Source organism: Adiantum capillus-veneris, chromosome 20 (assembly GCF_014529385.1).
Source record: "Adiantum capillus-veneris isolate H3 chromosome 20, ASM1452938v2, whole genome shotgun sequence".
NCBI classification, from domain to species: domain Eukaryota; kingdom Viridiplantae; phylum Streptophyta; class Polypodiopsida; order Polypodiales; family Pteridaceae; genus Adiantum; species Adiantum capillus-veneris.
The window spans coordinates 104,774,700-104,918,878 of NC_140950.1; the positions used below are offsets into that span (position 1 = coordinate 104,774,700).

The window sequence follows — 144,179 nt, forward strand, 5'->3', positions numbered from 1 at the left end:
CTATCACTAATCTTAACAAAGTGAATAACGACAACATCCAAAAGAACAGACCTGTGAGGCAGTGGGCTGCTCCACCATCTCCAAGTTGCAAGAGTTAAACCCACAGAGAAGCTACCGCCACTCTCTCTTACGTTCAATAGTTTTTAATGGAAACCATCAATAAAACACGACTAAGTGACGGTCTAGAAAACCCTCATCTTGGTTAAATAAGAAACCCATCTGTCAGTGGAGTCTAATCAGCGTCTTCGAGACACAACCAAGCAATAACCATAGCCAGCTATAGAATCCGATGTGATGAGGAGGATGAATAAGTTTGAAGGGGTGCAGTGGTAGGGGACCGAATACGTTACCCGGGTACAACAGGCAAAGGTGGGAAGGAATGGCCCACAAGACAGTAACATTATCACCTTCCTTATGTTCAACAAAAGCTAGATTCACCCACAAGGGGAAGTATCACGTCAAGACTCGACAAAGTAACCCTCCAGTAGCACAAACCTTCCCACGGTTATGTTACAAACAATATACTCATCAGCTCCATCATCCCCAATAGAGAAAATTTTTCCATTGAAACCAAAGCAGGAAAACACTCCAAGTAATTACCACAAGACAGTAAAATCATTAGCTCTATTAAAGATATTAAAAGGCAATTACAATAGCTGCAAGATAGCAGGCAAAAACAGCTTCTCAATAATAAGTGTAATAATGGGCTACGAAAACTTAGCAAATTGTAGCCAGTGTGGTCCTCAAAACCAAGTAAACTAATCAAATGGCTTGCCAAGGAGAAAAAAGGCATCAAGCAGACTTAAAGTGACAATATGCTCATTAGTACCAACAAGCCTAGCATAAGCTAGACTCTCCTAAAGGAGAGTACAAAGTAACTATACATGGTGTTTATCCATAAAACACAGAGAAAGCACAGATAAGCACACTTAAAGTGACAATATAATCATTAGTACCGACAAGCCTAGCATAAGCCAGACTCTCCTATAGAGAAGAGGACAAAGTAACTATACATGATGTTTATCCATAAAACACAAGGAAAGCATTCTTGTCAAACCATATGGGAAGTTGTGTCTAAGCAAGTCATTAGGTCAGGCTAAGTATAGTGACCGTGTGTGTGTGTGTGTGCACGCGCGCGCGCACGCACGCACACAGACATATATATATATATAACATTTTTATTTATTTATTTATGTATATTTATATTTACATTTACAATTATGTGTACGAGGATATATATGCATGTTTGTATATATGCATGCATGCATGCGTGTCCACATAAATGTCTGTCTATATCTAGGTCTATTCATGGATGTACATGCTTGTCTATATGCATCTACGTAATACACATCTTGATTAGGGTTTTCTTTAATTAACCATGAAAGTTGCATCAAGAATCATGGAAAATTTAAGTAAATGAAAAATCATGATATTTGCAAGGTTCTAGAAGGCAACAACATCTTCTAGTACCAATTGGTTTGTAACGTCAAGCACAAATTACACAAGGAGCTCACCAAAACAAATACATCCCGGTTGCATAAGGAGATTTTCAAAAATGCAAAAAACCACTTGTATGGGTTGTTTTAGACATGATGTTTTTTCTAAGACACCTTAGGGGATAGAATCCAGGTATGATATACAAGAAAAGAGCCTTATACTGCATTCGGATGTGTCCCAAGTAATGAAGAAAATGCAATGCCCAACCCTAGGATCTAGAAAAATCGATTGAAAATAGCCAGATTTGCTTATATCCTCATCAACCTAAGACACTTTGCAAGCTAGTCATTCAAGGCATTGTACTAGTGTCGAATTATTATTGCTTTGGTTTCAAATACAGAGTTCTCAATTTGTCCAGCAAGTAAGCTGCAAATGGTGGAATAAGTAAAATGAGTAACTAGCCAAATTTGGAAGAATTTCCCTCTTCTTTGCTTTGAATACCGAGCTCATCTTCCAACCTTCTGTGATGTTGTCCTTGCTTATTCTAGCTTTGTTCTTTTATTCGTTAAGTATTTCACATCTTGCTGATTTTAAATGTGTACGAGGATGGTGGAAGTGGTAGGAGCATGGTTAATGCAGTTGCCTCAATGGTGTGGTGCGACCTTGTCTGGAACCAGTTTACAATCACCAAGTACACATTCGAGACATCTCCAACCTTATACATGCTCTACATGTGAAACAAATGTCCCATGCAGACAGAGGTCTGCTTCCAAATTACATTCCTAAACGTTCAGTCGTCCACAAAAGAGTTCTTCTTACTAAGGCAACTCTTTTTACCGCATTACAGCCCCCTATTGAAATGAGGTACCAAAACTCCCTCGCTGAGGCCAAGACACAAATGCTTTTCATCACTAATCTTATGATCACCATCCTTCTCTACCTCCGATGTGGTACTTAGGAAGTATACATATCCCTTGCTAGCATAAGCACTAGTAGCCAAGGCTCAAATTATGTACACCTGGTTAGCATAAACACTAATAGCCAAGGCCGAGCATGAACTGATGTACACCTCCACAAAACTACATAAAACCGATTCATCAATGTGATTGGACTCTCTCGCACCGCCTTGGCACCCAAAAATGGCCAAGATTAAAATCTTCCTAAGAGGGGTGCGGGCTCACATAAGAGACAGAACCAAAGAATACTAAAGACCAACGAAACCAGAGGGCTTGCCACTCCTAGTTAATATTTCAACATATAAAAAATGAGTCGAAACAAGGCAGAATCAAAAGCATTCAAACTTCAACAGAGCCTCTCCAAAAATGACAGGTGGTGGTGTGGCAACACAGAGATGCATCTCTGTTGCAAATATAAGAACTAGCAACATATTTTGAAGCATGTATCAAACTCTCACCAATTTTACATTCTCCCCCCTTTTTTTGCTTGCTCAACTTAGACAAGGAAACTAGACAATTCCTACTCAAACAAAAACTCTCTTCACTCAATAAGATACCATCTGGCTCTACTCTCAAGAGTCTTAACATCATGATGTCCACAATCGTTCAATGACCCGCATGCAATTTTCCCACCACACCTAACTAAAGCAAACGTACGCAAGTCAAGCTTTCAGAAAACCTCATGAGCTACAGATGACCAAAAACCCTTGCTCAACATTTTCAGCCAAAGAGAAAACGACCATTGCTAAAAGCCCTTAAAGACTGAAAAAAGCTGAAGGTACAAGTACCAATTAAAATCACGCTTGTAAAACTGAACTTTGTCCAAATCAGCACCATGCAATGTAAAAGAACATCTTTACTTGCATCTGTGATTGCCAGAGACCCTTCAAAGCTCAAAGGACACACGTCAATTTTTATAGAAGACTTCTCTACAGTAAGTACCTTGAAAAGTGCACCGTATGCATACTGAGCAGCCAGTGCTCACAAAATGTATGTATGTTCTACAGAAAGCTTGACAGCCCCTCAAAAACAGGACTTTTGCAGGCACTGACCAAGTTGTTCCTTGTAGCCTTCAAGGACCTCCAAAAAAGCACAATGAACACTACCATGATCCCTCTACACCTTGTGTTGGGTTATGGAAAGCTTTGTATTCCCAGTGTGTTTGCAAAGCATACGGTTTTGAAATAGTTGTGCCTTCTTCAGTAACATTAGCAATCTGTCAAAACATTGTTTGGTTAGAAACATCCACCACACACGTACAAATCAACGATCCAACCTACAAAAAAAGTAGCCAACCTGTATCTTATTGACTGCTGAACGGTCACGATACAACAGCACCCGGAAACATTTCTCAAGCAAAAGAATGCCTTCTTCCAATGTTAACTCCTCTTTCCATTCATCTCTGAATATTGGTCGAGCCAAATGATTACCAAAACCAGATGCCACGTGGTTTTCTCGAAAATGAACACCTATCATAGAGACCTAACCACCAAATAAACAGAAACCTATAAAGCTCCAAGCATGAAAAGCACTCGGTAACAGTCACAACTACAAATCTTACCATGCCCAGATACTTAACACCTTTCTTAACACCCCCAAGAATAAGTGTGTTCCAAAGCGGATCAAACTTATTGCGACGATTGTACATGACACGGCATAGATAGTTGTGAACTTCCTTGGGACCGATACTGTTTCCATCATCCCACATTCTATCATTCAGCCTGCGAAACATGTACAATATACAACTTTTTATCAAATTGCCACTTTGCCAAGCAAACCAAAAACTGTGCGCTTGCTACCCCAATTGTGTGATTATTTCACACAATCATCTGGCTGCATGACACAGAAGGTCAAAAACCTTACGTTAGCTCGTCAAGGTAGCGCATGATTTGCTGGAAATCACTGATTTCTCCACTTCCTCCTATGACAGAGAACTTCCCAACAGACTTCAATCTCTCAACACTCTTGTAGCGTAAGGTGGAGCCATAAGAACCTGCACATGTTATGACGCTGATGTTTTGATCTCTCTCTCTCTCTCTCTCTCCCCCTAAAAAAAAAACCAGGCTTGAAGAGTTAGTCACTCGCAAAGCAAGAGATCTTCAAGGTATCAAGCCAAAAATGATTAAATGGACAAGAGAGGCATCACATCATTGGATGTGCGATATGTTCAACCTTGCACTTTGTAATGGTACACCTTGTGATTGGAGCACTAATTGGGTCAAGCCTTTGCATAAAGGAAAGAATGTAAATAACTACCGGACTATAATGATTGGGTCTCTTATGGCAAAGTTATTTGAGTGCATAATGGAGATAAAATTAAAAGAGCGAGCTCAAAAGAATGGCAAGTATGCGAAAGGACAAGTGGGTTTCCATCAACATCATAGCTCCATTTATCGTCTTGTCACTCTTCGTGCTCTCGTGGGGGAAAGCCAAGCGATTGTATTGTTGTTCTATGCACTTCAAGACAGTCTTTGACATGATTCCACATAACGATTTGTGGAAAAGGATGGAATCTATATGTATTCTATAACGACAGAGGGAGTGCGCTTTACACGTGTCGAAAACTGCGAAATGAAGGCTAAAGTCCAAAAAAGAGAAACTCCTTTGCGCATGATAAAGATAAAGAGGGGGAGAGAGAAAGAGAGAGAGGCCGGCCGCCCAAGTGAGTTTATGTAATGTGCAACGGAAGTGATTTAGGGTGAATGCTCAGGATGAGTGCTCAATGCGTACCAAAGGTTCCTTTTACTTCATGTGAGAGATGTGCAATACACTAGAGAGAGAAGAGAGAATGATACTGTGAGTAAAGGTTCTGTTGAGAGACTCATCTAGTGATCATGGTGCACATTAGTTTGCTCGTTTATGACAATAACACAAGATGTGGATTCTTTCTTAGAACAATCTCTTTTCATGTAACTTTTAGTGTGACACTTAAAACATCTGCCTTCTTTTCCATACTCAGTTTGTTCTTCAAGAGATTGTTCTTTCTTAAAACAATCTCTTTTCATGTAACTTTTAGTGTGACACTTAAAACATCTACCTTCTTTTCCATACTCAGTTCGTTCTTCAAGACTTAAACAACCTCTCACTATTCCTTGAGCAGATTTTTCGTCAAGTGTCAACTTAGGCGTTTCTTGCGTTTTAACCTTTCCTTTATTATCACTATTAGGTGAAGTGTTTTGTGCTCTAGGTGTAGTGAAAGATTGAGAAGAAGAGCTATTGTGGTTTCTACCATTGTGCTTACCATTCTGCTAATTCTATTGGTTCAGCGAGGTACTGGACTTGTTCTCCTAGGCTTACCTTTGTTGTGCTTCATTTCTTACTCGAGAGCGATTCTGGTGACGTTGCGGAAAATAACCAAGAACGAAGGAAGAATCGTCACCGAATTCTTGTTTATGAAAACTCCAGTGTCATTTCCAAGAAGCAGTTTCGAAGACTTTCAAAGCTGGAGATAAGGATGTCAAAAGCTGGAGATAAGGATGTCAAATTCGAATACTACAACGGAAAGAGTATTGTCAATAAAGCATTTGCTTCCATTCGTCCGTTCGAAGTAGCTTTTGTAGAAGGCAACTTCTAAGAACGATTGAAATTGTGCCATGTTAGCATGTATCTTAAGGATACAGCTAGCAATTGGTGGCTTATGACAGATCTGGAAGGGCGCTGTCGAGCAGCTCCGCTTCCATGAAGAGAAAAAGAGCAGAGAAATGCAAGCTAGGCTTCTTTGAAGCCTACTTGAGTAATGGTCAGTGATGAGGGCTTGTTAACAGGCCAAGTTTAATTATTAATGTATGCCAGATGTAGTTTAAAAGGGCCAACAGATGCCTTAATGATGCCAAAAATGATTATGCTTGATGTGAGCACAGATGGAAGATTATGATGTAAAACTGCATTGCTTGAAGTGCTCTACCAGCCTGTCTTTACGGCTCGTCGATTGGAGCTACGGTGAAGAAGTTATGGCAGTTTGAAGTTTGAGTTAATGCAGTTCCGTACCAGATTGGGCAACTGCAACTGAGGTGACAAAAATAAAATGAATGCATGGGTCTGAAGTGCTCACTTTGTGGAGCGCGTCGGTCTTTTCAGATCAGTGATCGGAGTCCCGATCGCCAAGATATTAGCCGTTAAAGATTCACCGGGGGTCGGCTTCGTACCTCATGGAAAGCATTGATTGCGGGATTGACCCCGAGGGGAGAGAATCCCTGATGAGACTGTTGACAAGGACTGCTCGAAAGAGATGTCGTGCTTGGCAGTGCTTTGGCCGACATGTATGCTAAATGTGATGCCCTCACAATGGCTATGGCCGCCTATACTCACAATTCAAATGGCCGCCCAAGGGCCACAACCTTGGCCGCCCACTTAATAAACTAAGGGCTTTAGTGTGTAAGGAAAAAAATAAAAAGCAAAGCATGGCGGGCAAGCAGACAGCGAACGACGCAGAGAAAAGGGGAAGGAGAAGCTTGCGCTGGCAAGGGTGATGCTCGGACGAGCTCACAAGTGAAACGAAAAATGCCTGGTATATTGAAACCGGCCTGTTAACTTCATAGACTTTACTTCAAACCTTGATTTAGCTTTCACCCATTATTAGTCGTCTATTCTACCTGTGCTATAATGACACAAGAGAGGGGAATGGGATACAGATGCTAGAATGCATCACAATTGGCCCCTAAATAGGCGCCCCTTTCGGTATTTCTTTATTCTTTAAAAGAGGGAATAAAAGTTGTGGTTCCCTACAAGCTGCCCCACACAATCTGGGCTGAATTTCTTCTGTTCTGGCCCGATTTCGGCAACATAATTGTACTAGGACCCTTCACAGTCAGTATCCCCACGCATTAGATGACTTTCCCGACGCATACGGACACTTCGCAAAACCTGGCGAGAATCTGCAGCACGGTCAATTCTCTGTTTTCTGCCCTGAAAATGCGCCAGATCACCTGTACAGCGGTCCCCTCGCGTCCCCGAACCTCCTGGAGGTATTAGGGTCCGTTTAGGGCCGAAACCCTAAACCTGCAAAAATACACAGCAGGCTGTAATTCACTGTTTCGGGCTCCGTTTCGCGTGCCGGTCGCATCCGTAGCAAGTCCTCGAGCTCCCGCACCTGTAGGGCTACTTGCCCTTTGAATCGGACAGGATTTCGCACGTGAAACCTCTCCGAATTCACCTATACCTGCGGGGGATTAGCCGCTAGCTAATCCAGTACCTGTGCAAGAGGCTCTTGCCTCAGCAATCGCGCATGAATCCACACAACTGTACATTGGTCAATCTGATGAGCCCACTAGAGGGGCATAACCATAAAGAATAGGGGAGAGAGAGGGCAGTGAGAGGTGTGCAGGTCATGACATCCTGCACCTCACTGTACATAGAGGGTAAGCCAGCACTCCATTGAAGCTCTCCCACCTTTGACAGCACTCAAAAACTGAAAATCACGTTTTTGCCTTCTCTTTAAGTAGTAAACTGGCCTCAGAGTCCCAAGTGTCACTCATTTGTGCATTTTCCTGCTTTAGACCCTCGGGTCTAAAAATATCTCACCTGCAGCCTCTGTTGACTTGGCCACAGAGTAACAAAATAATCCCCATGTCAAACTGCACGTAATGACGCGAAGACATTTTGCCGTCCAAAAATAGCAATCCCTAAAATTTAGGAGTTTCTGCCATTACATTCTTCTAGGTCATCTGACCCTCTTTGTACACTGCAGCCACACCCAGAACTGAAATGTAGCTTATGTAGCAAAGGATTCCGCTTTGGCTGGCCAATGATCCCACTTTGGCTAACCATAGTCCTTGTCCAACCTTAGTGCTCTTTAGCACTCATGCCTGGACTCTCTCTGAACAGTTCCACACTGGCTATGCAATGCAGGGCAGTTAGATTTCCAAAGGGGTGTTTCCAAAAGATAAAACAAACGAAATTCCCCAAAGAAAGAGAAAATAAACAAAAATGGAATTGCCACTGGCTGGTGACATATACCGGCGCGCTCCCTTTCGGTGCCACTCGCGGCACTTTTGGAGGATGGCGAAATCTCGGGTGCCACGTCAGCAGGGGCGGTATTTTATGCTCCCTAGCAACGACGGCGCCGTCGTTGCTAAGGGAGGAGGTAAGCTATTAATAGCCTCGGTCTTTTGCATGAGAACTATTGCATGCGAGAGAAACTCGAAGGCAAGGAGAGGTGAGGGAAGTTCGAAGGAGAGCAAAGAAGTGAGGGAAGCTAGAAGGAGAGCAAAGGAGCGGGGGGAGCTCGAAAGGGAGGCAAAGCTCTCCTCCTTCTCTTGTCCTCTGCTTGTCCTCGGCTATCAAAGGAAGTGAAGGTTTTTTCTCTCTCGCACTCTCTCCTCGAACTCCGGACTTAGTTCAACAGAAGGAAGGGAGGAAGCAAGGCATCGAGGTTCTCGGCAAGCAAGCAAGGGGAGAAGAAGAAGGCCGGTATCCAAAGGGAAGAAAATAGGCAAGGAAGCAAAGAGGAAGGAAAGAGCTCTCTCTCTATCTCCGGCTCAGGCAAGGAGGTAAGGGCCAAGAAGAGCGAGCCCTCTCTCTTAATTCCTAATCTAAGCAAGGCGAGGAGAAACGAGGAGGATAAGCAAGGGAGATCTCTCTCTCTCTCTCTCTCTCTCTCTCTCTCTCTCTCTCTCTCTCTCTCTCTCTCTCTCTCTATGTCGACCTCAAGGAGGATAATTGAAAGCACTCGAAGGGTTTACGGGACGAGCAAGAAAGTAACAAGGGTATCAAACAGGGGATTTTGCCGGATACTTACGTACTAATCAGCTTATAAAGACTCTAATGTTGAGCATAAGTGGAAATTTTACAGTCTTGATCTAATTTGAGAGCATTAAACTCTCCTAACTCCATCAGTGCCGTTAACGCCAACCATTTGTAATCGAAATCCACTTCGGCTAATCATTAGCAGTTTAAACCATTTCGATTGTGAAGTTTAAGTATTAAAGTGTTGACAGAATCTTTTGCCTTGTGTCGTGCGTCTTGTCTCTCTTATTTCCCACAGCAAGTAGCCCAGTGCTGACCCGGCTCACCTCGCGAACCCATATCCCGCGACATCTTTGGTGAACCCGACGCGAAACGAGCCGGGGTGGGAGGTAAAGATGGAGATGCCAAAACAGTTAAAGCAGTTTATTGAAGACTTCAGTGCCAATGGATTTGATAAAAATCTAGCAGTTGCAAATTTGCCCAAAATGATGGAATTGGTTCAAGGGTGTCTGCAGGAAGCGAAAGCCGTAAAAAAGCAGATTGATGATGCTGTAGAGCTAGCACTTGATGTTGTTCGGGAGCAGTATTATAATTTTCAGGGATATGATCCAGAAGGTTTTATTGCATGTTACGAAGGTGAGATGAAGAGCCGAAATGTTCCAGAAGATCGGATGATTGCAGCTTTTGAGGAGGTTGTAAACTCGGATTTTAAAAATCAAGTTCAAGAACTGGCAGAAGAATATCCCACACGGTGGGAGTATTTTGCAGAGGAATTTATTTACGAAAGCTCAAGGATTCTAGATCGGGAAATAAAGGAGATTACTGAACGAAATAAAGTTGTCTTCAGTAAAGGTGAAGGGGATCAGATGCCGATCCTCAACTATGATGAATTCTTGGAGCATATTTCTGCAAGAAGTAAAGCCAAAGAGAATGCTAAGCTGGAAGTAGCAGATTGAGTATCAGAGGAGCTTAATTTGAGCAAAGAAGAAAAGGTAAACAATGAATTTAAAGCTGGAACAGATTTATATGATTTTTTTTCAAAGATTGCTTGCATGGACGCTACCTCTAATAATGGTTCAAGCGAAGACATAGACTGTACAGCAAGTGGTTCACAAGCTGCTGACCTTGACATGGTTTCTTCTGAAGGAGTTTATCAAGCAGATGAGCCTCTACAAGACATTTCTAAAACTATTAGCACTATAGGCGAGCAAGACAACATGTTTGTTGCAGATGAGTGCATAAATAAAGCTATTATATACACAGTAGTTGATGAAGTGACTAAAATTGTGGACCCAGCACAGGATGAGCCTGAGGATGTCAATGAACCTATGATTGCTACTAACAATATGCTTGCAGATGTTGCTATCACAGAAGAGGATGCTATAATTGGTGAATTTTTGTCTAGATCTGAAGGAGATGTTTATGGCAGTATAGAAGATCTTTCTTATGCATATACCTCTTCAAAGGGGGTGCCAGATGAGCCTTTACAGGTCTATAATGTATTGCTAAGTAACATGGATGCAGATGAGGAATCAGAGGATGACATGGATGACTATGAAGACTGCCTAGATCATGCTGATTGTGAACAGGTTATCGACGACAGGGGTTTTACATCTATGCTTATAGATGGACTGTATGAGGAGATAACTCCTACAGTTTTTATTAATGTTGAGACTTCTAAGGGTAATTTTCCCGAGGATGCTACGGATGAAGATCTACAAGATAAAGTTGTTTTTCATGATCAAGCTGAAATCCCAACAGGTGAAAATTTGTCTCATGATACAGGTCGAGAAACTCCTAAGGTTTTTCGTGATGTCTATGAAACTCGATAAAATGCACAGGGTTTTTCATTCGCTTGGACAATGTGCCATAAGTGGCTGGATTTGGCTGCTATGCCTATTGATGCTTATGTCAATGATGTCTTGGCTGCCAGTGAAAGGGAGTCAGATATCTTTAATGCTTTCTGGTAACGAGCTTAAGTTGCCAACAGTTTACGGGATGTGGGTGTTGCACTATGCTTCACGTAAGCTCTAGTATATTGCGGAGCCCATCAATGCTATGTAATCTCGATGGTGTTTGATCCAGGAGATTCTAAGGATATTCATAAGCAGATTCAATACGGATGGATACTGATCAGTATGCATAGTAATTGCGTGCTATTTGCACCAAGGGTAGCATATTGGAACCAGAAATGCTTGATGTTGATTGATACAGGAAATGTATGCTCATGTGGATATTATGATGTCCCAATGTGTGGGCAATTCCTTATCATACCATTTGATCCTGGGGGTTACTAAAGTGCAAGTTGCAGATACGGAGAATACGATGCCTGATGTAGCAGGCTGCATGATTTAAGGTTTTGTTTTCTAGATCTATGCTAAGTTAGAAGAGTGTTTGGTTATACATTCAATAAGATAACATGGCTGGCTTCCAGCTAACTTCTTTGGACAATTAATGAAGTATCTTCACATCTTTTGAGTTGGTTCTGCTAACAGAACTTGAAGTAAAGGACTTGACGGCCATTCCGTGTGCAGACAGAGTAAGGCATACTTGAGCTTGACAGGGTTCCTTAAAGAGAGCTTAATGGTCAAGCCGTGTGCATCATTAACTGGAGCACTTGAGTCTGGCGGGATTCACTAAACAGGATATCCATAACGGAATGCTTTGAAGATACGACAGATACAGTTCAGAGATTTTTGATGGGCAGCTACCTAATGATTAAGCTAGAACATTGATGATAGGGTATAAGCCTCATTTCATTTTTCATACAGTTGCACGAGTCTGATGATGGTAAGGAGCTTAAGGTACCTGTAGCAGATGCAGATTGAAGTGCTGTTGGCATAGACCGGAGGCTGTGCAGGTTCAGAGGGGGTGGATGTCATGCAGCTCCGCTCCCATGCTAAGAAAGATGCCAGAAAAATATATATTGAGATTATTTATAGCTTACCTGATTAATGGTCAGTGACCAAGGCTTGTTAACAGGCCACGTTTAATTATTAATGTATGCTAGATGCGGCTTAAAAGGGCCAACAGATGCCTCAATGATGCCAAAAATGAGTATGCTTGAAGTGAGCACAGATGGGATATTATCATCCAGAACTGCAGTGCTTGAAGTGCTCTACCGGCCTGTCTTTACGGCTCGTCGATTGGAGCTACGGTGAAGAAGTTATGGCAGTTTGAAGTTTAAGTCGATTGCAGATCCGCACCGGATTGGGCAACTACAGCTGAGGTGACATAAATGAAATGAATGCACGGGCTTGAAGTGCTCACTTTGTGGAGCGCGTCGGTCTTTTCAGATCAGTGATCGGAGTTCCGGTTGCCAAGATATTAGCCTTTAAAGATTCGTCGGGGGCCGGCTACGTACCAGTTTGACCCGCTCGATAGGAGTGCCATCCGGGAATTTTTTACTTCGGCCAAGTTTTGGAACGTCATGCATTAATTCTTGGTTGAAATGTTGCGCTTGACAAAAATCTCATATACTGAAGAGTTACTGATAGCAGGAAATGCCCAACACGGCTATGGCTTAAGCAAATACAAAGTCGGGTCTCTCTCAAAATGAAATCACCTATACTAGCATCTTGAAGGTTGTGTCGCGGGGAAATGTCAACATGACTGTGACTTGCAAGAGCAAAATGATTTGCTTGGCATTGCCTCAGCCGATGTGGTGCCCTTCATAACCTAACGGCCGCCCAATGGATTCAGCCGCCCACCTAGAGGGCATGGTAAGTCAAATAGGCCGCCCGCCCAATGGGAAAAAAGAAGGGCTTAAGTGGTGTGAAGCAAAAGAAAAGAAAAAGAAGGCCATGGCGTTGCAGCGAGCAAAGAACGCAAGGGAAGGAAAAAGGCTTGCGCCCGCTAACGGAGGCCGAGGACGAGGACGTCTGTGAAGTGAAAAACGAAGGCAACGGCAAGGCGCTCCAGTTTGGGGCCATCTGCAACAAATTTCGAGCAGGTCACCCAAGCCAATTGCCACATCATCAGCGCGGTTCCCACAACGATGACGCCGTCGTTGCATAAATTTAAAGAGGGGCATAAGAAACGAGTTGAAGACAAGGAAATAGGGCATTCGAAGCATAACGAAGGGGAGATAACGAGGGCAAGGAGGAAAAGAAGAAGGGAGCAAGGGCAAAGCGCCCTCTCTCTCTCTCTCTCTCTCTCTCTCTCTCTCTCTCTCTCTCTCTCTCTCTCTCTCTTTCTCGGTGAGCAAGAAGCTTGTCGAGGCTTGAGCAAGCCAAGGCGAGAAGGGGATTCACAAGAAAGCTTGGTCGCGAACCAAGGCGAAGCTTGAGAGGGTAAAGCAAGCAAGCAAGCAAGCAGAGCTTGATAAGGGTAAGCTTGTCGAGGCAAGCAATCAAAAAGAAGCTTGTCGAGACAAGCAAGCAAGGAGAAGAAGCGAGTTTGGTCGAAGCAAGCAAGGGAGTAAACTTGTCGAGGCAAGCAATCAAAGAGAAGCTTGTCGAGACAAGCAAGCAAGGAGAAGAAGCGAGCTTGGTCGAAGCAAGCAAGGGAGTAAACTTGTCGAGGCAAGCAAGCAAGAAGGGGAAGAAAGCAGGAGACGACATGCACAGTAAACAAAGCAAGGTAAGAAGCAAGAGGACATCACGAGGCAGGCAAAGCAAGGGTTAAAGCATCATATAGCAATTGAAGAGAATGGCAGTTAAGCCAGTCCAAAGCATAAAGAGCGGGCAATTGCAGTACAATTTGTAATAATTGAAGATTGATGATCGAGATAGTGAACTGAATTGAAGCTTGCAGAATCCACGGAGCAATTGAAGCAGTTGAAGTAGCAGAAGAGAATTTTCATCATCGACATCACTCCGAAGATTGATTAAGCATTTTGTTAAGCCCGGTGTCGTTAACGGCCCGCTTAATCTTGTAAACGGGAGCTTAAGCTCCTAATTAGGAGATGATCCAAGTGACGGTGCTGTTAACAACCCGCCTTGGCTAAGGACTAAGTTGTACTCAAGTTAATAATCAATTAATTGATGATTGCGGTGATTGGCAAAGCTATCAGCTGTTCTTGTTCTCGCTCTTTCACACCTCCCACAGCCAGAGGCCCGGCGCATGCCCGGCTCACGTAGCGAACACATATCCCCCGACAGCGCAAACCCAAAGATTGGAAAGAATTGAAGAAGCATTTCTATTTTCCTTCCTCTTGACTTGTAAAGAAAGAATGGGATTGGCTCTCCCAAAAAGAGCATGAAGCAGTTTTTGACTACGTCAACAAGTTCTGTCTAGGAGATCCTTCTCAATGTCACTCCATTTATGAAAGCCTCCAATGAAAAGGAGATGCGTAAGTTTGAAGCTAGACTCCAGCCAACACTTCAGAAAAGCATGAAGTTGTACCGTCGAAACACCCTTCGGATTATGATGCAATCTGTCCTAGTTCATTGCATTTGAAAGGAACTCCTCGCAAGCAAGAGTTTAGTATCTTTCATGCAAAGCAAAAGGCTCTCTCTACTGAAAGAGAAGCTCCCTCTCAAAAGCGGCCTTCAGATCGGCCCAAAGGTCGGGCCGAAGTATAAGGTGCAGCGGAATGAATGTTGTATTTTCTCAAGATTAGTGATCTATATTTGCTCAAGGTTCCTTTTAGTTCTTAGGGAAGGAGAGAGCCTTCCGTCTTTAGTGCTATGATCACAAACAAAGTGAGTGGATATTGTGCGTGCAAGTGTATGAGACTGAGAGAAAGAGAGAAGAGAGATACGACACCCGAGAGGTTGTAAAACCCTCCTCCGAAGGCCCCACTCTCGTCGGGGAGAGTGGTATACGTTTGATTGCACAAAGGTGTACAATGATGATGCATGGACTGATGCAAACGGGGACTATGCCGATGACGACGATGAGGACTTTAGGGCTGAATTCAATGCTCTTCTATTTGCAAAGGGGTAAGGGCTGAGAATCTAAACCACTTTGGGAGGTTGAAAATGATTGGTTTGCTGCTGTTTTTATGGCTGAAAATCCCTGATTTGCCGAGGCTCATATGGGTGATAAAAACGCTGAGGTCTTTGCACGATCGGGGTGCGTTTTTGGGGCTGATGTCGAAGTCTGAAAACGCTGATCTGTAGCAGGTGTTGGGCTACATTTATGGCTGAAAACGCTGCCCTCTTGCAGGTGTCGCTGGCGTTAGCAAAACGCTGGAGTAGGCCCCTACGGCTGCCTGTGGTAGGGAAAAACGTCAAGGTGAAGACCTTGCTAGCGATGGCTTGTTGGGGAGAAAAACGCCAAGGATGGAGGCTTTGCTGGCGATCCCAAAACGCTAGGGCTGATGAGGGTGGTCTCACCAAGGATGGCTTGGAGAGGTTCTTCTTGAGAGAGGGAGTACCTATTGCTTGGAAAGCCTGTTGTGCTCCTTGCTCATCTGCCCAATTGTGCTAACTTGGGTTTGCTTATATATTATATACCTTCATAAGTTCAGAATAGTCTGAACTCACGAATTATAAGAGGGAATAAAGCACCCATAAAACTATAAAAGCAAAGGACACACGAAAAGAAAAGAAAAACAAAAACAAACAAACAAACAAACTAAATCACTTTGTTTGCTACGAAACAAAACTAGATAAAACAAAACATTATTAACTTAAAAATGTTTTTAGAAAAGGCATGTGTAAAAATAAGTTGACGCAACTTACTTGGCTTAAAACAAGTACTCAACTTTAAGCAAAAAAAAAAAAAGGATAAGACATCTTAAAAACTTAATCCTAGAAATCAAACTTCACACAACTTATAATGGAACACATTCTTAAGTCCTCAGGTAAGCTAAATATGAAATCGAAAAATGAATACTACTACAAACCTACGAAGAGCACAGAACCAAACTTGACAATATGTGATCTCAACTTCACTGCTTGTCCAAACAGGAAGAATAAGATTATCACCTTTATCATGCATAGCTTGGACAACAGCTATGACATCCCTACTCACGTCGTCAGTGCCCAAGAGTAAGTGCAGGTTTATATAGAGGCCATTCATGCTTTGAACGTACTCTACAAAACCAACGAGCTGAGTTTCTATCACCCTCCGGAGATGATGGGCATACTCAGCCATGATAAAGGCTAGCAATTGTCAAGCTATAGTGAAAATACTAGAAGCGCTAAAGATTAAAACAACACCATAAGGTGTTATTAAGTCAAACAATAAGTGGGCTTTTTAGCTCCCCACTTCTATTGAATTTACTACTAATTATCTTAAACATTCCAAAGGAAGAAACACTAAAAATAAACTTACTACGATGCAAAAATGAACGAACTTTTTTCATGATTCTTTTGAATGAGTATCCTTTTTCAACTAGTAAAGAAATAAGATGGCAAGATTGAACAACAAAAGTAGATTTACTAGAACAAAGACGAGAAAATCTAAATAGTTGAGAGCAAATGACACCATACTTAGCTAAAAGAGAAATGTTCGAAGAAATGTGAGGCATGCGGATGATTTTTAGATTGGCATATTCTGGTTCAAGGCGCTTATCATAGATATCTACTTCTAATCCCAAGGGAGTCTGAAAAATCTTAAGGTCTAAAAAGGCACAACAATCACTATTTGTGGTACAGTTAAGTTCACAAAACTCTTTGGGATAAATTCCTCCACCTACAAAACTCGAATTCAAGTACATAAAATCTTGAAAAGAAGGAACGTCAGGGACAAAAAGATCATCTACAAAGCGTCTTACATTACATAACTTGTGCAAAAATATTGGGCAAGTGTTAGCAAGGACAAGACGCTCCATAAAATCAAACTCATAAGTAAAAAGATAGAAATTAGCAAGAAAAACAGCACAATTGGTGCCCATAGGGATACCAATTGTTTGCTTGAAAAGAGAGTCGCCGATGGTTATATATAAATTGTCCAAAAGAAAATCTAACCAAGATATGATGTCAATGTCATCTACAATCCTGGTGAATCTCTTTCTTCCTTTGTCTACATCTACATTCTTATTTTTCAGCCATAAGAAGTCAAAGTTCAAGGCTGACTTTTCTACTAGCAATGCCTTGTACCTATCCTTCTCAAGCTTGTACGCAAAAACTTTTGAAATAAGAGACTTGACTCTAAATTTAAGGTCCTCCAAATTTAGCTTCGTGTATAGCGTTGTAAAGTCAAAAGTTTGGAGACATAAAGGAGAAGATTTCTCCTTAAGGATTCTTGAAGAGTTCAAAAACTTTAAAACAGGAATCACGTCTACTGAATCATTTAAAATCCAACTTAAATCGGTAGGTACGTCTGCTTCCTTTAGCATATTATTCCACAATTCATTTACGCTAGGTAAAATGGCTTTGAAACAATAACTAAGCCATTTGGAAACCTCGGTCAAAGAGGTGTTACAAGAAGCAGCTATAAATCTAGGCTTTATAGGGTTCTTGTGGAACTTCCAAACAGTATATAAAAAAGGTAATTTAGGCTGGCACTTGAAACCAAAAGACTTACAAAAGTCTTGATGTTTCAAGATAACCTCTTGCATTGAAAGATCACAATCACTGTAAGTCTGAGAGTTTACTTCACCTAACAAGCATTCTAAATAGAACTTTTTGCACGTAACAACAAAGTTATTAGAGCACTTATCTACATAAGAGATTACAAAATCACGATGAAATTTCCTAAGAGTATAACGATCAGAAGAAGATAAGCTATTCCTTCTTGAAGAAACGTTCCGAGAGCAAGATGCTAATTTCAAAGAAGCTTTCTTGAGGATTACAGACTTCCAAAGGGTAAAAATACCTTGAACTCCTAAAGACTCCTCAAACTTTACTACGAAACTAGAAATTCCTTTTTCTATGACTTTGAGAAGACAAGAGTCGTTTGAAGAAGGGAGCCTATATTTAGTACCTCTTGAGAAAAGGTCTTTCAAGGAATCCGAAGGAAGGATAGAACAATCGGCAGTAACTACATGACCCAAAGCTCCATTTATGTAAGAAGAAAAGGCAGATTTACTACAAGGGCAATCAATACTTGAGATTGCAAGCCTCTCTTGCTTTTTAAGATTACGTCCTATGTCACTATAGTTGAAAGCTTTTTGTCCTAAAGTTTTCACATATTTGAAAGCTACGACAGGATGGTTTCATACCTTTCTCACACAAGGAGGGAGAGCATCCAAAGCTTCTTGAGATCTCAAAATAGAGCTTAATCCAATCTTGTCTAAGTCAGGGGAGGTAAAGATAGTTATCAACAAATCTTTCTTTCCAACCAAGGGATTTTTCAGACTAGGACATTTGGACTTCAAAAATTTGCCTAACAGTACTCGAAGTTGAGTACTATGAGACTCTCTTAGCTCCAAATCTTCATAAGAGTAGTTCTCAAGGGTATATAAGAGTTTAAATAGGATCCTTATATTATACCTTTCAAATATTTTATAAGAAAAAGAACCCAATTCCATGGCTCTAGATAGGTAAATCAATCTCCGTTTGAAATCTCTAAAGGCAAAAATTCTATGGTTAGAAGGGTCATCACTCTCAATTCTAGAGATTGAAGCCCTAGGGAGACCTTGTACTCTACTAGAAATAGTGTTGTGCAAAACAACTGGATTGATTTCAAGGATAGAAGGCGGATCTGAACGAGAACCTTTAGGAATCCAAGTTCTTTTAAACCGACTTGAAGGGAGAACTAACTCGGGTTTGGGATGCCTTCGCCAAAGCATAGGTTTCTTATATTAACTTACCCAATTTGCCCTACTTGTTCCCAACAAAAGTCACTTAATAAATAAGTGAAAAATGTCAAAAATAGGAAAAAATAAGATAAAGTCACTTGAAAAATCCCCAAACTGACTCTGATGGAATCTGATGGAAATGCTTATGCTTATGCAGTGTGCAACCAGAGGATATGCATCTACACTAAGTGACTGGGCATGCACGGTCTACGAATAGACTCACAAAAGTGCCAGATCACTTCTAATCTAAACCGATTGGACTTGATGGAAACCCTGTTATGGTGTAACTTGTCCACGTACACATAGGGTTGAATGTGTCACGTGACATCCCATCCTTTTTAAAGTGAGGTACTGGTACCGAGCTGCATGGCTTCCTTGTAGTCTACCAACAACTCTGGATAATCCTTGAAGAACTCTTCGTCTACCCACACCGCTTCATGGGTTCCTCGATCTTTGAACTTCCAAAAATATTGTCATACTTGTTTCTTCGACCCATGGCGAAACCGATGCCACAAGACTTCCTCCGGCTCCATGACTTCAACTTCATCGATGATCTCTGGTTCTTCTTTTTCCGAAACGTCCTTTGGAGGTGTTCCCTGAAACACTTTCAACCAAGAAACATGGAAAATGTTGTGCATTGAGTTAGGCAACTGCAATTTCATTGAAACCTCATTAATCTTTTTGATGACTGGAAATGGACCATACATACGAAAAGACAACTTAGGACATTTCTTTCCAACTTGCTTATGACGCTGTTTCATGATTCTTAAGATATACCCAATCTCCTTCCTTGATCGAGACCTCCTGAGGATGCTTGTTAGCCTGCCGAGAATAAGATTCATGAGCCTTGCTTAGCCGAAGCTTCACACTCTCAGAAATCTCATCCAATGACTGACTCTCAGCATTGGCATCAAGCATTTGACTGACCGATCTAGTCAAAAGTGACTGGAACGGACGGCCAAAAGCTGCCTCATACGGAGTTCGACCAATAGCAGAAGAAAAGGAGTCATTTAGAATAGCTTGAACCAATGGAAGATAGAGCTCCTCTTGAGACTGTTGATCATGAACATAAGATTTTAACACATCAAAAGCCAACTGATTATAAATTTCTGTTTGACCATCTGACTGTGAATGAAAAGCGGATGAAAAATTCAACTTTGTGCCAAAATTTTCAAAGAGTGCACGCCAAAAGTTGAACGTGAACTTAACATCCCTATCTGAAACAATGGACTTTGACAAACCACAGAGGGGGTAACAATGCTTAATGAACAATCGTGCAACATCTTGTGCAGTAACTGTGGCTTTACAAGGAATCAACATGCAAAATTTGCTGAAACAATCAACAATTGTTAAACATTGAGTGTTCCTTGAATGCAGACTTGGTGGTAAGTTAGTCACAAAATCCATAGAGATATCCTGAAAAAGTCCCTCGGGAATAGGTAGCGGAAGCAAGAGGCCTTGTTGCTTACCCCGAGGAGCTTTTACTTTTTGACATATAGTGCATTGTGTGACATAATGAAACACATCTTTTCGCATTTTAGGCCAATAAAAAATCGTTCAATTTTTTCCAATGCGGTGTTCATTCCCCTGTGCCCACCCGTGAGAGAATCATGTACATCATGCAAAATGGTTGGCCTGAGAGAGGGCAACACACATAAACGCTGACGAAAAAATAACAATACATCATGAATGAGATAGTTGTTGGGCCCTTGGGAAGCAAGAGCCTGCAACCAATACTTAGCAAACTCCGAATCTGCATATTGATTCTTCATGCTGTCAAAAGACTCACCCTGTATAGAAAATGTGGTTCTTGACTCGAGAGCCAAAATCTGTCCTTTGCGACTCAACGCATTTGCAACAGGGTTAGCTTTTCTAGGCACATACTCAATCAAACCTCCAAATTGCTCAAAAAATTGTGACCATCGCGCTTGGCGATCGCTCCAATGTGCACTAGGCATAGACTGGAGCCACTTGAGGGCTTGATGATCTGTGCGCACTCTAAACTCTCTACCATACAGAAAATGCTTCCAATGCTTAAGAGAGTAAATGACAAACAAAAAAGTTCTTTATCATAAACTGAATAATTCTTTTCCGCACTATTGAGCTTCCGGCAAAGGAAAGCTACAAGACGACCATGCTGCTGGAGCACAACGCCAATGGCAACATTGCTCACATCCGTCCATACCTCAAAGGGATCATCCCAAGAGGCAAGGATAAGACACGGTGCTTCTGTCACCGCAACCTTGAGAGCTGCAAAAGCCTCAATGGCTGCCTCGAGCAAGTCTACGCTCTGACAACGAGTCTTTACCCCTTTCAACACATTAGTCATAGATGCAGCAATGCGTGCAAAATTTTCTATGTGCGAACTATATGCTTGACATAGACCAAGAAAAGAACGCACATTATATGCAGTTTTGGGCAAATCCCAATTACAAACCTGTTCCACCTTCGCGGGGTCTAGCTTGACACCTTCTGCAGAAATGATATAACCCAGATAAATGACTTCAGTAAGAAAAAATTCAGACTTCTTAGCTGCAATGTACAACTGACACTCATCTAAACGAGTTAGTACCCTTTCAACATCTCTTTCATATTGCTCCCACGATGCAGAAAAAATGAGAATATCATCTAAAAAGATAAACACACATACACCGACCATATCGCCGAAACGACCTACCATGAGACGATTGAACGTACCCACGGCACCTGTCAATCCAAAAGGCATAACAATATACTCCCATTGCCCTCGCTCAGTGCGAAAAGCGGTCTTGAAAATGTCGCCTTTGAATACCCATACCTGATGGTATCCACTTTTGAGGTCAACCTTGCTGAAAACCTTTGCCCCATCGAGCCTATCGAGGATATACTCAATGCGAGACATCGGAAACTTGTTCTTGACCGTCATCTTGTTTAATGCCCTGTAATCAACACACAAACGAGACGAACCATTCTTCTTGCGAACAAACAAAATAGGGGGAGCGAAAGGTTACACAAGGACGTATGAATCCTCTAGCCACCAACTCCGTGAGTTGTCGCTCTAACTCTTCCTCCTCTGACTTGTTCAAACGGTAGGGAGCCTTACTGACAAGCTGTGCTCCCTCCATAAGCTCGATGCGATGGTCCTCCGGCCGCTCGGATGGAAGACGAGGTCAAAGATCATCCTGCAAAAAGAGATGTTTAAACTTCGTAAACAACTCCGAATACTTACCTGGAGCTTGAATGCTCTGGGAAACTGGAGCAACTAGATGAATGCCGCTTGTGCTCCTCGTCGTAATTCACGCTTTACCTGTACATGAGAGATGAGAGGCAAAGAATGCAAGCCCTCCTCAGCACGAATGATGAGCGAGGAATCAGATTTGACATGTAAAATGAGAGTGTTAGCCTCAAAATCAATGAGAGCGTTGAGTTCACGAAACCATTTAATGCCCAAAATCATATCACATCCAGAGAGAGGAGACACAAGAAAATTCCTACGAAAAGAAGCTTGTTGAACGGTAAACATCACATCAAGGCACTCCTTCGTGATGAGAGAGTGTATACCAGGAGCGAAGCCAGAAACCTCGAGAGGAGATTTCTAACTAACCTCTAGGCGGACTCTCTCAACAAGAGGGGGACTGATCACATAATGCATACTGCCTGGATCAAACAATATGATAAAACGCTGCCCCTTTATATGACCATAACACTTCAAGAGAGATTCATCAATGTGTGTGTCAGAGTCAGGAGAAGATGCAGGTTGTGTTGTGACAGTACTTGTGATAGCTGTGGGTGCCTTTGGTTCCTTAGGTGGGACTGTCTTAGGACAGGCCTTCTTAATGTGACCCTTGACGTGACATTGAAAACATCTACCTTCTTTAGCATAAATCACTTGTTCTTCAGACGTGATGTATCCTCCTATAATTCCTTGTGAAGCTTTTTCATCAGGGGTTACCTTAGGTTTTGCAGGTGCTTTAGCTTTACCCTTAGATTCATTGTTAAGAGTTCTTTTCCGAGGAATTAAAAGAAGAAGGGCTAGGAGAATTACCATTCTTACCGTTCTTACCATTCTGTGTCTTCTGAGAATTCGGCGGGGTTCCTTGAGAGGTCTTGTTTTCCTTGGGCTTTCCTTTGTTGTGCTTCATCTCGTGTGCAAGAGCAATCGCTCCCGCTTTGTTGAGATCAATTGCATCAAGTACCTCGACATCATACTTGATATACTCGTCCAATCCGTAAAGAAATGCCTCCTTGCGCTCCGAATCCGATTTGCGTAATTGAGTACCTAGCTGCCAAACACGATTAGAAAAAGACATAACCGGCATACCATTTTGCTTGAGAGCGCGCCAATCGTCCTTCAATCGTGCAAGGTACTGAGGTGGCATAAACCGCGCCTTGAGCTTGTCTTGGAAATCAGCCCAATTGAAGAAAAGGGACGTGAAGTCGTCGGCTTTCTCTAGGTGCGCGGCTAGTTGTGCCTCTTGCCATGCGGGGTACCAATTAATGGCATCACTGGCAAGGTACATAGCTGCTGTCAAAACTTTGCTATTGCCTGTCTTCTTAGTTGTCGCAAAAGTCAACTTCTCTGTGACTGGCTTGTTGGAATCCGTATCGTGGCTTGCGCCACTTGATGAACTCCCACGATCTTTGGGTGGTTCGGTTTTCGAGGCTAGTGCTTGTTGAAGCAATTCTTGAGTGCGTAGCTCTCGTTGAGCTTCACGCTCGGTCTCCAAAGCCAATCTTTGTGCCGCCTCCTCCACCTTTCTTTGTTGTTTTCGTTTTTTGCGTGCGTCGCGCTCGCATTCTAAAGCAAGGCGATTGTCTTCTTATTGTGCAGCAAGTCTTGCGTTTCTTTTCTCACGCTCACGGTCCTGAGCAAGGCGATTTGCTTCTTGTTGTGCAACAAGTCTTGCGTTTCTTTCCTCGCGCTCACGGTCCTGAGCAAGGCGATTTGCTTCTTGTCTATCCATAATGGCCATCATCTGCTTGACCATTGCCTCCATAGGGTTTGGTACACTTGGTGGCGTAGATGGCGAAGGGGGAGGGTTGAAGAAATCATCTCCTGGTGGGGAAAAGTCTTCGTCACCTCTCTCATGCTCATCACCTGTATGCGAAGTATCCTCGGGTAACGACCATGCACTATGATCTTGGGTTCTTAAGTTCACGAGGAACTTGGGTTCTTGAGGGTCTTGGGTTCTTGGGTTCTTGAGGATCTTGGTGTCACCAGGAGGTGTATTTTTCCTGTTGCCTTCCGTAAATAAGTATTAGATATATTTATTTTAGTTTTACTTGTTTGTCCCAAAACCCTTGAAAAGGTGCAAGTGGACATTGCATAGCCAGAGTGAAACGGCTGCAGCCAAATGGGTTTCTCACATCGGGGATCTAGGTCGGTCAAACAGGGACTGCCCGGGCCAGTTAGCGCTGAATTCTGATGAGTATGAAAGCTCATGTGCGCCAAACTAGAATTTGGGCCACTCGTCAAGTCACTGCAACTTTATAAGTTGAAAGGGGCCAGTAAATTAACCCACATTGTAGATGTTGGTCAAATGGTAGTCTTCAATGATGGTCAGGAGACCAATAGGGACGCCATGGAAGCATCTCCTAAAATTTAGGGAATTGCTATTTTTGACCGGAAAATGTGTTCGCGTCATTAGCTCTGGAATGACAAGGGGAACATTTTATTGCTCTACTGCCAAGTCAACTGACGCACCAGTTGAGATATTTTTAGCAGGGAAAGCCCAAACTCGGAAACTGGGCGACGTGTCGGCCTGTGAGCGATTCTGCCACTCTAGGAGGCAAAAACGAGCTGCATATCAACAAAGGGGGCGCCATTTTCAGCCTCAGGTGGATTGTAGCAGGTACAGAAGCTATGGAATGCTTACCTTGCCCTCTATGCACAGTATGGTGACGGGAGTGATACCCCGCACGCTACATACGGCTCTCTTTTTCCCCTACATACAGTATGTTATGCCCCACTAGTGGGCTTCTCATTTGACCTATGTACAGTTGTGGGGGTTTATGCGCGTTTGCCAAGGCAAGAGCCTTCTGAACAGGAACCGGATTAGCTAATTGCTAATCCCCCACAGGTACGCACAGTTCCATCACGAAAGATTGCGAGTTTGGAGAGTTTTCTCGCGTGAAAACTCGTCCAATTCACAGGGGAACTGTCCCATTGCGTGCGGGAGCCCTTGCGACACGCGTAGGCGTGTTCGCTCCGCTAAAAACGATCCGAAACAGGGAATTACAGCCTGCTGTGTTTTTCTGCAGGTTTAGGGTTTCGCACCTAAACTGCAAGGGAACATCGGGGGAGCCTCGTGAGAGCCTTGGGATGCGTGTACAGGCTTTTGGGCTCCCGGCAGTGAAAAACAGAGAATTACAGCCCGCTGAATTTTTGTGACAGCTCACCAGAAAGCTTCCAGATATCGAGGGAAACCGTCCTAGACAGGTGTTTTTGACCTACAGGGGTTTTTGCGCTGTTATGCTGTCGAAATCCAGTCGAAAACCTGCGTTTTCAGCCCTCGCCAGGTTTGGACAGTTTCGTGAAAGCTTGTGCTAAGTGGTCAAATCGTCTACCTTAATTTGAATAAAGAAATACCGAAAGGGGCGCCAGTCTTTGGGGCCTACAGGGTGTCGGTCTCGTGTGCGCAGTGACATTCTAGTCGCTCGACGCAACTGTGTTCTCTTCCCTTCTCAGTGCTCTGTGTAAAGTTAACAGGTAATTGAAATAGTACCGTCCTCTACGTTGTACGGGCCAGTTATACTTGGGGTTCTTGAGATTCTTGAGGTTTTCTTTCGCTTGCAAATCGCATTGGACAAGGATCTTCTCTTCACCCGAGTTCTACTCCTTTCTGCGGACGCACCCCTTGGCGGCCTTGCGCTCACACCAAGGTTGCTTTTTTCCACCTCACGTCCATTGGCCGGCCGCTAAGTGCACGGTCCGCTCTCAATGAGTGAAAAGAGACACAAGGGGAGGCTCGACAAGCCCTTCTTTCTTGGGATTCCTGTCACTCTTCAACAAAACACGATTAGGAATCAACACGCCCAAGCGAACTTGGGTTCGTGCGACCGTAACAAGCAAAAAAATTCTTGTGGTTCTTGTGGTTCTTCCCTTTAGTACAGAACACTTCCAAAGCTCTGATACCAATGTAAGGTGCAACGGAATGAATGTTGTATTTTCTCAAGATTAGTGATCTATATTTGCTCAAGGTTCCTTTTAGTTCTTAGGGAAGGAGAGAGCCTTCCGTCTTTAGTGCTATGATCACGAACAAAGTGAGTGGATATTGTGCGTGCAACTGTATGAGACTGAGAGAAAGAGAGAAGAGAGATACAACACCCGAGAGGTTGTAAAACCCTCCTCCGCAGGCCCCACTCTCGTCGGCGAGAGTTGTTGGGTTAAAGGCCTAAATAACCCCTTTTTGTACATTTTTATACTTTGTCCAGGTTCATATTGAACCTGAACCTGGACAAAAGATTCATATTGAACCTAAACACATTTTTTAAAGGTCACTTATAATAAAAGTGGGAAAACCCAAAACTCACTTATTGAGTTTTCCCCAAAAACATGAGCTCTCTCTCTCTCCCTCTTCTTCTGCTAGCGCTTCCTCTCCTGCTGCTCTTCGCCTCCCCTCTCAGCACACACACTGCACTTCCTCGCGTGCTCTTTGACTTGCACACACCGCCGCGCGCTCATCAACTGGTATCAGAGCCCCGATTAAGGTTTACCCCAAACCTGCAAACGCTAAATTTCAGCCAAGAAGGTCAACTTTCACGCGAGATTTTGCAATTTCGTCGCCAAAGGACTCGTCCCCGGACACTAGAGAAATCCCAGCAACCAAAATTGACCTAAAACAGGCTAAAATTAGGTCAAAAACAGGAAATTACAGGTTATGACAGCAAATTACAGGTTTTGCAAATGATGTATTAAGGTGTGGGAATACTTTTGCTAAGTCCTTGCTACCCGAAAACCCTAAAATTGCAGAAAAACAAGTCCTAAAACAAGTGTTTTAAGCAAATTTCAGATTTGCGCAGGTTTTTGCAAGTGTTTTTATGGTGCGATTACATTGGGGAAAGTGCAAATTGATGCAATCTACGCACATTTGACAAATTTTGTCGATGTATGACCATTTGTGGCTCAATTTCATGCAATTTTGATGCTACAAATTGGTTAGCCATGTGGGTCATTGACTAGCCAAAGTGGAATCCTTTGCTACAAAGGCTACACTTCAGTTCTGGATGTGGCCGCAGTGTACAAAGAGGGTCGGATGACCTAGACAGATACAATGGCAGCATCTCCTAAACTTTAGGGAACTGCTATTTTGGGACCTAAAAATGTGTTGGCGTCATTACCTCCGGAATGACAAGGGGAACATTTTCTTACTCTGCCGTGAAGTCAACTGGGCAACCGGTTGGGATATTTTTAGACGGCAACCCCGAAACGGGAAAATGCTTATAAATGTGCCAAGTGGCACCTTCTGGTGCACTTGCCTCATGCAACAAGAGTTGGCGCTGAATTTAGGAGGGGGAGAGCCTCATTTTCAGTTTTGTCACAGGTTAAGAGCTATGGAGTGCTTGCTTTCCCTCTTATGCACAGTGCGGTGCCAGGAGTGATGCCCTGCACGCTACGCACTGCCCTCTCTCTCCCCTTTGGCAGTATGTTATGCCCCTCTAGTGGGCTCTTCATTTGACCAATGTACAGTTGTGTAGGTTCATGCGCGATTGCCGAGGCAAGAGCCTCTTGCACAGGTACTGGATTAGCTAGCGGCTAATCCCCCACAGGTACAGGTGAATTCGGAGAGGTTTCATGCCAGAAATCTCGTTCGATTCAAAGGGCAAGTAGCCCTACAGGTGCGGGAGCTCGAGGACTTGCTACGGATGCGACCGGCACGCGAAACGGAGCCCGAAACAGTGAATTACAGCCTGCTGTGTATTTTTGCAGGTTTAGGGTTTTGGCCCTAAACGGACCCTAATACCTCCAGGAGGTTCGGGGACGCAAGGGGACCGCTGTACAGGCGATCTGGCACATTTTCAGGGCTGAATACAGAGAATTCAGCGTGCTGCAGATTCTCGCCAGGTTTTGCAAAGTGCCCGTATGCATCGGGAAAGTCAGTCAATGCGTGGGAATACTGACTGTGAAGGGTCCTAGTACAGTTATGCTGCCGAAATCAGGCCGGAACAGTTGAAATTCAGCCAAGTTTGTGCGGGGCAGCTTGTAGGGATCCACAGCATTTATTCCCTCTTTTTGAACAATAAAGAAATACCGAAAGGGGCGCCTAAGTTAGGGGCCAATCTGGTGTCGGTCTTCTCATACAGGTGCATTCTAGCATCTGTATCCCATTCCCCTCTCTTGTGTCACTATAGTGCAGGTATAATACACGACTAATAATGGGTGAAAGCTAAATCAAGGTTTGAAGTAAAGTCTACCGCCCTTTTTGGATTGAACAGGCCGGTTTCATGGTTCCATCGACGGGATTAAATCACTTTTTCCCATAGAAGTGAGCCTTGGTCAGTTTGGGCTTGAAGACACAAGGGATCATAGACCAGACACAGGGAATTGCAATTATGGCTGACAGACCAGATGATGTGACTGAAGAGGTTTCCTCTTCACAGGGTCAACACACACATGAAGTGGGTGAGTCCTCAAGACCACCACAGACAGATGACGATATATTCAGGACCCAGTTGGCTACTGCTATGGCTATGTTCACACAAGTAATGCAGAACCCGAAGTTTTTAGCCTTTCTGCAACCTCCTGTTCCGTCTCAGCAAGTTGGGTCACTGGATCATATTCAAAAGCCTGTTAAGGCTCGAGCACAGGTGATTCATACCGCACAGTCAATGGAAACACCTGTACACTTGACGGAGAACATGCAGTCTCCACAACCTATGCCTAAGGTGCAAGAACAGGTGGCTGAGATGCCAGTCTCTCAAGCTGTACCAGTTCAGCCCACCACCTTTCAGCAGCCTATAGCTGGTTCTAATGGGCAGGGAAGCAACCTACAGGCTATGCAACAGGTCTTCCCACCACCTTCAGTACACCTTCGCTATTTTGGAGGTGGATCGGTATTCCAGAGCATGGCTGGTCATGCACGTGAAAATCAGTTTTACACGCCAGGAACAGTGTTCGGGGGTGCTCAAACAATGATGCCTAACCCCATGTATGGTGTCATGGGCATGCTACCAGGGTTTCAAAGCACTCAGGGCCAATTTAGGATGCCACAAGCAAATTTTGGTATGGCTGGAATTACAAATCGGCAGCCAAATATGGCATTTCCAAGTCAAGTTAATAGCGGCCAAGGAACACAGATGAACCCTAATAGTGTTCCCATGTTTCAGTCACTTCCATATGACAATTTAACGCCGCTGGAGAGGCCAACTCCGTACAAAGAAGGTGGCAAAGGTGTGTCTTTCACGACCTTTACAGGGTTTGATGACAGGAAGAAGGCTCTCTCATTGCTCCAGCAGTTTGACAAGGCCTATGCAGTGGGGAACTTTACAGAGGCTTCAAAGGTCCGCAAGGCAGCCACTTTCTTGACAGGGAATGCGGGACAATGGTGGACAAATTTATTGCTTCAAGGGCAAGCTCCGTCCACATGGATTTACTTTAAGCAGATTTTTGCAGCAGCATGGTTATCTGATGACTTTGAAGCAGATGTCATGACAGAATGGCACCAGCTTAATGCTGCCACTTGTAGAAATCTGGATGATTACAATCAGAAGTTTTGGAAAGCTCTACTTCTAGTAACTTCCTATAGGTTTGTGCCATTGATAGAACAGATTGAAAAATACTGTTGTGGCCTCCCTAAAGGATTGAGAAAGTACTGTACGAAGACAAAAGTCACTACTTTGACGCAGCTCATCGAGGTAGCAAACACTGGCAATGGTTTGCTCAAGGGAGAAGATTGTGAATTTAACACTGGCGTCAAGGCACGATCAGGCAAGAAAAATTCAGCCAAGAAGCACGTTCCCAATGAGGCTCCTATAGAGACTCAGGAGTCAGCCAACGCAGGGAAAGATAAAGCTACGGCTGAATCAGAAAAGGGACCAACGAAGAAATGGAAAAGACATTTTCCTCGCAAGTCAGAAGAGCAAAAGAAGGTCCTAAGGACAGAGAACAAATGTTTTATTTGTGAGCAGCCTGGCAACATTGCTTACAACTGTCCTACAAAGAAAAGGCCAGCTGATTCTGAAGACAAGGAGGACAGGAAAGGAAAGAAGCCCATGGCTGGTCTAGTGCCAGATATGGTGGGCGACAAGCCAAATTCAGATGCAAGTGAGCTTTGCAGAGCATGGGGAAAGGACAAGGATCAAACAGTGCTTATCTTCTTTGATCCAGGTGCCAAAGCCAACTTTATTTCCCCAAAATTGGCTTCAAAGTTGGGAATCAGACCTGTAGAGATGGGGTATACAGCAGAGGCAGGTTTGGCATGTCCTGGCCATACAAAAGCTGTGACGCCCATCATTGAAAAGTTGCGTCTACATATCCAGTCCTATGTAAATGCTGAAGAATTTTACATCATGCCACTCGACGGATGTGATGTGTTGTTAGGTATTCCTTGGTTGTTTCGTGTACAGGGAATCATGGATGCCTACAACAAAAAGATCTCTGTACATAGCAGGGGAAAGACTCACATTCTGGATGTACAGCTTAACGAGGAGTCTATTCCTACTGTATCATCTTCTGCTATTACTTCTGTAATGAAAAATCATCTTTCCGCGTACTTGGTTTTTGCACGTGAAGTGTCAGATTGTGATGAATCAAATTTATCTGTGCCAGATAAAGAAAGGTCAATGTTTTTACAACAGTATAGTGACTGCTTTTCCGATTCATTACCGTCTCAATTACCGCCAGAGAGACCCGAGGACCATGCGATAGATTTGGTGCTAGGCAGTAGCCCACCAAATAAGCCTCCGTACAGGGTTAGTGCGGCTCAGCAGAAAGAGATAATGGGCCAAGTAAAGGAGTTGTTAGAAAAGGGGCTGATTCAGCCCAGTTCATCTCCATTCTGTTCTCCAGTGTTGTTGGTGCAGAAAAAGGATGGCTCATGGCGTATGTGCATTGACTACCGTGCACTGAACAAGAATACCATCAAGAATAGGTTCCCTATACCTAGAATTGATGATATTATGGACAAATTAGAAGGAGCAGCTATGTTTAGCAGGATAGATCTAAAAAGTGGGTACCATCAGATTCGCATTAGATCAGAGGATGTGCACAAGACTGCTTTTAGAACGACGTTTGGCCTTTACGAATTTTTAGTGATGCCCTTTGGTCTCACAAATGCTCTTGCTACGTTCAATAGGATGATGGACAGAATTTTCCGTCCACACCAGCAGTTTGTTGGTACATTCTTTGATGACATGATAGTCTACTCAAAGAATGAAGAGGAGCATAGGCATCACTTGGCCATTGTGTTCAAAGAGCTACGCAGTCATAGGTTGCTCATCAATGCAAAGAAAAGTGAGTTTTTTCTGGAACAGATTCACTTTCTGGGACACATTGTCTCAAAGGATGGTGTCAGAATGGATCCTGCAAAAGTTGAAGCGATCAAGTCATGGCCAAATTTGAAGACGGTGCATGATGTCCGAAGCTTTTTGGGACTATGCTCCTATTACAGAAGGTTTATCGGAAATTTCGCTGAGATTGCTTCACCTTTACATGCTCTTCAAAAGAAGGCAGTCACCTTTAGATGGACACAGAAAGAGATTTCAGCTTTTAATCTCTTAAAGGAAAAGATGACTTCAGATCTAGTCATTGCGTTGCCAGATCTTAAGAAGTCATTTGTGGTCCAATGCGACGCCTACGGTAGTAGCATTCATGCAGTGCTAATGCAAGATGGCAGGGTAGTAGCCTATGAGAGCAGAATTTTGCAAGGGCCAGAGATGACCATGCAAGTCTATGAGAAAGAGTTACTGGCTGTGATTCATGCGCTCTTAAGTTGGAAACACTACCTGCTAGGTGCAGACTTTGTTGTCCAAACGGACCATCAGACCTTGCGATACTTCTTGACACAGACAAAGTTATCTGAGAAGCATATGCGATGGGCAAATATCTTGTCCATGTTTCATTTTCAGATTGTCCATGTGGAAGGCAAGAAGAACGTTGTGGCTGATGCCTTGTCAAGGAAGCCACAAATTTCAGCTGTGTCGATTCCTTATCATCATGCACTTGATGATATGAGAGAACAGTATGAAAATGATGAAGATTTTGCAAGGGTCTTTCAGCAGCTAATGCAAGGACAACGTCATGAACACTATCTTCTTAAAGACGGGTTCATGATGATGCATGGCAGATTGTGTGTCACAAAGCCATTGCGACGCAAAGTTATGGAAGAAAGTCATGTCCCACCGTATGCACGGCATCGTGGTATCGATGCTACAGTTAAAGCGGTTGAGACATTCTTCTATTGGCCTACATTGAGAAGGGATGTGGATGCCTTTGTGCGAGAATGCCTAATATGCCAAAAGGTCAAGTTTGACAGGCAAAAGGCACCAGGGTTATTGCAACCACTACCTATTCTAGATAAACCATGGGAAAGTATTGCTATGGATTTTATCTTTGATCTTCCGAGAACGCAGACAGGAAACGATGGTATTTGGACTATTATTTGTAGATTCAGCAAACAGGCTCATTTTATTCCTGTCAGGAAGAAGATAAAACCAGATCAAATGGCACGCTTGTTTATGAGCAATATTTTCAAGTATCATGGCATGCCACAGTCGATTGTTAGCGATCGTGATCCACACATGACAAGTTTGTTCTGGAGAGGCTTGTTTGAGAATATGGGCACAACGCTCAAATTCTCTTCTTCATTTCATCCTCAAACAAATGGGCAGTCAGAAGAGGCAAATTCTACTGTCCTAGATCTGCTGAAGTGCTATGTGTCAGAGCATAAAGGAAAGTGGGAGCAGTATTTGCCATTGGTGGAGTATGCATACAATAATAAAGTGCATTCATCTATTGGCAAGGCACCCTTTGAGATAGTTGAAGGTGGCAAGAAATTTCCTCCCATACTGCATACAAAGGACAAGATATTTGAAGCAGATAAGTATGTTCAGGACATGGATGAAATGTACAAGAAGGTCAAAGTGGCCTTAGAAAGGACTCAAGCAAAGCAAAAGAAAGCAGCTAATCGTCACCGTCGTGAAGTGGTATATTCACTTGGTGATTGGGTGCTTTTACGCTTTGAAAAGGCAAGGTTAAAGAAGATGAAGGGCAAGGAAAGACTGTTTCCAAAGCTAAGCATGCGTTACTATGGACCTTTTCAAGTATGCGACATAATCAGTGATGTTGCATATAGGCTGAAATTGCCTGACAGTTGGAAGATTCACAATGCGTTTCATGTGAGTCTTCTCAGACCCTATGTGGGTGATGTGCCAGAAGATATGCCAGATAAAGATCAGCCGGAAGTCGAGGAACTTGACGAGATCTTGGTCCCGGAACAAATTTTGGCACACAAAGAAAGGAAAGTGAAAGGCAAGGTTGCTAGGCGATACTTGGTAAAGTTCAGAAACTATCCACCAATGGATGCTAAGTGGATGGAAGAAGGTGAACTTGTAAAGTCACCAACTGTGTTATCACTTTACCTTGAAGCCTTCGATTTGCAACCTACCTTGACCCCTTGAGTTTCAGAGCTACATGGATTGTCAGTGTGACAATGGCCTTTGAAACAAATGATGTACATGGTATTTAAAGTGAGCTCAAATGAAATACTTGTTACATGAATGTTAGAGCTGTACAGATTGTCAGTTTGGCAATTGCTCTTATGGAATGTCCAAAAATGTGCTTAGTGCTATAGAAGTGAGTATCTCTTGTCCGTTTGTCAAGAATAAATTGCTTCTATTAAAGAGTACATGTGTAACTGCATTCTTAAACTGTCGGTTTGAGTATGCTCAAAAGTGTTACGGGATCCAACGTGTACTATAAGACAGTGGCAAAATGTGCAGCTACCATTTTGTCATTGGAAAGTTAGTGACTCAAAGCAATGGCACAGTGCGCAGCTACCACTATGTCATTGGGACAGGGTTCACACGCAGGCAATACAGGAGTCAACAAGGTGTTGAATACACCAGGGTTGACAATGAGCATGTATGTGTCGTATATGTGTCGACAGGTGTTGAATACATCAGTGTTGACAGTAAGCATGTACGACATAGATGCAAACGAGGACGTTTGAGATTTCAAGAGAGGGGTATGTCACCAACGTGTGACTACTATCTATCCTTTTTGTTGATTTCTTTCTTATTATCTATTTACTTTCACTTTTTGGAAACACCCCTCGGGAAATCTAACTGCCCTGCATTGCATAGCTAGTGTGGAACTGTCCAAAGGGAGTCCAGGGCTGAGGGCAAGAGAGCACTAAGGTTGGACAAGGACTATGGTTAGCCATGTGGGTCATTGACTAGCCAAAGTGGAATCCTTTGCTACAAAGGCTACACTTCAGTTCTGGATGTGGCCGCAGTGTACAAAGAGGGTCGGATGACCTAGAAAGATACAATGGCAGCATCTCCTAAAATTTAGGGAACTGCTATTTTGGGACCTGAAAATGTGTTGGCGTCATTACCTCCGGAATGACAAGGGGAACATTTTCTTACTCTGCCGTGAAGTCAACTGGGCAACCGGTTGGGATATTTTTAGACGGCAACCCCGAAACGGGAAAATGCTTATAAATGTGCCAAGTGGCACCTTCTGGTGCACTTGCCTCATGCAACAAGAGTTGGCGCTGAATTTAGGAGGGGGAGAGCCTCATTTTCAGTTTTGTCACAGGTTAAGAGCTATGGAGTGCTTGCTTTCCCTCTTATGCACAGTGCGGTGCCAGGAGTGATGCCCTGCACGCTACGCACTGCCCTCTCTCTCCCCTTTGGCAGTATGTTATGCCCCTCTAGTGGGCTCTTCATTTGACCAATGTACAGTTGTGTGGGTTCATGCGCGATTGCCGAGGCAAGAGCCTCTTGCACAGGTACTGGATTAGCTAGCGGCTAATCCCCCACAGGTACAGGTGAATTCGGAGAGATTTCACGCCAGAAATCTCGTCCGATTCAAAGGGCAAGTAGCCCTACAGGTGCGGGAGCTCGAGGACTTGCTACGGATGCGACCGGCACGCGAAACGGAGCCCGAAACAGTGAATTACAGCCTGCTGTGTATTTTTGCAGGTTTAGGGTTTTGGCCCTAAACGGACCCTAATACCCCCAGGAGGTTTGGGGACGCAAGGGGACCGCTGTACAGGCGATCTCGCGCATTTTCAGGGCTGAAAACAGAGAATTCAGCGTGCTGCAGATTCTCGCCAGGTTTTGCAAAGTGCCCGTATGCGTCGGGAAAGTCAGTCAATGCGTGGGAATACTGACTGTGAAGGGTCCTAGTACAGTTATGCTGCCGAAATCAGGCGGAACAGTTGAAATTCAGGCAAGTTTGTGCGGGGCAGCTTGTAGGGATCCACAGCATTTATTCCCTCTTTTTGAACAATAAAGAAATACCGAAAGGGGCGCCTAAGTTAGGGGCCAATCTGGTGTCGGTCTTCTCATACAGGTGCATTCTAGCATCTGTATCCCATTCCCCTCTCTTGTGTCACTATAGCGCAGGTATAATAGACGACTAATAATGGGTGAAAACTAAATCAAGGTTTGAAGTAAAGTCTACCGCCCTTTATGGATTGAACAGGCCGGTTTCATGAAGCCACAGAATATGACAGATGAAGCATGGGTTAGCATGAACAGGAAAGCCGTTACATACATTAAAATGGCCATGACAGATGTGAAAGGTCTCACGACTGCTTTTGATGTGTGGGAGAAGTTGAAGGGAATGCATGAAAATACAACGCCTGTCAACCAAGTGCACTTGATGCGAAAACTTGTTGGCATGCAACCAGATGAGTCCAAGAGCGCGGCAGAGCACTTGTCATTATTCGTAGGTACTTTGTCGCAGTTACAGGATTCTGGCTTGCCCCCTTTTGATGATAAGCTGAAAGCTATCTTCTTGCTTATGACCTTACCTGAGTCATGGGAAACTTTGGTGGTTTCGTTGTCCAATAACCCCAATTTGACCTTTGATGGTGTTAGGGGTTCTATCTTGAATGAAGAAATCAAGAGGAAAGCAAGTGGAGAGGGAGGCAACTCTGCCAACATGGTTAGAGGCAGGACAGAAAAGAAGAATGCTTATGCACAAAGGAGTAAGAGTAAGAGTAAAGAAAGGGGAAATGCAAGCAAAGGCAAGGGTGATGTGACTTGCTATCAATGTGGCAAGAAAGGTCACAAGAAACCCGATTGTTTGCAGGTACTATAAAGCTGAGTTAGAAAGAAAAGAGAGTGGCGGAGACAAAAAGAAAGAGAAGAAGGAAGTCAAGGCAGATGCACAGGATAGCTCAAAGGACAAAGAGAAGGCCAATGTGGCTTCTAGTGTCGTGATTGAGGAGCTGTCAGATGTAGAGGACATCTTGTGTGCCACTTTGTCAGATGATGATGCTTATGACTATGATGCCTCTCTTAATGTTCATTCACAGGACATGCAAATCACCAAGAGTGATCTTATTGATGCTTTGTTGACTGTCAATGATGCATTGTCCCAGACTTGGATTGTTGATTCCGGTGCTTCATTTCATGTGACTCCTATCAAGGAGTGTTTCTCTACTTTTGATGCGGGCAAGCGTGGCCATGTATACCTTGGAAACAATCATGCATGTTCCATTGAGGGTATTGGCACTGTGCATCTCTCCATAGATGGCACAAATGAGCTTGTCTTGCATGATGTTCGATATGTGCCGAGAATCAAGAAAAGTTTACAGCATCTTGTTTGAGAGAGGGTCATGGAAAATGACTAAAGGCTCAAGGCTGATTGTAAAGGGTACAAAGAAAGGGACACTTTACTACATGCATGGAAAGGCCGTGTTGGGCAAGTTTATTGCATTGGTTGAAATTAACTCTCACATGGAGTTTTGGCATAAGAGGCTTGGCCATATGAGCCAAAAGGGCCTTTCTAAGCAAATCCTAAAGGCACAAAGCTTGACTTTTGTAATGAATGTCAATATGGCAAGCAAGTAAAGCGTTCTTATTACTCTGGTGTCTCTCGTAAATCTTGTGTGCTTGATCTTGTACATTCCGATGTATATAGCATACCTACTAGGTCTATGGGTGGTGCATGTTATTTTGTCTCCTTTGTTGATGATCATTCTAGGAAAATTTGGGTTTATTTGCTTAAGTCTAAGGATGAATCCTTTGCTGCGTTTAAGAGATTTCATGCATTTGTGACCACCCAAACTGGTAGAAAGCTAAAATGCTTGTGTATAGACAATGGGGAGGAGTACAGAAGTGTTGAATTTAACAAGTTTTGTGAAAATTTGGGCATTAAGAGGGAGCTTACTGTGCCATACAACCCCTCTTCTAATGGTGTGGCTGAAAAATTCAATAGGACACTTTGTGAGAGAGTGAGATGCATGCTGTCCACAGCTAATCTCTCTCATGGATTTTGTGGAGAAGCTTTGAAAACTGCAGTGCATATATGCAATTGATCCCCTCACATGTCTTTGAAAGGTGACATTCCTGAAGAGGTTTGGTCTGGCAAGCCTACTTCATATGATCACTTACGCATTTTTGGTTGAAAGCTTTTGTGCATGTTAGACCTGAGTTGAGGAGTAAACTAGATGCGAAGTCCATTAAAGGCCTCTTCATGGGATATGGTGAAGAAGGCGAAATGGGTTACAGGATTTGGTTACCTCAGCTCAAAAGGGTTGTACGCAGCCGGGATGTTGCTTTTAATGAGGCAAGGCTACTTCAAAACAATTGTGCCTCAAAGCATGACCATAAAAGGGTGAAATTTCAGCATGACCAGCCACCTGTTAGGCCTATTTTTGACCCTCACGATGCACCACAAATGGCTGAAAATATAGATGATCCAGTGGTGTTTGAGCCAGATGATGTTGGACAGCAAATTGAGGCTCCTGAAGGGCATTTGCAGCCAAGAAACAATGCTGAAAATGGTGCTGAAAATGATGTACAGCAGCCCATTGTTGATAATTTTGTAGTGCGACCTGATGTAAATCCATTGCCGGATAATGTGGATCATTGGGCGAGGCGGTCTACTCGTCAAAGACGGCCTGTGAGTCGATATAACCCCTCTTTGCATTACATTATGTTGACAGATGAGGGAGAGCCTCTTACGTACAAAGAGGCAAAGACATGTGAGCACAGCGACAAGTGGGAGCTTGCTATGCAGGAAGAGATTAAAGCTTTGCATGCTAATCATACTTGGGATTTGGTTGAATTGCCCAAAGGAAGGAAGGCTATTCCTAACAAATGGGTGTATAAAATCAAGACTTTTGATGCAAAACCCAAGTATAAGGCAAGGCTTGTTGCAAAGGGATATGTTCAAACCAAGGGCATAGACTTTCAGGAAGTGTTCTCTCCTGTTGTGAAGATGACCACTTTGCGTGTATTGTTTGCCATAGCGACTACCCTTGATTTGGAAATGGACCAAATGGATGTACATACCGCTTTCTTGCATGGTGATGTGGAAGAAGAGCTTTACATGAAGCAACCCGAAGGTTTTGTCATCCCTGGCAAGGAACATTTGGTATGTATGCTCAATAGAAGCTTGTATGGACTGAAACAATCATGTAGACAGTGGTACAAGAAGTTTGATCGCTTCATGCTTAAACATGGTTACAAAAGAAGCCATGCAGACCATTGTTTGTATACCAAACATGATGAGGATGGCAGTCTGATCATTCTTGTGCTCTATGTAGACGATATGTTGATAGCTGCAAAGAAAAGAAGCATTGTTGATGCTCTTAAAGGGCAGCTGAAATCTGCGTTTTCAATGAAAGACCTTGGGGCAACTGAACATTTACTTGGAGTGCGTGTTATACGGCAAAGAGACAAGTGCCTATTGTATTTGTCGCAAGAGAAGTACATTGAAAAGGTGCTGGACAGATTTAACATGGCTGAAGCAAAGCCTCTTGGTGTGCCATTACAGCCATATGTCAAGATCTCCAAGGATGATTGTCCCAAGTCAAAGGAAGAAGCCAATGACATGCAAAGTGTGCCTTATGCTTCAGCTTGTGGTTCACTTATGTATGCTATGGTTGCTACTAGGCCTGACATAGTCCATGCAGTGGGAGTTGTGAGCCGGTTTATGGCTAATCCAGGCAGGTTGCTTTGGGATGCAGTGAAGTCCATTATGAGGTACTTGAAAGGGACTAAAAACAAATGCCTCTGCTATGGTAAAGGACCAATGGAGTTGAAGGGATTTTGTGACTCTGACATGGCTCGGTTTATGGCTAATCCAGGCAGGTTGCGTTGGGATGCAGTGAAGTCCATTATGAGGTACTTGAAAGGGACTAAAAACAAATGCCTCTGCTATGGTAAAGGACCAATGGAGTTGAAGGGATTTTGTGACTCTGACATGGCTGGTGATGTGGATACATGGAAATCCACAAGTGGCTATGTATTTACTCTTGCGGGAGGTGTTGTTTCATGGTGTTCTAGATTGCAAAAGATTGTTGCATTGTCTACGACAAAGGCTGAATATATTTCAGCCACTGAGGCTTCCAAAGAAGCTATTTCGTTAGCACGCCTATGCAGTGAGTTTGGCTTGCCTGCCAAGGCACCTATGCTTGGTTGTGATAGCCAGAGTGCTATATGTCTGGCAAAGAATGCCATGTTTCATGCACGCACAAAGCATATTGATGTGCGGTATCACTTCATACGAGAAGTGCTTGAGGATGGCCTTATTACATTGGTTAAGGTCCATACATCACAAAATCCAGCTGATGCTCTCACTAAGTGCTTACCCAAAGCACATCATCATCTATGCATAGAGATGGTGGGAGTCACGTAGCTTAAAGGCGCCATTTATGCCTTTAAGTAGGAGGTTGTTGGGTTAAAGGCCTAAATAACCCCTTTTTGTACATTTTTATACTTTGTCCAGAACCTGGACACATTTTTTAAAGGTCACTTATAATAAAAGTGGGAAAACCCAAAACTCACTTATTGAGTTTTCCCCAAAAACGTGAGCTCTCTCTCTCTCCCTCTTCTTCTGCTAGCGCTTCCTCTCCTGCTGCTCTTCGCCTCCCCTCTCTGCACACACACTGCACTTCCTCGCGTGCTCTTTCACTTGCACACACCGCCGCGCGCTCATCAAGAGTGGTCTACGTTTGATTGCACAAAGGTGTACAATGATGATGCATGGACTGATGCAAACGGGGACTATGCCAATCACGACTATGAGGACTTTAGAGCTGAATTCGATGCTCTTCTATATGCTGTCCACAAAGGGGTAAGGGCTGAGAATCTGAACCACTTTGGGAGGCTGAAAATGATTGGTTTGCTGCTGTTTTTATGGCTGAAAATCCCTGATTTTCCGAGGCTCATATGGGTGATAAAAACGCTGAGTTCTTTGCACCATCGGGCTGCGTTTTTTAGGCTGATGTCGAAGGCTGAAAACGCTGATTTGTAGCAGGTGTTGGGCTGTGTTTATGGCTGAAAACGCTGCCCTCTTGCAGGTGTCGCTGGCGTTAGCAAAACGCTGGAGTAGGAGCTGCCTGTGGTAGGGAAAAACGCCAAGGTGAAGACCTTGCTAGCGATGGCTTGTTGGGGAGAAAAACGCCAAGGATGGAGGCTTTGCTGGCGATCCCAAAACACTAGGGCTGATGGGGGTGGTCTCGCCAAGGATGGCTTGGAGAGGTTCTTCTTGAGAGAGGGAGGGAGTACCTGTTGCTTGGAAAGCCTGCTGTGCTCCTTGCTCATCTGCCCAATTGAGCTAACTTGGGTTTGCTTATATATTAACTTACCCAATTTGCCCAACTTAGTTCCCAACAAAAGTCACTTAATAAACAAGTGAAAAATGTCAAAAATAGGGAAAAATAGGATAAAGTCACTTGAGAAATCCCCAAACTGACTCTGATGGAATCTGATGGAAATGCTTATGCTTATGCAGTGTGCAACCAGAGGATATGCATCTACACTAAGTGACTGGGCATGCACGGTCTACGAATAGACTCACAAAAGTGCCAGATCACTTCTAATCTAAACCGACTGGACTTGACGAAAACCCTGTTATGGTGTAGCTTGTCCACGGACACATAGGGTTGGATGTGTCACGTGACACAAAGGGACCCAAGGAAAGTAAATGCCTTACTCCCTCTCAGCTAAAGGCCTACATGGAAGAGGGAAAATGTTTCTTTTGTGGTGAGAAAGGCCACAAGAAACCAGACTGTCCACATCTCAAGAAAGACTCTCCGCCGCCCACGTCAAATTCAGTCCCCACCGTGCAAGCTAACAAAGGAAGGAGAAAGGTAAAAGGCAGCTCTTAAAGGGCTGGTGGGGCAGCTTGAATGGGCAGAGAGTCCTCATCTTCTTTTATCCAGGCTCGACAAACACCTTCATTTCACTAATCACCTCAGAATCTCTTGGTCTCGCTCCAGAGAGGTTGGGAACTCCAATCAGCTCTGGCTCAACCTTTGAGGGATTGACCACGAATTCTATTCCTGTTCAAGGACATCCAAATTTGAAGATAGAAAAGTACTCTGATCGAGAGTCTTTCCTAGTTGCTCCAAGACAAGGATGTGATGTTATTTTGGGAATGCCTTAACGATACAAAACTCATCCTATCCCAAACTATGTAAGCAAGAAATTGTCCTTCTGTTTTAAAGGGCAGTAGTATGATGTAGGTGCCAGTGCAAGTGATTCCCCATACCCATGGTAAGCCACATCACTGTTAAAGAAGTGTCTTTCTGCTCACTTGATTTTTGTAAAAGAGAGAGAGAGATGAGTGGTGAAATGTCTTGTTAAATTTAGATAAAGAACGCCTAACTTTTCTTTCTCAGTATTAGGATTGCTTTACTCACACTCTCCCACATGAATACCTCCTGAAAGACCGGAAGATCACGTATCAATCTCTAGGCGGTGCACCTGTCACAAATTGCTGACGTGTCAAGCCACTGAAGAACGGAGCCGACTTGCAGATCTCGGCCGAGGGGCCTAAACCCTAGAAGAAGCAGCAAAAGAAGCAAAAGCAACAGAAGAAGTTTTACCAACTTGTAAAGTCTTGCTGAGTAGCCTATTTTTAAAGAATAGTCCCACCTACTTATGGGACCCCGTCTGATGGGGCCCGCTCATCTTGAGCAAAGCGCAAACATTCATTTCGCTGCACCTTATAGCGCAGAACTCGGGTGAAGAGAAGATCCTTCTCGAACACAGATTGCAAGCAAAAGAAGAACCTCAAGAACTCAAGAACCCCAAGAACCCAAGTTCCTCGTGAACTTAAGAACCCAAGACCACAAGAACCCACGACTTCAATGGATGGTCATCACTCGAAGCGGAATGGATACTTCGCTTGGAGGTGATGAGCATGAGAGAGGCGAAGAAGAATTTTCCCCACCAGGAGATTTTTCCGACCCTCCCCCTTTCTCATCTACGCCAAGGATTGCCCTAACTCCTATGAAGGAGTTGCAGCAGTTGTTCATGGACAAGGAGTTAGATTAAAAAGCAGAAATAGAGCGTGAACACGAAGAAAAGATGGCAGCCATAGAGCGTCAATACACAGAAAGAGTGGCAGCCATACATCGCGAGAACAAAGAAAGACAAGCACAATTTGATCGCGAGAACAACGAAAGACAAGCAGAATATGACCGTGAGAACAAAGCAAGACAAGAGAAGAGCGACCAACACATGAAAGAGTTCTTGCGACTTTTTTCTATTGTAAAGGCGCAGTTCGCACAAGATTAGGAAAAGAAGGCACTCTCAGTCTCTACTTCTCCCAAGCATGACACACATGATTTGCATGATGATTTGAATGCCAATGATTTGCATAATGATGATTTGAATGACAATGATAAGCATGATGATTTGGATGACATTGAAAAGCATGATGATTTGCATGATCAAGATGTGATTTCTCACAAGCATGATGAGTTGCATGAAGATGATGTGATTGTTCACAAGGATGATGTGTTAGTTGATACTTTTTCTGGCAAAGCTAACCTCGTTGCAAATTCGATCAATCACGGATCGATCTTGGCTCTCGAGCCTAGGTCCAAAGAACCCTTACAGGAAGTACTATGTATTCGAATGATTCGTCAGCACGCATTGTACGAGTGTTTCGTTCGTGATTGTTTCCTGTATTTTAGTCAGCATCTTTATGTGATCCCTTTGCCTAGGCATGACATATTGTACGTTGAGCACGTTTCACTCATGAATGAGCACGAATGTATGCGGATTGTTCATGAAAAGCTCAAAAGTATGCATTCAAGGACGTCACACTCCATGTCTCTTCCTTGGCATGACACAGTTGTAGAAAGAGCACACGAAAGTATGAGCACCAAGCATGGGCATTTCCGATGTGAATTGCCACAATATTGCTTTAGATCAGAAGAGAACGATTGGAACTCATTATTTGCGTGTGTGTGGTGAACGGTTGGGCACTGTGTCTCTTTGTTCATCTACGTTGCATGCACAGTCTTTGAGGAAGACGAGATTTTTTCCAGTCACTTTACATGGAATAGGTATGTTCATGGTTTTGTGTTGGAAATGGTTTCAGGAATTTTCAGCCATGGAGATTCTTGAAGAAGAAAGAAGCATGACACTCGACAAAGTTGAAGCATTGAAGGAGCCACAGAAGACTTTGTGTCGCTTTCGGCGCGGCCCAAAGAAGCAAGCATTGCAGACCTTTATGAAGTTCAAGTATCGCACGACCCACACATCAGAGTGGGCCGACGAAGAGTCTCTTCCAGGATTCCGGATGCTATTGGCGATCTCCCTCGGGCCTCGACGCCATACAGTTCGATACCAGTACCTCACTTTGAAAAGGAGGGGATGTCACGTGACACATCCAACCCTATGTGTCCGTGGACAAGCTACAGCATGACCAGGGTTCAATCAGTCAAATCGGTCTAGATTAGAAGTGATCTCGCACTTTTGTGAGTCTATTCGTAGACCGTGCATGCCCAGTCACTTAGTGTAGATGCATATCCTCTAGTTGCACACAGTATGATAATAAGCATTCCCATCAAAATCCATCAAAATCCTTCAGGGAATTTTCTAGTGCATTTAGCCTATTTTACCTATTTTTGAAATTTTATTTTTAAGTGACTTTTGTTGAAAAGTAGGTAAGGCAATTTTGCTAAGTTTATATATAAGCAAACCAAAGTTAGCACTCTCTGGCAGAAGAGGCAGCAGGAGCACTCGCTCAACAGGCAACTTCTCAGCAAAACCCCAAGCCCTAGCGTTTTTGCTCCACAGCAACCACCTAACGTTTTTGAACCAGATCAGCCAATGTTTTTGCTTCTTGCAGATCCCTGGCGACAGAAGACTCAACAAGAGACCTAGCGTTTTGCAGTTGCAGGCCATCCGGCGACAGCAGAACCATTTTCAGCCCTAACGTTTTTTATTTGCAGATCAGCCCCAGCGTTTTGCAGATTTACCGCGACGGAACGCCAAGAAGCATCAGCGTTTTCAGTTTTCAGCCCTTAGACACCACAGATCAAGTCCAGAACCTCGCAGATCTCACCTTCCCGCAGCAGATCCTCACCGCACGGTCAGTTTCCGCAAGGTTTACAGTTTCAGCTCGGAAAACGCAGATTTCAGCATCTGCGTTTTCAGCGCGTCGTCGTCGCATCGTCGTCATCGATATCGTTACCGACATAGAGTCAGAATTCAAAAGATAAAAGATTTGCAGATTTCAGCCCGTCTCGTCGTCGACATCGTCGGCAAGTCCAAGCATTGTAGAGACTTGTGCAATCATAAGTAGACCGCTCTCGCCATAGAGAGTGGGGCCCTCGGAGGAGGGTTTTACAACGTCTGTGGTGTCGTATTCTCTATCTCTGAGTCTCATACACTTGCAAGCACAGTGTCCATTCACTTGTTTGTGATCATTGCACTCTCTCATTAAGAACACAAGGCTCTACCTTCCATAAGAACGAAAAAGAACCTTGAGCACAGTTCGGAGCACTCATCTTGAGCAAAGTTCAAACATTCATTCCGCTGCACCTTACACAATGACAAGCATGATGATTTGCATGATCAAGATGTGATTTCTCACAAGCATGAAGATGATGTGATTGTTCACAAGGATGATGTGTTAGTTGATACTTTCTCCGGTGAAGCTAACCTCATTGCAGATTCGATCAATCACGAAGAACCGATCTTGGCTCTCGAGTCGAGGTCCAAAGAACCCCTCAGGAAGTTTCGATCCCTCACGAAGAACCGATCTTGGCTCTTGAGTCAAGGTCCAAAGAACTCTCACAGGAAGAATTGTGTATGTGCATGATTAGGCAGTACGCATTGTACGAGTGTTTCATTCGTGATCGTTTCCTGTATTTTCGTCAACGTCTGTATGTGATCTCTTTTCCTAGGCATGACATATTGTACGTTGAGCACGTTCCACTCATGAATGAGCACGAATGTATGCGGACTGTTCATGAAAAGCTGAAAAGTATGCATTCAAGGAAGTCACATTCTATGTCTCTTCCTTGGCATGACACATTTGTGGAAAGAGCACATGGGGCATTTCCGTTGTGAATTGCCACAGTTGATTGCTTTAGATCAGAAAGACAAGATTCGATCTCATTGTTTGCGTGTGTGTGGTGGCACTCCGTCTCTTTGTTCATCTACATTGCATGTACAGTCTTTTTAGGAAGACAATATTTTTTCCAATCACTTTACATGGAATGGGTATGTTCATGTTTTTGTGGTGGAAGTGGTTTCAGGAATTTTCATCCATGGAGATTCTTGAAGGAGAAAGAAGCATGACTCGAGATGAAGTTGAGGCATCGAAGGAGCCTCAGAAGACTGTCACTTTCGACGCAGCCTAAAGAAGCAAGCGTTGCAGACCTTTATGAAGTTCAAGTACCGCACGACCAACACATCAGAGTGGGCCGGCGAAGAGTCCCTTCCAGGATTCCGGATGCTATTGGCGATCTCCCTCGACGCCATACAGTTCGGTACCAGTACCTCACTTTGAAAAGGAGGGGATGTCACGTGACACATCCAACCCTATGTGTCCGTGGACAAGCTACAGCACGACAAGGGTTTAGTCAATCCCGTCAGTTTAGATTAGCAAGTGTTTTGGCACTTTTGTGAGTCTGTTTGCAGACCGTGCATGCCCAGGCACTTAGTATAGATGCATATCCTCTAGTTGCACACAGCATGATCATAAGCATTCCCATCAGAATCCTTCAGGGGAATTTTCCAGTGTATTTTACCTATTTTTGACAATTTTCACTTATTATTTTAAGTGACTTTTGTTGGAAACTGAGTAGGGCAAATTGGGTAAGATAATATATAAGCAAAACAAGGCTAGCACTATTTGGCAGATGAGCAAGGAGAACACAGGCCATTGGAAGCAGCTTCCCCCTCTCTCTCAGTAAGACCAACTCTTGGGCGATTTCATCCCCTAGTGTTTTTATCAGCAAACACCTATCGCCATACAGCTTCAGCCCTTCGCGTTTTCAATAACCCCCGTTGCCATAGCCTCCCCATTGCTAGCATTTTTCATCCAGATTGCATCGCAAGACAACCTCAGCCCTGGCGTTTTGCATACGCCCCAAATCGCCCCCTTTTTGCATGGCCTTCTCAACAGATAAAGCATCAGCAGAATTTCAGCCTTTGACAGCCTAAGAACCAGTAGCTTTCAACCAGCAGAGACCAGCCCACATCAGTGTTTTTGGTTCCAGTGATTTTCAGCCATTAGCGTTTTTGGGACAACAGCAAATCGGCATCAAATTTCGGCCAATAGCGTTTTTGGACAGTAGTAAGTTTGCATCAGTTTTCAGCCCTTAGATCGGTCTCGTCATCCCCGTTGTCGACATCGACCTAGCCTAGACTTGCATCAGTCACATGCATCCACTTTGTACCAGTTTGTGCAATCAATCGTAGACCACTCTCGCCAACGAGAGTGGGGCCTTCGAAGGAGGGTTTTACAATGTCTCTGGTGTCGTATTCTCTTCTCTCTTTATCTCTCAGTTTCACACCTTGCACGCACAGTGTCCATTCTCTTTGTTTGTGATCATTGCACTCTCTCATTAAGAACGGAAGGCTCTCCCTTCCATAAGGACAAAAGGAACCTGGAGCACAGTTCGGAGCACTCATCTTGAGCAAAGTTCAAACATTCATTCTGCTGCACCTTACAATTATTCAAATCATCATGCTTATCATCATGCAAATCCTGTGTATCATGCTTTGGAGAAGACGAGACTAAAAGAGTCTCCTTCTCCTGAATCCTTTCAATCTTCACCTGCACATTAGAAATGAGAGATGGAGAATGAACAACTTGCTCTCCACGAATGACAATGGGAGAGACGAATGACAATGGGAGAGTCACTTTTGGCATTGTATTTTCCACCCAATCAATGAGAGGGTTATGCTCACAAAACCATCGAATGCCCAAAATCATCACATCCTGAGAGAGGAGAGACTAAAAATTTTCTATGGAAAGCAGTTTGTTGAACTGTAAACAACACATCAAGGTTGTAACAGACTTGGACACTCCAAGTCAAGAATCAACCGAGACAACACCAAATAATCACTTCAAAACAATTCACAGATCACAATAGATTTGCATTGGCCCGGCGGAGTTCCGTGCCTAGAGATATTGGCCCCAAAGACTGGCGCCCCTTTCGGTATTTCTTTTTATATTAATCAGATCAAAGTACAAGAGAGTGGCTAGGGTTTCACTCTCAGACTCTGCATCCAGATACTCTCAGAAGTGAAGCCCTCACCACTCATTTAAAGGTACAAGCCCAAAAGCAGAGCCCCAAAAGCTTCAAAATCAAAAGCCCTGAAGGCCAAAAGCACATTTTTTATTTCTCCCTCTTTCTCTTGCTATTTTCGTAGAAAAAGCAATAAAAAGCTGTCAGCGCAAATTCCGCCGCAATTTCCGGAATTCCGTACCAGCTCTGCCACGTGGCATTCGACGACAGTTTTAGGGTTTTGCTGACAAAAATTAGGGTTTCAACCAAAATTTAGGGTTTGCTTCAAATTAGGGTTTCCATCAGTTTTTAGGGTTTGCAAGGTTTTTAGGGTTTCGGCTTGAAATTAGGGTTCCTCCGTAGCCACGTCATCACTTTGTGACATACCCCCCTCTTGAAAGCATTGTAATCGACCGCGATTACGCCTGCAAAACCGACAAAAGCCATAAACCGTCTTAGCAGACACTGACTGTTAGTGCCTACGTACTAGAAACACACATCTAGCACATGTACCAAATCGACAGTCACATCACACGACATCACAGGACATCACCAGACATCACAGGACATCACATAACATTCAACATTTATTCGGATCTTAGACCATGATTTATCGGCAATGTAGCTAGCAATCACATCTAGGTCCAATCGGGACCTCACCCATGTCCGATTGACTAACCCCTATTGCAACCATGTCTATTCGAGATCAAGTAGACCAAAATGCTCGAGTCGTTTCATCTATCAGTTCCTGCACTCAAAAGAAGTGAAGAAACAAATCAATATCATTATCAGGAATTCCATTCATAAAGTCATACAGCAGAATACTGTCAGCTCTCAGTATCCTTGAAGCTCAAAGAGACATCAGTGACTCTAGTATCTAAATCAAGGCATCTCTTGACAAAGGAGTGGAGTGACTCCCCTCTTGTGCATCCCACTGCACCAGATCTCCGGTCAATCTGAATTCTGGGTTCTATTTGGAGTAGACTATGCTAAACCAAAAGCATCGAGGTAAAGTTTCACAATCTGAGGAGTATCTGCTAGGTCCTCCTCGTCCATCCACTTCGCATCAAGTGCAAGATAATTCTTGAACTTAACCAAGAACCGCCTTCGGACTTTACCTTTATTCTTCGTATCCTTATGTGCCAAAATCTGTTCAGGAACAAGGATCTCCTCTTTTTCTTCCACTTCGGGTTGCTCATCAGGCTCCCCATCATCAGGCACATCACCTTTAAAAGGTTTCAAGAGACTCACATGAAATGCATTGTGAATCCTCCAAGTATCTAGCAGTTTCAATCGGAAGGAGACATCATTTATCTTTTCAGTAATCTGGAAAGGGCCGTAGTATCGCATACTAAGCTTTGGAAAAAGCCTCTCCTTTCCCTTTTTCTTTCGTAGGCGTGCCTTCTCAAAACGTAAGAGCACCCAATCATCCTCCTTCAATTTCATGTCACAACGATGGCGATCCGCTGCCTTTTTCTGTCGTTCTTGAGACTTCTGCAAAGTCTCGCGAACCTTGGCAAAAGCCGTATCCAGATCTCGCGTATATTCATCCGCTTCAAAGATCTTATCTTTCGTGCTCAGGAAGGGTGGACCTTCGCAGCACCTTCAACAATCTCAAATGGCGCCTTCCCCGTCGAAGAGTGTATCGTGTTATTGTAGGCAAATTCCACCAAAGGTAAATATCTTTCCCATTGAGTCTTCTGATCTGAGATATAAGACTTCAATAAATCTAGAACCACTGAATTGGCAATCTCGGATTGCCCGTCAGTCTGCAGGTGGAACGATGACGAGAACTGCAACCGCGTGCCAATGTTCTCCCAAATTGCCTTCCAAAACAAACTCGTAAATCTGGGGTCTCTGTCGGAGACAATCGTCTCAGGCATGCTATGTAATCTGAAAATCTGGGCCACAAACAGTCTCGCTAAGTGATCCGGCTTGACTGTTTTCTTCACTAGAATGAAATGAGCCTATTTGCTAAATCTGTCAATAACCGTCCAGATACCATCGTGAGATCAAAAATGAAATCCATCGCCATACTTTCCCAGGGGCGGGTGGGTATGGGTAAAGGCTGTAACAATCCCGAGAACACTCTGTGTTCTCAAGAGATCAAAAATGAAATCCATCGCCATACTTTCCCAGGGGCGGGTGGGTATGGGTAAAGGCTGTAACAATCCCTGTGCCTTATGCCTGTCAAACTTGACCTTCTGGCATGCCAAGCAACTGCGCACAAACTCTTCCACATCCTTCATGAGTCTCGGCCAAAAGAAGTATCTCTCTACCCCTTTCATGGTGGTAGCAATGTCGCGGTGACCCGTAAAAGGTGGAAAGTGGCATTCAGTCATAACCTTTTCCCTCAACGGCTGTGTAACGCACAACATAGTCTTTTTCATCAAATAGCCTTCCCGAAGGGAGTATCCAACTAATGTCTCCCCATCCCGTATCCGTGTGAAAATATTTGCAAAATCTGTATCTGTGGCATACTGATCAACCATATCCTCGAAGCTCCTATGATGTATCGCGGAAATAGCCAGAACCAACGGTTTTCGAGACAAAGCATCTGCCACCACATTCTTCTTTCCCTGCACATGGACAATCTGGAGGCGGAACTGTGACAAGATGTTCGCCCACCGCATCTGCTTTTCCGAAAGCTGCTTCTGTGACAAGAAGTAGCGCAAACTCTGATGGTCTGTAAAGACAGTAAAATCCGCTCCGAGTAGGTAATGCCGCCACTGAGTAAGAGCGTGGATAACCGCCAAAAGCTCTTTCTCATAAATTTGTGCTGTCATCTCCGGCCTAGAGAACAAACGGCTCTCGTAAGCTATGACATGGCCTTCTTGCATTAAGACCACACCCAAACTACGACCACAAGCATCACAATATACTTCAAATGACTTCTGCAAGTCTAGCAAAGTCAAAATAGGTCTTGTAGTCAATTTCTCTTTCAATGTCTGAAAGGCAGTCACCTCTGTGGGTCCCCACGAGAAAGGCACTCCCTTCTATGTCAAGATATGCAAAGGGGAAGCAACCTCTGCAAACTTTCGTATGAACCGCCTATAGTACGAACACAGTCCCAAGAAGGTTCTAACTTCATGGACATTTCTCAAATCGGGCCAATCACGGATAGTCTCTATCTTGGCCGGGTCCATTTGCACTCCTGCTGTTGCTGACACAATGTGTCCCAAAGAGTGTATCTCTGGTAGAAAAAATTCACTTTTCTTTGCATTAATCACTAACTTGTGATCTCGTAATGCCTGAAAGACCTGAAGCAGATGATCTTTGTGTTCTGCCTCATTCTTGGAGAAAACAATGATGTCATCAAAGAAAGTGCCAACAAATAGCCTGTACTCTCAAAAAATCATGTCCATCATCCGGTTAAGTGTCGCAGGAGCATTGGTTAAGCCAAAAGGCATCACCAAAAACTCAAATAATCCAAAAGTCGTCCGAAAAGCTGTCTTGTAGACGTCTCCTGGCGCTATCGTGATCTGATGATATCCACTCTTCAAGTCAATCCTGCTAAAGCACGAGGATCCCTGTAACCTGTCGAGTATATCATCGATCCTAGGGATCGAAAATCTGTTCTTGATGGTGATTTTGTTGAGAGCTCTATAATCGATGCACATTCTCCAAGATCCGTCTTTCTTCAAAACCAACAACACTCGAGAGCAATACGGTGAAGTACTAGGCTGGACAAGACCCTTTTCCAAGAGATCTTTCACTTGGTTCATAATTGCTTCATTCTGTGCTCGGTTCACACGGTAGGATGGCCGGTTCGGTGGTGTACTTCCAGGTATCAGATCAATGGTATGACGAGCAGGTGGTGACTAACCTGGCAGGCCTTCTGAGAAGCAATCGACATGAGAGTGTAGAAAATCTTGCCGTTCTTTATCAAGTTTAGACATATTTGTCCTATCAGCATCACTCACTCTTTCATAAAGATCGAGTAAACAAATAGACTGGATTTCATTAATTTTGAAATGGCCGAAGCCGATACAATAGGGACAGACTCGCCCTTCAGGTTAATATAAAGTACAATTGTTCTGCCCTTTTCTATAGTCAAAGTCGCTTTTCTCGCTCGATAATCGACCACAACGTTGTCCTTGTGGTACCAGGGAATCCCTAAGAGAACATCACAACCCTCCAAAGGCATTATGAAGAAGTCCTCATGCCCCAAATACCCCTGACAATGCAACCGAAGTTTGCCAATGACAGGTGTAATGGCTACGTCCCTGCCGAGTGCCGCTAGAGCTGACTCTGCAAGTGGTCCCATCCGATCGGGAGTAATCTCGAGCCGCGCCGCCAATTCCGGTGAAATGAAGTTGGCCTTGGCTCCTCCATCAAAGAAAATCAGGGCCTCTTGATCTTCTTTCACTTTGCCCCAAGCTCGGCAAAGTTCTGTACTCTCATCCATGGTGTCGGGATCAGTACCCACACAATCAAGAACCGGTCCTGTTTTCATCTTGCATTTTCGTACACGGTCCTCCTCAGCTTCTCTCGAACTCTCAGGCCTTTCGTCGTCCTTGTCATTTCGTTCTTTCTGTGCCTTTTTAGGGCACTTCGCGGAGATATGTCCAAGTTCCTCGCATCCAAAGCACTTCCTCTCCCTGATGAAGCGAGCTCTCTCCTGAGAGGTAAGCTTGGGTCGTGCATCCTTTCTCTCTGGGTTGCTCTTTCTCTTTCTACTTTCATTCCCAGAAGTCTGTTCGGGTCGTTGTGTCATGGCCTCATCTGGGGTAGCTCAGACTGCCAGAGTGAATGGCAAAGCCCCGCTTCGCATGACTCATCAACTCCTGAATAGAAGCTGACTTCTGTTCCAAGCAATGATCTCGGACCTCGGTAGGTAGACCCAAGGTAAACCGCTCAATATGTTCTCTGAACGAGATCTTCTTGAATGAAGAGGCGGGTAGAAAAGAGCTCCAGAATCTTTCACAATAAGAATTCACTGTATCGCTCTTGGTCATCTGGAGATGGTTCCAAGCAGCTCGTATATCTCGTTCAAACTCTTGAGTCAACCAAGAAGAAATAAAAAGCCTCTTGAATTTCAGCCATGTAACTAGCACAGTCTTGCTTAATAGAAGTGTGGACCACCAAGTGCGAGCATTCCCCTTAAAATAAGAGGCAACTCTCCGAATCTTGGAGTGCTCTGAATAGCGTCCTCCCACGAAAGCGATGTCAAACTGCTGTATAAAAGACAAAGCCTTCGAAGCATCGGAGTATCCCGAAAAAGTATCAAACTTGAGTGCTTGGCCACCTTCCTTAAACTCTCGGACTTTCTTGCTTTTATCTTCAAGAAAGTCATACTGGTTGGCTTTGTAAAAATTCTTCTTGTTCGCATAAAAGTTTCTGTTGTCAGAGTCTGAACTGTCCGTAGACGAGTCCTCTATAGAAGTGTCACTCATTGGGCGAGACTTAGACTTCTTTGCCTTTTTCTTGCCCTTTCCGAAGCGTTGTTTCTTGCTTCTCTTTTTGCTTTTTCTGTCTTCTTCGCTCGAGTCTGAAGAGCTAGAAGAACTGTCAAAAGAAGAAGAAGAAGAACTGGGTAAGCCTTCGAACTTGACACGCTAATTCTGTTTCTTTGATGTCAACCGACAACCCAAATATCCCGGGAAGTCCGTGCCTTTCTTCTGCTTTTTGCCGTGCTTTTTGTCTTTCTTTTGCACGTCGAAAAGCTGAGCAATCCGTGCATCAACCACGATCTCCAGTTCCTTCTCCGTATATTTCTTGGAGGCAGAAGCTTTCTTGAGAGCGGGTTTCGGGAGTGGTGTTGTGGTTCTCTGCCACTCCGTCTGTACCTCTTCCAAAGAGGTCTGGTTCATATATTTTGCCATCTTCGGGTCCTGGCAAAATTGAGCATCATCTTTGTTGCATCATTAATCAATTTACGACGCTCCATCTCTCGCTGCTCCGCCGGAGTAGGCCTAGGCAAGCTATACTCCGTGCCGAATCTTCGTTGTGATCCCTGCCCGCATCTCCAGATGCAGAGGAAGTCGACTAATCGTTGTCTGAAGCCATAGGTGCCGCGGAAAAAAAAAAAAATCGGGGATCGGATTTCCTGTAGAAAAGAAATCGGCCGTGCTCTGATACCATTGTAATAGACTTGGACACTCCAAGTCAAGAATCAACCGCAACAGCACCAAATAACCACTTCAAAACAATTCACAGATCACAATAGATTTGCACTGGCCCAGCGGAGTTCCGTGTCTAGAGATATTGGCCCCAAAGACTGGCGCCCCTTTCGGTATTTCTTTTTATATTAATCAGATCAAAGTACAAGAGAGTGGCTAGGGTTTCACTCTCAGACTTTGCGTCCAGATGCTCTCAGAAGTGAAGCCCTCACCACTTATTTAGAGGTACGATGCCCAAAAGCAGAGCCCCAATAGCTTCAAAATCAAAAGCCCTGAAGGCCAGAAGCACTTTTTTTTATTCTCCCTCTTTCTCTTGCTATTTTGCATAGAAAAAGCAATAAAAAGCTGTCAGTGCAAATTCCGCCGCAATTTCCGGAATCTATACCGGCTTTGCCACGTGGCATCCGACGACAGTTTTAGGGTTTTGTTGACAAAAATTAGGGTTTCAGCCAGAATTTAGGGTTTGCTGCAAATTAGGGTTTCTGGCAGTTTTTAGGGTTTGCACGGATTTTAGGGTTTCAGCCTGAAATTAGGGTTTCTCCATAGCCACGTCATCACTTTGTGACAAAGGCACTCCTTCGTGATGAGAGAGTCCATACCGAGAGCGAAGCCAGAGACCTCGAGAGGAGATTTCTGACTAACCTCTAGGCAGGCTTTCTCAACAAGAAAGAGACTAATCACATCATGCATACTGCTTGGGTCAAACAATATGACAAAACGATGCCCCGTCATATGACCATAACATTTAATGAGAGACTCATCAATGGGAGGGTCATGAGAAACTTGGGGCACACTCGTGTTGTCATTTATTGCATTGACAGAGGAAGTGGGTTCTGTGGATTCTTTAGATTCATTCGATTCAAGCTTAGGACATGTTCTTTGTATGTGACCCTTAATGTGACAATGAAAACAACGACCTTCCTTAGAATAAGTGCTTTGCTCTTCCGACGTGATATATCCTCCTAGAATTCCTTGTGCTACCTTTTCATATGGAGCGAGCTTAGGTTTAGCAATTGTGTTAGCTTTACCCTTAGGTTCATTTTGAGAGTTCTTTTCTGAGAGACTATTGGAAGATTGGTTAGAAGAGTTACCGTTCTTACCAATATTGCCGTTTTGAGAAGTCTGAGAGGTACTTGTCGAAGTCTTGTTTTCCTTAGGCTTTCCCTTGTTGTGCTTCATCTCCTGTGCGAGAGCAATCGCTACCGCCTTGTTGAGATCGATTGGATCGAGCACCTCAACATCATACTTGATATACTCGTCCAATCCATAAAGGAATGCCTCCTTGCGCTCCGCATCCGATTTGCGTAATTGAGTGCCGAGCTGCAAAACAAGATTAGAGAAAGACATAACTGGCATATCATTGTGCTTTAGACCGCGCCAATCGTCCTTCAATCGTGCAAGGTACTGAGGTGGCATAAACCGCGCTTTGAGCTTCTCTAGGAAATCAGCCCAACTAAAGGAAAGGACGTGAATTCGTCGGCTTCCTCTAGGTGCGCAGCTAACTGTGCCTCTTGCCATGCGTGGTACCAATTGATGGCACCACCGGCAAGGTACATAGCTACCGTCAAAACCTTGCTATTTCTTGTCTTCTTAGTTGTCGCAACATAAGCATTAAATTGATGCAACCAAGAATGAATTACCGTAGCATCCATCTTACCATCATACTTACTGAACTGGATCTGTTCTGTGACTGGGTTGTTGAGAGTCCGAATCTCGACTTGCGCCACTTGATGAACTACCAACATCTTTGGCTGGCTCGGACTTCGAGGCGAGAACATATCGTACAAACTCTTGCATGTGTTGTTCACTCTATGCCGCACCCTCTGCCTGTCGTTCTTCGGCCGCTAAGCGCGCTTGATCACGCTCACGCTCACGCTCAAAGGTGTCTTGTCTGAGTTGGCGTTCACGCTCCAAGGCCTCTTGTCGTTCTGCTTTTCTTTCTAATTGTGCCATTGCAACGCGATTCATTTCTTGTTGTTGTGCCATCATCTCTATCATCGACTTGACCATCGCCTCCATAGGATTTGGTACAACTCGTGGTGTAGATGGGGACGGGGGAGGGTCGGGAAAATCTCCTGGTGGGGAAAACTCTTCTCGCCACTCCCATGCTCACCACCTCCATGCGAAGTATCCATTCCGCTTCGGGTGATGACCATGCACTGTGATCTTGGTTCTTAAGTTCACGAGGAACTTGGGTTCTTGTGGGTCTTGGATTCTTGGGGGTCTTGAGTTCTTAAAGTTCTTGAGGTTCTTGAGGTTCTTCTTTCGTTTGCAATCTGTGTTAGAGCAGGATCTTTTCTTCACCCCAGTTCTACTCTTTTCCGCGGGCGCACCCCTTGGTGGCCTTGCGCTCACATCAAGATTGCTTTTTCCCACCTCACGGCGATTGGCCGGCCACTAGGTGCACGGTTTGCTCTCAATGAGTGAAAAGAGGCACAAGGGGAGGCTGGACAAGCCTTTCTTTCTTGGGTTTTGTCACCAGCGTGTGACTACTATCTATCCTTTTTGTTAATTTCTTTCTTATTATCTATTTACTTTCACTTTCTGGAAAAACCCCTCGGGAAATCTAACTGCCCTGCATTGCATAGCTAGCGTGGAACTGTTCAGAGGGAGTCCAGGCCTGAGGGCAAGAGAGCACTAAGGTTGGACAAGGACTATGGTTAGCCAAGTGGGGTCATTGACTAGCCAAAGTGGAATTCTTTGCTACAGAGGCTACATTTCAGTTCTGGATGTGGCCGCAGTGTACAAAGAGGGTCGGATGACCTAGACAGATACAATGGCAGCATCTCCTAAAATTTAGGGAACTGCTATTTTGGGACCTGAAAATGTGTTGGCGTCATTACCTCCGGAATGACAAGGGGAACATTTTCTTACTCTGCCGTGAAGTCAACTGGGCAACCGGTTGGGATATTTTTAGACGGCAACCACGAAACGGGAAAATGCTTATAAATGTGCCAAGTGGCACCTTCTGGTGCACTTGCCTCATGCAACAAGAAGTGGCACTGAATTTAAGAGGGGGAGAGCCTCATTTTCAGTTTTTGTCACAGGTTAAGAGCTATGGAGTGCTTGCTTTCCCTCTTATGCACAGTGCGGTGCCACGAGTGATGCCCTGCACGCTACGCACTGCCCTCTCTCTCCCCTTTGGCAGTATGTTATGCCCCTCTAGTGGGCTCTTCATTTGACCAATGTACAGTTGTGTGGGTTCATGCGCGATTGCCGAGGCAAGAGCCTCTTGCACAGGTGCTGGATTAGCTAGCGGCTAATCCCCCACAGGTACACGTGAATTCGGAGAGGTTTCACGCCAGAAATCTCGTCCGATTCAAAGGCCAAGTAGCCCTACAGGTGCGGGAGCTCGAGGACTTGCTACGGATGCGACCGGCACGCGAAACGGAGCCCGAAACAGTAAATTACAGCCTGCTGTGTATTTTTGCAGGTTTAGGGTTTTGGCCCTAAACGGACCCTAATACCCCCAGGAGGTTCGGGGACGCAAGGGGACTGCTGAACAAGTGATCTGGCGCATTTTCAAGGCTGAAAACAGAGAATTCAGCGTGCTGCAGATTCTCGCCAGGTTTTGCAAAGTGCCCGTATGCGTCGGGAAAGTCAATCAATGCGTGGGAATACTGATTGTGAAGTGTCCTAGTACAGTTATGCTGCCGAAATCGGGCTGGAACAGTGGAAATTCAGCCGAGTTTGTGCGGGGCAGCTTGTAGGGATTCACAACGTTTATTCCCTCTTTTGAAGAATAAAGAAATACCGAAAGGGGCGCCTAAGTTAGGGGCCAATCTGGTGTCGGTCTACTCATACAGGTGCAATCTAGCAGCCTGTATCCCTTCCCCCCGTGTTGTGTCTTGAAAGTACAGGTAAAATAGACGACTAATAATGGGTGAAAGCTAAATCAAGGTTTGAAGTAAAGTCTACCGCCCTTTTTGGATTGAACAGGCCGGTTACATGGTTCCATCGACGGGACTAAATCACTTTTTCCCATAGAAGTGAGCCTTGGTCAGTTTTGGGCTTGAAGACACAGGGGATCATAGACCAGACACAGGGAATTACAATTATGGCTGACAGACCAGATGATGTGACTGAAGAGGTTTCCTCTTCACAGGGTCAACAGACACATGCAGTGGGTGAGTCCTCAAGACCACCACAGACAGATGACGATATATTCAGGACCCAGTTGGCTACTGCTATGGCTATGTTCACACAAGTAATGCAGAACCCGAAGTTTTTAGCCTTTCTGCAACCTCCTGTTCCGTCTCAGCAAGTTGGGTCACTGGATCATATTCAAAAGCCTGTTAAGGCTCGAGCACAGGTGATTCATACCGCACAGTCAATGGAAACACCTGTACACTTGACGGAGAACATGCAGTCTCAACAACCTATGCCTAAGGTGCAAGAACAGGTGGCTGAGATGCCAGTCTCTCAAGCTGTACCAGTTCAGCCCACCACCTTTCAGCAGCCTATAGCTGGTTCTAATGGGCAGGGAAGCAACCTATAGGCTATGCAACAGGTCTTCCCACCACCTTCAGTACACCCTCGCTATTTTGGAGGTGGATCGGTATTCCAGAGCATGGCTGGTCATGCACGTGAAAATCAGTTTTACACGCCAGGAACAGTGTTCGGGGGTGCTCAAACAATGATGCCTAACCCCATGTATGGTGTCATGGGCATGCTACCAGGGTTTCAAAGCACTCAGGGCCAATTTGGGATGCCACAAGCAAATTTTGGTATGGCTGGAATTACAAATCGGCAGCCAAATATGGCATTTCCAAGTCAAGTTAATAGCGGCCAAGGAACACAGATGAACCCTAATAGTGTTCCCATGTTTCAGTCACTTCCATATGACAATTTAACGCCGCTGGAGAGGCCAACTCCGTACAAGGAAGGTGGCAAAGGTGTGTCTTTCACGACCTTTACAGAGTTTGATGACAGGAAGAGGGCTCTCTCATTCCTCCAGCAGTTTGACAAGGCCTATGCAGGGGGAAACTTTACAGAGGCTTCAAAGGTCCGCAAAGCAGCCACTTTCTTGACAGGGAATGCGGGACAATGGTGGACAACTTTATTGCTTCAAGGGCAAGCTCCGTCCACATGGATTTACTTTAAGCAGATTTTTGCAGCAGCATGGTTATCTGATGACTTTGAAGCAGATGTCATGACAGAATGGCACCAGCTAAATGCTACCACTTGCAGAAATCTGGATGATTACAATCGGAAGTTTTGGAAAGCTCTACTTCTAGTAACTTCCTATAGGTTTGTGCCATTGACAGAACAGATTGAAAAATACTGTTGTGGCCTACCTAAAGGATTGAGAAAGTACTGTACGAAGACAAAAGTCACTACTTTGACGCAGCTCATCGAGGTAGTAAACACTGGCAATGGTTTGCTCAAGGGAGAAGATTGTGAATTTAACACTGGCGTCAAGGCAGGATCAGGCAAGAAAAATTCAGCCAAGAAGCACGTTCCCAATGAGGCTCCTAAAGGGACTCAGGAGTCGGCCAACGCAGGGAAAGATAAAGCTACGGCTGAATCAGAAAAAGGACCAGCAAAGAAATGGAAAAGACGTTTTCCTCGCAAGTCAGAAGAGCAAAAGAAGGTCCTGAGGACAGAGAACAAATGCTTTATATGTGAGCAGCCTGGCCACATTGCTTACAATTGTCCTACAAAGAAAAGGCCAGCTGATTCTGATGACAAGGAAGACAAGAAAGGAAAGAAGCCCATGGCTGGTCTAGTGCCAGATATGGTGGGCGACAAGCCAAATTCAGATGCAAGTGAGCTTTGCAGAGCATGGGGAATCAAACAGTGCTTATCTTCTTTGATCCAGGTGCCAGAGCCAACTTCATTTCCCCAGAATTGGCTTCAAAGTTGGGAATCAGACCTGAAGAGATGGGGTATACAGCAGAGGCAGGTTTGGCATGTCCTGCCATACAGAGGCTGTGACACCCATCATTGGAAAGTTGCGTCTACATATCCAGTCCTATGTAGATGCTGAAGAATTTTACATCATGCCACTGGACGGATGTGATGTGTTGTTAGGTATTCCTTGGTTGTTTCGTGTACAGGGAATCATGGATGCCTACAACAAAAAGATCACTGTACACAGCAGGGGAAAGACTCACATTCTGGATGTAAAGCTTAAAGGGGAGTCTATTCCCACTGTATCAGCTTCTGCTATTACTTCTGTAATGAAAAAGCATCTTTCTGCGTACTTGGTTTTTGCACGTGAAGTGTCAAATTGTGATGAATCAAATTTATCTGTGCTAGATAAAGAAAGGTCAATGTTTTTACAACAGTATAGTGACTGCTTTTCCGATTCATTACCGTCTCAATTACCGCCAGAGAGACCCGAGGACCATGCGATAGATTTGGTGCCAGGCAGTAGCCCACCAAATAAGCCTCCGTACAGGGTTAGTGCGGCTCAGCAGAAAGAGATAATGGGCCAAGTAAAGGAGTTGTTAGAAAAGGGGCTGATTCAGCCCAGTTCATCTCCATTCTGTTCTCCAGTGTTGTTGGTGCAGAAAAAGGATGGCTCATGGCGTATGTGCATTGACTACCGTGCACTGAACAAGAATACCATCAAGAATAGGTTCCCTATACCTAGAATTGATGATATTATGGACAAATTAGAAGGAGCAGCTATGTTTAGCAGGATAGATCTAAAAAGTGGGTACCATCAGATTCGCATTAGATCAGAGGATGTGCACAAGACTGCTTTTAGAACGACGTTTGGCCTTTACGAATTTTTAGTGATGCCCTTTGGTCTCACAAATGCTCTTGCTACGTTCAATAGGATGATGGACAGAATTTTCCGTCCACACCAGCAGTTTGTTGGTACATTCTTTGATGACATGATAGTCTACTCAAAGAATGAAGAGGAGCATAGGCATCACTTGGCCATTGTGTTCAAAGAGCTACGCAGTCATAGGTTGCTCATCAATGCAAAGAAAAGTGAGTTTTTTCTGGAACAGATTCACTTTCTGGGACACATTGTCTCGAGGGATGGTGTCAGAATGGATCCTGCAAAAGTTGAAGCGATCAAGTCATGGCCAAATTTGAAGACGGTGCATGATGTCCGAAGCTTTTTGGGACTATGCTCCTATTACAGAAGGTTTATCGGAAATTTCGCTGAGATTGCTTCACCTTTACATGCTCTTCAAAAGAAGACAGTCACCTTTAGATGGACACAAAAAGAGATTTCAGCTTTTAATCTCTTAAAGGAAAAGATGACTTCAAATCCAGTCATTGTGTTGCCAGATCTTAGGAAGTCATTTGTTGTCCAATGTGATGCCTGCGGTAGTAGCATTGGTGCAGTGCTAATGCAAGGTGGCAGGGTAGTAGCCTATGAGAGCAGAATTTTGCAAGGGCCAGAGATGACCATGCAGGTCTATGAGAAAGAGTTACTGGCTGTGATTCATGCGCTCTTAAGTTGGAAACACTACCTGCTAGGTGCAGACTTTGTTGTCCAAAACGGACCATCAGACCTTGCGATACTTCTTGACACAGACAAAGTTATTTGAGAAGCATATGCGATGGGCAAATATCTTGTCCATGTTCCATTTTCAGATTGTGCATGTGGAAGGCAAGAAGAACGTTGTGGTTGATGCCTTGTCAAGGAAGCCACAAATTTCAGCTGTATCGATTCCTTATCATCATGAACTTGATGATATGAGAGAACAGTATGCAAATGATGAAGATTTTGCAAGGGTCTTCGAGCAACTAATGGATGGACAACGTCATGAACACTATCTTCTTAAAGACGGGTTCATGATGATGCATGGCAGATTGTGTCTCACAAAGCCATTGCGACGCAAAGTTATGGAAGAGAGTCATGTCCCACCGTATGCAGGGCATCGTGGTATCGATGCTACAGTTAAAGCGGTTGAGACATTCTTCTATTGGCCTACATTGAGAAGGGATGTGGATGCCTTTGTGCGAGAATGCCTAATATGCCAAAAGGTCAAGTTTGACAGGCAAAAGGCACCAGGGTTATTGCAACCACTACCTATTCTAGATAAACCATGGGAAAGTATTGCTATGGATTTTATCTTTGATCTTCCGAGAACGCAAACAGGAAACGATGGTATTTGGACCATTATTTGCAGATTCAGCAAACAGGCTCATTTTATTCCTGTCAGGAAGAAGATAAAACCAGATCATATGGCACGCTTGTTTATAAGCAATATTTTCAAGTATCATGGCATGCCACAGTCGATTGTTAGCGACCGTGATCCACGCATGACAAGTTTGTTCTGGAGAGACTTGTTTGAGAATATGGGCACAACACTCAAATTCTCTTCGTCATTTCATCCTCAAACAGATGGGCAATCAGAAGAGCATAAAGGAAAGTGGGAGCAGTATTTGCCATTGGTGGAATATGCATACAATAATACAGTGCATTCATCAACTGGCAAGGCACCCTTTGAGATAGTTGAAGGTGGCAAGAAAGTTCCTCCCATACTGCATACAAAGGACAAGATATTTGAAGCAGATAAGTATGTTCAGGACATGGATGAAATGTACAAGAAGTTCAAAGTGGCCTTAGAAAGGACTCAGGCAAAGCAAAAGAAAGCAGCTGATCGTCACCGTCGTGAAGTGGTATATTCACTTGGTGATTGGGTGCTTTTACGCTTTGAAAAGGCAAGGTTAAAGAAGATGAAGGGCAAAGAAAGACTATTTCCAAAGCTCAGCATGCGTTACTATGGGCCTTTTCAAGTGTGCGACATAATCAGTGATGTTGCATATAGGCTGAAATTGCCTGACAGTTGGAAGATTCACAATGCGTTTCATGTGAGTCTTCTCAGACCCTATGTGGGTGATGTGCCAGAAGATATGCAAGCTGAAGATCAGCCGAAAGTCGAGGAACTTGACGAGATCTTGGTCCCTGAGCAGATTTTGGCACACAAAGAAAGGAAAGTGAAAGGCAAGGTTGCTAGGCGTTACTTGGTAAAGTTCAGAAACTATCCACCAATGGATGCTAAGTGGATGGAAGAAGGTGAACTTGTAAAGTCACCAACTGTGTTATCACTTTACCTTGAAGCCTTCGATTTGCAACCTACCTTGACCCCTTGAGTTTCAAAGCTACATGGATTGTCAGTGTGACAATGGCTTCTGAAACAAATGATGTACATGGTATTTAAAGTGAGCTCAAATGAAATACCTATTACATGAATGTTAGAGTTGTACAGATTGTCAGTTTGGCAATTGCTCTTATGGAATGTCCAAAAGTTTGGTTAGTGCTATAGAAGTGAGTATTTCTTGTCAGTTTGTCAAGGATACAATAATTGCTTCTATTAAAGAGTACATGTGTAGCTGCATTCTTAAACTGTCGGTTTGGGTATGCTCGAAAGTGTTACGGGATCCAACGTGTACTATAAGACAGTGGCAAAATGTGCAGCTACCATTTTGTCATTGGAAAAGTTAGTGACTCAAAGCAATGGCACAGTGCGAAGCTACCACTATGTCATTGGGACAGGGTTCACACGCAGGCAATACATGAGTCGATGAGGTGTTGAATACACCAGGGTTGACAATGAGCATGTATGTGTCGTATGTGTCGTATATGTGTGACTACTATCTATCCTTTTTGTTGATTTCTTTCTTATTATCTATTTACTTTCACTTTTTGGAAACACCCCTCGGGAAATCTAACTGCCCTGCATTGCATAGCTAGTGTGGAACTGTTCAGAGGGAGTCCAGGCCTGAGGGCAAGAGAGCACTAAGGTTGGACAAGGACTATGGTTAGCCAAGTGGGGTCATTGACTAGCCAAAGTGGAATTCTTTGCTACAGAGGCTACATTTCAGTTCTGGATGTGGCCGCAGTGTACAAAGAGGGTCGGATGACCTAGACAGATACAATGGCAGCATCTCCTAAAATTTAGGGAACTGCTATTTTGGGACCTGAAAATGTGTTGACGTCATTACCTCCAGAATGACAAGGGAAACATTTTCTTACTCTGCCGTGAAGTCAACTGGGCAACCGGTTGGGATATTTTTAGACGGCAACCACGAAACGGGAAAATGCTTATAAATGTGCCAAGTGGCACCTTCTGGTGCACTTGCCTCATGCAACAAGAAGTGGCGCTGAATTTAGGAGGGGGAGAGCCTCATTTTCAGTTTTTGTCACAGGTTAAGAGCTATGGAGTGCTTGCTTTCCCTCTTATGCACAGTGCGGTGCCAGGAGTGATGCCCTGCACGCTACGCACTGCCCTCTCTCTCCCCTTTGGCAGTATGTTATGCCCCTCTAGTGGGCTCTTCATTTGACCAATGTACAGTTGTGTAGGTTCATGCGCGATTGCCGAGGCAAGAGCCTCTTGCACAGGTACTGGATTAGCTAGCGGCTAATCCCCCGCAGGTACAGGTGAATTCGGAGAGGTTTCAAGCCAGAAATCTCGTCCGATTCAAAGGGCAAGTAGCCCTACAGGTGCGGGAGCTCGAGGACTTGCTACGGATGCGACCGGCACGCGAAATGGAGCCCGAAACAGTAAATTACAGCCTGCTGTGTATTTTGGCAGGTTTAGGGTTTTGGCCCTAAACGGACCCTAATACCCCCAGGAGGTTCGGGGACGCAAGGGGACCACTGTACAGCTGATCTGACGCATTTTCAGGGCTGAAAACAGAGAATTCAGCGTGCTGCAGATTCTCGCCAGGTTTTGCAAAGTGCCCGTATGCGTCGGGAAAGTCAGTCAATGCGTGGGAATACTGATTGTGAAGTGTCCTAGTACAGTTATGCTGCCGAAATCGGGCTGGAACAGTGGAAATTCAGCCGAGTTTGTGCAGGGCAGCTTGTAGGGATTCACAACGTTTATTCCCTCTTTTGAAGAATAAAGAAATACCGAAAGGGGCGCCTAAGTTAGGGGCCAATCTGGTGTCGGTCTACTCATACAGGTGCAATCTAGCAGCCAATATCCCTTTCCCCCGTGTTGTGTCTTGAAAGTACAGGTAAAATAGACGACTAATAATGGGTGAAAGCTAAATCAAGGTTTGAAGTAAAGTTTACCGCCCTTTTTGGATTGAACAGGCCGGTTACAGGTTTCCTGTCACTCTTCAAAAACACGATTAGGAATCGACACGCCCAAGAGGTCTTGGGTTACAAGCAACCTCAACAAGCAAAAAAAATTATATGGTTCTTGTGGTTCTTTCCTTGAGTGATACAGAACACTGCCAAAGCTCTGATACCAATGTAAGGTGCAGCGGAATGAATGTTGAACTTTGCTCGAGATGAGTACTCCAAATTGTGCTCTAAGGTTCCTTTTACTTATGGAAGGGAGAGCCTTCCGTTCTTAATGAGAGAGTGCAATGGACACAAACATAGTGAATGGACGTGCATGAGACTGAGAGATAGAGAAGAGAATACGACACCAGAGACGTCGTAAAACCCTCCTCCAAAGGCCCCACTCTCGAGGGCGAGAGTGGTTTACTATTGATTGCACAATCTGATACAATGATGCTTATGCAAATCGAATGGCTATGTCGATGTCGACGGGGTGGACGACGAGGATGAGGCTAATGCTGAAAACTGAACACTTGGAATCGGTACTGTTGCTCCAAGTCGGGACTGATCCGCTATCTTTGTTGGGTCTTCAACTGCTGCAAACCCTTGTTACAAACATTGCCAAGCTGACGTCAAAACACTGGTATGGCTGGCTGAAAACGCAGGGGATGCTGGCTGAAATATTGTTGTAGGAAAACGCCACTTGATGTCTGATGTAAACGCTGAAGAGGCTGTCAAAAACGCTAAATGTTGAGTCCTTTTGCTGGCTGAAATGGCTAATGCAAAAACGCTAGTGAGTGCTGCTGGTGGATCGGTAAGGAAAGGGGTTGAAGTTGCTGAGTTTCCCTTGTTGAAAATGGCAGGTCCTTGTGTTTGTCTTGCATGAGAATTGGCTTGTTGAGCAATGCTCCTGCTGCCTCTCCTGCCAAAAAGTGCTAACTCTGGTTTGCTTATATATTATCTTAGCAAAATTGCACTACCCAGTTCCCAACAAAAGTCACTTAAAATAATAAGTGAAAAATGTCAAAAATAAAAAAACTAGGTTCTGTGCACTGGAAAATGCTCCTGATAGATTCTGATGGTAATTCTGATGATCATGCTGTGTGCAACCAGAGGATATGCATCTACTCTAAGTGCCTGGGCATGCACGGTCTGCAAACAGACTCACAAAAGTGCCAGAACACTTCCTAAGCTAGACTAACTAGACTGACTGAACCCTTGTCATGTTGTAGCTTGTCCACGAACACATAGGGTTGGATGTGTCACGTGACACACATCAACACTCTTCCCGCGTTTCTCGATGCTGCCAATCGGGATATGTGTGTATCTGCTGCCCCACTTCAAAGTGTGTCCAAGGGGCTAGCCACATCACTAGTTTGCGACAAGTCGACGGGGCACACAAGGTCGGCATTAACAGCAGTTCAGACGGGTGAGCAGAGACAGTGACCTCTTTCACAAAGTAGGGAGTTAAACCTATACAAAAGGTTATCTCCCACAGGGTCCAAGATGGAAAAACCAACACATTGCACACCCAAGCTCACCACCCTAGCTTTGCGGCCGTCCTCGCAGCCCCAAGCAAGGTAGATCGCATTGAACACTTGCAGGCGGCCCTTGATCGGGTGATGAAGGAAAACCGAGAACTCAAAGAACGTCTCAATAAACTGGAAGCATGCTTTGACTCAATGGTCGACCTTGCAACCAACAAAGTAAAGGAAGTCGAAACGAAAGTCACCCAAGCTCACACGGTGGCGCTCGCCAACATACGGACGTGCATGACAAAGAAGCTCCGAGAACGATGACAAGAGAATGTCTTCAAGGTTCGCATCGAAGGCTTACCTCAAGTGTGGGACACATACAAGACTTCACCGGGCGCATCAACTTTCTCAACGAAACCCTCAATCCGTTCATGTCGACCATGACAAGATAGAAGTTGTCACTTGCAAGGACAACAACAAACACATGCCATTCTCCAATTTGGGGACAATGAGGGCCGGCTCCGGCTTCTCCAACAATCTCACCTTCTCAAAGATACTAAGTTTTGGATCACAGAGGAACTCACCCCGCTACAAGTCAAATGCAAAAGTGAGGAGCTCAAGAAAATGGACCCGGCACGGGCCAAAGATAAGTGGGCGGTATACCGCGGAGGGAAGGCAATTATACAGGAGTTCCGGTCTCCCAAACCCTCCACCACTCCACTACATACCACCCCCTAGCCCCTAGTTTCCTCTCCCCTTCTTTCTATTTTTGTACCGACCGTCAGGTCGTCGTTTCCCATGTAACAATTTCCCTCTCCCCTGAGAGAGGAGACACCTCTTTTGTACGCTTGTTTTGGTCCCATAGGTCATATTGACCTCCCGAGGACGATAAATCTCTCTCTCTCTCTCTCTCTCTCTCTCTCTCTCTCTCTCTCTCTCTCTCTCTCTCTCTCTCTCTCTCTCTGCACACATCCTACTGTTTGCAAGCAGAGAATCAGCATACCTCCACAGTCCGCTGCTATGAGAATACCATCCTTGTACTTTATTCCTAAAACTGATGATCCAGTAACGTATGGATACCTGCAAAGGAAAAATGTCAGAATCTAAGACCTTACATGGGAAAAAAAACTTAAGGGTGAGAGAATATAGCTCACTGTGTGTGGGAGAGTGGCGATTTGGCAAGCGTGGTGCCAAACGATGTCGCGGCAGAGGATGAATCCTGCCGCCCCATCAAAAACATATTAGTTTTTTGGGAACTTTCCTCCCCTTGCTGCTGCAGAAACATTGCCATCGCCATGGCTCTGTGCACGAATGATGTCGCGAATTCTTCTCGTCTCTCAAGTGTTGTCCTGACTTGCAAGCAATGAGAGGACTTTCTTTTCTGGTAGTAAAATAGGTTTGTGATTTAAATTGTCGTAGTGTTGTATGGATCCATGGCATGGAAAGTGGCCACTTTTCATTTTGGAATACACTCACAAATAGGGCACCCACATCTTCACCTAGTTTTGTTGGCACTATTTGAGTGACAGAGGAGTGGTGCTATCAACTGTTGTACACATTTTTAGAAGCTATTTTAAGATGTTGCTTGTCACAACTTTCCCTTTTTGAGATGCTTTATGCTAGTAAATAAAGCTTTGCGATAGCCTCTCTCTCTCTCTCTCTCTCTCTCTCTCTCTCTCTCTCTTTGTGTGTGTGTGTGTGTGTGTGTGTGTGTGAGAGAGAGAGAGAGAGAGCAGTTTGCACCCGATGAGACACAAGCTAGCCCACCCATAGAGATACATGAAACTACAATGAGTCATTATGGACACAATTTGGACGATTGGAGCATGTGATGGAGGATAGATATACACTTGTTGACATAACACATTTGACCCAAATAAAGATAGATATACACTTAGTGACAGAGACATGTTAGAGCCTAGATAGAGGGCTACCTTAGTGAAAGCCTACCAATGGGAGTCCATATACAGAAGGACCATGAGACATAGCACCTCATGAGGCTCTAGGGATAAAGCAAAGGCTTATCACTCTATCTTTTTGTTATTCATGCATGGCGTGCCATTATGGTGGGTTCATTCCACTAAATCATGGTTTACACTTTCGTTATAACATCAGCTACTCTGTCTACTCTGTTCATGAAGAATTGAGGCTGGTCAATTTTCTTGTGATCGTTGCATATGTAAACAATGACGGGCACTTTACATCATTATCTCTTTGCACAAGGTGCAGCCAATATAAATGATGCTTTCTGTGGTAGCAAGTAGGCATGGCCTAGCTATCAAGCAACTAATTCATGAGACGACATGAATAACCTAAGAGAGCTTCAAAGTAGGGGATCTCTTGTTTGAACACCTAAACAAATTTAGTATGACTATCTTCTTTGGGGTGTTAAGACATCTTTCTCTTCTATTCATGGAGAAATTCTTGAGAAAATATGTTGCTTAGTTTCAACACTGATTGTTTCTCTAGGAGTGATATTTTTAGGTGTATGACCCACCTAACACACAATCACTCCATAGGTGTTAAATGTCATGGGTTGATCTCATCACAGTTGTACTTTCAAGGTTGAAAAGGCTTTGATTGGCTTGGATAAGTAGGATGTATAAGCTTGAACGCTTTCATTCATTTTTCTCTTTAGAGACATGAAAAGGTCATGTAGGAGCAAAGAATTTTGGGGTCGTAGTGTCCAAGATACATTTTTGCATGATGCAGTTATGGACCTACATGGTAGGGTTTTTGTTTGGCACATGTTGTCACAAGAGGACCAACATGGTCTAGGAACCCATGGAGTTTGATTTAGCCATTGTGGAGAAAATTTTATGAGGGTCCTTCTCACTCATGTCGTTGGGTGTTTACAGTTACCTCCACACACAAGTACATCTTGTACTTGATGGATGTCATTTTTCGAACATCTTTATATGAGACATATTCCAAATGTGGAGAATATGAGTCTCTAGAACTGATATTGTCGCCCATTATTTCAATTATGTGTTGTGGCAGAGTCCCTAGGCGTTGGTCAATCCGTTTGTTAAACCATTTTGAGCACATTGTATCAGGAACAATTTCAGTGGCCAGAATATGTCGGATACCTAATAAGACTTGTGAACGTTACAAGTACAATTAAATAACTTTAACAGATGGTTGTTTATACATGTAGAAAAGTTATGTTTTGTTAATGAACAAGTTCATTTGGTACCTAGATGTGATGGATTTTCACTATTATGGTCCAAATATGTTAACATTGTTTTCACGTGGAAAGTATTTAGTTCTTTCCATGTGAGCCATGAGCATGACATTAGCCATAAGCATTAGCAAATACAATTATGGATGCAGGTTCAGGTTTGATTTTGATAAATTCATGCACACTATGTGTTATGGGCCCTAGTCTTTAGCAAAGGCTGGTTTGGAGCGGCATGCACCTTCATGACATTAGTAGCTTCTAAGCATTTCGCACTATATGTGCCATATCTCTATGAAATTAATTGTGGATCTACCAATCACCAATAGAGGTCATGGCTCAATTTTGGTGCTTGTAGATCAGTTCACTAAAGTTAACCAAGATGACTGTTCATAACATTGTTGATTACTCAGCAATGTTGCACGGAATTGTGATCCTTGTTTACCAGTCTTTTGGAGGACTGTCTATAAACAGTAGGAAAACACACCTTAGTTCTGTCAGTCATCTAGAGAGGATAGACAGATTACATTGCTAAAGGATATGCTAAGCGTATATGTTAGCACCAAGCAATCCAATTGCAAAGGTTATCTCTCTGGTTAGAGTTTGCTTATTATGAGGCAAAACATGTTGCGACTAAGTTTAGTCCCTTCATGTAGGCCAGGTTCTCAACCTCGATCACCAATTATGGTGGGGTTGTTTATTGATGAAGAATGATAATAAGTCAAGGACTTCATCTTTGCTAATGAGTTATGCCATCATGTTACTTTCATGGAAAGTAAGAAGAAGTATATTTTTAGACACCTCTTAGTTGTAATAACTCATTTACCATACTCTAGTGAGTTATAAATGGAGATTACTCATTATGTTGGATATAGGCCAGTTAGAAAAAATAATGTGGAAAATCAAGATGTTATTCTTGATTTCATTGAACCTCCTACTGAATCGTGTTCCAGTCAAATGGATAGTTGGATCCATAAAGGATGCCAATGTGTAAAACATTAATGTTCTTATGAAGATATCATAGCTTTTGTTTTTGAAGGTAAAAATGCTTCTCTAAGAGGGGAGTAATATGAAGCCTAGGGTAAGACCGGGCAGGCCAAGGACCAGGATAGACCTGCGATAAAGGGGATCCTATAATTAGCAAGGCCAAAGGACTATATAGGGCATGGTTGGGTGGTTATTCCCCTCTGTCCTCATAGTACAAAAAAGAATAGCTCATAGCTCTACATTAATTCTTTTTTTATTCTCTCTCTCTCTCTCTCTCTCTCTCCCTCTCTCTCTTCCTCTAACAAAGATTAAATTCACATCTTCTAGAAGTTGAACTCCATCTTTGAGACGTAAGATTCAAGAAGATTAAATTCACATCTTCTAGAAGTTGAACTCCGTCTATGAGACATATTAATGCAGAGCAGCTGTGAATGACATTGGTCACTTCATGGCATTACGTAGGTGGCAATGGCATGATCACTCTACAACAATGCTTGATGGGGCAAAGGGTGCAATAGGGATCATTAAATCTCTTAGGAAATTCCATTGATGTGGCATTCCCTCAAGCTATCTTTCCTCTAATGCTACTTGCATGATCACCCCACTAAAAGACACCATAGTATATCATTAGCTAATGTAGATTCTGAGAGTGCGTTAGGGGAACCCATAAGCTAAAAGAGTATCCTTATGAGACAATTCTATAAGCCCATAGGCCGAACAAAACCATTTTCTAACAAGATCAAGTACAATTTGCAAAGTTCCTCATAATACTCAGGCCAAATTTCAAAATTTACAAGCAAGCATTTGAAGAGAGCAGTGTAAGTGAGAGACTGAAAATGATTATCAGACCACTCCACCAAATCACCGATGTAGGGCAAGTCTAGAAAAGATGTTTGATTGTTTCTTATTTAAGCAAGAATTTGAAGAGAACAGTGTAAGCGAGAGACCGAAAATGATTATTAGATGACTCCCCAAGTCACCGATGTAGGGCAAGTCTAGAAAAGATGTTTGATTCTTTCTTGTTTAAGCAACTAGAAGGGTAAATCATTGATAAGAAGGTTGTTTTATGCAATATGGCTGCCATAAAGAAATCATGTGAGATAATGCATCATAAAAAGAGAGTGTTTCAAGGCAATCCAAGAGCAAACCAAAGAAGTTGAAAGCACCTCAACGACCAAAACACCCCAAGTGCGTAATGTTAAACCCAAAGTGGAGTAGTTTTATATTTTCAGTTGAGTGTTTGTAGTTTTTCAATAGATGGTCAATAATTGTAATCTAAAAAGGGTTAGACCCTTCATATTAGTAAATAGGTTAATCCCTAATGTTTGTAACGTTTTTGAACGGGTGAATGAAGGAGAAGGAGAGGATTGACACCCTGTGCACTGTCTAATTCCTGTTTGTTGCATAATCACTTTTCAGTTTTGTATTAAAAAATGAAGTCACCTGATAGATTTTTGATTTTTGTGTATGTATTGGAAGCTATTTGTTAAGGGATTATGTGAACGTAATGGAAGTAAAGGATGTATTTTCTTCATTCTTATCTTCAAGTTATGGTTCCCCATAAAACATGGTGATCCTACTTTGGTTTGGCCTTTCAATGGAGTCTCTATGCATGAATCAATGCCTTTATTAGCGTAGCGTGGATGGTGTGCCGTGCTCTCTACAGTGGGTGCTCCTCAGTGCAATGTGCGTGACATCTCACTCAAACAGAATGAAAACACGTGAAACAATAGATAAGAACAAATCAACACAAAGACACAATAGCATACCAGAACATATGGACTCGACTATGTTAAAGGAACCAGTACAGAGCGCAACACACTCACCTCCAGCCCAGAACTCACAGGTACAATGGGGGTGTCGAGGCTCAGATGTGCAGTGATGGTGCAGACACGTGTTGTGTGTATAGACTCTCTACTCTAAACGATGACGTTGGACCATATATGAAGAAGATGATAATGATGACCCAACAACTACTACTCATATGTCCCACCATAAAGAGCCACCAACGGCTCATAAATGTCAGCCATCTAAGTCTATCTCCAAACTAAGTAGTGGTGGTGACCTGGCCACGATGTCCACTAGACCACTGTCCATATCCTTGCCACGTGTCACTGCCCAGCCTAGAGAGTCCGTCTAGTGTGAACCAGACCAGACCAACTGTACTAACTGTGTGTCCTATGAAAGTGACACTGTAGCCTGCTTACAGGTTGCCCACCACAAGACCACTTCACCGTCTCGGTGAGAGGAATACTGAAAAACTGTAAAAGAAAACCACTCCTGATGCCTCCAGGGATTAGGATACAATTGTAGTTCGTGGCTTAATGTATCTACTATGATCTTTCTTGAAGCAAGTGCTAGGCCCAACCATGACCACACATGCCTCAAAAGTGGAGTTAAAAACACTGCACTGCTTGCAAACGCCTTAAGCCTTTGAATAGGCAAATCCAGTATGATTGCGTAGTCCAAGAATCCCAATTGGCAAAACAAAATGAGGCTCCACAACAAAGAGATATGCTCGGTTTGGATCTAGCGCATCTTTATCCTCCATAACCATAGTGAGAGGAAAATGACCTGGTCCATGCTTGCAGATGAACCTTGCAACACTTTCTGCACAACACTCTTCTTGAAAAGAGGGATGACCATAAGCCCGAGTAACACCACAAATAAGGTTAAGCTCCATCATGATGGAAGGACGAAAAGCATTAACAGCAACAGGATGGCAACCAGGTGAATGCTTGAAAGCCACAAGGAAACAACGAAAAGGCTCTTCAGATTGCTTGTCTGTAGTGATTGGAATACAAAAAACTTGCTCTCCCCCTTTGTGTCGCTGGCCATCTCCTGTGAACAAGGAAACAAAGCTAGAGGGCTGCTTGATGGTTAAATTACAGGAGGTCTCCATCTCTTTGCCCGAGAGAGAGAAAGAAGAGAGAGGATTTACCCCAAAAAAAGTGTGTGTGTGTGTGTGTGTGTGTGTGTGTGTGTGTGTGTGTGTGTGTGTGAGAGAGAGAGAGAGAGAGAGAGAGAGAGAGAGTGCGTGAGAGATAGAGACGGACTACACCCAACACACACAAACTCGAGTAGGAATCGATATTGTGCATGGACGAAAGGGACCTCAAAGGTAGGAGAAGCAGGCGAACACACAAAAAGGCAAGGGAGAGAGACGAGGAGTGGGTAAGGGGGGGGAGGGGTGGGTAGGGGGGGAGGGGCACGGCCAGGTGGGTAGGGGGCGAGGCCTGGGAAGGGGTGGGTAGGGGGGCGGGTTAGATAGAGGCGAGAGGGGGAGGGTGGGTGGGTAGGGGCAAGGGGAGGGTAGGTGGGTAGGGGCGAGGGGGAACTAGGGGGGGGGGGGGGGGGGGGGGGGGGGGGGGGGGGGGGGGGGGCGCTAGATAGAGGCGAGAGGGGGAGAGTGGGTGGGTAGGGGCGAGGGAAAAGGGGTGTATAGAGTGGGGGTTTAGGGAGGTGGATAGGGGATGGGTAGGAAACAACAGACAAAAGCGATAGATACAGATATAATGCGAACATAGCATATACCACTTGAGTTATAATGGCAGCGGTCCTCCTACTGTGCTCCTTTGCGAGCTTACCCAGTGTGAATGCTTTTAGTAAAGGGTCAACTGAGCAATCAACTTATGTGACTTCTACGCTAGTTGTTGGCTTAAGTGGGTCATTGGGCTCAGTTACAATAGGAACATAGCAAAAGTGCGTGACCTCAGGCAAAGGTTGAATAGATAGTCCATAACAAGGCATAGACTTGGTAGCTTCCAACCACTCTAGTAGATCTTCATCTGACCCTTCAGGTGTAGTAGGATGTTCTTGTTCAGGGTTGGTTTTCATTGACAAAGAAACTTGCTGCACAACGGGATCCATGCCTCCTTCTAAGCGAATGGGTTGCATCGGGGAGCCAGGAGTATGTATCCACATCGCGTATCATGCAATGCTTTAGTATGTCGTAGCCATGGTCTGCCGATGAGCAAGGGAAATCCTCCCTCAATGTGGGAAAGACGAACCACAACAAAATCCAAGTTAAATGTGAAGTCTTGTACCTGCAGAGGCACTGTGTCCACTATGCCCACTGGGTAGACTATCCGCTCGCCGGCCAATGTAATTGTGAAGGGAGAAGGGTGAGTAGGCTATAGACCTAGAGCTAACATAGTGAACTCGGCATCAAGTTGATGCCAGATCCACCATCCACTATCACTCCTGAGAATTGCCACCCCAAGACGGACACGGTGAGATGAGGGATTCTATAATCATTGAGGGGAGCAGCGGGATGGGATATCATATAGGACTTTAAGGGCTGCACTGGTAGGTGCCCGCCACTAGACCCTGCACCATGATACAGAGATTGAATGATGGAAAGGGTGTCACTTCAAAAATTTGCATCAAGTCGAACCATGTCACAATGACACTTGCTGAAAGATGTTTTTCAAGATAGTCTCTATTGTACGCTTCTCTCTTTTGATCAGTGCTTGCTCTCGTATCTTGAGCTTATGCAATTCCTCTACTGCTTCCATGAAGGCACCATCAATATTTGAGAGAAGAGAGGTAGGTTGGCTCTTGGCTCTTGGCTCTTGGCACTACCTACTGGTTTGCCAGCTACTAGGGAAGGTTGACTCATTTGTGTGATTGGAGATGAAAAAGTTGGATCATCAGGGAGGCTGAGACCAAGAGCAGCTCTTTGTGCTCGTGTGAGCACACCAGCAGGCTCTTTTGCCTGTTTCAACCCATTTTGAGAGGCAACTACAAGAGTGGAAGACGGAGCCTGTGGAATTGTGCTTACTGTGATTAGGTTGATCTTTGGGAATGTCAACTCCTGTTGGTTCTGGCTTGTGCTTGCAGATGTGGATGCGCGTTGTTCTGGGTAGTCCTTACTATAGTGATCCTTAGCTTCAGGGAAATGTTGGCAAGGAGGGGAACCTTCTAGCAATGGACATTTGCTCTAATAATGTCCATACTCCCTGCACCTATAACACAAAATTGGCCTATTGGAGGGGTGAGGTGGCCTCGGCCCTTGCTGCATGGGGACGGATGCCGATGTGTAGAAGCTTTGGGGAACTGAAGGAGCATTAGCATGATAAAAGCTGGGAGATGCAAAGTTGTTGTGCATACCTTGCATAGGAGGTGTTGTCAGCAGAGGTGGCATAGGGTTTTGATGGCCATAGGGTGAAACCATGTTGGATGCAGGTGTCAACCCTTGTTGAAGGTTGGGGGTGAGGCTCTGTTGTAGTTACAGTATTCTCTTCAGATAATAGCACTCTTTGTCATCATGGCCAGGTTTCTCGCAGAAATGGCAGTAAGCTCGAAGTGGGCAATCCTGGAGGAGGATGCCCTGGAGAGCGACAAGAGGTACACCACACCATCGGTGGCTTAGTGTCTTTCTATGCCTGGAGCTCTTTCAGCTCCCGCTTGATTTGTTCTAAAGCCTCTTGCTGTGGAGATTTTTCCGGTCTAAGAGAGAAGGACCTCTCCTCTTGAAGTGCTCTTTGTAACTTCAGTGCTTCTAAGTCCTTGCGTAAAGAAAGCAAGGGGTCAGAGGGATTTTTCATGAGTGATGAGGCAGTATCCACTTGAAGAGGGTCCTTGAATAGCCTCCTTGCTCCTTCTATCTTGGTAGTGGCCACTATAAACTCCTCCAAAGATGCTTTAGGTCGAAGACTTTCACATAGTTTCTATTGAGACATCTTTGGAAGAGCTTTCTCTACCCACTTCTTGACCATAAATTCCCATGGTTCCTGAGGAAGCTTGGCAACCAAATACTTGGTTTTAGTCATGAGTTCTGCAAAAGTCTCCTCTGGCTAGAGCACCATGTTGGCCAACTCATCCAAAACCTTTTCATGGAAGTCACCTGGCCTGAATGCTGCACAGAACTGTTGTCTTAAAGCTGCCCAAGTTGCAAAGTGATTCTCTGTAAAGTGACTGTATCACTAGTCTGCTAAACCATCCAAGGTTGATGAAAACATCACCAAATAAGCATCTTCTCTATTAAGACCATGATCTCTACAGAGAGATACAAACCTCCTTGAATGGTCGTCTACATCTTCTAAGGAGAGTCCCTTGAAAGTAGGAAACTTGATGTTTGCCTTGGCCAAAACACTGGTCAACTCCTCCATGGACTGTTGCTCAATAGCTTGCTGTAACAAAATGGGAGAGAGCTTTACTAGGGAAGGTGACCTGGAAGATGTAGAACCGGATGGAGGAATGGATGATGTTGTATGTGGAGGTATCGGTGATGGGGTTGGTGGACTTTCACTAGGTACCAAGGGTTGACGCCTTCTGTGGTAGTACTTGAGAGGACTCAGTAGTGCACTTTGACGCTCTAATAACCACCTTGTATGTGTCATGCAGTAACCACAAACCCAACCAAGCTTTGGGCAAGAAGACCTTTAACTGGCTGAACACCAGTCTAGACTCTACTAGACTAAGCGAGTGACTAGACCACCTGGCTGGACCAGGGACGGTGGACCAGGGACAAGGAAGGACTAGACCAGGACGAGAGCTAGTTGGACCAGGGCGAGAGAGGACCAGACCAGCAGGGCAAGAGGCTAGGTCAACTAGACTAAGTTGTCTAGGGTGATACTGAACCAGACCAACAGGCTGTATTGTGCAAGGCGAAGTAGGCGAGGCTAGGTAAAAACCAACTAGCTCCTCGATTTGTACCTCAACAGAGAGTGAGACTTCAGTTGAGGTCCCACCGAGCGTGCCAAAAATGAGAACACCTGTAGCGTGGATAGTGTGTCGTGCTCTCTACAGTGGGTGCTCCTCAATGAAATGTGCATGACATATCACTCAAACAGAATAAAAACACAGGAAACAATAGATAACAACAAATCAACACAGAGACACAGTAGCAGACCATAACATATGGACTCGACTATCTCAAAGGAACCAATACAGACTCTGGCGTGGCAGCACACTCAGCTCCAGCCCAGAACTCACGGGTACAATGGGGGTGTCGAGGCTCAGATGTGTTGTGTGTAAAGACTCTCTACTCTAAACGACGACGTCAGACCATATAAGGAGAAGATGATAATGATGACCCAACAGCTACTACTCATGTGTCCCACCATAAAGAGCCACCAACAACTCATAAATGTCAGCCATCTGAGTCTATCTCCAAACTGAGTGGTGGTGGTGACCTGGCCACAATGTCCACTAGACCATTGTCCGTATCCCTACCACGTGTCACTACCCAGCCCAGAGAGTCCGCCCATCAGTGTAAACCAGACCATACCAACTGTACTAATCGTGTGTCCTGTGAAAGTGACATTGTAGCCTGCTACAATTAGGATGGATTTTGATGAAGTAGAATGTTACAGACAAGGAGAGAGGAGATTTCATAGGCATTAGAGAGTATTGATGTGTAGAAGTCATATGCAATACAAAGTGAAGGTTTGTTGGTCGTGATAATAAGCAAGAAAAGGCAAATAGTGGATCAACAAGAGTTGGCAACGTGGAGAAGAAACAAGTTGAAAACAGAATTCAAGACCCTGAAAATTTAATCCAGGAGTGTACTTGAACTTTTGAATTTGAAATCAAATCAAGCATGAGAATTGGAGAGATTCTCCTAAATTATTAAATCTAGAATTAAATGACCCTATGAACTTCATTTCAAATCAGTAAATTACCAAAAAACTAGATCAAAATACTAGATTCTTGAAGTGAGTAAAGCGGTGGATCCTGACCTTTGAAGGTGAAGCTAAAATTCAAAGTTGATGAAATTGAATTGTTTTTGTGAAGATTCAAGGAGTCAAAATTGATCTAAGTAAGCCATATTTTAGTTTTTGCAAGTAGTTACCTTAATAGTTGATTTTAGAAATCTCAGAGTATGTATAAGCAATTATGCGTTAGGGTTGGAGTGGATCTAGATATTGTATCCTATGCTCTCCACTTCAGGTTTGCATATAGTCTTTGTTCAATGTGGTGCACTAAATGTGAGGGCTAACATTGCTATTTGATTTCTAATCTTTAAATGGGTAAGAAGAAGAAGAAGAAGAAGAAAAAGTGATCTATTTGTTAAAAAAATGGGCACTATACAAGTGATGCCCTTACGTGTTTATGCCTTGTCAAAAAGAGGAGGCTTGTGTCAGGTATTTCATGCCAAAGTTGTGCAAGAGATTATGTCGCATAATTCAATGCTTTCAAGATGCATCATGTCATCAAGACATGTGTGATGCTCAAGAGGATTTGGATTGATCTTTTGATGGTCTTCATGATGCACATAAGTGGCATAATTATCATATGGGCAAGAAGAGGAACTCATGCTCTACAGCACGACGAATATCAAGATTGCAAGAAGCGTGTGAATGTATTTAGAGCAGTATGAAGATGAATTTGATGATTACCTTAGTAATGATGATTCTCAATGGCGTTCTTAACAATCTATTACTTTTTCCAACCTAAAACAACCTCAAGTTGTCACCAATAGCTTTTTAGGAACCTGCGGTTTCAAAACCTCAAATTTCAAATCTTGAATTTGATTTTTCAGCACCTAAATGTTTTAAACTTGATTTTTTTTGTTCTTGAATATGTGATCAAAGTTCTATATACACATTATTGAAGAGAAGAAGTTGATTCAAGAAGGAGATATTATTCAAAGCAAGGGAGATGGAGTGAAAAAGATGATGGAAGAGGAAGAAGGAGGAAGCCAGGAGCAACTCATGAGCCAAAGGAGCCAAGAGGACTTCCAACTATGGCACCTCACATCAACACTCACCTCTTGAAGGTAGAGAAGGCAAGTTACCCAAAAAAAGAATTGGTTATTGAGAAGAAGGGAATCCAAATGGGGGTGAGCCAGAGAAGCCACCAATCTCCCATACAAACCCATACACCAGCATTGGACATCAATCTTGAAGAGGTTGAAATTCACGGATACATTAGATTATAGTGTATTGAAGTGGAAGTGATGAAGATAAATGAAGACATAATGTGTGTTGATGATGAAATTGATGTGATGAATCAATTTTTGATGTATCTTAATGAGGAGTATTCCACAAGTGATAATCTGGCAGGTGTTTGTGTTGATGGAGAATTGTTTTTTGAAGTCTTGAAGACTAAAAGCCAATTACCAAGAGTGGATATGAGTTATTCAAGTTGTGAAGACAAGGATCTTGAATTGTAGGTCCCTAAATTGCAAGTTTTGATATTGAAGGTCCTTAATTTACAGAGTTCCATAATGTAGGTGTTGGAATTAGGGTTGCAGAGAAACGCACACAGCTTGGAGAAGACGAAGGAAGCTTAAGGCACACAATAGAGAGTGTGTTACTTAGTGTGCAATGGAAAGATAGATAGCCCTAGAGTGATGGGCGTATATACAATGCTCGGGGGAAAAAACTTCCTAAAGAGGGAAAAAATGCCCCGGCGGTCCTAGTGTGTTCACACATATCACTACCACATGTATATGGTAACAAATTCCCCCTGGAGTGATGCGGTGAACGAGAGCTAGCACATGAGTAAAGGGAAGTGCCATGCCCTGAGGACATGATCAGTCCACAAAGGGGAGTAAGCCTAAAGCTTTGCGGAAAGCTTCAAGCTTCTCATGAGACGATGCCTTTGTAAAAGATCTGCAAGGTTGTCCTATGTTGGCACATAAGCCAAGCTGATCTCTTCTGCTGAGAGCCTCTCCCCGACATAGTGGTAATGCACCTCAATGTGCTTTGTGCAAGCATGAAAAACTGGGTTCCTCGCAACTGCCAATGCACTCTGACTGTAAGTGTAGATAGTGTTGGCAGTGTCCTGTCCAACAACCAAATCAGCCATAAGGCGTCTGAGCCATACACACTCAATCGTAGCTGTAAAGACTGCCCTGTACTCAGCCTCACAACTCGAAGTGGCCACAGTAGGTTGCTTCTTGCTCAACCATGATATACATGAACTGCCAAGCATGAAACAAAAACCACTTGTGGACACTCGCGTGTCAAAACAACCAGCCCAATCTGAGTATGAAAAAGCATGTAAGTCTGGTGCCAAGATCCTCCCTTGGGATAAAACAAGCCAAGATGTAAAGTGCCACTAAGGTAGCAAAAGATCCTCTTGACAGCCTGCCAATGCTTAGACCCTGGGCTATGCATAAATCTGTTGACCTGTGAGACTGAAAACTGAATATCTGGCCTCATATTGCATACATAAATGAGGCAGCCAACAACAGTTTGGTAAAGAGTGACATCAGCAGGATCGCAAGCATCATGTAGACTCAACTTCAAACCTGTTTCCATGGGAGTGGCAATAGGTTTGCAATCCTCAAGTCCAAACTTACATAGCAATGTCTCTATGTAAATTTTCTGACATAAGGCAATACCACCATCACACTGCTTAAACTGTATACCCAAGTAATGATGCAACAGCCCCAAATCTTTCATCTTGAAACTTACATAGCAATGTCTCTATGTAACTTTTCTGACATAAGGCAATACCACCATCACACTGCTTAAACTGTATACCCAAGTAATGATGCAACAGCCCCAAATCTTTCATCTTGAAAGTAGCATTCAAATCAGCCTTGAATTCAGCAATATGTCTCTCATTTGGTCCAGTGATCAACAAATCATCGACATAAAGAACCACAATGAGAAGTACATCACCCTCACGCTTTACATACAATGTGCTTTCTGTTGGACTGTTACGAAAGCCTCGTTTAACCAAATGAGTGTCAGCTTTCTCATACCTAGCACGAGGAGATTTCTTCAACCCATACAAAGCCTTTTTACATCTGCACACTTTGTCCTCTTGTCCTTTTATGACAAAACCGCGAGGCTGCGTTACATAAACTTCCTAAAAAATGCCACCATTCAAGAAAGCAGTAACAATGTCTGATCGATGTACATCCCAACCAAAATGAGCTGCCAATGCACATAGAAAACGCACAGTAGTCACGACAAGTGGGAGCAAAAGTCTCTTCATAATCTATGCCTTTTTGCTGTGCATAACCCTTTGCGACAAGTCGAGCCTTGTGGCGATCGATCTCACCATCTAGCTAGCGTTTCAAACTTATAAACCCACTTCGTACCAATGGCCTTTTTGCCAGGAGGCAAATCACATAAAGTCCATGTGTCATTTTCTATAAGTGCATCATATTCTGATTGCATGGCAGCCATCCAATTTTCTAAATTCTATGCTTCATCAAAAGACAGAGGCTCCTCAACATCATGTAAGCTCGACACAGCCAAAGCATAACAATCTGATGCATAAGATGCATGGCAAGAGCCTGAACGAGTACGACTAGACAAAGGTGCATCCAATTTACTGTCACACAAAGTGTGCACCAGCCATTTTGGCACACCTCTAGGGTGCTCATTTTCAGCCCTTTCCTCATCAAGTACATCATGTACATCTGCATCAGTAATAGGCTCTGTAACATTTTCAGAAACCCCCATAGGCTGTACATTTGCCTCATTGGAAATTACATTCGTATTTCCACCACTAAAAAGAGGCAACAAAGTGTCATAAATGTCTTGTGAGCTTACATAACTGTCTCTAGTACATGACAGCAAGGGTTGAACATAATCTTTCACAAACACTACATCCCATGAAACCAGAATACGCTTTGTTTGCGGATGATATAACATGTAACCTTTGCTTTCAACACTATAACCAACAAAAATACATTTGACAGTCTTATCATCCAAACTTTTGTGTTGTGTTTGTGGCACCAAAGCATATGCCAAACAACCAAAAACACGCATGTGCTCAATAGAAGGCTTTCTATCATGCCATGCTTCATATGGAGTAATAGAATGCAAAGCTTTGTAGGACACCTGTTAAGTACATAAGTGGCACACATGATGTGCTTCAAGCCAAAAAGAATGCGGCAAAGCTTGACTTTTGACCATACATCGTGTCATTTCCGCCAGTGACCTGTTTTTTCTCTCAGTAACACCATTTTTTTGAGGTGTATAAGACACTGTACATTGGTGTTTTATTCCACGACTAGCTAGAAATGCATTAAATTCATGAGATATATACTCCCTCCTCGATCGGAACGGAGGGTGCCCATAGTACATTTCGAGACATTTTCAGCCATAGCCAGAAATTGTTTGAAGCACATAAAAACTTCGGACTTCGCTTTAAGCGGAAATACCCATGCATGCCTCAAGTAATCATCAATGAAAGTCACGAAGTAAAGGTAATTGCCCAAGGACGGAGTTTGCATGGGCTGACAAACATCACTATGCACAAGCTGCAACCTGCATGTGGCCCGAACTGAACCATCCTTTGGAAACTTAGAATGCTGCATCTTACCCAAAATACAGCCTTCACAAACATGTTTGACAAGTGCTTCAAGAGGCGGCAAAGAAGCAACCATATTAGATTTCTGCAAACGCAGCAAACTGACAAAATTCAGATGACCAAAACGTGCATGCCAAAGTTTTGCATATGAAATAGCCCTTGAATCTGCAACAACATTTGCAAATTTTTGTCCACACTTGGTATACAAAGTGAGCTTATAGAGTCCACGGCACAAAAGGCCAGATGCCATAATTTCATCACCAAAACTGAGATCATGAACTGTACATCTGTCATCCACAAATTTGACTACAAGTCCAAGTCTAGCAAGTGCGGATACATGCAAGAGATTCTTCTTTATCTCAGGTATATAAAGTGCATCAACAAGTGTGAAGGAACTGCCATTTGCAACAGTAAGCACAATCTTTCCAACTCCCTGAATCGGATAAGAGGCATTGTTGGCACAAGTGACTGAATTCCCATGAGGGACAGACTCGAGAGAGGTAAACAATTCACGATGTGAGGTAATGTGCTTTGTAGCACCACTGTCGAAATACCACACATGTGAATCTGCAGCAACTGACAAGCATGCATCACGGACATCAGCTACTTTCAAGACAAGATTTTGGGCTGTTGCATCATTACTTGGGTATACAGTTTAAGGAGTGTGATGGTGGTATTGCCTTATGTCAAACAAGCTACATAGAGACATTGCTATGTAAGTATGGACTTGAGGATTGCAAACCTATTACGAGTTAGGTTTTTGAGCGAGCTTTTTTTTTTTTGGAGGGCCCCCTACCTCTCCTTCCTCCTCTTGCTGCCCATGTGCTTCCTCCTCTTCCCTTGCTCCTCCTCGTCCAACATCCTCCACCTCCTCTCTCCATCTACTCCTCTAACTACCCTCCCTTCCTTCATTTCCTCCTCTAGCAACCACCCTCCCTTCCTCAAGGTCCTCCTCTTCTCCCACTCCCTTCTTCCTCTCTCTTTCCCTGTCACTCTATAACACCTATTCTCTCTCTCTCTCTCTCTCTCTCTCTCTCTCTCTCTCTCTCTCTCTCTCTCTCTCTCTCTCTCTCTCTCTCTCTCTCTCTCTCTCTCTCTCTCCGCCATCCCACCCTTGCCTTCCCTCCTGTCCCAAAATGAGTTGCACCCCCGTTACCCCTCTCTCCTACCCCGCTCTCCCCCCCCCCCCCCCCCCCTCTCTCTCTCTCTCTCTCTCTCTCTCTCTCTCTCTCTCTCTCTCTCTCTCTCTCTCTCTCTCTCTTTGTGTGTGTGTGTGTGTTTGTGTGTGTGTGTATGTGTGTGCGTGCGCGCGCCTTCGCCACCATGTAGTATCGCTTGTGCCTTTTGTTTTTTTGTGAAAGAGGGAGAGCAGGGACAGAGAGTGATAGCGAGAGGGGAAGAGGGCCTGATCGAGAGGGAAAGAGAGATAAAGGGAAGAGAGAGAGAGAGAGAGAGAGAGAGAGAGAGAGAGAGAGAGAGAGAGAGAGATGGGAGAGGGGGGAGAGGCAGACAAAAAGAGAAAGGGGAAGGAGACGGATCGGAAAGAGATAAGGAAAACGAGGAGAGAGAGAGAGAGAGAGAGAGAGAGAGAGAGAGAGAGAGAGAGAGAGAGAGAGAGAGAGAGAGTTCTATTATCGTCCTTGGAGGTCAAATATGACCTATGGGACCAAATGAACATGTCACGTGGTGTGAGTGGAGGTCATAAGTGACTCTCAATGCTCAAAAACTTCAAACATGTTTCCATGGGAGTGGCAATATGTTTGCAATCCTCAAGTCCAAACTTACATAGCAATGTCTCTATGTACTTTTCTGACACAAGGCAATACCACCATCACACTGCTTAAACCGTATGCCCAAATAATGATGCAACAGCGCCAAATCTTTCATCTTGAAAGTAGCATTCAAATCAGTCTTAAATCAGCAATATGCCTCTCATTTGGTCTAGTGATCAGCAAATCATCTACATAAAGAACCACAATGAGAAGTACATCACCTTCACGCTTTACATACAATGTGCTTTCTATTGGACTGTTACGAAAACCTTGTTTGATCAAATGAGTGTCAACTTTCTCATACCAAGCACGAGGAGATTGCTTCAACCCATACAAAGCCTTCTTACATCTGCACACTTTGTTCTCTTGTCCTTTCTTGACAAAACCGTGAGGCTGCGTTACATAAAATTCCTCAAATATTTCACCATTCAAGAAAGCAGTAACAATGTCTGATTGATATACATCCCAACCAAAATGAGCTGCCACCAATGTACATAGAAAACACACGTAGTCATACGACAAGTGGGAGCAAAAGTCTCTTCATAATCTATGCCTTTTTGTTGTGCATATCCCTTTGCAAAAAGTCGAGTCTTATGGCGATCGATCTCACCATCCGGCTTGCATTTCAACTTGTAAACTCACTTTGTCCCAATGGCCTTTTTGCCAAAAGGCAAATAACATAAAGTCCATGTGTAATTTTCTATAAGTGCATCATATTCTGATTGCATGGCAGCCATCTAGTTTTTTGAATTTTGTGCTTCATCAAAAGACAGATGTTCCTCAACATCATGTAAGCTAGACACAGCCAAAGCATAACAATCTGATGCATAAGATGCATGGCGAGAGCCTGAACGAGTACGACTAGACAAAGGTGAATCCAATATACTGTCACACAATGTATGCACCAACCATTTTGGCATACCTCTAGCTTGCTCATTTTCAGCCCTTTCCTCATCAAGTACATCATGTACATCTGCATCAGTAATAGGTAATCTGTAACATTTTCAGAAACCCCCATAGGCTGTACATTTGCCTCATTGGAATTTACATTCGTATTTCCACCACTGAAAAGAGGCAACAAAGTGTCTTAAATGTCATGTGAGCTTACATTAATGTCTCTAGTACATGACAACAAGGGCTGAACATAATCTTCCACAAACACTACATCCCGTGAAACCAGAATACCCTTTGTTTGCAAATGATACAACCTGTAACCTTTGCTTTCAGCACTATAACCAACAAAAATACATTTGAGAGCCTTATCATCCAATTTTTTGCGCTGTGTTTGTGGCACTAAAGCATATGCCAAACAACCAGAAACACCCATGTGGTCAATAGAAGGCTTTCTATCATGCCTGCTTCATATGGAGTAATAGACTGCAAAGCTTTCTTAGGACACATGTTTAGTTGTTAACCCTCACGGCTCACGGACACCCTATCACCTACGACGGACGTTCTAACCTACGGCGGACATTGTATTATTTATTTGGTAGAGTCAGGTACCGGGCTTGTCGGTCCAATAGGAAAAGGGTAAGAGTGATCGTCGATGAGAGGCGCACTCTAACTGGAACATTCAAGGGATTAGTTGGCTAAGCATGGGCGCCCAAGTGTGAATGGGGCGAGCTCATATAAAAGTCAACTAAACCTAAAATTCAGTCATTCTCTCATTTGTGCAATAGAAGAGTGCTCTTGCTCCATCTCCATCTTCTTCTTCTTCATCTCCTTGTGTGTGTGTATGCGTGAGAGAGAGAGAGAGAGAGAGAGAGAGAGATGGAGCATTGCGACGATGGCACGACGGCGGCGAAGCGGTTGAGCGCGGCGAACCGGCGGCTCCTTCTTCTTCGTGGCGGCGAGGAATCCTCCACGAAGCAAGCGTACAACGGTGAGTGACACACCATCGCCTTCTTTGAGCTTACTAGTTTAGACTTGTTGTGTGCTTGGAGCCATTTGTGGCTCGCACACGGTGTATCGGCAAGTTCCTTGCATTGACACGTGCGACATACGCGCACATTTTTGGCACCATTGCCAGGGAATGCCATACATTAAGCTCGAGTAGCACTCTATGCTTCTCCGTGGTGCAATTTCTATTGTAGGAAAGGTAAGGAAGGAGGGTGTGTGTGTTGAGAAGAGGGATTTGGTGTTATACCGTGTGTTTTTTTTGTTAATGGAGTTTTCAAAGGTACTGTGTTTATTCTCTGTGTATTAAGGTTGTTAGTTTTCTTTGTTAATGGAGATTTCAAAGGTACTGTGTTTATTCTCTGTGTATTAAGGTAGTTAGTTTTCTGTGTACAGTAAGTAGGAAGTAGATCTAGAGAGCTAATAGAGTGTGTTAGTGTGTAAGAGTAGGTGTATTAGTTAGAAGTAGGTAGATAGAGTGTGTGTGTGTCCTGACCCAAGCCCAAGACCCAAGCCCAAGCTCACGCTCAAGCCTAGGCTGTAGTTGCCTTTTAAAAAAACGAATTTTAGCTTCACACGTAGCTAAAAATCGATTTTTTGAGGACCAACGCAACGTCAGATGCCCGAAAATTGTGCTGTAAAGCACAGAGCGACCCTTTAAGTGATACGCTCATTTTGAGCTATCACACACTTTAATAAAAAAAATCAAACATTAAAAAACATTAAAAAAATATTAAAAACGTAAAAAACACGAATGAAAACGGACGCTTAAAAAAGGTAAGCGGTTAACCTTCGAAGTTATTCGCCGACGTTTGTAGGGTGCCAAAGGCACATGCATCTGCGCTCTGGTCGTGTGCTAGAGACGGAGCAACTAGAGAGAATTTTGACTTACACGAGTTCTCAATATCCACCTACTTTAGGTTCTGGACCCTTGGCGGGGACCCAAGGTAGTACAAACCAAGACCCGAACATAGCGGCTAGTGACTCTTCCTTTGACTACGACATCATGGAGGGTTTCCCAATGCCTAATTCCGATAGCTCGAGCCAAGACATGCATGCCATGGGTCCTCGATCCGGGCCGAGCGTGCTTAGCTGCCTGAAGGAAACCTTTAGTAGAGCCACTCGCTCGGAACATGGAGCTAATGATGTAAATGAGGGGGGTGGGGAAGTAAATTCTCCATTCGTGACAAACGTAGACCCTATACCGTTAGAGAATGTGCACGTGAATACTTCATTCACTGCACCTCCTCACTCTTCAGAGTTATTTCCCTCCGAGGTCATATTACCCGATGGTAGAAGCCTTGCCGAAGTGCAAGAGGTTGAGCGATATATCCTTGCAGCGAGGGAAAAGGAAGTCGAGAGCTTATGCAAGGCAGAGCAACGAAGAGAGTTAAAAGAGAAAGCTCCTATGTCAATATCCTTGCTAAGAGAGCAATCAAGTGCTCCTGATTTAGCAACCGCTAAGGGCCAAACCCTAGAAAGCAACATTGCATCTAGCTCAAAGGACATCCCTAGCACCTCAATCCTAGATGGAGTGTTCTTAAATGAGAACTGGGAGTACGAATTACAAATAGAGACTCTGACCGACCTATACACAGGTCACACCTATCACGTGGGTTGGTTAGATGTCCTACAATCCACAATGGGTGCTACTAGTGTAGAGGATCAACAACAAAGAGTTTGTGAGGTCATCCATAGGGTCATTGAATTAGAGAGACAGAACAAGGGGATCAACAAGCCTTCAACGGGTCTCATGAGATTCTTGGATACAGGGAAGGCTAAACAACCAACATTATCGCAAATGGAGACTCCGTCGGTAAGTCCGATGGATCCTCCATATGTTGTTTCGCCAGGGGTCTCAGTGCAATCTGAGCCCACAAGTTATAGCTTCACCTTTCCAAGTCTAGCTCATCTTTCCCTTGATGACACCACGGCTACCATGCCTACCCCAATGATGAGCATGCCGAGAAACACGCCATGGACCTCATTTGTTACTAAAGCACCGCTACCTGGTAGCTCAATGCCTACAATAGTACCTACAAGTGTGTACCAATCGTATGCACCTATGGGTCCACGGACTCGTGTAGCTCCTACCCCTCCCATTTTTCAACTACCTATGCTCCACAACCACAATACACAAGTTCTTATTTCCATGGGACTATATCGGCTAGCATTAGCATGTCACATCCGACGTCTGCTATGCCTAGGGCCACCCATATGAACTAAGGACCACCACATGGCACAACATCGTACCCAACGTGGAACCCAAGGGCTTCCTATGCGCCAAGCCCAATGCCAATACCTACTCCACATGTAGTCTCTGGAGCGCCTTCACCCACGATGCCTGCTCACTTAGGTGACTTGGCAACATTTGCTCAAGCTATTGGTCGATCTATTGCTGAGAATATGCGTAACACGCCTAATAGAGAGCCTAGAAGTAAGGCAATACAAATAGCCAAGCTCACACAAAAATTTAGTGGAGACGGGGATGTGAGAAAGCATATCGAAGTGTTTGAACAAATATGCGATTTTCTAAGAGAACACAATGACCTACATAAGAGCAATGCTTTAAGCCTAACCTTAAGTGGAAAGGCTGGGGATTGGTATAGAACCCTAAGGGTGGAAGAAAAAACGATTTACCCTACTCTTAGGAGACTGTTCTTAAAAGAATACATACGAGAGGGAGTGCTTTGGGGTGTAGCCTCTCAGCTCCAGAAAGCCCAACGAGAGGAAGGAGAGTCGGTGAGAGACTTTATAAGTCGCTTGAAGCATTTGAATCCTCATTGTAATCCAAATGAGAGCTTCAACAATAACCAATTGCTTGATAGATTCATTAGGGGATTACGGCATGAGGATATCTACAATGGCCTAGTCATTAGAGGTATCACCACTTGGGAAGCAGTCACAACCAATGAGATCCAATTGGAGGATAATTTAATGATTCAAGGAGAAAGAGTGTCTGTTGAGTCTAAATCTATTAGCTCACAAGCATCGGGGCATCAGCCAATGACCCTAAAGCCTATTGCTAAGGAGCCAAAGATATTTGAGATGACTTTAGCAGATCTCACCAAGGCTATTCAAGAGAGTCTTAGAGACAATCGTGCTCCGCAAAACAATCATATGTATCCAAGAAGGGAGCAACAATGGTGCTCAGTATGCTATGGACCGCATAGTACCAGTGAATGCCCTACTTTTAGAGTAAAATTCAATGGGAACTGCAATGCATGTGGAAGGTATGGTCATCAAGCTAAGGATTGCATGGTATTTAAGCGTGCGATGGCCAATAGACCAACCTTAGCATGGACAGACACACCTCGAGTGCTTGCATTGATGCCGGCCCCACCTCTTGAACAAACAGCACAACACATGGTCCCTAGGGCCCAAAATGTTGTTCAAAAAACACCTCCAGTGCTAGGACCGCAACCACCACATCCGAGAATCATTTATGTGAATCAAGTGGGTTGTGAGTCATCTATTGCTTGTTTGGAAGGCTGTGAGGAAGATATAGATCCTAATATTGCCTATGGGATAGATATGCTTGAAGAAAGTCCACAATACTACATGGAGGACTATTGGGGACAAGTCAAACCTGTATATCAAGTAGCTGCTCTTGCGGCAAGAGGCCAAAATATCAACTACACCGCTAAGAGACCACCTCTTCAATGCTATGAGTGTGGAGGTCCACATCGTGTAGCCGAGTGTCCTATTAGGCTACAAAAGAACGCCACACTAATGCAAACCAATCAAGCGAGCACGTCTACAATGCCGATACTCATGTGTAATCGATGTGGCATAGATCATTTGATTGCCTAATGTCCAAATAATCCAAATGCACCGAAGATCACGCCATTAAACTTGATTGAAGTTACCGAGGAGCCATCACCAAGTGCACCCGTGGTACCAGTAAACGTACTCACACGATCGATGCTCCAAAAACAAAATTATATTCTTGAGGAAAGAGACACGACATCAATTGCCCAATCTCTGAAAAAGAAGAAAACACGAAGAAAGAGATCGCAAAAAACAGCGAAGTCAGACCCCAGTTCAAAGACCAACATAGGGACTGGTGATGACCCCGTATATATGAACGACGCTGAAGAAGATTCTGATTCACGTGAAACGATGGAGACCAAAACGACCACTAACATAGAAACCAACAAGGAAGATCTTCATGAGCCACAAATGGCCAGGATCCAAAAAGAAGATAGGAACTTACCCAAACCCTACAGAGGAGATTGAGCGAGTCAAGCAATTAAGGAGTTTGGTAGAAGATACCCAAAGGGATCTAGAACCAACACCTAGGAAGATCCAGATTACAGACATCGTGTTCCCTACGCAACAACAGCCTCACCAAGTCCATAGACCCTTGGACATACCTAGTGTCATCCAAGAAGAAAGTGACTTAAAGTCATGGGAAAGTGGGTGTACTCACTTCTTGATGGAAAGAATGTTTATAGAGGGATTACCTGATCCTATCGAAGAAATGGAGATCCCATCTTCCCCACGTCAAGGGACTTAAGGCCAAAAGGTGCTGTTAAACATTGCCAAATTGATGGTTTTCATGTCTTCAGAAGTTAGAACCCCTAAAGCTTCTTTAGCAACCATATCTAGTGCTAAAAAATAGAAGCCTTGTAAGAAACATACCATTCGCTCCAAGAAAAGTAAGAAAATGTGGCGTTGGATTCCTAAACAACTATTGAAAGCCCAAGGCTACTATGAAGGAAATGATCAAATCTGGGTGCCAAAACGTAGATTGTGTTCTTACTTGTCACCGGACACATGTGAGCCCAATCTCGTAGATCCAAAACAAATCAACAATCGCGGAAAGAAAAAAATCACAGAATGCTACACACCCGCTCCAGAGGTACCAAAGAAAGAACGATTTGTTCCACCTAGCTAAGGAAGGGGGGAGTCCCATGAAGCTTCTAGCTCCTCATGTAATGCAGCCATAGAGGTAAAATCTTCTCCATAGCCTCCACCTAAAATAGTGGACCTCCATAAAGCTAAAAAAGAATCCACACCTCCCAGTGTTCAAGAATTACATTATGAATCACTTGAAGTTCGATCCTGAGAGAGTACCTTACCACCCTTGCAACTCGACGAGGCACCTAAGATAATAGAAAACTAATGGCAAAAATCCTCACCTATTACCAACTGGAACAATTGGTTTCAAAGGGTGACAAGCACATTTCAAACGGTATGATCTACCCAAGGAAGGGGGGAGTGTTTGCTGACAGTCATCATTCACCCACTCCCCTCTCAACCTTCCTCCCCGACCTCTCAATCTCCCAATCTTAGGGAATGTACATATAAAGCCTTATACTCACAAAAACAAGATAAAAAAGTAAAAGAGCAAGAGCCATAACACAAAATCATAAAAACACATTATGCACAAGAGCATGAACCTTGTAATATTTGCACTCTAACCATCATCTATTTGCGTGTACAGATATGGCTAGTACGCTAGAGTCATCCACTCCTGCCTTGGGTGAGAGGTACCCTCGTTACTTTTCACAAATGTTTCACATGCTCTTTCCGGTGCTTGCATGTGAATGGGATTTGGTAAGTACGCTAGCATGTGAGAGGAATTTTGAGGAGTTAGAGTGGTTGATATGTCTCTTGACCACGACTGATCCATACTTAGTAGACAGCGTTTCTCCCATTGCACAAGCCTATCCTTTTCACCAAGATGACTATAGGCGTCTAGTGACCTTCTTAGTAAACATGGGTACCTATGATGAAGAAGAAGATTTACATGACTACACGGATGACACATATGGTCTCATGGATGATGACTTTGTTTATTTTGATGACGAGGATAGGGGTTTAGCCTTAGGGTTTCCCCCCAATCTCTACAATATCCTATTCCCTTGACTCTCTAGGGGGAGTGCAAATAATTAGGTTAGGGTTCCTTATGTTTTTTGTTATGTTCAATAAGTGTTGGTACCTTTTCCCACTGATGTGCCTCTTGGAGGTATTCCTTGTGTTTCCTAGTGTGTACAGGAGCGTGTTGTTGTTGTTAGGATTTGGACCTTCATGGAATCTTTATCTGAAGGAGTACGAGGGGAAGTGCGACGCGAGAGAGAGTGCGAGAAGAAGAGCACGACGATATGGTGAACTTGCTCTACTGTAATGTGTAGAGCATAGTGAGTTCTTATTAGGTTTTTACAAAAGAATATGTGTACATACCTGGCGGCCCGCCCACTTACCTGGGCGACCACATTGGGCTTTATACCCCAACAACCTCCCACTTAAAGTCCAATGTGGTACTTTAAGTGTGAGAGAAGCTACTATACAAGCTAATATACAAGAGATGTAGAGAAGTGATGTACTACCCTACACCTAACTGCTTGCGAAAATGCGCAAAGCTCTCTGAGGGAAGTCCTTTTGTAAGTAGATCAGCAGGATTTTCTGTGGTGTGAACTTTGACAAGCTGAAGTTGCTTATCCTCGAGCATTTCCCTGATGAAATGATACTTCACATCCACATGCTTTGTCTTTGAGTGATAAACTGGATTGCGAGCCAATTGTATAGCACTTTGACTATCACAATATAACACATGCATCTCTTCTTTGATTCCCAAGTCTGTTACTAGTCGATTAAGCCAAATTGATTCTTTGCATGCCTCTGATGCTGCAACATATTCAGCCTCTGTAGTAGACTGAGTAACACAATCTTGTAATCTAGAACGCCATGATACTGCTCCACCAGCCAATGTAAAGACATACCCTGACGTAGACCTTTGGTTGTCTAAGTCACCTGCATAATCTGAGTCTGTAAAACCCTTTACACTTAGCTCCTGACTCCCATAGCATATACGCATACTCTTTGTAGCTTTCAGGTATCTCAATATTCCTTTCACTGCCTCCCAATGTTTCTTGCCTGGGTTTGACATGTATCGACTTACTACTCCCACTGCAAATGCAATGTCTGGGCGAGTAGCAATCATTGCATACATCAAACTACCCACTACAGACGCATATGGAATCTTATCCATTTCAGCCTGTTCTTCCTCAGACACGTGACAATCTTGTTTGCTAAGTTTCACATATGGTGGCAATGGAACACTCAATGCCTTTCCCTTCTCCATATTGAAACGTTGCAAAACCTTGTCAATATACTCTGTTTGAGATAACCAAATCAACTTCTTTGATCTGTCTCTCTCAATGCGCATACCAAGTATATGACTTGCCTCACCCATGTCTTTCATGTCAAACGATTTTGCCATCTTTGACTTCAAAGCTGAAATTTCTTCCAAGTGCTTGCCAGCAATCAACATGTCATCCACATACAAAATAAGGATCAGCCAACTACCATCCTTAGCCTTCTTTGTATATAGACAGTGATCGAACTCACTACGTTTGTAGCCTTGAGAAAGCATAAACTTGTGGAATTTATGGTACCATGCCCTCGGTGATTGTTTTAAGCCATAAAGACTCTTTAACAACTGGCATACCCAATCTTCCTTGCCTTTCTCAACAAACCCTTCTGGCTGCTGCATGTAAATTTCCACATCTAAATCACCATGCAAGAACGCTGTCTTGACATCCATTTGGTGCAACACCAAATCTAATATGGCAACCAATGCAAGAAAGCATCTCAATGTAGTCATCTTGACCACCGGAGAGAAGACTTCATCAAAGTCAATGCCTTGTTCTTGCTTAAAGCCCTTGGCAACAAGCCTTGCTTTGTACTTTGGCTGACTATCATGAGCGGTGATCTTATACCTATAAACCCATTTACAAGGTAGAGCCTTTTTGCCCTGTGGTAATTTAACTAGCTTCCATGTCTTGTTTTTATGCAGAGCTGTCATCTCTGACTGCATGGCCAATTGCCAATTCCCGGAGTCCTTCATTTGCACTGCTTCCTTGTAACATGAAGGCTCATTGCAATCAGTCAACATGACATAGTTCATAGATGGAACAAACCTATCAGGAGGTTGCGTGACACGTCCAGATCTACGCACAATAGGTGGCTCAGGCTCAGCCACAACCTGTGGTTCCACTCTATCCTGTCCTTGCTCCTCTTGAGCCCTGACATTTTGTCTTGCACGTGCAGGTCCATCTTCTTGGAAGACAACTCTTCTAATCTCCTCAACCCTCTTTGGTTTAGAATGATATTTGGATTCATTAAAGTGAACATCATTGCTGCGGACAACCTTTCTGGATTTGGGATCCCAAAGTCTGTACCCCATCTCACCAGAATTACCATAGCCTAGAAAGATGCACTTTCTACTCTTTGGCTCAAGTTTGTTCCTAAATTCCTTTGGAACGTGAGTATATGCCTCACAGCCAAAGACTCTGAGATGCTTGTATGAGGGCATTTTGCCTGACCATACCATCTCTGGCACTTAATCCTTCTACAAAACCTTGCTAGGAGATCTATTTACAAGATGAACAGCTGTTGATACAACTTCAGCCCAAAACCCATTTGGCAGTTGTGCATTAGACAACATACTTCTGACCTTCTCTTGTATGGTCCTATTCATCCTCTCAGCAACACCATTTTGAGGAGGATTGTAAGGAGCAGTAAGTTCACGTTTTATACCTTTTGACTCACAAAAGTCCTGAAAGGCCTTTGAAACATACTCTCCACCATTGTCAATGCGTAAGCATTTAAGCTTCTTGCCACTCTGATTCTCCACAAGTGTCACAAACGTTTTGAAAACACTAAACGCTTCATCCTTGTGCTTGAGAAAGTAAACCCATACTTTCCTCGAGTAATCATCTATAAATGTCATAAAGTAAGAAGCTCCCCCTAGAGATAGGTTAGGCATAGGTCCACACAAATCACTATGAACAAGTGCCAACTGTGTATCTCTTCTACTGCTTCTATGCTTATGTGGCTGCTGTGTTTGCTTACCATACAGACAATGTTCACAGAATTCAAAATCATTAAATGAAAAGCCAGGCAAATAACCAGAATGAGACAAGATTTGCATTCCCTTCTTGGACGTATGTCCTAACCGGCTATGCCACAAAGAAACGTTCGGCTGCTCGGTTACATTGATTACATTTTTAGAGACATTTGATACATAAATCATGTAAAGTCCTCCAGACTTTACTCCATGTGCTACTGTCATAGAACCCTTGGATATCTTCCACATGTTCTGTCCAAAAGTGGTGATGTAGCCAGCATCATCAAGTAAACCTGTGCTGATCAAGCTCTTTGTAATTGCGGGAACATGTCTCACATTCTTCAGCGTGAAAGAAGAGCCATTCTGAAACTTCAATTGAACATCTCCAACACCTAAGATCTCACATGTCTGCCCATTGCCTAGCCGAACATGATCTTTAGTGGTCACATAAGAGGTAAACCACTCCTTGTTTGGAGACACATGAAGTGATGCCCGTGAGTGTATAATCCAGTCACTCAGTGCATTTCCATCAGATGCTGTAAGAAGAGCTGAGTCCATTGTATTCTTCAAGAAGTAGATGTCTCCTGACACTAGACTGTCATCCTCTGCAACAATGTTTGTCACAGTTATTTCTTGAATCTTCACTGAGGACTTGTTCTTCTCACCATGGTCTTCAGCTTTCTCTTTGCCTTTTTCTGCTTTCCATTCTCTGCAGTCTCTTTTCATGTGACCCTTCTTGCCACAATGGTAGCATTCTATGTCACTCTTGCCTTTAGCACTGCGGGACTTGCTACAAGACTGATTCCTCTTTCCACCTTTGTACTTTTCTTTGGTCCTTCCCCTGACAACTAAGGCTGTTCCTTTGCCTTTGTCCATTGTCTTTCTATTGGTTTCTTCAGTAAGCAGACTTCCTTCTACACCTGCTATGTTCAAACCATCTGGAGGTGCAGAATTACTCAAAGCTGTCCAAAAAGTGTCCCAACTTTCTGGCAATGTGATCAACAGGAACATAGCTCTAACAGGTTCATCAAACTTGACACCTTGAGCTGACAACTGACTATAGATTGTGTTGAATTCATTCAGATGATTAGACATAGGTGTCCCTTCTTTCATCTTCAAGTCAACAAGCTTCTTAAGCCAGTATACCTGTGAAGCTGCACTCTGCTTCTCATAAAGATCACTAAGCTTTAACCATGCTTGATAAGCCGACATCTCGTCTGCTACATTGAAGTAAACACTTTCTGCCAAAGTCAGCATAATGGTAGAAAGTGCCAATTCATCCATTTCGCTCCATTCATCTTCGTCCATATCTTCTGGTTTTATCTCCTTGAGCTTTATAGGTTTTATCTGCTTCTTTTGTACCAACACGTGCCAAATTTGCTTCTTCCACAATGGGAAATTGGTTCCATCCAGCTTCTTGATATTGTAAAGAGCAGTGTCCTGTGATCCAGCCATAGCTACGCTTCACAGTAGTTTACTTTCCTGGGAAAAATTCGGCAGAGCTTCCCCTGTAAACTGACCTCTGAACCAATATCAACCTGTCAAATGAACCAAGAAAGCTTCAGATTCTGCAGAAATTTTGGCAGAGTTTCCTTTGTAAAATGGCTCTGGTGTACTAAAAACAGACCAAAAAACAGCTCAAAAAACCACTATCTCTCTAACACTGTAAGCTGTGGGTAAACCTGTCCTGCACCTGTACTGTCTCTGACTGTCCTGTCACTGTCCTGTAAGCATAGACTGCGACAATGCCTCAACGGCAGTAAAGCAAAGATGCAATCCCAACTGTCTAACTCACAGTCAATACATCCTAGCTGCCTATCTAAGGGTGCTCGAGGGATCGCTCCAAGACTTGTATCACCGAAAGGATCTCGACATTCGAGAATCCCCCAGCTCAATAAAACCTCACTCGACCCTCAACAAAGGCTACAGTAAATCTGACAGTACATAGACTTCCCACAAAGTCATACATCCACAAATTTCCCACTATATGCAGTAACCGCTGCGGCGGTTGTTTGCTGCGTGACTCACAGCCAGCAAACCCTCAACAGACATACATCATCTCTGACAATACATCCCATGTGGAAGTACCTACAATGTCAGGATGAAATCTGGAATATCAAGCAGCAAACACAAGCTACCTGATGAACTAGTGGATGTCGCCTACAGTCTGTGTGTAGATGCACCCGTGTCGTATGTGACACGCCTCCAAGAACTGTGAGCCGTCCTTCGATGTGTAGACAGCCACAAATCAACACTCTGGGAGTGTCGATATCCTCAGCACCTACAGTCGTAGGCCGAAAACCCCAAATTTGCAGAGTCGGATCTGCACCCGCTGAGACCATGTAGTCGAAAATGGCCTGCGCAGAACTTTGTCGAAGCCGAACGGTGACCGAGATGACCTCAGAATGAAATTCTGAGCACACCAAGCCCTATGGGCTTGCCCACAAGATTTGGGGCCGTGTCTTTGCCTGTCGAATTTCACTCCAATTTGAGCTGGTGACTCTAGCCTCCTGCAGTGCTGCCCCGAGCTTCGATCTGAGCTCTGATACCAGTTGAAGGAGTACGAGCGGAAGTGCGACGCGAGAGAGAATGCGAGAAGAAGAGCACGACGATATGGTGAACTCGCTCTACTGTAATGTGTAGAGCATAGTGAGTTCTTATTAGGTTTTTACAAAAGAATATGTGTACATACCTGGCGGCCCGCCCACTTACCTGGGCGACCACATTGGGCTTTATACCCCAACATTATCTCGACTCACTCTTCAAATCAAGCGCGACCATCAACACAAATAGGTGTTTCTTGTAGCATTGCCCCTTATCTTTTTTGCATCTATGATTGTCTGCTTGGATTGTGATTGGTAGCATAATATTCAGTACATTAGCTTAGTATCAAACATTAAATTCAATGTAATTTTTTGTCATAATCACTTGTCTAGGTTTAAAAATCAAGCAGTCCGACTAAGCTAGTTTGACCAAGCTAGGTGTTAGAGATCTTTTCTTAATACCATGGGGAATGCCTTCCTAATAATTAATGGTTACTTAGGTTCTTAATCCGATTTAGGTAGCATTGTGTGAAATGTACTAGGGCTTTCTAGTGGGCTTGACCCTATTGACCTTTAGCTTAAGTATTATAAAGGGGGTTTACTAGTGTGATGAGCCTGGGGAGGTGTATCAGTGTTATATGACCCCCCAAAGTTACAAAATTAAAATGCTGAAAATGAACAAACAAAAAATCAAAGTGCCACATTGTAAAATCTTAAGCTGGAAGAGAAGTCTCAGCTTGATTGGGTACTTCACTCACATGTATCGCCTATGGTACTAGAGCCCTAGAGGTTCCCAGTATGGGCGCTTTTCTTTGAAAAGCAAAAAACCCAAGGCATACAAAATAAGCACACACATCAAAATTGAATCACTGTGAAAAGACTTTGGGGGGTCAAAGGAAAGGTAATCAGTCAGGCGATGATTTCATGAGAAATTCCTTTTATCGTAGCTTAACTACAAGGTCTTCTAGGTATAGCCTCTAGTCAACCCTCAAACATGAAATACTTGGCTCTCGCGATTAAACAACTTAATTGACCAGAGAAAATTAAGAAGCTTACCCATGGTATTAATAGTCGATCTCTAGTGCCTTTCGATCATTAAATTAGCGAACCCAAACTTGTTTAATATTTTACCTTTACATCTGTTTATGCATTTGATTATATTGCAATTTAATGTTTATTGCTGACAAATTGTTTAAAATTGTGTTACCAATCAATTTGTCTGCCTAAAACTGCATATGCTTTTTAATCGCTTATGAGAATGCAATTACTGTGCCAATGTTGTTTGATTTTGCAGTGACTGAAGAAGGCTAAGGACATTCATCTCAAATGCTCTTCCACCTCGACGAACGAGCTTCAACTCAATAGCTTCCGATGATGGAATCTACATGAGGAAGGGGGGCATGTTAACCCTCACGGCTCATGGACACCCTATCACCTACGACAGACGTTCTAACCTACGGCGGACATTGTATTATTTATTTGGTAGAGTCAGGTACCCGGCTTGTCGGTCTAATAGGAAAAGGGTAAGAGTGATCGCCAATGAGAGGCGCACTCTAACTGGAACATTCAAGGGATTAGTTGGCTAAGCATGGGCGCCCAAGTGTGAATGGGGCGAGCTCTTATAAAAGTCAACTAAACCTAAAATTCACTCATTCTCTCATTTGTGCAATAGAAGAGTGCTCTTGCTTCATCTCCATCTTCTTCTTCTTCATCTCCTTGTGTGTGTGTGTGTATGTGTGTGTGTGTGTGTGTGAGAGAGAGAGAGAGAGAGAGAGAGAGAGAGAGAGAGAGAGAGAGAGAGAGAGAGAGAGTGCGATCGAGCATTGCGACAACGGCACGGCGGCGGCGAAGCGGCGGCTCCTTCTTCTTCGTGGCGAGGAATCCTCCACGAAGCAAGCGTAGAGCGGTGAGTGACACAGCCTCGCCTTCTTTGAGCTTACCAGTTTAGACTTGTTGTGTGCTTGGAGCCATTTGTGGCTCGCACACGGTGTATCGGCAAGTTCCTTGCATTGACACGTACGACATACGCGCACATTAGTACATAAGTGGCACACATGATGGCCTCAAGCCAAAAAGAATGCGGCAAAGCTTGACTTTTGACCATACTTCGTGCCATTTTCGTAAGTGACCTGTTTTTCTCAGAAACACCATTTTGCTGAGGTGTATAAGGAACTCTACATTGGTGTTTTATGCCACAACTAGCCAAAAATGCATTAAATTCATGAGACATATACTCCCCCTCTTGATCGGAACGGAGGGTGCCCATAGTACATTTCGAGACATTGTCAACCCTAGCCAGAAATTGTTTGAAGCATAGAAAAACTTCGGACTTCGCTTTAAGCGGAAATACCCATGCATGCCTGGACTAATCATCAATGAAGTCACGAAGTAAAGGTAATTGCCCAAGGACGGAGTTTGCATGGGCCCACAAACATCACTATGCACAAGCTGCAACCTGCATGAGGCCCTAATTCAACCATCCTTTGGAAACTTCGAATGCTCTATCTTACCCAAAATATAGCCTTCACAACATGTTTGACAGGTGCTTCAAGAGGTGGCAAAGAGGCAACCATATTAGATTTTTGCAAACGTAGCAAACTGACAAAATTCAGATGACCAAAACGTGCATGCCAAAGTTTTGCATCTAAAATAGCCCTTGAATCAGCAACTTTGCAAAATTTTTGCCACACTTGTCATACAAAGTGAGCTTATACAGCCCACGACACAAAAGCCCAGATGCAACAATTTCATCACCAAAACTGAGATCATGAACTGTATCTTTGTCATCCACAAATTTGACTACAAGTCCAAGTCAAGCAAGTGCAGATACAGACAAAATATTCTTCTTGATCCTAGGTACATAAAGTGCATCAATAAGTGTGCAAGAGCTGCCATTTGCAGCAGTAAGCACAATCTTTCCAACTCCCTGGACCGGATAAGAGGCATTGTTGGCACAACTGACTGAATTCCCATGAGGGACAGACTACTTGAGAGAGGTAAACAATTCACGATGTGAGGTAATGTGCTTTGTAGCACCACTGTCGAAATACCACACATGTGAATCTGCAGGAACTAACATGCATGCATCATGGACAACAGGATTGTAAGTGCACTCTGCACTAAAAAAGCCTATTCTACATCAACATTAGCATCCTTTCACAGAAGACTCAACAATGGCTGCATTTGTAGTGGAACCAGCATTTGTAGTGGAACCACCCTCTTTCTTCTTAGCCTCTTTGGCCTTCAACTTAGGACACTGCTTGATCAAGTGATCATTAGCTTTATAGTAATGGCAACACATCTTCTTTTTGCCCTTATCACCAGAATTGCCAGACGAAGTGCTGCCAGTAGAAGCATTAGGAACAGAAGTTTTGCCACTCGCAGCAGAACCATAAGAAGTGGTTGCATTACTGTTACCACCCTTTCTTTGAGAAGCAATAAAAGCCTATTCAACTGCACACTGCCTAGTTCTGTTTTTTCTGGAAAGTGACTCTTGCAACAGTAATGTGCATAATGCATCAAACTTGACAACTTCAGGATTTCCTTGGGTCATCAGTCTCCAAGTACTAGCAAAAGTCTGGTAGGAATCTGGTAAGGCATCAAGGACAGTCTACACAAGGGAACTGTCTGAAATGACTTCACCTGTAGAAATAAGTTGCTCATTGATATCCTTGACACCAGCAAGGAAAGTGTCCATATCATCTTCCTCATGCATAACCTTTGACTCCAACTCTTTACGCAACAAAGCAATTTTAGCCTCATTGCAACTTGCATAAAGACCAGCCAAAATATCCCAAGCCTGTTTTGCAGATTTTGCTGAACGAATGTGAGAAATAATGGTGCGCTTCACAGACAATGCAATCAATGTATGAGCCTGTGTATCCTTTACATCCCAACGAGGTTGTTTTGCCATAGGCAAAACAACTCTTGTAGCAGCAATTCTTGCAGCAAGACTTGCAACATCCTCAACATCGCCTACATCCTTAGAACCAGGACGTACATCAATGCCCTGCACAATATTCTAGATGCCCTTTGACACAAGAACATGTTGCATCATGTAAGCCCACATAGGGTAATTGTCCCCATCCAATCTGTCCTCAGCAGCAAACATCTTGAACACATCTGTGTTGTTGTCAGCCATGGTAAATACTGCACTTGATGTGAAAACTGCCTGAAAAGAGGAGAAACAAAGCGGGATCAACATGTGCTATATAGCACAAACCGTAGAAGACTGTAAGGCACCTGTTATGCAGAAAATGGCACTGACAGAAATTTTGCACAAAATGACGAATTAGCCTGTAAGGACATGGGTCCTATGGGCAAGGGCACCAGCATGGCCGGATAGTGTGTACGTTACGGGGAGGCTATAAGATAGCACGGTTGCGTGGGGACTAGCACACACATTAGCACCGCTCTTTCACTGGTTTTTGAGCTATTTTTGGGAGGAGGCGAAAAGTAGGTTGCATGTGTGTACGACGCGCTGCTTCTCTCCCACGTTCCAGAGACAACGACGTCTCCGCTGTGCAGCAAAAAGAAGACAGGCATAGTTTCCTGTGCGAAGGTGGACAGACAACGACAACCGATGCCCTCCATAGGTGGGCGACCAAGGCAAACTCGACTGGCAACTCTACGGCACCGAGGCTTCAAAGGCTTCCATTGGCGTCGTTGGCTGTGCGCATAGGAAGGCCCGCTTAGCCCTTGCATGAAGGAGGATTGAACCCACCCCATGAGGGTAAGAGGCTTACCATCAAGCTATTGACCCATATTGTATATAACAAGGAAAGATAGCATACTCGTGTTGAAAGGAAAGCTAGAAGAAAAGGGAAAGCTTCAAACTTCAAGGAAGTAGTTTCACCCTTCCTTTTCACTTCTTGGAGGAAGGTAAGTTTCCCGCAAAAATTCTTTTTTCCTCAAGGAGGTAGCTTCAAAGTGAGCAAAAGCCTTCACAAAAACGACGAGTCTTTGCGAAGAGGCAACAAAGGTGTTCTTACGACGAACGACACGTGAAGCGCTACAATTCTCGCAAGGCGAGGTTCGTATACAACGCAAATCGTGGAGCATACAACACACAAAGACTTCAATTTCACAAGGTACATGATTTGCACAAATGGAGAGGCAACATGCCTGCAATGTCCAAGGCATACTCCGAGGAGGTGAAACTGGTTGTGTCGATCCTAATGTTGTAGCTCAAATGGTGATATTTACTGTTCTGCACTTCCCTTTGAATCTACGGCCTGTTCCTGTTCCAAAGGCTCATCTTCCTAAGTTGGTTGATATGTTAAATGAGAAGATTCAGATGGACATTTTGGAGCCCTCTTGTGCTCCTTACTCTAGCAGGTGGTTACGGTGTCAGGGGAATTTTATGTTCACAAGTTGAGCCGGGTCACCACGGGCTACTCGCTATGGGAAACGGTGAGAGGAAGATGCACATCTCAAGAGAATATAGCACAAAAGAACACCTTGTACACCTTGAATTGAATTACTTAGATGAACTAAAATTTGAATTAAAAAAAATAACTTGATCGCAATAGGCAACAAGTGCTCTTGAACCCGCCAAGACTATGAGCGGAAGTGCAAATGCCAAATCTGTATGGCCTCAATGCCCTTCCTTTGCTCTTCCCGACCACCTTCACGTGCACTCACTTTGCCATCACTTGCTTCGGTATTCTTTGAACTCAAACAAACCTCTGGAAATTGCTAAGATCTGCTTCTTCATTGACATAACTCTTTGTGAACTTCAACACCGCATCTTTGCTTTATGCTGCCCTCAATCGATTCTGTAGCTCGTCAAATATCTAGATCTCCTCACACCCAGTGCTTTTGTCCCCTTAGTGAAATCCGCCAATGATTCCTTCTCTCTGCTTCAAGATCTACCAAAACCAATGCAATTGTCACCTCCTAACTGCTACAACTCCTCCTCAGATCTACACTACAGATAGCACCTCATCGGTTCTCTTGCCAGCCTGCTCAACAACATCCTCCATCTCTTGCTCATGGATGACTACCCTCCTATTGTGAAGTACACCCCTCGTATGCCACCCCAAAGTACCACTCACTCTAGTGCAATCTCCTCTTACCACCTATCACTGCTCAACTTCCTCTCCAAAGCCGCTCAGCAGGTCACCTCCCTTTGCCACTACCTTAGCAGGGATTGTAGATCTCCTCACCTGCAAACCAGCACTTGGCTTCTTCTGCTCGTCACCTTTTGCTGCTTGTTGGCGGCTCTCCTCCTGCTTTCTAAACACATATGGAATCTTTGCTTGCAGTGATCAACCCACTCTTTGGATCTCCTCCTGCTTTCTAAACACATATGGAATCTTTGCTTGCAGTGATCAGCCCACTCTTTGGATTTGCACTACAGACCCAGTAGCTCCTCTTGGTCGTCAAGATTGCTCGACGATGGCTCTCCACACCTGCGGTACTCTCTCTCACAGCGAAAGCTTGCCGGCTTGCTTTTTCCCTTGTTGCTGGACGGCCTCCTCTTTTCTTTGCCCACCTCTTTTCACGTCACGTGCTCTCTTGCTGCCCCAAAAGCCTGGTCCACGGTCTTGCCACCAACTGCTGCACACTATTTTTCCCGTCGCATGCTCTCTTGCTGCCCCATGGCGTCAACCCGCTTGCTCTGACATGGCTTTTTCTTTTTGCGTTCTCTGCCGTCAACGACTCTTGCTGTAACTCCTGTCGACCACGGCCTCCTCCTGCTCCTCGCTATTTTTTTCGCACCTTCGACTGCTACACTTGACGCTTTCTTTTTTACCGGCCCCGCTTTTTATTTCTTGCTTAATTCCTATTAATAGTCTGATTTCCCAAGTGGCCATTCACACCTTGAAAAATAGAGATCGGCAATAACTCAAGATATACTTTGGAGTTCACTAAACTTTTGATAGCCCTTGATGACCCTGTTTACAACCACAAGAAAATATTTCTTTGTCACTAACTCCTCCTCACGCAGTTAGCAAACATGTCATCCTCGGCACTAACACTTCTGTATCAGCACCTTGTGAACCGGTCCAAAGTTGAGCAAGCAAGAAACTCAAGCACATGTCGCTCTTGCAATGCATTGTACTAGTGTGAATCTTGAAAATTTTTAAGGTACTTTTAAACTCTAGCAAACCAAAATCAAGCCCAATTGCTATCTCTGTTCATAGCCATAAGCACTTTAATAACTCTCGGTAAGTTGTTATTCTCAACAATAAACTCTATCAAAAGTTCTTAAATAATAAATCATTGCCAAAATCACTAAACTAGCAAAAACTTGGGTTTCCAACTAGGGATGCAAAGCATCACGACATCTTGAGCACAACCCCGTATGCAATATACTCCAAGAGATGGCAATCAATAATCCATCTAAGCAATAATAATGCCTAAAATCTTGTGTTCTGTCAAAGCTTCACCTTGTGGACGTGGAGCGTCACGACATCCACCCCCTCTGAACCTACACATCCTCCGGCATGTGCCAACCATCCCAAAAAATTGTAAGTATAAAACCAATTGGCATGCAAGCAGTGGTCCATTGTAAGCATGCTACGGATAACCTTAAAAATTTTGACTTCAGGCAATCATAAGCCTCCAGGATCGAAGGGATAACTCAAAATTTTTCCATCAATGAAGTGTAACCATCCAAATGCCCATAAAGTTATTGCATCATTGTAAATCCTATTGCCATGATTTGTAGCATCTTGAACTCCAATGGGATCATATGATATGTAGATCAATTGTGACATGCCGGGTACATAACCTTGTCTTCCAGGATCAAATGGCTTAAGATGATCTTGCTTAAGTACTGGAGCTTCATAAAAACCACATGAACATACACAATCGGTCTCTACTGACATCAAATAACCTTGGTGTAAGCTTGCTACTCCTGGATCAAGTAGTAACCAACGACATTGTGCACGTGCACCCGAAAGAATCCAACTGTATTCAACCTGCTTCTTAAGGACCTCAAAATCTCTTGGGTTGAATACCAAATGTATTCAACCTGCTTCTTAAGGACCTCAAAATCTCTTGGGTTGAATACCATAGCAAGCACATAGCATCTATGAGCCTCATAATAAAGTAAAACTTCCCTTGAATCATTATGAAACACCCAAATCTCGTAAACATTTGGTAGATTTTGCTCAGCAAACATATAGGAACATTGCATACCTTTTACTAGTAACCATAATAGCATTGACATCAACAATAATAGAAAGAGTATATGGACCCATGGCCAACCATAGCCAGTACCTCGTCAAATAAACTGAAGAAGCATGTGCATCCCTTGCTTTATCCATTGTGATTTAGCATCATCACCCCCTTTGACTTCATAGTTATCATGAACCTATGAACATCTTGCATCAGTGTTAGAAACATCATCACTTGGAACTCCAACCTGACCATGGAAAAGAGCTATAACTTGTGAATTTGCATCCACTTTTGGATCAGTAGAGTAGTGAATACTCTCATTATCTGTCAAAGAATTGTGGGTTGCTTCCTCTTGTAGCTCATGAGAAATAACAGAAGGAGAAACTTCGTGGGTATCCAGTACTTCAGTCACGTCAAAAATTTCAGGCACACAAAGAACATCATCTAAGAAATCTTCATAGATCTCTTCATCCTGTTTCGCTTCACGTGCTTCTATGGTAGCCAACGATCCATCGATACTCTGTGAAGACTCTTCATGCACCTCCTCTCAATAGGTACTAGCAATAGAGAATCATCCATAATATGTTGCTCATACATACCACAATAAGATAAAAAGACATCAATAAAGACATTCTCTTCTCTCAACCCTAACAAGGAATCATCACTATTTGCATCTTCATCTTGCTTTATGATATCAGCACTTGTAAACATATCGTCAGCAAAAAATATAGACTCATGTATACCCTCATGCATATCCTCTATTGACTCCATGATTTCTTGCACTGCATTTGTTACAGTATAAATGATTTTATCAATGCAATCGTCTTCAAGAAACCTGTTGTTCTGCTTGACTTCACATGCTTCCCTTGTGCTGAGAGGACCATCAACACCTTGTAAAGGATCATCTTGAACTTCTTCATGCTGCAAAGATTACTAGTATGTGGAACACTAACAACACAATTTTCTCCTTCGTCTAATTCTTCACAAGAATCAATGATAGAGATGGCTACCATGAGAGCAAGCTTTAAAAAAAATTCATCAATGTCTTTCATTTGAAATTTGTTATTTACTTGTGCTAGATTGCTTGAAGCATGATCCTCTAAGACAAAATCTGGTACTTGCAAAACTACATCTGCTTTAGCTTTACTTCTTGCATGAAATTGCTCCCAAAATTCATCATAGTTGATTATCTACAATTGATCTCCATCACCTTTACTGAAAGTAACCTGCTTTTGTTGATTCATCTACTCTATTTCCAAGGCTATGTGCCGGTCACCCACTTGTACAATTGCTTCTTCAAATTTAGCCTAGCTATCTACATACTTATCGATAACATTCTGTACCTGATCACGTAATTTTGGAGCTACTAACCGATCAAACTCCTTGATCATATGATTAGTTGGAATGCCCATAAGCTCCATCTCTGACCTATAGCATGCAAGATATCCATCACTATCATAACCGTCGAATGTACCTCTTTCAACATAAACCTTATCCAATGCTTCTTCCACTTTTGCTTGCTTCATCTCGGCTTCATTTGATCGAGCAAATCCTCACAAAAAATATTCTTGGTCTAAAATTGCTCATAAGTACCCTAATGTTGCTCTTGCTGTTGTAAAAAAGAATCAAATAGTTGCATGATCTGCTGCATCATCTCTACTTGAGATGTCGTCGTCATCCTCTCTGCCAAAATTTCCCACCCCCACTCGGTTCACGTTTGGTTCACCAAAGATGTCGGGGGAATTTTATGTTCACAAGTTAAGCCGGGTCAGCACCGGGCTGCTCGCTGTGGGAAATGGTGAGAGAAAGATGCACATCTTAAGAGAATATAGCACAAAAGAACACCTTGTACACCTTGAATTGAATTACTTAGATAAACTAATATCTGAATACAAAACAATCACTTGATCGCAATAGGCAACCGGAGCTCTTGAACCCGCCAAGACTATGAGCGGAAGTGCAAATGCCAAATCTGTATGGCCTCAATGCTCTTCCCGACCACCTTCACGTGCAATCACTTTGCCGTCACTTGCTTCGGTCTTGTTTGAACTCAAACAAACCTCTGGAAACTGCTAAAGATCCGCTTCTCCATCGACATAACTCTTTGTGAACTTCAACACCGCGTCTTTGCTTTATGCTACCCTCAATCGATTATGTAGCTCGTCAAATATCTAGATCTCCTCACACCTGGTGCTTTTGTTGCCTCAATGAAATCAACCAGTGCTTCCTTCTCACTGCTTCAAATTAGTCAAAACCAGTGCAATTGTCACCTCCTATTTGCTACAACTCCTCCTCTAGATAGCACCTCGTCGATTCTCCTGCTAGCCAGCTCGACGACATCCTCCATCTCTTGCTCATGGACGGCTACCCTCCTATTGCACAGCACGTCCCTCGTCTGCAACCCCAAAGTACTGCTCACTCTAGTGCAATCTCCTCTTATAACCTATCACTGCTCGTTTTCCTCTTCGATGCCGCTCAGTAGGTCACCTCCTTTTGCCACTACCTTAGCAGGGCTCGTCGATCTCCTCACTTGCATCCAACACTCGGCTTCTTTTGCTCGTCACCTTTTGCTGCTTGTTGGCGGCTCTCCTCCTACTCTCTAAACACATATGGAATCTCTACTTGCAGTGATCATCCCACTCTTTGGATTTGCGCTACAGACCCAATAGATCCACTTGGTCGTCAAGCTTGCTCAATGATGGCTCTCCACACCTGCGGTACTCTCTCTCACCGAAAGCTCGCCGGCTTGCTTTTTCCCTTACTGCTCGACGGCCTCCTCTTTTCTCTGCCCACCTCTTCTCACGTCACATGCTCTCCTGCTACCCCAAAAGTCTAGTCCACGGCCTTGCCACTTACTGCTGCACGCTTTTTTTCCTGTCACGTGCTCTCTTGCTGCCCCACAGTGTCAACCCCCTTGCTCTGACTGTTCTTTTTCTTTCTGCGTTCTCTGCCGTTGATGACTCCTACTGTAACTCTTGCCAACCGCGGCCTCCTCTTGCTCCTCAATTGTTGTAGTTGACACTTTCCTTTTTACTATCCACGCTTTTTATTTCTTGCTTAATTTCTATTAATAGTTTGATTTTCCCAAGTGGCCATTCACATGTTGAAAAATAGAGATCGACAATAACTCACGATATACTTTGGAGTTCACTAAACTTTTGGTAGCCCTTGATGACCTTGTTTACAACCACAAGAAAATATTTCTTTGTCACTGACTCCTCGTGACAAGTTAGCAAACATGTCGTCCTTGGCACTAACGCTTTTGTATCGGCACCTTGTGAACCGGTCCAAAGTCGAACAAGCAAGAAACTCAAGCACATGTCGCTCTTGCAATGCATTGTACTAGTGTCAATCTTGAAAATCCGTAAGGTACTTCCAAGCTCTAGCAAACCAAGCTCAACTTTCCTGATCCAATTGCTATCTCTATTCATAGCCATAACCGTTTTAATAACTCTCAGTAAGTTGTTATTCTCAACAATAAACTCTGTCAAAAGTTCTTAAATAATAAATCATTGCCAAAATCACTAAACTAGCAAAAAATTGGGTTTCCAACTAGGGATGCAAAGCATCACGACATCTTGAGCACAACCCCGCATGCAATATACTCTAAGGTATGGCAATCAATAATCCACCTGAGCATAATAATGCCTAAAATCTTGTGTTCTGTCAAAGCTTCACCTTGTGGACGCGGAGCGTCACGAGAACGGTTCCCAAGAAGGATTGATGATTTTGCAGAGGCTTTTGTAGGTAGAGCCATCTATTCCATGGAAGACTTGTATTCAGGCTATGATCAATTTCAATTGGTTATGGAAAGTAGGGATCTGACAACCATGCGTACTCCTTTGGGATTAGTAAGAATGTGCACTTTTCCACAGGGTGCAACTAATTCAATTGCTCACATGATGATGGGATGAATAAAGTGTTGCGAGATTTCATTCCCCAGATTACCATGCCTTTTATTGATGACGTGCTGATAAAAGGGTGTGAAGAGGGTGAAAAAGACAAAGCCAAAGATAAGAGGGGTTGCAAACAGTTTGTGGCTAACCATATTGTTGATCGTGATAGGATATTATCAAGGCTTGAAAAGGTCAACCTTACACTCTGAGGCCAAAAGTCTATGTTTGGGGTAGAGAAGTCTTGATTGTGGGACACTTATGTGGACCAGTTGGTAGAAGACCAAGCCCTGCCAAAGTGGATGCTATTCAAAAGATGAAAGACATGCAATTTCATTACAAAAGTGTGGTGATTCATGGGTGCATCTGTCTGTTACTTGATATGGTTACCCCATGTTTCACATGTTGCAGAGGTTTTATACCAGTTGCTTAGAAAAGGGCAGAAGTTTTTTTGGAAAGAAGAACACTCGAGGACTATTTGTAAATTGAAGAAGATGTTACAGGAGGCTCCTACATTGAGGAAAGCAAACTACAAAAGCGGGAAGCCAATTATTGTGACGATTGACATGAGCCCTACAGATATTAGGTGGGCTATTGGAGAGAATGATGGACAAGGAAAAAGGTATGCAGTTAGATTTGGTGCTAAAGTATTAAGTACTCGATAAAGAGCATATCCATAGTAAAAAGGGAACTTTGGGGTGTAGCAATTGCACTAAGATGTGACAAGGAGTATTGTGTTGGTGCTTCTGTAATAGTGGAGACAGATTGCTTGCCATTACTTGAGATGATCACAAGTTGTTCTACACCAGACATAGCTATGCTACGCTAGATAGCATATATTAAGTCATTACATCTCGAGTTTCATCATATTGCAAATAAAGATAATCCGGTAGGGGACATGTTGTCCATGGCGAGATTTGACGATGAAGAGACTATGGTTTCTGAAACTGAAGATGTGGGATTGAGGTTCCTTACCTCTTCAAAATTGCATGTAGAATGTAAAAGCATGGCTTTTGCGTTACAATCCTTTATAGAGGATAATTATGATGGTGAATGGCTACTAATTGGGAAATACTTGAGTACACTAAAGAAGCAGGATGGATGGATAAATCAAGAGTTTAAGTGAATCGGCAAGAAGGCTTATGGGTATTTCTTATAGGATGGGCCTTTATGGAAGCATCCAAAGAAGCAAAGAGTAACCCATCAACAAGTGTTTGTGACAAGGTAACACAACTCCAAGTACTTAAGAAATTCCGTGAGTCATTATGGGTAGGTCACCGGGGAAATGTACTCAATTGTAAAGCACCGTGATGGATTACTACTACAAGAGGTTATTTATATTAGCGACGCTCAAACAGCGACGCTCAAAAAAAAAATATCTCGGCGTCGCTATGAGCGTCGCAAATTTACAAGTAAATTTGCGACGCTCATAGCGACGCCGGCTGGCCTAAAAAAATAACAGAGAGCGCCCAAAAACTTAGATCTCAGATCTGAGTTTTTTGGCGACCTCAAGCAAGGAGCAGGTAATGCTCTCCCTCTCTCTCTCTCTCTCTCTCTCTCTTCTCCACACACACACACACACACACACACACACACACACACACACACACACACACACACACACACACACACACACACACACACACACGAGGAGAGGAAGGAGAGCCAGGTATGCTCCTTCCCTCTCCTCACTCTCATGTTCCCTTCCCCTCTTTCTCTCTCCCCCTCTCTCTCTCTCTCTCACACACACACACACACACACACACATAGTGTTTTTGAGAGAGAGAGAGAGAGAGAGAGAGAGAGAGAGAGAGAGAGAGAGAGAAAGAGTACAAACATAAAAAAAACGCACACACACATACATAAACAAAGAATGCACACACACATTGAGAGAGGAAAAGAGAGAGAGAGCATGCATAAACAAAAAATACACACATTGAGAGAGGAAAAGAGAGAGAGAACATGCATAAACAAAAAACGCACACATTGAGAGAGGAAAAGAGAGAGAAAACATGCATAAACAAAAAAACGCACACACATTGAGAGAGAAAGAGAGAGAAACTAATTTAACGTCGTAGGAAACTAATTAAAATTAAAAGACCTAAAGATCTAGCCGACGAGGAGTTGAACTCAAGACCTATTATTCAAGAGGGAAATGGCATAACCAATCTATCATACTTGGCATGGGTGATAGAAAGGTTATACCATTTATCTCTTTTTATTGGCACACACATCCACACACGCGCACACACACAAGAAGAAGAGAGTTATAACGTCGTAGGAAACTATCCTAAAAGACGTTAAAGATTAGGTTAGATGTAGACTTATGTTAAATTAGATTTAGGTTTATTTAAGTTAAATTATATTAGATTTAGGTTTATTTTTAGTTAGATTTATGTTTATTTACGCTAGATTTAGATTTACGTTATATTAGATTAAATTTAGGTCTCCATAGACTGCGATGCCTGCATGAAGCGGGTGAAGAAAGCCCTCAATGGAATATAGGGTATTGCTGCCTTCACTCATGGTGGGCTCCGTCGATCCAAAAGTACTGGTGAAATGTCTTCAGAAGATAGGGAAGAAGGTGGATCTTCAGGGCGGCAAGAGTCACTACATCCCCGACAATGACCATCTAGACAACCTCTAGTCATTCAATAGTAACTTCAAAGTTAGTAACAAGAGCAAGAACGGTCGAAAGGGCCAATTGCTGTCGTCAGATGTGGATGGAGATGAGGCAGCGTCACCGTCGGAAGTTAACTCTCACATCTTTAGTGATGAGAATGCCAACTCTTGCCGAGTTATGTGAAAAATTATGTGTTAAATCAGTTTTAAGGTTCTTATAATCCCTGTTAGTTTAGTTCTTTGTTTTTAATATAACATAATTTACGTTAGATTTAGATTTATGTTATATTAGATTAGACTTAGGTTTATTTAGGTTTACCCACACACACACACACACACACACAAAAAGAAGAGAGTTTTAACGTCGTAGGAAACTATCCCAAAAGACGTTAAAGATTAGGTTAGATGTAGACTTACGTTAAATTAGATTTAGGTTTATTTTTAGTTAGATCTACGTTTATTTAGATTTACGCTTATTTACGTTAGATCGAGTCCACGCAAGAATTACTTACGGTTTAGGGTTTAGAGTTAGACGAACAGTGAAAAGATCTACTGTGGAAAGATGTTAAGATGCTGTGAAGTGCTACAGCTAGAGAAGAGGCAAAGGGGTTTTGTCCACTATATGCAGTATCATGTAGACGTGGGTCTGTAGATTTCTTGTACCCACAAATATAGGTATTGACCAATAAAGACGAGATTATAACCCGGTGGTTCTGATCTCCGTGCACCTCTAGACCGAGGTGTGCGGGGATTGGACATGACTAGAGAATGTGAGGTAGAGAGAGAGAGAGAGAGAGAGAGAGAGAGAGAGAGAGAGAGAGAGAGAGAGAGAGAGAGAGAGAGAGAGAGATATGACGAAGAATGCCAATAGAATATTAAATTTGTTGTCCAGGTTATAAGATTTTTATCCTCATTATGAGTAGTGACGAGGACGTGGGACCGTCCAACCGAAACACCTATCTCTCAACGAGGGTCTTATGTCCTTGTAATCAATGCAAGCATGCTGTGCGACGGACAAGACGTGTTTCTTTGTAGCACGTTCGCGAATTTGGCGAGTTCGATCCATCTATTATAGATCGAGTTGTTGCCAATTATAACTCGTCGGACTCTGACGCTGGCCAACAAGCAGCAATCTTGCAACCCAATAGACGTGTTCACAGGCGCTTTGGTCAAGCAGCATATGTGAGGCCACAAGATGTAGCCTCTGACAGCTCGGGGGATGATCATGCAGAGCACATTCCCAACGAGGCAATGTTTGAGCCCGAGATTGATGAAATGATCGAGACGATCATGGATTCAGAAAGGCTTATCTATGATGATATGAAAAGTGAAGCCGATACGCCATTGTATAATGGAGCACGTATTTCTAGATTGAAAGCACTCCTGGTTCTTCTCAACATGCAGGCAAAGTTTGGATGGAGTGACACTAGCGTCACAGCGCTTTTCAGGTGATCTATTACAATTAGTTTACTTTAATAAAACTCTAAATGTATAATGATCTGATAGATTTTTACACGATTGTATCATATTTTTATGTTGTGTAGATTGCTTAAAGAGCACATACTACCAGCTGACAATGTGATGCCAGATTCCCGAGATGAAGCAAGAAAGATTTTGCGAAACTTGGGGATGGATTACAATTCTATCCACGCTTGTCCTAATGACTGCATTCTTTTCAGAGGGGAATACATAGACATGGAGAAGTGTCCGAAATGTGATTCCGAAAGATATCGAGGAGATCTCCACGGGACAAAAATTCCACAAAAGGTTTTGCGACATTTTCCTCTGCTTCCTCGCATCAAGCATTTCTTCGAATGTAAGTCCATGGCCGCCCTAGCATCATGGCCCCGACTCATGATCAATCACTTGCTCGATCCAATGCACATATTCAAGAATGTGGGTAATCTACTATGGGACCATCTGACCGGCAAGAAAGATACTTTGGGAGCCAGAGTTGACCTTAGAAATGTGGATCGTATGGAGCAATATTGGCCGCAAACAGCGTCTGATGGATCGATAAAACTCCCTAAAGCACCATGGATTTTCACAGGAGCCCAAGAACGCAAAGTAAAAGAGACCATTCGATCTTTGAGGACCCCCACTGGCGTAATGCACTCGCTCCGAACGTGTTTTACTAAAGAAGGAAAGCTTACCGGTTTGAAGTCACACGATTGGCATAAAATGTGTCAGGTACGTTCATAGTGGACTTTAATATCATTGCATAAAATGTGGACTTTAATATCATTGCTGCACATACTTTACAGTTTATTTTACCGGTTGCCATTGAGGGATGTTTGTCTCTCGACATCCGTAACACAATCTACAAACTTGCAAAGCTGGTGCAATGGATCTCACAAAAGGAGATCAACGTAGACTCCATACCATTCGCCAAACTAAATGCTGCGGAGCTTGTGTGCATGTTTGAGAAACATTTTCCTACTACCATGCTAACCATTCAGGTGCATCTTCTTGTTCACATAGTTGATGAGGTGGAAATAGCTGGCTCAGTTCATTCCAGATGGATGTTCTTTTCAGAACGTTTCATGAAAACGCTTAAGGGATATGTGCGTCAAAAGGCACGTCCGGAGGGTAGCATGGCAGAAGGTTGGTTGGTATCAGAGTCCCTAGTGTACATTGGAGAGTGGCTAGACGGATTTGATAAAGCCCGGGACACGCTATGGCGAACCATAGATGATGAGCGCATATCTGGGATTGTCATGTGCAATCTCGGTGTTGAGAAGAAGATGACGGAAGATCTAGAGGCTAAAATCAACCGATTTTGCATGCTTCACAATCCAGTGATGCAAAAGTGGATTTCACAATATGAGGATGCAAAGCAAGAGCGACAAAGGGCACGAATCGAGTGGAGACGGGGAAGACGACCACCGATGCACTATCCGACCGTTCTGGAGAGCCTACCAACATTCATGAGCTTAAGATGGTTGCACAACCAATTGAAAAGCGCACAACAATGCGGTGACGAAGTGACTGAGGAAGAGTGGGAGTACTCTCGGGGTTGCGCGACCAAGGTAAGTTTGCAATGTACGACTAGCTAGTGACTTTATTTCTAGACGTTTGAACGGCCACTCATAATCTTTGTTCGTTGTAGTATAAGTCATACACAGCAGCATGGTGTAAAGGTCGACATTTTAGGGTGGAACGGATCGACAAAAAGCGTTTTACTCAAGATTGTGGAATCATGGCAAAATTTGAACAGTCTAATCGACGACGTTCCTCTGATGCAGATCCTGTGGTGGCGGAACTCACTTACTTCGGCATGCTACAAGAGATTTTGAGGATCGATTACAGAGGATTTTTTGTCGACTTGTTCGACGTGCAATGGTTCAAGATAATCATGGAGGGTCGCAACGCTACTGTGCGTAGAGGAGAGTCTGGTTTTCTTGAGGTGGATTCTACTAAGAAATGGACTGACCTAAGAGACACTTTCGTACTACCCGAGCATTGTGAACAAGTAAGTATGTAAATAGTTAACATCCCCCTTTTACAAGTTATGTGCTTGAAAGCTCTCATGTAAGTTATGTGGCTCTGGCAGGTAATATTTCATCCTACAAAGTCTACATCAAACTGGTGGTACGTCATAGAGGTAGCCCCTCGTAGTGCAAGGACGTATGAAGGCTACCATGTGCCAATCACAACAGCATCAATGGAGGAGATCAGAGAAGATGCTCAATCAGAAGCCGCTGCGGTGGTGCCAGACGAGCATCAAGATGCTACTACTCTATATGGGGTGCATGCAGAGGAGCTACAAAATGAAATAGAGGATATGTGTTTAAACGGAGAGCTCTATATAGATATAGGAAGTTATGCTGAGTTATGCGAGGATGAGAGAGAGATCTCTTAAAGCCACAAATATTGTATTTGAACAATTTTGCTCCGTGTTGTAAAAGCTCTGGCTCTCTAAGTACCTTCCATGGTGTATAACGCTCTTTTCTACTCGCGCTCACATCTTTTGATTGAAAATCCTGAGTTTTCGACTTGCCTCTTCTATCAGTCAATTCATTGCGTCATTGTATTTATATGCGTCATTACGTCATTGTATTTAATGGTCTTTGCGTCATTGTCTACTCTATTCATTCAATATTAAGTTTAAATATTCGTGTGTTTAATGCAGGTATGGATGATGAGGAGTTTCTTTCTTCTTTGTCACCGCAGCAGAGACAGTGGTACGTGGAATGTCATCGCTCTGGCGCATCATCGCGCGTTCCTACTCCATCCGCATCTCCCTCTCTTTCGGAGCATTCGGCGCGCTCCGAAGCTTCGGCGTCGACGAGACGATCTTCACACTCGTCTAGACACCGGCGCTCTAGTGGTGGCGGTGGCGGTGGCGGTTGTTGTGGGGATTCTGCCACCGATGCCTCCACACCGCCTCGTGTTCGACGAGGCTCTTTACCCTCCCCTTCTTTGCCCGCCCCCACACCAGCCACAGCATCGCCATCTACGCCAAGTTTTGCGCGGCTGACTGTTCCTAGCAGCTACACACCTCTACCTACTCCGCCAGGAGCCACCCCACTCGACACTCCTCGCTTCGGGGCCCAGACGCCGGTGGAGACACCTGACGTCCGTACCCCCATTGACACGCCGCTAGAGACCCCTGCCGGGACACCCAGGTTCACGCGTCACCGGCTAGAGGGCTTGCCTTACTCCGTCGACTTCAGCAGCGGCATCATCATGGATGATGACGGCAAGAAGGTGATCTCGCGCATGCGTGGTCTTTGCTCTCAGCTGTTTCGACACTACATACTAAACAAATGGAGTGAAGTACCAAGTGATTTAAAAAACAGAGTCATCAGCATACTTCATGATGAGTTTCCCGTTCCAACACGGGATCAGCGCTTCAATATTGAAGACCTGATGAAGATTCGAATGCGCGAATACTGCAAACACAAGCGTTCCGAAGTGCAAAAAGCAATCAAGCATGGGTGGAACATGCCAGATTGGCTGGCCAAAGAAGATTGGAAGAATGCGAAGAAAGCAGCGCGCGAAGAAAGCAGCGCGCGAGAATCCCGACAAGTGGAAGCAACAAAAGGATGCAGCCAGAGCGCGATTAGAGGCAGGGAGCTCGCACCACTTGGGGAGCGGTGGATGGGCATCATTTGAGGCCGATTTTGTAAGTGTTTTCACATTGCTCTTTATGTTCGATAGTTTAGGGTTTATGAGTTTTTTAATTCTAACATAATGAAATCTTTGTATGTTTTGACAGTGGTCGATGACAGGACGTGATCCCACACCGTACGAGCGCGAGTACGCAGGCAGGAAGGGCTTAAACACCCTGATGGGCATTCTCAGTTCTCGCGGCGGCATGGTTAGTATTAGGGTTTACTCTTTTCTATTTTTTGTATTGTTTTATAAATGTCGTTATATGTTTATACTTACTGAAAGCTGTCTTATTGTCTTTTTTTGCAGAATCCGACAGATACGCCACTTGGACGCGATGAGACGTCTGACTAGACGACGTCAGTTTAGCCGTAGCCAGATAGCATTAGTTTAGGGTTTCTCATAGCTTATGTATCATGAGACGGATTTTATACGTCTTTTTGAACCATGTATATTATTACATTTGTCATCGCAGTTCATTTTGCCAATCAATTCTTTATGCCTATGATGTTGTACAATTGTCATTATTACATTTGCCAATCAATTCATTTTGCCTATGATGTGTACAATTGTCAATTTTACGCTTGTCAATTTTGCAAACAATGCGTCTTGTGGGTGACTATTTTGGGTCTATTATCTACCCTTGCACTTTTTTAAAAAAGTGAATCAAGTACAATATGCTTGATGGGTGACAGGGCATTCAATGCCCTGTCACCAAATTTTTTTTCTCTCGGGCGTCGTTAGAACCGTCGCTATTTATGGCTTTGTAGCGTCGCTATGAGCGTCGCTATAGACTTCTGTGTAAACGTCGCTATAACCGTCGCTATGAGCGTCGCTATATAGCGACGCATATAGCGATGCTCTCGTAGCGACGCTATTAGCGACGATTTTAGCGACGTCGGGGGTTATAAAAACCCAGTGTATTTCCGTCGCTAACAGCGTCACAAGAGCACACAACCTCTTGTAGTGTACATCCAACATATCCATTGTGTATGAATTTCAAATGGGTATTGATTTGATTACAATGCATGTAGGATTATGGAAAATGAGGTACATTGTGCTTGCCAAGGAAGATTTGACAAACCAGGTTGAAGGGAGGGCTTTGCGAACCAAAGGTAAAAGTGTGGTATGCAAGATTTTACTTGAAGATGTAATATGCAGACATTGATGTGTTGGTAAAATTATCTTGGATAGAGGGGAATTGGATGCTGATGAGGCCAAAGCTTTTTTTGCTTGTCTGTGTATTAAGTTAACTCTCACTACCGCATATAACCCGGAAGGAGATGGTAAAAGTGAGATGGAACATCCCCCATTATCAAGGCACTGCCTAAATCATGCAAAGGACATATTGGTGATTGGCCTCAATTACTACCATATGCTTTATGGGCAGACCGTACCACACATAGTACTGTTACAGGGTTGATGCCATCGGAGGTGATGTATGGTCAAAAACCTATTATGCCTCTTGAGGAGACAATAGTATATTGCCTTGGGATACGGAGATGAACATAGAAGATTCTCTTGCTTTGAGGATTCAACAGCTAGAAAGGAGAATGAGGATGTGGAAACTGCAAGGGAAAAACTGAGGAATGCTTGTCTAAAGAACAAAGATGCTTTTGACGAATTCCATAGGCTGAGACCTAACATTATTTAAGAAGGGGGTTGGGTTCTTGTAAATGATATAATTTTAGATAATTCGTACACAACTATGTGCAAAATGGTTAAGCAATGGTTTGGCCCCTATGTGGTCAAAGATGCTTTTCCTAATGCTACCTACAAGTTACGCAAGATGGACGGTACAGAGTTAAAGGTTCCAATTGCTGGTGATCAAAGTAGTTGTAGTGTTTCTCGGCAAGATCTCAATACTTATTTCCATTTATTTGTGGCCAAGTGACTGTTGGCAGGTGAAATAGCTCTCTTTACATATGTTGCGGCATGTGAAGCAGTGAGTCTGGACATACAGCGATCGTGAACGTGGGACACATTGACATGCAATAGATTTTGTAAGTTAAGCTAGAAATAGCTTTGAGCGAAAAAGGAAAAGCGGACTTTGAACCTGGCGCTACAGTATGGATGGGGGAGGGCCCGTTGGGTGGAGCAAAGGGCTGCATGGAAGGGGGCCGTCGTTAGTGGTGAGAAACGGGCAGCACAAAGGATTGGCCAAGAGCTATCGAAGGGGAGGGAGTATCATGAGCAAAGGCCTTGGGGAGTTCAAGGAAAATGCATCGGCCTCAAGCAGGGCCAGTTGCAAGGGCGACTCCTGCAACATCTTGAAAGGCTGAAACGGATTGTGGGGCTGGTCCTGAGCGAAGGCTTGGAGAGCGGGTAGCTCCAAAGGTTACCAAAGGGAAGTTAGACGCCGGGAAGACCACACTGTATAAGAAGACAAAGGCTGAGAGCGGCAGCCAAAGGGTGAGCGTGCTACTTGTGGGTGATATTGGACGCTACAGGTGCCGAGTATAAGAGGAATTGAAGGGACGCCAATTGGGGAGCTCTACAGAAAAAGGCCACAAGGGGAGGTCGCCAGAGGAAGAGAAGGGTCGTGACCAGGAGGGGAGGAGCCAGTGTTGCAGGGCACTTATATTGACGAGGGAAGGAGAGCTACTTGTTGAGGGGACGACCTGCCATGGGGAGCGACAAAAAAGTTACGGGCGCAGCCTATATGGGAGGAAGTTGAGGGCCACTACAACAAAAAAGGTGGAGCTCCGTGAGTGACATGAAAGGTGCGGGCATCAATTATAAATATAAGGAGGTTCTTCAAGGGATACCGAACAAGAGCTGCATGCTGTAAGGAGACGGTGTGCAAGGCCATAACCTGCAAGGGGGGGGGGGTTGAAGCCGCATGCAGTTGAAGGCCGCCAGTAGAGGCAAAGGAAGGACCATAACTTGTACAAAAAATAATGCTTCAATGCATGCAAGGAACCATCAAGGGAAGCAGAGAAAGGTGTGCTACTCAAGGAGAGCATTGCAAGGGCAGTTAGAGGCTGAAATTGAGCAAAGAGAGGCCATAAGAACTACAAGCAGTTGGATGAAGTTGATGATGCCATGAATAGGTCGCACAAAGGGTAGCAAAGGGCATCGGTTCTTTTGAAAAAATCCATCATTGTACACATTCATTTTCAGGTTTCGACTGACGTGATCTCCATAGTCTTGGTTTTTTATGGGAGTGCTTTTTGTTCCTCTTTTCTCCTATGCTTACATTTGTATCCAATGTGTGAAAGCTCTTTCTGTGGGTGCGGGGTATGCCATGAGGATGCAAGCTTGTAGGCCAACTTGTGGTTGTTATTGGATAAAGGCATGTTCTCAAATTTGGGATTGTATATCTGTGAGTGTTGTGCATGCTAAATATCTGGCATGGGATTGTGTCCTTGTCAATATTGAGATGCATATATGGGCAGATATGGTGCTCTAAGAGGTTTTCAATAGAATCTATAGTGATTTTCTTTGCCATTGGGTACATGCAGTCAAGGTTGGTTGGGTATGGGTATGGGTAATAGTCCTTTATCCACCAAGTGTCTGGGTGTGCCCTTTTCATCTTGTGGTGCCCCTATGGAGGATCCACTGATTGCTTCCTGACAAAGTTTTTGTGAGTCAAGATGAAGCAGGAATTTGGTACGGTGTTCAAAGGAGATGAAGATGCAGACAATTGGATTGCCGATTTTTTGAGTTATTTATGTTGACAATACTACAAATGCTAGGAAATGAAGCAAAGCTCTAGACTCTACCATTGGTATTGCAAGATAAAGCAAAGGCTTGGTTCGATGGATTAGAAGATGCACACAAACAAAATTGGATCGGATTTCGCGAGAAATTTCTACAAAGGTATCGAAAGGTGGTGTCGGCTGTTGAAACAGATGCAAAGATCAAAGGCTTGCTGCAATAGGATGTAAGTGCAAATTTCAATATCTTTGTTGATAAGTCTGAAGCATATTGGAGGGATTTGGCGGCTGCTACCCAAGCAACCAATGTGGGATATTTTAAGCTGGAAAGGTTTCTATCTTGCTTGCATCCTTATGTTCGTGAGAGAGTGGATTATGAAGATCCAAGAAGTTATGATGAAGCGGTCAAAGTTGCTAGAGCAAAGAGTCAAAAGATGAAAAAGAAGATGGAGGCGAGATTGCTGCAATCTACAATCACGGCGGCCAATGGACCTAAGCTCAAACAGATGGGTGAACATCAAGCGGTAAAAGCTCCTTCACTTATTGATATGCATTTGATCAAAGCACGTGAGGCTAATGCCAGGCTAGAGGAGGTAGAAGAAGTACCAATGAGGTCTCAAAAGATACAGACAGGCATATTCAAAGTGCCACCAAGTTTGCTCGCGCAAGAGGACGAGGTGATAAATTAAAGATCTTGAAGAAGAAGTGTTGGTTCCAGAACCAGCAACAAGAAAGATAGCAGAGTTACCAAAACTGGCAAGTTTAGCAGAGGAGCCTGAAAGCTCTCAAAGCTCCAGTAGTGTTTTAGACACAGATAGCACGTGGGAGACATGATCTAGCTATATCTTCAAGGTATGAAACTTAAGATGTTTTTCATGTCGATGAAGTAATGAAAGATGTACACGAGTTCCATGTCAGTCCGGTGAAGGTCAAAGAGAAGCATAGTGCAAGTACAAAGATTCTTTGTGTGAACCTGCTAGTCGAGCAGCCCTCTCTTGTGTCTTATGGCGATGAGTCCTTGCTAGAAGAAGTATGGTTTGATTGTGAATCAACCAAGTGGTTTGATTGTGAATCACCTTCGTTGAAGAGAAGGTTTCTGAGGTTCACTTGTAGGAGCTAGAAACATAAGCAGAGGTATGTAGAAGTGATTTATCTATGCAAGGGGTGGGGTAACCTTGCCTTGGTGAGCATATAGAGGTGTACTTTGAAGTTTGCTTGGCTATGCAACAGGTGGAGGCAAATGGTAGGGTATTGCTGCTCCATGTTATGCTATTGATAGATCTATTGTTGCAGGTTGCTTTGCAAGGTGTAATACACAGGTTTCAGTCCTCATATGATAAAGATGATGCTATGGAAAGTTCTCTAGCAGGTGGCAGGATAGCTACTTATGATTTAGGTGCTTCAAGTGATGAAAAGTATGTTTATAGTTGGCACGAAGGCTTATGGATGCAGGGTCACAAAGCTCCATGCTATGAAGAGTTGTTAGGGTGACCTGTCTATTGGCCTACAAGTGCAAAGAGAGGCTTGAATATGCATGCTTTACAGATGGATGGCCATGGACAATGCTTTATTTTTGATCCACGTGGAGATTACACTATGCTTGGGAAAGCTTCGAGCTTTCCGTTGACCCTGGAGGGTGATGCAGTAGACAATTTCCTCTTTATCTCTATAATATTTATAGAGCTGGTATATATCATATCATTTTTATATAGTATAATTATGCATCTCCTATTTATCATTTTCACTTATACAATTTTGTTGTACCTAAATAATGCTTTGGTTAAGCATGAATGCTCAACTAAGGGGTGGGCAATGATGGTGCAACCAAAGTTGGTTGGCTTGAGAATATACAGGAAGCGGGTGTATAGAGGTTTGCAAGCAGACGACAAGGTGCTTGGACAATTTCTTGATGCAGAATGTTGCAAGCATTATAAAGGTGGGTATGCCAAAGGTGGCTTTTAGCAGGGCAAGGATGACTTTCCACTCCACTTTGGTCGGGATACATAGAAGTGATCTAGATTGGTGGATATCATTACATACAATGACATCATGTTGTGTTTGCAAAGTAGAGAGGCCCGGATCAAACATTTCAGGGTTTTTTTGGTGCTTGAAGGCACATATCACATAGCTCACCAATAGGACACTAGGGCGGATTTGTGACTCGAGATTGATGGTGATCAAAGTAGTTGTAGTCTTTCTTGGAAAGATCTCGATACCTAATTTGGTGAAATAGCTCTCTTTACATATATTGCGCATGTGAAGCAGTGAGTCTGGACATGCGACGATCGTGAACGTGGGACGCGTTGCCATGCAAGAGATTTTTTAAGTTGAGCTAGAAATAGCTTTGAGAAAAAAGGAAACGCGGACTTCGAACCTGCTCTGCATGGAGGGCGTCGCCACTACAGTTGACTAGACGAGGTGGGTGCTACAATATGCATGGGGAGGGCCCGTTCAGGGCTAGAAAAATACATTTTTCCTAACCGAAGAAAATAAGGGAAAATTTGAAATTCTACTGGTTTTTAGGTCAAAATTTGAAGCTTTTGCCGGTATTTACACTAAAACTTGTGTAAATTTACCGGTTTTCTTCAAGGCAAGCTCAAAATCTAACCGGGATTTTATGATTTTAGCCGGCGGCTGAATGGAAGGGGGCCGTCAGTGGTGAGAAATGGGCAGCACGGCCAAGACCTATCGAAGGGGAGGGAGTATCATTAGTAGAGGCCTTGGGGAGTTGAAGGAAAATGCATCATGAGCTCGTGGGGTTGGTCTCAAGCAGGGCCAGTGTGCAAGGGTGACTCCTGCAACATCTTGAAGGGCTGAAACGGACTGTGGGGCTGGTCCTGAGCGAAGGCTTGGAGAGCGGGTAGCTCCAAAGGTTACCAAAGGGCAGTTAGAGGCCGGAAAGGCCACACTGTATAGTGGCAACCAAAGGGTGAGGGTGCTGCTTGCAGGTGATATTGGAGGCTACAGGTGCCGAGTATAAGAGGATTGAAGGGACGCCTATTGGGGGGGTCCGCAGAAAAGGCCATAAGGGAAGGTCGCCAGAGGAAGAGAAGGGTCGTGAACATGAGGGGAGGAGCTAGTGTTGCAGGGCCTTATATTGACGAGGGAAGGAGAGCTACCTGTTGAGGAGACGACCTGCCATGGGGAGCGACGAAAAAGTCACGGGCATAGCCTATATGGGAGGAAGTTGAGGGCCACTACAGCAGAAAGGTGGAGCTCCGCCAGTGACATGAAAGGTGTGGCCATCAATTATAAATGTAAGGTTCTTCAGGGGATACCGAACAAGAGCTGCAGGCTGTAAGGAGACGGTGTGCAAGGCCATAACCTGCAAGGGGGGGGGGGGGGGGGGGGGGGGGGGGGGGGGGGGGGGGTGGTTGAAGCCGCATGCAGTTGAAGGCCACCAGTAGAGGCAAAGGAAGGACCATCAATTGTACAAAAAATAATGCTTCAATGCATGCAAGGAACCATCAAGGGAAGCAGAGAAAGGTGTGCTACTCAAGGAGAGCATTGCAAGGGCAGTTAGAGGCTGAAATTGAGCAAAGAGAGGTCATAAGAACTACAAGCAGTTGGATGAAGTTGATGATGCCACGAATAGGTCGCACAAAGGGTAGCAAAGGGCATCGGTTCTTTTGAAAAAATCCATCATTGTACACATTCATTTCAGGTTTCGACTGACGTGATCTCCATAGTCTTGGTTTTTTATGGGAGTGCTTTTTGTTCCTCTTTTCTCCTATGCTTACATTTGTATCGACTGTGTGAAAGCTCTTTCTGTGGGTGCAGGGTATGCCATGAGGATGCAAGCTTGTAGGCCAACTTGTGGTTGCTAGTGGATAAAGGCCTGTTCTCAAATTTGGGATTGCATATCTGTGAGTGTTGTGCATGCTAAAGGTTTGGGAAGGGATTGTGTCCTTGTCGATATTGAGATGCATATATGGGCAGATATGGTGCTCTAAGAGGTTTTAGACAGAAGCTATAGTGATTTTCTTTGCCATTGGGTACATGCACTCAGGGTTGGTTGGGTATGGGCATGGGGAATAGTCGTTTATACACAAGGTATGTGGGTGTGTGTTGGATAGGGGATAGGGGTGCTATGGAATCACTTGGCTATAGAGAGGCATTTACTAAGTGTGCAGGGTGTATTCACATTTCCCCCTTTCTAGCGTATGCGATCGGCTTGCAAAGGGTTATTGAGGTCAACATTTGGAAGTATCTGAGGATTGCCATCACCAATCAAGTGCCGTTGTATTCTTTCAATTTGTTCTAAACCATTATATATGTTTTGAAATATGATTTATCCGCAATTGCTTTCCAATTGTCACTTTATACTCTTACTAACACTAAAATCATTCCTAACTGCACTTGATCCCCTTGATTTGCACCGTGGCTGCTTCTCCGTCTACAACCAAAAGCCCGACGCTTTCCCGATCGACCTTGGAGAGATGCGCACTCTGACAAAGTGTGTGGGTGTATGTGTGTGTGCTTGTTTTTGCTCTTTGTGTGTGTGTGTGTGTGCACGCATGAATGCCTGCACAGTGGCAATTGGCCACCGCTACGTTTTTGGGGTGGCATGTGGCCACATGCCACCCCATAAAGGAAGGGCGTTGCGCCCCGTGGGCCCCGTAGCCACGCAGGACACTGTGGACCACGAGACCCTGTAGCCCATGGTTTGTGGCCATGTGGTGATTGCCATGTGTACCATCACCCATCGATAGTACACGTGGCCGCGTCATCGGACACGTCTACTGTTGATGGCCGATAGGGTGACATGTGGCCACGTGTCATGGTGGCCACGTGCTAGGGTGGGATCACACACACACAGACACACACACACACACATATTTAGACACATATTCATTTTAAAATGATAATCATATTTTAGTTTATAGGATATCATGAAAAGATTATCATTTTTTCAATAAAGATATTTTTAAATTAAATTATTCTAAAAAAATAAATATTAATATAAAATTTATAACGGCTAGTTTATTATGTGTGGGTATGTAAACTAGTTTAAAGTAATGATACTTTATTGTTTTATCTAATTAATCTCTCTTAATTTTTTTGTTGAACTTCTTCTATGGCTTGTTCTTTGGTGCTTCCTAATGGAGAGCTAATCTATCCCTTTTACAAGTAAATTAATAATATCTTAATCTTTCCTAATAGAGAAAGTTCATCCAATCCAATTTACATCAATAGATGTTGTGATAGATATAGGAGATATAGAAATGCTTGTGCCTCTTGAAAGGACATTGATTCACTTGGGTGAAGGGATCTATATAATGAGCAACTTTCACGTAAATACAAAGTGAATTTAAGCGATGGAAAGCACCCTGCAGGTTTGCTCGCCACGACTCACATTGCGATAATAGACAGTCCTCCGATGAGGCAAGTAGACCAACAAGAGATCGTAGATCTGAGTAGTCCAAGAGCCTAGAGTGGAGACCTTGGTTTAGAATTTCCTCCTACCATGGGGAAGGTGTACCATATGGATGCAATGGAGCATAAGTATGATCCTCATTTGTGGTCAAAGCCTCAAACATCCAATATATTTTTTCGTAAAGTCGTACATCTCAATCATTGTCTGGTGTCTTTGAAGTGCATGAATGAACAATGTACCCGCTTGGTCAATTATCATATTGCCAATACAAGCCATTTTAACAACCACCTACAAAAGGCCCCTACGCCTATGCAATATTTTGAGATGAGAGATGAGAGACTTACATGCCATTTTTGTCAAGAAATTTCTTTTTGCATTGCATCATGTAAGTGTGTAGTGTCCTATGTCATGCGAGCAGATGAGACAGCCACCCGACTCATGATTCATCGTGGCAAACATAAACATGATGTGCATAGCGGTGTATCCAAGACACTGACGTATAGCACCAAAATGATGGTGCAAAGGATTTTGACCATGGATCCACACGCAGGAGCTAGGAAGGTACAAATGTGCTTAGCGAAGGAAATTATTAGTACAACACTTCTTCACAGTGAGAGCAAGGATGAAAGTTTAGGTGAGCAATAACTATTTGCAATTGCGGAAGAGTTGGAACCCTTGGTGCAAGATAATTGGTATGTGCATTTGTCATTCTTGTTTCAATGCAAAACTCAACTCTTGTGTATACTTAGTCCTAACACTTTGAGCTTGGCAGGTTTCAAAGGTCAGTGTCCATTGCACGGGGGGGTAGCCGGCAAAGACTGTTTTGGTATTAATGCACTCCTTAAACTAAAGTGAGATTGCACTTATGGTTTTTTTCACGGTAGTAGGTTTCCTAGTCAACAAAAGGAAGGAGAGAAATGTTTTGTCTTCAAAATGCCCATAGTAGGTCCAACATCTGTCGGTGTGGACCTTGAACTGAATGAAACAAGATGGGGATAGTGATGTTCAACATGCGTGGATTCAATTCAGTCACACTAGACGCATTAACGATTGGGTCACCATGGCTTGTCATGTTTATGATCCGATTTAGCTAGCACTAGTACAGATTTGTCAGTTTATACAGTACAACCTCATTGTTGTTTTGTCAGTTTAAGCAACACTACTACAAATTCATTGGTTTAGGCAACACATCCATTAGTGTCAATTCGCTGGTTTAGGTAGCACTAGTGCAAATTTGTTAGTTTAGACAACACTTCCATTAGTGTTGATTTGTCAGTTTAAGCAACATCAATTATGGATTCGTATTGTAACAATTGGTCGCCATCATTAATAATTTGATTTTGTTAACTTGTGTATATAACGGAGATGATTTGGTTTATGTTGATATGGATTTGGACTTGGTTTATATTGTTGAGGAATTTATGATGATGACATCGGTATGGTATTGATGGACCTTGGTTGTTGGATGGTGATTGTGAGCGATGATATCCTAAAGTATCAAGATATGACATGAATTGCCTATTCTAATAGTATGGGACACTAGAATATAGAGCATGTGGATGACTAAAGGAATAAGCATTAATTGTAAGTGTTCAAAATTTTGTTTTGATATATTCTATTTTTTATAGTTTATTTAACTCTTGTTTTTGAGCTATGACTTGCAAGGCTCTAAGGGCAATTGATTTTTTAACGAAGGGGTCTATAATGGGATTTATCTCTAATATACTTACATATATTTATTGTATGGATGACATGTGGTAAGCAATTTAGATTGTTGGATCATCTTAGAATCTAACGATGGATGTCAGATGCTCACAATTAAGGCTATAATAGTATCTCTATTTACACGTGTCTCTATTTTTGTAACCCTTCATAAATTTATAAATAGTCCCAGATGGGTTCATGGAAGGACCCATGCATGTGGGAAAAATTATCCTTTGTCCCTATTGGTTGTTGATCTTCTTCTCTCTCTCTTTTTTGCTCTCACATGCATGGAGAGCACTCCCTCTAGGAGATGTACATTTATGCACTCTCTCTTGCATCATATGATTGTTGTTGAAGGTATTCACATTTGGTTTTGTTGCTCATAGTATGCTATTTTTGTGTATTTTGTAGAATCGCTATGCATCTACCTATTGCAGCTAAAACCCTCTTGGCTCCCTTTCTCAAGTTGAGGTGATTCTTGGTGAGTGTTTGTAGGGCAACATAACCCTTGGGATAACTCTTAGAGATGGTATCAGCAGAAATTTGATTTGGGCTCATTTTAGCCTTTGTTTCCACTATTGGTAGTATTATGCATACAATTTTCTCCTTTTGTGCAAGTTTTCTAACAACTCAGATTTTTGTGAAACAAGCACTTTATAGTCTTCTATGGGTTGTGCTATATAGCAAAGGTTTGTTTTGTGTAGTTTTTCCTCTATACAATTGAATCAAGTGTAGTCATTGACCATGTTGACAACAATGATGTTTTTCTTCCATACAATTGGATCAAGTGTAGTCATTGACCATGTTGACAACAATGATGTTTTTTGCATGTTGTTTCCTATGGACAAATTGGATAGGGACAACTACCCACTTTGGGCATACATAATGCAAAATCTTCTTGTTGAAAAGGGAATCTGGAACATTGTGTAGGGTTATGATATAAGATGAGGTTCTACAGATGTTGGTGCAAGTTCTAGAATTCTATTTTATAGTCGTTTTTTCTACTACTGAGCATGCATTTTGGGATGCTAAGGATGCAAGGGCTCATGCATTGAGTATTCTTCCATTACTCTACACACTTCCTTAGCACAAAAATCAAAATAAGCACGGAATAGACTAGCTTATTTGTATGTTGTTCCTAATTTGGCAAAAATTGCTTAATTGCATAAGGAGTTAGAGTCAAAGATTATGCACAAGGAGGATGATGTGGATATATCGCATGCAATGATATAAGATCTCAATCAAAATTAGCTTACATTAGTGGGGTCATTCTTGACAGTTCTCTTATGCAGATAGTTCCTGATGCTTTGCCAGATACTTATCAAACTTTTGCATCTATCTTTAAGTTTCCGATAGAGAATAAACCTGATGATGTGAAGTTTGATGTTCTTCTCATTGTATTGATACAAGAGGCCTAGCCTAAACAATACAAGGCTAAGCAACACATTATCAAACATGCATTTGTCACAACATATTAAAGAAACATACCAAATTTTCCACCTCCTATGCTTCTGCAAGTAGCATGCTTGCTCTTGCAAAAATAATTTCTTTGAATAGCAATAGGTCAAAGAATTCTGCCGATAGTGGAAAAAAGATAAAGTTTCATTATTGTAAGGAAAATTATCATCTCATTAAGCAGTGACAAGTTCATGCATCTTTTATGTGCATACAACAATCAACTCCCTCCATTGTTAGGGGATCACAAAGCTACATGCCTTGCAATCAAACCCCTTGATGTAAAGCCAAAACGGCACATCAATGCTTCATACCCTCCAATGACACGATAGAATTTATATTGCATGGTGTACTTGTTATGGGGAACCATAACATGAAGATAATAATGAAGAAAATACGGCCTTTACTTCCATTACATTCACAAAATCTCTTAAGAAACAACTTTCAATACATACGCAAAAATCAAGAATCTTCACGCGACTTCATTTATGAATACAAAATTGACAATTGATTACACAACAAACAAGAATTAGACAGTGCACAAGGCATCAATCCTCTCCTTCTCCTTCATTCACACCACATTCAAAACATTACAACGATTAGGGATTGACCCGTTTTTTGATATGAAAAGGTTTGTCCCTTTTCAGTTTACAATTATTGACCATCTCCTGAAAAACTATAAACACTCAACTGAAAATATAAATTACTACTCCACTTTGGGCTTAACACCTGGCACAACCTGGACTTGAATCCCACAAATCCCTTGTTCAAAAAAACTCAATGCTCAGAGAATAACATGATACAAAGTGTAGTGCCTGGAGTCTTGTGCCTGGAGTCTACTCCAAAGTACACATACATACCAGAATGAGTCTTACCATGCACCGAGCGAGTTTCTCCGAGTAAAGACAAACCCGAGCAAGTGTTTGTACACAATATAGTAAATTTTATCATCAACAAAATATTTATTGTTTGTTATATATTGATGCACTACAACAAAAAGAATTGACTACCTCCTAAATTCCAAAAGATCAAATTTTACTTTTAAAAGAAGTAGCACAATATTTGAAAATATTATCTTCTACTCAATCTCTATTTATCTAACTGTAATCTCCTCTGCTTCTAATCTTCTTTGGCTTGGATTTTTCTTGCTTGGGCTTCACATGTTTGAGCATGAAGTAAGATTGATAGACTAATAAGAGCTCTAGGCCTTTACTTAATGCTCAAGTCATCCTATGTTTCTTTTTGTAAGGTAAGTGCTCCCTTGTCTAGTACTTTGGTTCTTGATTGTCATTTATACTTGAGAGCATGTGCATACTTCCTCCTCTTAGCCACATCAATTTGATAGCAATTTATTGCACCTCATTAGTTAATTTATACACCAATCGTCCCTTCCACATCGTCTTGCCTTGCCCATACTACAAGGTTGTGATCTTTATACAAGGGCACCCTTTTTACACGACACATGTCCGACAAACACCATTACTTATGAAAGACTTCTTTTGTTACAACAAAATCATGTTTTTCTTTAATTGACCAATACATGCCTTTTTTAATCAATTTACAAACACAACAATCAAAATTAATAGAGGTCTATGCTTAAAAATTTCTAGAAAGACATCATCATAATTGATTATAGTTAGTTGGAAACAAATAAAATATTGAGGATATTTTTACCATACAATGTGACAACTTCAAAGCTTCAATTGAACAACTTCTTTCACAAAGATTGAAGATGCTTCTCCTTTCCATTTTGATTCATTGTTTGAAAAAATATGGCAGATGTCAGGAAGGCCATAGCATCCACCACACAATGGGCACATCATACTCGGAATATGCTTTACATCTTTGGTCATGTGGAATATTCATGCCACCACCAATTATAAGAGGCAAATTTGGCTCCAATCTATGAAGATCAAAGCCATGCCATACCCTAAAATGTGGCACTAGAGGCTTCCTCAAATTTAGAACGATAGTTTCAACAAGAGGGAAGGTCGCTCCAGTGACTTTGCATACTAATTTCTTTCCAACAAATTCAGTCTGTTTTAAGCTTGTGTCTACTCGAGATAGGTGGTATCCATCAAAAAGAACAATGCTAAGTGAGAGAAGATGCTTAGATCTCTCTCTCTCTCTCTCTCTCTCTCTCTCTCTCTCTCTCTCTCTCTCTCTCTCTAAAATGAGAAACAATATCACTATCATTGGCAAAAACTTCATTAAAAATCAGGACTTAAGTGTATTTTTAAGGGCCAAAATCAAAAATTTCAAGTTAGTTTTGAGGGTGGCATTGAAGGAAACTAGCTAAATTTGGAGAATTTTAGTGTAAAACTCGATAAAGATCCGTTTTTTTTTTTGTTAAGATGTTCAATGTTCTTTTTTCGATTGGTTCCTACAAAAGGTTTTGGTGAACACTTCCTCGTAGGATCCTCTCTCTCTCTCTCTCTCTCTCTCTCTCTCTCTCTCTCTCTCTCTCTATCACCCAAGTGTGGTAGATTGGTTATGCCATTTCCCTCTTGAATAACAAATCTTGAGTTCAACTCCTCGTCAACTAGATCTTTAAGGTCTCTTGGGATAGTTTCCTACGACGTTAAAACTCTCTTCTTCTTCTTCTTCTTCTTCTTTCTCTCTCTCTCTCTCTCTCTCTCTCTCTCTCTCTCTCTCTTTTAGTCAAGAAGATAGAGGATCCTTGGAACACCATTACTTTTCAAGTCATAACCAAAACTCCTATTAACTATTTCCGTATTCAGACCTCCACTCACAATTTTAATTTGTTTGGATCGTCCAATCATTCAAATTGTCTTGCTAGATCGAAAGAGGATATTTACAGCATGACTCCATCAATGCTAATGACTATCCTATCGTACGGATATGGCACATAAAAAAGAAGCTAAACTATAAACTATCAGATAATGTCTCGACCTAAAACACTAGTCAACAAGCACCATGGGCATGTTTTTTCCCCCAACGCAGCAATTTAAGTCTTTTGGTGAAAACTACCTTAGACAAAGCAGACAGCCCCATCAAACCAGACTTTTTAGCATGGTTAACAATCAAGCCTTTGCATGTACATCATTCCTCATAATTGCATTGGTATGATCAACAAAATTTTGGAGGCACATTTGCTTCATAGAGCCAGGTAGGTCTACGGCAGTGAGTTTGCCCTACTGCATAACAACTTTAACAAGCCAATCCTAGGCATCAGATGAGATAGCATAGAGCAAAGGAGAAAGTGTGCAGCCTTGTCTTATGGATTTATGCAATGGAATAACATCTGTAAGAGTACCATTAACTGAAATTCTAGCTGATGCATTCCCAAAAATAATGTGAAAAAGAATCTGTCCAAACCCATATCATATAGACTTTGAAGTATGAACTCCCATTCAATTCTATCATAGGCCTTATCATACGCTCTATGGCCGGTTGTTTGTGAGAAGAACTTTTAGAAGGGATTTTTTTGCAATTTTGCAGTGTAGTGATCAGCATCATATCTAATAAGCAATGAATTATTATGCTCTTTGAATGTTGTATGATGGTGCTATTACTACTACTTGTAGTCTGAACGAATCATATCATAGTTGTGCAAGCTACTGCTCATGCCTCCTGATTCATCCCAATATCGGATGGCCAATTAGATCCTGCTTCCTAATTGCACCTGCATGATTTACTACTTGACTTCCGCTGCAATGTCGCCATCTCCTTGGAGCTACGTCACATTAACCAACTCTTGTGGACACCATATTCAGAGTTGAATCGGTCATGAGAGATGTTTCTATTCGTCTGCAGATCGTTCCGAAATGCTTACCTCATCAAATTTTCAAATAGGTTATCAACAAAGCTAGACAAGGAGTGTGACTGAAGCCAAAGGCTCGTCAGACTTGCACTAGTAGCAATATTCCCCAATGCCTTTCCCTCGACATTTGAGCTGCCACTAATCCCCTCACACACTCTGCTAAAAGTGCAAGCAGCTAGCTACACTGAAGCCACTGGCTTAATTACTTGAGGATTATAACCATCATAAGCTTTTCTACCCTCATGTCCACTTTGACGTTTACTCGTTCTATTTCTTTGCCCTCTGTCGTCTGCATCACCAACAGCCTGATAGCATCAACAGAAAGTGTCGGCAAGAGAGGAAAGTGCTGATGAGATGGGATGGTTGCAATAGCACACACAAAAAACCTCACTTCTCCTCTCTCTCTCTCTCTCTCTCTCTCTCTCTCTCTCTCTCTCTTTTGCGCGCTCTTTCATAGAGTTTCTTCTTGACTGAGAGAGAGAGAGAGAGAGAGAGAGAGAGAGAGAGAGAGAGAGAGAGAGAGAGAGGAGAGAGAGAGAGAGAGAGAGAGAGAGAGAGAGAGAGAGAGAGAGAGAGAGAGAGAGATACAAAAGCGCTCTCTTTCTAAGGACTCTCTCTCTCTCTCTCTCTTTTGCACGCTCTTTCATAGAGTTTCTTTTTGACTGAGTGTGTGTGTGTGTGTGTGTGTGTGTGTGTGTGTGTGTGTGTGAGAGAGAGAGAGAGAGAGAGAGAGAGAGAGAGGAGAGAGAGAGAGAGAGAGAGAGAGAGAGAGAGAGAGAGAGAGAGGGAGGGAGAGAGAGAGAAGTGCAACTTAGAAGCTACGCCTCTCCTGAGGTCTCATTTTGCTGCCTCTAGGCTAGCGTATTGGGGAGTGGCCACGGCTTTTAAGAAGAGAAGGCAGGCGCCTTTCTTTCGCGACCTCGTGCTACGACTACAGTGAGAGCCTGCATATAGACTAGACTAGATGCCCATGACCAATATGTCAGATATGTTGTTAGCACATCCCACTCACTAAAACTAGTGCCATCTCTAGTGCACGCCAATTTTCGTCCATCCATTTCCTTGAAACTTTGAACTTCGATTCACAAAATCCCTCTAATTTCTAATTTCAACACAATCTCAAAAGATATTTCTTCTCATTGGAAAGCCTGATATAAAAAATAACGAAAGACAAGCTCGGAGTTGCACTTGGGGGTGTTTGGCACAAAATGTGTTGCTACGACAACTCAAGGCTCATGCTAGAAGAGGTGAGATGCCACCTGACCTACGTCACTCCTTGTGCGAGCTACCCATGAGGCAAGAGTTCAGAACTTCTAACACCTTAACACTGTCTCGTCCAAATGCCTTGTGCCCCGTTCCCAATAGAAGTTTTGAACTCTTGCCTCAAAATAGCACTTGCTCTCCCTCCCCTGCCTCGCTTAGTCCATCAACCACCACGATTCTTCACATTAGATGCTTAATTGGGTTGGGAAAAACCTGCTCAAACCACAACACCAAAAATGATGGTGCAACAAGAGATTAGGTCGGGTTGCGTCAACATGCAGAAGCTCTCCTTGTGAGACAGAGTTCACATGATGCACAATAGCACAAATATGCTAGTCCTACAGCATGCATGATCTCTGCGTCCTTAGCCTCTTCCCTTCTAGCCTTCCCTCACCCATATACGATCTCCTCCTCCTCCTCCTCCTCCTCTCTCTCTCTCTCTCTCTCTCTCTCTCTCTCTCTCTCTCTCTCTCTCTCTCTCTCTCTCTCTCTCTCTCTCCCCCCCTCCATCTCTCTAAAAAAAGTCCACGCCGGTGCGAGCTCTTTCAAAGACTTTTTGTTAAAAGAGATTGAGAGAGAGCGAGGAGAGAGAAAGAGAGAGGGAGGGGTAAAAAAAAAACCTAGGTTTAGTGTAATCCCACCTGTAAATTTTGAGATTTGCCTCTAAATTTTAATTTTGAAAGTGAGAAAACCTACAAATTTAGAGAAATTTAGCGTCATTTGGTGTAAAATCCTTCAATTTAGTTAGTTTACCACTTAAATTCTCATAGGTAGGTTTGCCAAGTTTTCAGAACAAAGTTTTTTTGAGCACTGATCTCTGCCTGTACGTGAAAGAGTCCGCGTCTCTTTCAAAGAGATTTTTTGAAGGGTTTTGTTTATCCTATATAGTTGTTGAAAATGATGACGGTTGAACTTGAGGACCTTCTTGCCTCATCTATTGTGAGTTTCCTTGCCCAACTCCTTCAAAACCAAATTTGTCAATGATTAGGGACCTTGAGATTTTCCTTTCCTAGCCAACACAGTTGTCTCAACGTGGCACAATGTTGTTTGTTGTAATACAACCAACCTCCCAGTTACCCCTTGGAGGGGGTTACCTTATGGGGTGCTAAGGAGCGAGGCGTGGGCCACATCATTCTGCAAGAGGATAGATGCAATGCTAGACTACTATCCATTTGAATTGCTATGAGGCATTGATGGACGTACAACTCCCAAACAATAGATAGAGTACAAACAAAAATGGAGGGCTAAGCCACATTAGGAAAAGCATTTCAAAGGACTACAAGGACAATCATACACCATAGCGTTAAGAAGTGTATCTAGCAAAGGGGCATCACACATAGGGTGAGTAATCTGGGTCGACGAGGCATGACGGACAACTCAGCAGACTAGGAACCATGAGCAGTCTAGGAGCTTTGAGTTGTGCTCATATAAATATGGAAAATTTAAGAGAGGTTTTTACACTAAATTTCTCTAAAGTTTGTTGGTTTATTCACCTTCTACTTTGAATTTTGAACATAAATCTCAAAATTTGTAGGTGAAATTACACTAAACCTAGGTTTCTATCGATATGGGTAGGTGAAAGAGAAATAGCATGTGGACAAAGTTGTCATAAGAACATTGTTCATAGCTTTATCAACCTTGCATACCCTTCTATCAAAGCACTCTTTATAATCCCCCACCATTACCACCTCCCTTGACACGTTTGTCACCACCACCTTTGGCAACACCAGTAACTCCCCCCCCCCCCCCCGATAGAAGGCTACCTATGATGGTGTGATCCAAACTTTAATATATACCATGATATGGATTTTCTTAGAAGAATAGCCTCATTGTAATAATAGAATTATTTTCAAGTTTCCACCGTTTTCTCTAGAGTAACTTAAAATGCATAGTATGTTATCGTACATCAACCCACAATAACTCGAGGTAGAGCAAGAGAGAGGAAAAGAAGAAGAAGAAGAAGAAGTGAAGAGAAGCTCAAGCTCCCAGACTCTCAAGCTCATTTGTTCAAGTGGCAACAACCTTACTCTTTTAGTGTAAGTCTTGTGGTCCTACATGTAGGGAGGTAGGAATAGGAGATTTATATCCATTGGAATCATGGTGCCACTATTCCCATCAAAGATCAATGGTGGTAGAAATGAGCTTCCAATATCTGAGGGCAACTAGTTCCAAGAAGAGGTATATCAACATGCCATTGTATGGGTTCCAATTTTTCTAGCCCATCAAAGGAAACATTCTACCAAACCCTTGTTCAAGGGGTTTTTTCTGTCAAAAATTTGTGGTCATTTTACCAATAAAACTAGGTATAATCTTGTTTTAGTTTTTTTTTGTTGTGCTTGAGGTCACCTAAAAAATCATGTTTGGTTTTTGTTTTGTATAGTGTGTCTTGGCCAGTCTTGCTCGTTTTAGGGATTTCTCAGAAAATCTCGCTCGAAATTTGAGATTCCTCTACCAGGATAGACCACAAGACATCGCCCTTTTTCCCCCAAGCATTTAGAAAATGCAAAGTACAATCCCTTTAACTTAATCCAAAATGCACAAATACATTGCCTAAAGCCAATGGATACAAGTACCAAACTGATTATAGTGTGTTCTTTACCAGCGAATACAAGTGCACCATTTATTGGCAGCATGCCAAGGCTAGGATCCCATCAAGTAAATCATCATCCATGAGAGCTTATACAAAACAAACAGATAGAACCAAAGTTCAATGATTAGGCTTTAGCCTTTTACTCCACAAAACTTTAGTAAAAATAGCCAAATTTATGTTCAAGATCCTATACATCCCTGAAATTTGCACTCCTTAATTTGCAAAATTAAATTTTGAGGCCCATGCCCGGTTTGGCCGGGCGCCCACCCATTCATTCTATTTAATTGGTTAGAATGGTAATACTGAGTGTGAGCACATTGGCTCACTAAGATCCACCCAAGATTGTGTTGCTCCTTCTCCTTCCCCCTTCTCTCCTTCACTCTCTTGCATCCTACTCACCGGAACTCCCCACAAGTGGTATCAGAGCCACGGGCATCTCGACCTCGAGCCCCGTCTACACACATATGTAGCAAGTCGAAAGAAGCAATGGAATTTCGAGAGCTTAGAAGCTCGGCAGTATCAAGCTGTAGCAGGTCGACTGAGAAGCAAGCTTAGGAGCAACATAACAGAGAGAAAGAAATTCGGTGAAGGAGCTCGACACTCTGTAGCAACGCATCTTCTTTTTGCCCTTTTCACCAGAATTCCTAGACGAATTGCTGCTAGCAAAAGAATTGGGAACAGGTGGTTTACCACTTGTAGAAGAACCATGATGAGAAGTGGATACATTGCTATTACCACCTTTTCTTTGAGCAGTAATAAAGGCTTTCTCAACGACATGGTGTTTAGCCCCATTTTTTCTAGAACGTGGCTCTTGCAACAACAATGTGCATAATGCATCAAACTTGATAACTTCTGGATTTCCTTGGGTCATAAGTCTCCAAGTACTAGCACAAGTCTGGTAAGAATCTGACAAAGCATCAAGAATAGTCTGCACAAGGAAACAGTCAGAAATGACTTCGCCTGCAAAAATAAGTTGCTCATTGATATCCTTGACACTAGCAAGGTAAATGTCTATCTCATCTTCCTCATGCATAATCTTTGACTCCATCTCTTTATGCAACAATTCAATTTTAGCCTCATTGCGACTTGCAAAGATCAGCCATAATATCCCAAGCCTGTTTTGCAGATTTTGTTGAATAAATATGAGGAGAAATAGTGCGCTTCACAGACGACACAATCAAAGCATGAGCCTACACATATTTTTTATCCCAAAGAGCTTGCTCAACCGTAGGAAAAACAGCTATGGCAGCAACAATCCTGCCACCAAAACCTGCAACATCCTCAACATCGTATAAGCCTACATAGGGTAATTGTCCTCATCCAATATATCCTCTGCAACAAACATCTTGAACACATCTCTGTTGTTATGGCAAATGCTGCACATGATGTGAAACCTGCACAAAAAGAGGAGAAACAAAGCGGGAACAACATGTGCACATAGCACAAACTGTTGAAGATTGTAAGGAACCTGTTATGCAGAAAATGGCACTGATAGAAATTTTGCACAAAATGACGAAATAGCATGTGCAATACTGCATGTAGTGGAAGTATTTTTTAACCTGGTGACGCTCGCCAAAGCTCACAAAAATTGGAGAAAGTGAGCAGGCATGTGCTGGACTTGTTGACGACTAAGCTCGAGAGGACGCTAGTGCAGCCAAAGTTGGTCCAAGCTGCAAAGTGGTCTATGCCAAGCACAAGTCTGGTAAGAATCTGGCAATGGAGAAGCGGTGGTGGAGATATTGAAGGCTAAAGTTGGGGGTGCTTTGCAGATAGGGATACAAATGGTTTTGTCGGGTTTTGGCGGCTTCAGATAACAAACTCGAAGGAGTCCAAAAGGGGTAAGGTTGTCACAGCTTGTAGTCGACACGGTGGAGACTCAGCACTGCTTTACGGCTCGATAAATGGATTGGGCAGTGAACAATTGGCAGGCAGGGCAAGCAGTGGAAAAAATGAGCTCGGGGATTTTTTTGAGGAAAAAATTGGATTTCAAGCTCTTGGAGGCAACTCACCAAGGGACTGCCACGTGGCATTCGAATAAAGCCGTCGGGGCCGGATGACGGGGTATAAGGGCTGGGGTGCTAGCCCATTGTGGAGAGTGTGAAGAGAGAGAAGCTCCTTGGCGTGGTGGCAACAGTGGATAGCCTGCGGGCTCTGCGTAGTGGCGCTCTTGGCGGCACTGGGCACTGATTTTGGCGGAGGGGGGCGACGCAGTAAGTGCACCTGCTGGGTTGTAGCCGGCGGTTGGTTCACAGTGATGATGTGGCGGTCCGTAAGGGCCCATGCCCGTGCCCGTGCCCACTAGGGCCAAGTTTTTTTGAGGGCAAGGTGTCCCCCCCAATAGTGATGTCGCTATTGCCTAGGGGAGGGGTCCCACACACACACACACACACACACACAACACACACACACACACAGAGAGAGAGAGAGAGAGAGAGAGAGAGAGAGAGAGAGAGAGGAGAGAGAGAGAGAGAGAGAGAGAGAGAGAGAGAGAGAGAGAGAGAGAGAGAGAGAGAGAGAGAGAGAGAGAGAGAGAGAGAGAACCTTCCAAAGAGGCCAATCCCGCGGCCACATGCAATGTAGTGAGAGAAGACCATGCAAACATGGCACCAAGTGTCGTCAAATGATAAAAATACCAAAAATGGATGCTGGGTTTTTTAAAAACATTTTAGGGGCTTTTTTGGCTCCTTGCAGCAAGAGGGTGTGTACCTTGAGGGAAAGAGTCAATAAGAAGAGGTTGTCTGCAGAGGGCCTAGAGGGCGCCTCCCCCTATGTATTTTGTGAAGCTGAGTGCGGATATAGTGTTGTTTTGAGCAAAGAATGATGTCCCCCCATTGAAAATGGTAGTTTTTTGTTGTGCTATCCCTTCTCCACTTCTCCTTCTCTGCTCTGTTGCATGTGGTATCGGGTGTGTGATGGTGGGTGTGCCCCTCCGATGAGTGTGTGTGCAAAGAGAGAGAGAGAGAGAGAGAGAGAGAGAGAGAGAGAGAGAGAGAGAGAGAGAGAGAGAGAGAGAGAGAGAGAGTGTGGTATCAGGTGTGTGATGGTGGGTGTGCCCCCCCGATGAGTGTGTGTGCAAAGAGAGAGAGAGAGAGAGAGAGAGAGAGAGAGAGAGAGAGAGAGAGAGAGAGAGAGAGAGAGAGAGAGAGAGAGAGAGAGAGAGAGAGAGAGAGAGCGTGTGTGGTGTTTGTGTGCAAGGTTAGATGGTAAATTGCGGTCGTTTTATGCGTGCGGGTTGAATGATGGTCTGTTCGAGCACAAGTGCGTTGAGTTGAGGTTGGTCGTGTGTACAATATAAGGAATTATGTGAGTCGAAGGTGCTCAATGAGTGGATTGGGGTGTTGTGTATGCCCTGAGCTATAGGAGGAAAATCTCTTTATGTGCTGGGCGTGTTCCCCATTCCCCCTCTCCATCTTCTGGTGCCCCCACGCAGGAGCTCTCTAATGCTCCGATTTGCAGTTGGAAGCAATGATTTTTAGCCAACAAAGCGGTTGGCTGATGGTCGAGGTGTTTGGTGGCAGAATTTGAAGCTGGCAGAGATGGTGGAGCCAGATTTTGGCTCCATATTTACAAGTGTTGAAGATCCCGAGGATTGGTTAGCAGATTTCAAGCTATGGTTGCTGTCGATGCGTATGTCGACATATGCAAAAAGGTTGCAGATGGTGCCGCTATCAATGCGAGGACAAGCCAAGGTGTGGTTCGATGGTTTAAAGAGTAGTGATCAAGAATCATGGCAGAGATTGCAAAGTCAGTTTCTGGAGCGGTTTAGAGAGGTGATTACTGCAAAGGAAGCCGGTGCAAAGCTAAGGGAATTACGCCAAGATGTAAGTAAAGATTTTGCTATTTTTGTTGAGCGATTTGAAGCCTATTGGAGATAGCTAGAGGTAGCTACAGGGTGCCGTGGCCATGGACTGTTCAAGGTGTCAAAGTTTTTGGATTGCCTGCATCCAAGAATCAGAGAAAAGGTGGAGTTTGATGCCGATACCTATGAAGGGGTGGTCTGTTTGGCCAAGATAAAGACCCGGGGGATTCACTCTATATAAAAAATGGGATGCCACCTGCAAGCGGATAACTTTGATAAAACCCCTATATATTACTCATATTAGGGAATATGACCCCCCTTTCTACGCTTATACGATAATCAATACAAAAAACTATCATACCCCTATCTTACATATAAAATTTAGGTCTCACATTATCTAACTAAGTAAAACTAGTCAAAGAGCGTGTAGCATAGTGACTAGCAACGCACTAATGAACCACTTCTGTTGATGATTAGCTATACCCTCAATGTGTCTTAGTTTGACTTTCAAACTATGTGCTCGTTTAGCCTGCACTCTAGCTACTCATCCAATTTTGAGCCATCTAAATTACTCAAAAAACATGGTTATAAAGTTGTGTTAGGTTCTCTGTGTAAATTTGCATCTATACAAACTCTTTATGGCTTTTATCCCTCAACAAATGAACTATAATCACAAAACAAGCAATTGATACAATAAAACAATCAATTGATACAAAGCAGTGTTAGTTCTTGCATGTATCTTTGTAGCTATTGACTCACAAGTTTGAGGAAAGCTTCTTTTGGGAAGCCATAATTTTGAAACACAAAACTTCCTCTCATTTTTCCTTTTTCTCAACCCCCCCCCCCCGCGCATAAATATGATACACCCTCCCTTATTTTTAAGCTTGGGAGATAAATTGTTCGGGGCCTGCCCCTAACTTATACGCTTATGTAACTTGTAAAAAACCCCCCTCCCCTGCACTAACGTGGTGAGATAAGTTTTCCATGGTGAATCCCCCGGGGATAAAGAGCAGAAAGGTAAAAAGAAAGTTGGAGTTGGGCTTGGTGAAGCCTAAGGATTATGTGCCTGTTGCGGCGGCAGTGTGTTTGATGGTTCAACCAAGGATGGTTCCACAAGTTCAAAATGTAGAGCCTGTTGAGGTAAGGCTGATGGTCAATTATGTGCCTTTGGAGTTTCTTGTTTGTGAAGGGCCAGTGCCGGTGGTAGCCGAGCTTATTAGCAAAGATAAGCCTTGTGTCAAGGACAACCTATGTGTGGAGAAAGTGGCCGATGCCAGGAGCCAAGTGCAGCCTAAAGGGGAGCTAAAACTTGTTCTTTTTAAATCTTCATATGAGAGCGTAGCAGATGATAGCCAATTTCCATATGCAGAGCTGATATGGAGTTAGCCTATGGTGATGATGATGATGGCGCAAGCTCCATCTTTTGGGAGACATGTAAAGAGGATAGCTTGGAGGATGAGTCCACATCCTATGGCAACCAAACTGAGCCCGATGAAGTTGAGATGGTAAGGCTGAAGCTGTCTAATGTTGCGCATGAAGATTTGTTGGTAGGCAATGTGAATGAAGAGCAGGTGAAAGTGTCCAAGCATGAAGAGGAGGACATGCAGATGAAGGTATTAGGCGGTACTGTGCTGATGGTGATGCTTATAAAAATAGCTGTGGAGTATGCCATGGTGATGCTGATGGTGATGCTTATAAAGGTAGCTGTGGAGTATGCCATGGTGGTACAATAGATACGAAGCTTGGCCAAGAGGGGAAAATCTGCTGCGGTCATGGAAGAGGAGCAAAGAGATGGAGTAGTGGCTACTAGTCTACCCTATGAGGATGGTAAAGCGGGCCCATGTTTGAGCTTGGTGGAGGTAGATGATGGTAGGGCTGAACAGAATGAGAAGGAAGGTTATGTTGATGCTATGCTACAGGATGATGCGGTAGAGGATGATCCTCTTTCTTCCCTATTTGGAGAACCAGCGTCAGGGCAAGTGCTTGAAGAACATGAAGATGAGGTGGGTCTATAAGACGTGATGGTTGAGCCACATGGTTCTGCCTATGTGGATGATCTTGAAGAGGTGGTGGTCGAAGATGTTGCAAGCTTGGAGTGGAGTGCAAAGCTGATAGAAGAACCTTTGGATGAAGAACAGGTGCTGCCAGTTGTGCATGAGGAGGAACAACAGGCTATGGAAATGGAGAAAATGATAACGAAGGTCTGCTCCTCATTATTGATGGACATGCTGATGGAAGCGGCAGTGCAATGGGTCATTCGCTAGCTAGAGGAATCTTTGGAGGCGATATCTTCTCTATATGGTTGGGAGAGGATTGCAGTTATGGCCGTTGAGCAAGATAGTGAGCATGATGCTGCTCTATACGAAGCAGACTGGAGACCTGTACAGGCTTGGAGCAGTGAAGGTGCACTAGCTGCCTTCTATGTGCACCATTGGATATTTGCATTGATAGAATACTGCATGGAGATGCTAGAGAACCAATAAGGAGAGGTTGTCTGCAGAGGGCCTAGAGGGCGCCTCCCCCTATGTATTTTGTGAACCCGAGTGCGGCTATAGTGTTTTTTAGAGCAGAGAATGATGTCCCCCCATGAAAATGGTTGATTTTTGTTGTGCTATCCCTTCTCCACTTCTTCTTCTCTGCTCTGTTGCGTGTGGTATCGTGTGAGTGATGGCGAGTGCGCCCCCCTTACGAGTGTGTGTGCAAAGAGAGAGAGAGAGAGAGAGAGAGAGAGAGAGAGAGAGAGAGAGAGAGAGAGAGAGAGAGAGAGAGAGAGAGAGGAGAGAGAGAGAGAGAGAGAGAGAGAGAGAGAGAGAGAGAGAGAGCGGCATGTGTGGTGTTTGTGTGCAAGGGTAGATGGTAAATTGCGGCCGTTTTATGCGTGCGGATTGATTGATGGTCTGTTCGAGCATGGGTGCGTCGAGTTGAGGCTGGTCGTGTGTGTAATATAGGGAATATGTGAGTCGAAGGTGCTCACTAAGTGGATTGGGGTGCTGCATATTCCCTGAGCTATAAGAGGCAGCTCTCTTTGTGTGCTAGGCATGTTCCCCATTCCCCCTCTCCAACGCAACCTGCTTTGATACTAATTGTTGGAATTAGGGTTGCAAGAAAACACACACAACTTGGAGAAGATGAAGGAAGCTTAAGGCACACAACAGAGAGTGTATTACTTAGTGTGCAATGGAAACATAAGATAGCCCTAGAGTGTAGGGCGTATATACAATGCCTTGGGAAAAAAACCTCCTAGTGAGGGGAAAAATGCCATGATGATCCTAAGTATGTTCACACACATCACTATCACATGTATATGGTAACACACTTGGAAATATGGGCATACAGAACGAGCTTCAAGGTGACAACCAAACAAACACTGTTTTGTTTGGTGTTTGATCAAGAAG

General features: G+C 43.5%; 1 protein-coding gene and 2 pseudogenes across 1 annotated transcript; 1 reads left to right on the forward strand and 2 right to left on the reverse strand.

The window, feature by feature from the left end:
* Nucleotides 1–3,282: 3,282 nt before the first annotated feature.
* PBG1 (20S proteasome beta subunit G1) lies at nucleotides 3,283–67,319 on the reverse strand. Its single transcript, XM_086492773.1, has 6 exons — nucleotides 67,093–67,319; nucleotides 66,942–67,018; nucleotides 4,257–4,386; nucleotides 3,955–4,114; nucleotides 3,690–3,875; nucleotides 3,283–3,609 (listed from the first exon to the last, which is right to left on the reverse strand). Exons 1-6 carry the CDS (start codon nucleotides 67,233–67,235, stop codon nucleotides 3,496–3,498), a joined length of 810 nt encoding a protein of 269 aa, XP_086348899.1. The 5' UTR covers nucleotides 67,236–67,319; the 3' UTR covers nucleotides 3,283–3,495.
* A 3,346-nt stretch (nucleotides 67,320–70,665) lies between these two features.
* LOC147433022 (diacylglycerol O-acyltransferase 2D-like) lies at nucleotides 70,666–73,204 on the reverse strand (annotated as a pseudogene).
* Nucleotides 73,205–142,694: 69,490 nt separating this feature from the next.
* Nucleotides 142,695–143,267, forward strand: LOC147433023 (uncharacterized; annotated as a pseudogene).
* The last annotated feature ends 912 nt before the right edge of the window (nucleotides 143,268–144,179 follow it).

Coding starts and splice junctions, on each gene's coding strand:
- PBG1 (XM_086492773.1), bottom strand. CDS start 67,235: ATGGCGATGGCAATGTTTCTGCAGCAGCAAGGGGAGGAAAGTTCCCAA. Junction 67,019..67,092: donor TCGCCACTCTCCCACACACA/GTGAGCTATATT, acceptor TTTCCTTTGCAG/GTATCCATACGTTACTGGAT. Junction 3,610..3,689: donor CAGCAGTCAATAAGATACAG/GTTGGCTACTTT, acceptor ATGTTTTGACAG/ATTGCTAATGTTACTGAAGA.